A 144,179-nucleotide genomic window follows, 5' to 3' on the forward strand; every position below is an offset into this window, starting at 1 on the left:
ATTAACACCTTCTACTGGGGGAGGCGGATGCAGTGATTGGTCAATCCCTGAATAATTCCCTTATTGGTCTGCTCCACAGTGATGGTTAAACATTCTGGATGGTAGATATTTGCAATGAAGATCAGATTTAACAATAATCGTAATTATTAATGTAGTCTTACATTAACACTGCAATGAAGTTATTGTGAAAATCCCCTCGACACCACATTCCGGTGCCTGTTCGGGTTCACTGAGGGAGAATCGCCTTTTCAACGGCCCCTGACCAGCGCGCTTCGACCGCGTGCGACTACCGACGATTCTCCGGTCGCCGGAGGTTCGCGTCCCGACTTCGGACACGATCGCGGGTCTGACGCCCCATTCTCCGCCCCCGCGCCGAGCGCTTTTTCAGCGTGATGACTCTGAGAATCCCGGCCCACATCTTTCGGGACTTGTGGGAAGAAACCGGGGTACCTGGAGGGAACCCACGAAGGCACAGGGAGATCATGCAGATGCCACACAGCCAGTAACCCAAGTTGGGAATCGAACCTGGGACCCTGGAGCTGTGAAGCAACAGTGCTACCCACTGTGCTACCGTGCATGAGAGAGAGAGGTGCAGAATCATTTTAAAGTGTTTGCTAAATTGGGCACAATCAGACTCGTAACCTATATGTGCGCCAGTGGTTTAGTTTTGGTCGGCGGGATTCCCTACGTTAGAGGGTGTTTTTCTGATTATATTGGTCTTCACATCTAGCCCTTGTTGGAACAACTTACTGCAAGTAGAGAAATGGCAATCCCAAATCCGGAACCACTACTGAGGGAGCACTGCACTTTCGGAGGATCAGTACTGAGGGAGTGCTGCACTGTCAGAGGGTCAGTACTGAGGGAATGCTGCACTGTCAGAGGGTCATTACTGAGGGAGCGCTGCACTGTCTGAGGGTCAGTACTGAGGGAGTGCTGCACTGTCAGAGGGTCAGTACTGAGGGAATGCTGCACTGTCAGAGGGTCATTACTGAGGGAGCGCTGCACTGTCAGAGGGTCAGTACTGAGGGAGCGCTTTACTGTCATGACTTTGACACAAGGTGATTAAAAACGGATTTGGAAGGATTGCAGATGGAAAGAGTAATGGATTGGAGATGGAAGTGGAGAGAGCAAGAGCTTGGAAATGGAGGGAGAGAGGGATTGGAGATGGAGGGGGAAAGTTTGAAGGATTGGAGATGGAGAGAGAGTGAGTGTTTGGAGATTGAGAGCGAGGAATTGCAGATGGAGAGAGCGAAGAATAACAGACGGAGGGAGAGAGTGAGAAAGGGATTGGAGTGGAAGGGAGGGAGAGGAATTAAAGGTGGAGAGAGAGCGTACAAGCGATTGGAGAGGGATTAGAGATAGAGCAAGAGATTGGCGATAGAGCAGGAGGCTGAGCGAAGGATTGGAGATGGACTGAGGGTGGGGGAATGGGGATGGAGAGAGCGGGGGAATGCAGATGGAGGGTGAGCACGAGCATGGGATTGAAGGTAGAGCGAGGGATTGAAGGTGGAGGGAAAGAGTAACAAGTTGGAAGGGGAGAGAGCGCAAAGGATTGGAGATGGAGGGAGGGAGAGAGGGCACACGGGTTTGGAGATGGGGAAAGAGCGGGGAATGGAGATAGAGGGAGCGGGGGATTGGAGATGGAGGGAGAGACAGGGTTTGGAGATGGAGGGAGAGGAAGCGGGGGTTTGGAGAGAGAGGGTTTGGAGATGGAGGGAGAGCAAGTGCAGGATTGGAGATGGAGGGAGAGCAAGGGATTTGAGATGGAGGGAGCGACAGATTCAAGATGGAGGGAACAAGGGATTCGAGATAGAGGGATTCAAGATGGAGGGAGTAAGGGATTGGAGAGGGTGCGAAGAATTGGAGATGGAGGGAGTGAGGGATTGGAGATGGAGGGAGAGAATCCAAGTGCAGGGTGAAGGGGAGAGAGTGGAGGAGTAAGTGACGATTGAAAGTGAAAAGCTATAAGGATTTGAAGATAAGAAACCTGAATTGATAATTACCTCCTTCGCAGACTGAAGTAAAATTTGACTATTGATGGGGAGAGGGTATGTGGGAGGTGCTGGAAAATGAGGTTAATGCAGAATTTGACCATTGGTGGGGAGGGAGTCTTCGGGTGGTGCTGGGGAGGGGGGCTTTGGGTGGTGCTGGGCAGGGGAACTTTGGGTGGTGCTGGGGAATGAGTGGGGTGGGGGGTGGAACAGCATCATGAGTGCCAAGATATACCAGATCCCACACGGAATCTCATAATGAAGACTGGCTTAGCTCAAACACAACCATTGGTTCTGTGGAGTATTTTAAATTCTGTTATTATTTTCCCCTTGATGTTTGCCTGTCAATATATCTGTGTGTGTATGAAATAATTGGGGGAAAGGTGTTAAAGGGCGGGGGTGTATTGAAGGTTCTCCGATGGACCATGCATGTTTAATGTCCCTGAATCCGTGGACAAATAAATCATTTAATGAATGCAATTAAATATAAACCAGTCACAACCATCCATTTCTACATGTGCAATGTGTATAATTTTTTCAAAAACATAAATGATCAGCTTTTGTACAAATCAACTCTCGGTCTGTTTCTCGTCTTGTTTTTTGTCTGAATATTCAGCTCTGAGGTTTGTTTGAGAATGAAATAAAACTCCCACTACACTCACCATCAAACACTTCCAGGTCAGGCACAACACTGGGATAGATACAGAGTAAAGCTCCCTCTACACTTTCCATCAAACACTCTCAGGACAGGTACAGCACGGGGTTAGATACAGAGTAAAGCTCCCTCTACACTTTCCATCAAAAACTTCCAGGACAGGTACAGCACAGGGTTAGATACAGTGTAAAGCTATTCTACACTGTCCCCATCAAACACTCCCAGGACAGGTACAGCACGGGGTTAGATACAGAGTAATGCTCCCTCTACACTGGCCCCATCAAACACTCCCAGGACAGATACAGCATGGGGATCGATACAGAGTAAAGCTCCCTCTATACTATCCCCATCACTCACAGGACAGATACAGCGTAAAGCTCCCTCTCACAGTCTCATCAAACACTCCCAGGATAGGTACAGCACTGGGTTAGATACAGAGTAAAGCTCCCTCTATACTATCCCCGTCAAACACTCCCTGGACGGGCACAGCAAGGGGTTAGATACAGAGTAAAGCTCCCTCTACACTTTCCATCAAACACTCCCAGGACAGGTACAGCACGGGATTAGATACAGAGTAAATCTCCCTCTACACTGTCCCCATCAAACACTCCCAGGACTGGCACAACACGGGGTTAGATACAGAGTAAAGCTCCCTCTATACTATCCCCATCAAATGCTCCCAGGACAGGTACAGCACGGGGTTAGATACAGAGTAAAGCTCCCTCTACACTGTTCCATTCAAACACTCCCAGGACAGGTACAGCATGGGGTTAGATACAGAGTGAAGCTCCCTCTACACTGTCCCCATCAAAATTCCCAGGACAGGTACAGCATGGGGTTAGATGCAGAGTAAAGCTCCCTCTACACTGTCCCCATCAAACACTCCCAGGACAGGTACAGCACGGGGTTAGGTACAGAGTAAAGCTCCCTCTACACTGTCCCCATCAAACACTCCCAGGACAGGTACAGCATGGGGTTAGATGCAGGTGTCATTCTGTCCTCTGTCTATTACAATCCCAGCCGAGACCCCAACAGTCAGTAACACCAATATTTTATTTTAATTTTGTCAGACTGAGGAAAGGATACCTCGCTCCAAGAGTGATTTCACAAAGAAATAGGGGTATGGTTTATTAATACAAACTTTATTGTGAACACAGTATTGAACTATATTTCACATAACACCAAAAGATAGCTTACAATTACCCCTTAAACAATGTTAATCAATACAGTGACACAATAACCCCTAACTGCTATCTTTACCACTCAAACAACAAAAAACATTTCAGTTCTCAATCCAGTATTAAATACCAATGACACTCAGGAATACTTGCTTTATGGAGATGTTTTTTGAGAAAGAGAGATCTTTTGACACTGCTTTAAAGGCATGATCTGACTCCTGTCAGACTCGAGCAGGAACTCTGGCTTTCTGTCTTTAGTGCTGTTTCAGCTGGTTTTTGTTTACCTTCCAACCATACTGCTCTTCTGGCTGCAGACATATCATTTCACTGAACTGCAGAGAGCAAACAGCTTGACTTGTGTTCTGAGCTTCATGTTGAACTCCACTGACCTGCTTTCCCTGTAAAATGCCTGATAACTCCCTCCAATAACACCATCTTACCAAGCTTAAATCTAACTAACTCAGCGAATCCTTGTAATCAAAACAAAATTCTATTCGTCCAAGCTTTTTAAGATACCTTAATTGCTCCCCTGGTTCACCAGTTGTTTGACTTTCCGCTGGATCACCACACCTTACTGAGGTGCAAGGTTGAGAAGGCGGAATTGAACCCACGCTGTTGGACTTGGGACTGCGCGGAAAAGAATGATTCGCTCCAGGAGTGATTGCACGAAGAAATAGGGATTTGGTATTTTTTAAACAAAACTTTATTCTGAATACAATATTAAACTCTTTAACTTCACTTGCTTTAAAGAATAGATTTGGGCTCCTGTTGTTAAAACCCCTGCAGACTCTGGCTGAAGATCTTTAAGAAGCTGCTCCAACTGGTTTGGATCAGCTTCTTTCTTGTCCTCAGACAAGGCTGCTCTGCTTTAAATAGTATTGCTATTTTTATAACTATTCTACTGGGATAGAATTGTGGACTCAGTGTCAGACAGATCAGACTTGAAAATGAAAAATGAAAATCGCTTATTGTCACAAGTAGGCTTCAAAAAAATGAAGTTACTGTGAAAAGCCCCTAGTTGCCACGTTCTGGTGCCTGTTCGGGATCCTGGTACGGGAATTGAACCATGCTGCTGGCCTGCCTTGGTCTGCTTTCAAAGCCAGCGATTTAGCCCTGTGCTAAACCAGCCTCTAACTCAACTCTTCTCCAAAGCCTTCTCAAAATGGCTCCCTGAATCTCTTAGCTCCATCCAGAAATAGTTTCATCCCCCCAAGCTGAAAAACAAATCAACTCCCCAGGGGCTTTCCCGGTCAAACCACAGTGCATTAGCGCGGACTGAAAAGCTGAGGTTAACACCTCTATAACCCTCTTAGTTGTAATGTCTCTTAATGGAATTGCCTCTGGAAATCTAGTGACCACATCCATTGTGGTCAACAGATACTGGATTCTCACTTTTTCATTTTAGGTAGGGGGCCCACACAATCAATTAGGACCCTAGTAAAAGGTTTCTTAAATGCTGGAATGGGTATTGCAGCTGCTGGTTTGATTACTGCTCGAGGTTTCCCTATTACCTGACATGTGACAAGTGCGACAAAATTCATCTACATCCTTATGCAGTCCCGGTCAATAAAAATGTTTTTTGTAATTTTGCTTGAGTTTTCCTTACTCCTAAATTACCCTCTATTGGCATCTCATGCATTACCATCATCCATTTTCTCATGAATACATTATTTTGAATGAAATAAGACTCTGGTATACACTCAGATGCTATTTCCATACATACTATCTGTTACAACTGCTTTATCTCTGAATCTTTCTGCTGTAATTCAACCAACTTTCTTGGAATAAAGGTATCCACTTCATCCACCATCACCTCTTGTTCCTTATCAATCATCTGATCAAATATGGGGCGTCATTCTCCGACCCCCCGCCGGGTTGGAGAATCGCCGGGGGCTGCCGTGAATCCTGCCCCCGCCGGTTGCCGAAGTCTCCGGTACCGGATATTCGGCAGGGGCGGAAATTGGGCCGCGCCGGTTGGCGGGCCCCCCCGCTGGATTCTCCGGCCCGGATGGGCCGAGGTTCCGCCGATAAATTGCCTGTCCCGCCGGCGTGGATCAAACCACCTTTTGAACGGCGGGACAAGGCGGCGTGGGCGGGGTCCTGGGGGGGGCGCGGGGCGATCTGACCTCGGGGGGTGCCCCCACGGTGGCCTGGCCCGCGATCGGGGCCCACCGATCCGCGGGCGGGCCCATGCCGTGGGGGCACTCCCTTCCGCCTCCGCCACGGTCTCCACAATGGCGGAAGAGACTCCCTCCACTGCGCATGCGCGGGAAACGTTCAGCGGCCGCTGACGCTCCCGCGCATGCGCCACCCCAACATGTCATTTCCGCGCCAGCTGGCGGGGCAACAAAGGCCGTTTCCGCCAGCTGGCGGGGCGGAAATCCCTCCTGCGTCGGCCTAGCCCCTCAATGTTGGGGCTCGGCCCCCAAAGATGCGGAGCATTCCGCACCTTTGGGGCGGCGCGACGCCCGTCTGATTGGCGCCGTTTTGGGCGCCAGTCGGCGGACATCGCGCCGTTTGGGGAGAATTTCGCCCATGGTTTCTGACAACTGAACTTCAGCCTCCCTATTGGTACTCCTCAAGTCCTCTTCCTCCTGTTTCAACCTATGGCTGTGTGATCTTGCCACTACACAATCAGGAAACACTCCAGGATATCTTTCTTGCAACACCTCCGTTGTTTGACTTTCCGCTGGCTTTTCAACCACAGTAGGCTGCACTCCCATCTGTGATCCAGCCACGCCATTACCCAGGATAAATTGTACCCCTGGAAAAGGAAATTTGTCTATTACTCCTACCACCATTTCACCACTTTTCACCAGACTCTCTAACCTTACGTTACATAGTAGCACACTATTCCTTTCACCGCTGGGGCATAATGGTGGCACAGTGGTTAGCATTGCTGCCTCACAGCACCAGGGACCCCTGTTCAATTCCAGTCTTGGGTCACTGTCTGTGTGGAGTTTGCGTGGGTTTCCTACGGGTGCTCCCGATTACTCCCGTAGTCCAAAGATGTGCAGGTTAGGTGGACTGGCCATGCTAAATTGCCCCTTAGTATCCAGAGGTGTGGAGGTTGGGTTAAGAGATTATTGAGATAGGGCAGGGAGGTGTGCTTGGATGGAGTGCTCCTTTCGAGGGTCAGTGCAGACTAGATGGGCCAAATTGGCCTCCTTCTGCACTGTAGGGATTCTGTGATTCTACAAGCTTCTGACACTAGTTCATATGCACTTAATATGTTTTTTCTCATTTCACCATAATCCCTAGATACCTCCTCAGATAGCGATGCAAACACTTCACTAGCCGTACCTACCAACCTTGATTGAACCAACACTACCCAGAAGGTCTTTGGCCAATTTAATTGTTTAGTCACTTTCTCAAATGAGATAAAAACGTTTCCACATCTTTCTCATCAAACTTTGTCAGTGCTTGAATATCCCTCCTAAGCTTTTGATTCGGAAGTGTTTATCCTTCCTCTAGATCTTCCTCAAGTACTGCGTTTAACTCCCAACAGTTTAAGTTGACATTTTCTTTTCGTTTCCAACTCCCTCGCATTCATTTTAATTTTGTGAAGTTCACATTTTCTCTTTTTCCTTTGCTTCTGCCATTGCCAATCTCTCTTTTTCCTTATCCTCTCCTTCCTTTGCCAATCTTTCCATTTGCTACACCAAGCTTCCTCATTTCCATTCCCTTTTAAAATGTGCCCTCTTTTTCCTGCTTTATAACTGTTTTATTTGTAATTAGTTAATTCTAATGATTCAGGCTGTATCTCTGGCAAATTTGAATGCTGAACTATTGTCTGCATTATCTCTTACCCCTCACCCCTTCAGATAAAGTTAACTGCAGCTTTTCTGCCAATCCCAAAACTTTTGCTTTAGTCTCCCTTTGTAAACCAGCCAGAGTGACCTCTTCCACACTCAGGAAAACCTTTGCAACTGAAAGAACCATCTTCAGTCTCTTCCTATTTAAACTTCAAAATCCCAAATAAAGTAACTGGTCCCCACACATTCACTGTCTTTAAATTCAATAATCCAAAGCCAAACAAGGAATTATACGATAAGATCCCAGCAAAGAGCCCCCAATTTTATTATGATCCCAGACCAGACCCCTAAAGTGTCTAGGATACTGGATAGAAACCCAAGTATTTTTTTTAATTTTGTAAGACTGTGAGGAAAGGATTCTTCGCTCCAGGCGTGATTCAACGAAGAAATAGGGATATGATATATTAAAACAAACTTTATTATGAACACAGTATTAAAATATCTTTAACCTCACACCAGAAAATAGCTTACAATTACCCCTTAAACAATATCACTCAATAGTGAATAAAATACCCTTAACTGCCAACTTTATTCCCACTCAAACAAGAAAAACCAATCTGGATTCTCCCAAAATGGAACTATGTCCTCACTCCAGCGTAGAAACGCTGGAGTTTTACTCTGGCCATTCCTGGGAATAAGTGGGAGCTAATTCACTCACCTTCAGGGAGCTAGCAGAGACCCGGAGTAATTCACGCAGCTTTAGCTGTGGATACGGGTCCCCGCGTTTCCGTTTTTGAGTCCGCACATGAGCACGCCGGTGGCCTCCAGCGGCCGCGCCAAGCACCATGACAGACTCGGACCGTGGAGGCAGACACAAAAATTAGAGCCCCCCCCCCCGATTTCGGCGCGGGGCTGCGGAGAATCCAGCCCACCATCTCAACTCTCAATCCACTGTAACACTGAACTGCAGAGAGCAAAATGTCTGACTTCTGTTCACTGCACCATCTAGAACTCCACTGACCTGCTTTCCCTGTAAAATGCCTGGTAACTTAGCTCCATCCAGCAACCACATCACCATACCAAGCTGAAAGCTAATTAACTCCACAGGGAATCCCCTTAATCCAAATCCAATCGCCCAAGCTTTTTATGATGGCATAATTACACCCCCTACTCCCAAAAGCTTTGTTGTCTTTCAAACTGGGATTTCTTTAAAAACATGATTGCAGCAGTCACACACACACTAACCCAGGCTTTAACACTTACTGCGCCAAATACAAATAATGCAATATATTTGAAATTTATACATTCATCACACTGCCGCCTGCCTGTTGTCTGCCAGTGGCACACTGTCGTCCGCCGGTGTCACAAAGTTGTCTGCTGGTGTCACACTGTCGCCTGCCTGTTATCTGTCTTTTGTCTGCCGGTGTCTCACTGCTGTCTGACTGTTGTCTGCTGGTATCACACTATTTTCTGCCGGTGTCACACTGTTGTCTGCTGGTGTAACACTGTTGTCTGCTGGTGTAATACTGTTGTCTGTTAGTTTCATACTGTCTGCTGGTGTCATGCTGTTGTCTTCCTGTAGCCTGCTGACTGTCTGCCGGTGTCACACTGTCATCTGCCAATGTCACACTGTTGTCTGCCTGTGGTCTGCTGGTATCACACTGTCACCTGCCTGTTGTCTGCTGGTGTTGCACTGTTTATGTTGGTTTCATACTATCTGCTGGTGTCACACTGTTGTCTGCCAGTGTCACACTTGTCTGCTGGTGTCATACTTTTGTCTGCCAGTTTCACATAGTTATTTCCCTGTTGTCTGCTGGTGTCACACTGTTTTGTGCCAGTGTCACACTGTTTTCTGCTGGTGTCACACTGTTGTCTGCTGGTGTCACACTGCCTGCTGGTGTCACACCATGGTGCAATGTCGGAGTTTGATGCAGTTGCAGTTTGTTGCTGTTTCTCGCTCCTCGTCTGCCTGAAGGAAAAGAGAGGGGAGCAGAAAATGGGAAACAGGGAAACTCATCCATGGGGTGGATGGGGCTTCGAGAGCAAATATCAGGCTTTCAGACCATCAATTCCATTTGCTTCTATTCCATCCCGAACCCACCCTGTCACCAAACCAGCTCTGACACACCTGTGGGTAAGACATCCCATAAATCACTTCCCGCCTAATCTGATGAAATAGATTCCCCAAAATTCAACACAGAGTCACACATACGGCCCATTAAACAGTGTGTTTGGAGATAGCAGGACAAATCATCAAAGGGTTGGGAGGGGTGGGGTTGGAGGGAGGGTGGGGGGAGTTTAAACTATAGTATCATCAATTCATTACCGAGATGTGGGCTTCGCTGGCTGGGCCCAGCATTTATTGCCCATCCCTAATTGGCCCTTCAGAAGGTGGTGGTGAGCCGCTGCATTCCATGTGGTGTAGGTACACCCACAGTGCTGTTAGGGAGGGAGTTGCAGGGTTTTGACCCAGTGATAGTGAATGAATGGCCGATATATTTCCAAGTCAGGGTGGGAAGTGACTCGGAGGGGAACCTCCAGGTGGTGGGGTTCCCAGGTATCTGCTGCTCTTGGCCTTCTAGATGGTAGTGGTCGTGGGTTTGGAAGGTGCTGCCGAAGGAGCCTCGGTGAGTTCCTGCACCTTGTAGAAGGTACACACGGCTGCCACTGTGCATCAGTGGTGGAGGGAGTGAATGTTTACGGTCACGGTTTGGCCACAACTTTCAGATTGGAGAGGCTGGATGGGTTTCCTCCTATTCTTACATAACCGGCCTTCAGATCTATGCACTGAAAACATACTTGGTGCTGGAAAAGATCCCATAGCCACTGTGGGAGGGGGGGGGGGCGGTTCTCCCTGGTGTGTCGGGGCCAATTTTTATGCCTCAACCAAATTCACTAAAAAAAAAATCATCTGGCTCAAAATATAATTTCTGAATGGGGGATCGTGCTGCGCACAAATTGGCTTCCGTGTTTTCCCCTTTATTACATGCACCCCACTTCAAATGAGAGGCAGCCTCACTGACAGATCAGCAAGTGGGGCCGGCGGAGGAAGGGGCGGATAGGAGAAACGTAACCAGACTGGGAAACTGAATGGGCAGACATCCCCCCCTCACTGGCAAGGGAGAGAGAAAGGGGGAGTAAAATCCAAACAGACCACACAAGGGGCGCACAATGAACCTACCTGTTTAACCCGGCTGGGTATGCCTTCCATTCCACCTGTGATGGGTTGCAGGGCACCTTCATTCTTGAGTCCTTCCAAAGGCAAAGTCAGGTTGTATGGCATCTACAACAGGGAGGACATCCAATAAACGCAGCCTGGGATTAAACTGCCAACACCAGACACGTGGAGATACCGAGGCCTCTCTCAGGTCCATACACATAGATACTCTCTCTCTCACACACACTCACTCTCACAGACACACTCATACTCACACTCATACTCACACCCACTCACGATGACACAGACATGCACAGAGAGACTCACATCACTCATACTTTCACTCACTCACTCACTCAGTACCTTACCCACACACAGGCTCACACAAACATTTACACACATTCAGAGACAGACAAAACACAGATACACACACATTGAGCCAAACGCAAACACACGGACACAAATGCACAGAAACACATACAAACACACAAAGGCACGCTATGCACATACAGATAGGGTCAGTACTGAGGGAGCACTGCGCTGTCGGAGGGTCAGTACTGAGGGAGTGCTGCTATCAGGGGCTCAGTACTGATGGAGTGCTGCACTGTCAGAGGGTCAGTACTGAGGGAGCACTGCGCTGTCGGAAGGTCAGTACTGAGGGAGCACTGCACTGTCGGAGGGTCAGTACTGAGGGAGCACTGAACTGTCAGAGGGTCAGTACTGAGGGAGTGCTGCACTGTCAGAGGGTCAGTACTGAGGGAGCACTGAACTGTCAGAGGGTCAGTACTGAGGGAGCACTGAACTGCCAGAGGGTCAGTACTGAGGGAGTGCTGCACTGTTGGAGAGTCAGTACTGAGGGAGTGCTGAACTGTCAGAGAGTCAGTACTGAGGGAGTGCTGCACTGTCAGAGGGTCTGTACTGAGGGAGAGCTGAACTGTCAGAGTCAGTACTGAGGGAGCGCTGCACTGTCAGAGGGTCTGTACTGAGGGAGTGCTGCATTGTCAGAGGGTCAGTACTGAGGGAGCGCTGCACTGTCAGAGAGTCAGTACTGAGGGAGTGCTGCACTGTCAGAGGGTCAGTACTGAGGGAGTGCTGCACTGTCAGAGGGTCAGTACTGAGGGAGCGCTGCACTGTCAGAGAGTCAGTACTGAGGGAGTGCTGCACTGTCAGAGAGTCAGTACTGAGGGAGTGCTGCACTGTCAGAGGGTCAGTACTAAGGGAATGCTGCACTGTCAGAGGGTCAGTACTGAGGGAGCGCTGCACTGTCAGAGAGTCAGTACTGAGGGAGTGCTGCACTGTCAGAGGGTCAGTACTGAGGGAGCGCTGCACTGTCAGAGAGTCAGTACTGAGGGAGTGCTGCACTGCCAGAGGGTCAGTACTGAGGGAGCGCTGCACTGTCAGAGAGTCAGTACTGAGGGAGCACTGCGCTGTCGGAAGGTCAGTATTGAGGTGTGCTGCACATATCCCTTTGTGAGACCACATTTGGGGCTCTGTGCGCAGTGAGTCTGTTTTCATGCTCTAAACCTCTTTGACTATGACTTACAGGCACCAGATTTTAAGTAAAACACAAAAAAAACTTTATTTCTAACAAGAGAACAGATAAACATGTAATGGTGAGAATAGAACAGCAGTCTGCTAATCTGATTATTACCCTCCTTCACTGTTGCACCCTCCACACACTGCCCCCCCCCCCCCCCCCACACACACACACAGAGGGGTAGGGAAGGATTAAAATAATGGGGAGATAACTTTTTTGTGGGAAATATTTTTATTAAAATTTAACAATTTTAATGCAAAACCTACAAAAACACAGAATAACAATTAAAAAGTCTCCTCCCGCACCCCATTCCCTTACAACAGTAAAGTTTAGTTACTAAGTCCCCCCCCCTCACCCTTCCTGTTCCTTCCCCTCCCTAACAAAACAGTGACCAGCTCATTAAACTACATTATAAATGCCCATCATATGCGGCAAAACCCTTCCACTGACCCTCTCACGGTAAACTTAACCTTCTTGAGGTATAAAAGCTCCATCAAGTCACCCAGCCACGCAGAGGCGCTTGGCGGTGTAATCAACCTCCAGCTCATGAGGATCCGTCTTCCTAACCATCAGTGAGGCAAAGGCCAGGATGTCTGTGCCCGCCCCCGTCCGGAGCTTCGGCGCAACCAAAACCCCAAAAATTGCCACCAATGGGCAAGGCTCCAACCTTGCTGACATAGTCTGAAAAAAAGACCTCCAGAAGTCTGCCAGCTTTGAGCACGGCCACATGTGTGCCTGATGTGCTAGGCCCCCCCATACACCCATCGCATCTATCATCCAGACCCTCAAAAAATCCATTCTTTCCAGTTTTCTTAAGGTGTGCTCGGAACAACGCTTTTAGCTGGATGAAACTCAGCTTCGCACAGGGTGAGGTCGAGTTCACCCTCCTCAGTGCCGCACTCCAAACCTCCTCCTCCAAGAGCAGACCCAGCTCCTCCGCCCACTTTGCCTTCACATCCTCAACAGAGCCCATGTCCTCCCCCATCATCCACTGGAATAACGGGGAGATTATATGGGGATGAGAGATGAGTATCTTTGCTGCAGAGGTTGTAGTCTCTGCAGTTGGCTATCTTCTCAGGTTGCAAAGTGTTGAAACCACCAGCTGGTTTGGATCTTCTAGCTGGAACAACAGCTTGTGTCAGTTAAACAGAGTATCAGAGCAGCTGCTTTCACAAGGCCTTAGAGAGATCTGGTAAACCTTCCAGGGAGAGGAATCTGGGAAGTTCCCACACAGCCCTGCCTTGAGGCTTTAAATACTCACCAGCTGCTCTGTTTACCTGGAGGGAGCTCCAGCTGGGATATCAGAGAGAGAGTTCCACCCTTCCTGGCAGAGACATTTAACAGAGTTCTGCTCAGCTCCTGGATTCAGATGAGACTGAAACCCACGCAGACAGAGCCACACAGCAAGGAGACTTCCCGAACAATCCGGACCAATCCGCATCGAGGAACTGCTAAGTCCTAGGAATGTAAAGCCACGATTGGCCACCAGCCAAATCCATAAAACTGTGACATCACTGAACCATACCAAACAGCACATTGTTTAGGGGGAGGTGTTCTTGGACCAATCCAAATAGCACTTTATGCTGGGGTTTACAAATAAAGGCTGGGATACGTAGAAGCCAGCAGAACAGAAAATAAAGGAATTACACAAGGAAAGCAAGGTTTAAAGAGGGAAAGCAAGGTTTAAACATGAGGATCCTTACAGCCTCCCGTACCAGCCTCCCCGAACAGGCGCCGGAATGTGGCGACTAGGGGCTTTTCACAGTAACTTCATTTGAAGCCTACTTGTGACAAGCAATATTCATTCATTCTGCATACGTCTGTCTCCCTAAGTTCCAAAATTTGTGCCTATGTGCCTCAGAAACCAATTTGTACGCATCTAGAATAGTCTTCTTTACCATCTCATAATGCTTACCGACTCCTACTCTGACAAGGTAGCGTAAACTTCTTGCGTCTGCCCCATCAACTTAATCTGCAGGGATAATGTCCACTTGCCTTTTGGCCACTCCATTTGAGTTGCTATTTTCTCAAAATCCCGAAAGAACGCCTCTACTTCCTTCTCTTCAAATTTTGGGAGAGCCTGCATAAACTTAAACATATTGCCCCATAGAGTTCCATTCTAGGACTAAGTTCCCCTCTACACTCTGGTCCTTTCCCCCTCATTTCTAGTACCCTAAGCTTGAATCTATCTCCCTTTTTTGTTCTTTTCTCTCTTTCTCTTTCTTTTCTCTCATTTTCTTTTTCCTCTCTGTTTATTTCCACCTCCATTTTTTAAAATTCCCTTTCACGCTGTCACCACAACCAAAGCCCCTCCAGCTCCATTCCCCCATCAGAAGACGTTTCTGATGCTGCACTCTCCCGTCGGGGCCCCTGTGCACCTAGCACCTCCATCAAATTTAAATGTTTAGCATTTGCTTCAAATACCTCTGCCTTCTTTGCTCTAGCTGGTGTAACCAGTTTTAATTTACCTGCCAATTCGATTTGCTGGCCTTTGCGGAACCCCTCCAAATAACCTCCACCTGGAGAAAATGCGTGGCAGCTGCCAGAACCATCCTGTTTTATCACCTCACACCTGGAGTCTCTTTACAATGTATTTTGTGAACCAAATTCCCTATCTGATGCTCCGTATCCTGGACTTGAGCCCCCCAATTTATGCTATGACACCCTGGGCTAGGGTGCGGTCAATTCCAGCCCCACTGGCCCCGGAATCCCAACATAATTCAATTAACCAATAATACTTATAAAGTGCTTTTAGATCTTTGGCCCTCGACTGCTCCAATAGCTTACAGGCACCAGTTTAGGACGTAAAACACAAAAACTGTTTATTTATAACAAGAGAAGAGTTAAAGTATGCAATAACTAAACAAGAATAACAGCCTGCTAACCTATTACTTTTCCCTTTGACCATCCCACCTTCTACCGAAACACACACAAGACATATGCACAGAGGAAGGGAAAGGGGTAAAAGGATAGGGGTTAGAATATGTGTCCTTATTGCTGATGTTGAAGTCTTTGTAGTCAGCTACCTTCTCAGGTTGCGAGTGTTGAAAACCCCCAGTTGGATTGGATCTTCTGATATTTTCATAGAATTTTCATGGAATTTACAGTGCAGAATGAGGCCATTCAGTGCATCGAGTCTGCACCGGCTCTTGGAAAGAGCACACCATTTAAGCCCACACTTCTAAACTATCCGCGTAACCCAGTAACCCCACCTAACCTTTTTGGACACTGAGGGCAATTTATCATGGCCAATCCAGCTAACCTGCACATCTTTGGACTCTGGGAGGAAACCCACGCACACACGGGGAGGAGCTGCAGACTCCGCACAGACAGTGACCCAAGCCGGAAATCGAACCTGGGACCCTGGAGCTGAGAAGCAACTGTGCTAACCACTGTGCTACCGTGCTGCTTATGTGCATGCAGTCAGAACTCACAATTATTTGCCTCACTGAGGTAAGATTAAAATTCTCCATTCATCAGATTTTAAAAGGAGGTTTTCAGCTAATCCAGCCTGCCTGGTGCCGTTCTGAATCTTCCTGCACATTTAATTGGCTGTGGATAGAGAGAAAGACTTTTCTTCAGGACCTTAGAGAGGTCATCAGGAGGCAGAGAGAGAGAGAGATCAGGGGAGGGATTCTCCGACCCCCCGCCGGGTCGGAGAATCCCCGGGGGGCGACGCGAATCCCGCCGCCCCAACGCCGGCTGCCGTATTCTCCGGCGCAGTTTGTCGGGCGGGGGTGCGACTCACGCCACAATAGTCGGGGGCCATTGGTAGCGGCCCCCCCGGCAATTCTCCGGGTCCCAATGGACCTAGCAGCCGTCTGTATTTGGCCAGTCCTGCCAGCGTGGGTTACATATGGTGCCACATGGCGGGACCTGGCAGGTAAGTCGGCGGGGGGGGGGGGGGGGGGGGTCCTTGGGGGGGGCGCGGGGGGATCCGACCCCGGGGGGCCCCCATGGAGCGCTGGCTCACGAACGGGGCCCACCAATCTGTGGGCGGGCCTGTTCCGTGGGGGCACTTCTTTCTTCCGCGCCGGCCCCTGTCGGGCTCCAGCATGGCCAGCGCGGAAAAGAGAACCCCCCGCGCATGCGCCAAATACATCGGCTGGTCTGCACATACACGGAACCACGCCGGCGGTTCCGCGCATGCGCGAGATCACGTCGGCCCTTCGGCGCATGCATGAACTCGCGCTGTCTCTTTGGCGGTGGATGGAGCGGCGCCAAACCCTCCGGCGTCCACCTAGCCCCCGAAGGTGCGGAGAATTCCGCACTTTCGGGGGCTGTTGACGCCGGAGGGTTTGGCGCCGCTCCATCCACCGCCAAAGAGACAGCGCGAGTTCATGCATGCGCCGAAGGGCCGACGTGATCTCGCGCATGGGGTTCTCCCGCCGGCGTGGGGAATTCGCCCCCCAGAAGTGAGAATCCCGCTGCAGATCTGTGGCTCTCCAAGCCTCTTAATCAAAAGTGAACTTCATTCAACAAAATGGAGCTTGTTTGAGTTTGGCAGAACATTCCAGAACACCAGCACCAAGCATCATCGAGAGCCAGTCACGTCCCGGGAAATCAAAGTATCCTTAGTGATTTGTTATGTTCTCGGTGTAACATAAGCGGCTTCCTTGTGGTGCACTTGACAAAGGAAGGTTCAGACGTGGAGATAACCTCAACACGTTTATTAAACTATTTACACTTCTATTACTCGGGTTCGACACTACTGCTAATCCTACTACAGCTACCCAGACTGACTAACCAGCTGCTGCAATCCACGTGGTGGTTGTAATATTGAATCAACCCTGACTGTCTCCACTGGAAAGAGGCAGATCATGTGTGTGGTGTCCTTTATATATGGGTTGGTGCAATGCCCCCCTTTGGTGGTGTCACCTCCGTGTGCATCGTGAATGTCCATTGGTCATGTCCTATCTAACTGGTCTATTGGTTGAGTGTGTGTGTGTGATGTCACTGGTGCTCCCACTAGTGCCTAGCTAGCCTACATGCATTTACATTGATGCACATCACCACACCTAGCTGCCAGCCAAGTCCATGAAAATATATCATCACTGGGCCAGACCAAATAGCACTGGTACCGGGGGTCTCCAGAAGCCAAACCAAACTGCATTTCTGCCAGGGGGGTGTTCAGTGATCATCCTGATACAAAAGGTATAACAACCAAGATAACAACAAAAAATTAAGGGATACACAAGGCAGGATGCCTACACCCTTGGCTAGACCACACTGGGAGCACTGTGCACAGTTCCTGTCTCCAAATCCCTTGCTTAAACCACACTTGGAGCACTGTGCACAGTTCCTGGACGGGATTCTTCCCGACCCGGCGGGGTGGGCCGTACCGGCATCGAGGAGAGGCGTGAACCACTCCGGCGTTGGGCCGCCAGGAAGGTGCAGAATCCTCCGCACCTTCAGGGACTAGGCCGGCGGGGTTGGCGCCGCACCAGCCGGTGCGGAAGGGCTTGGCACCGTGCCAACCGGCGCCGAAGGGCCTCTGCTGGCCGGCGCTAGTTGGCGCATGCGCAGGAGCGCCAGCGTGTGCAGGTGTCATCCCAGCGCATGCGCAAGGTGGTTCTTCTCCACGCCGGCCATAGCGGTAGTTGACAGCAGCCGGCGCGGAGGGAAAGAGTGCCCCAACGGCACAGGCCCGCCCACAGATCGGTGGGTCCCGAGGACCCGGGCGGTCGGAGGAGAAGGGGGATATGGGGGAAGGGGGATATGGGTGAAGGGGGGATATGGTGGAAGGGGGATATGGGGAAGTGGTGATATAGGGGAAGGGGCTATGGGGGGAGGGGGGTTTTGGAGAAGGGGATATGGGGGGAGGGGGGATATGGGGGAAGGGGGATATGGGGGAAGAGGGATATCAGAGAAGGGGGATATGGGGGAAGGGGGATATGGGGAAGAGGGATATCGGAGAAGGGGGATATGGGGGAAGGGGGGATATGGCGGAAGGGGTGGAAGGGGATATGGGGAAGGGGGATATGGCGGAAGAGGATATGGGGGGAGGGGGGATTTGGGGAAGGGGGATATGGGGAGGGGGGATATGGGGGAAGAGGGATATCGGAGAAGGGGAATATGGGGGAAGGGGTGATAGAGGGAAATGGGGAAGGGGGTATATGGGGAAGGGGGATATAGGGGAAGGGGGATATGGGGATATAGGGAGATATGGGGGAAGGGGGGATATGGGGGAAGGGGATATGGGGAAGGGGATATGGGGAAAGGAGGAATATGGGGGAAGGGGGGATTTGGGGGATATGGGGAGGAGGGAAGGGGATATGTGGGGAGGGGGTGTGGTAGACTATATTTGGGGTATCGCGGTACTTAGGTGGGATTTATCTTGTATTGCAATATGAGTGGTGGACCCTGCCTGCTGGTTCCGCCCAGCAGGCAGAGCATAAGAGTCTGTGTTTCACCCACAGCAGTCATTCTGTACCGGAACTGCTGGGGTAACTACTTCTTCATTAAAGCCTTCAATTGGACTACAATCTCGCTTCAGTAGTGATTGATCGTGCATCAATTTAATGAAAAAAATTGAAGAATGGCCGCTCTCCACATCAAGCCAGAGTGTCTACAAATCAACCCCCACGTGGCAAATGCAGCAGCAACTTTTAAACATTGGCTGGCATGTTTCAACGGGTACATCAGGACAGCCCCGACTACCCCCATGGGGGAACAGAAAATGCAAGTCCTCCACTCAATGTTGAGCCCTGAAATCTACGTGCTTATCGAAGACGCGGGCGGTTTCGAGGACGCAATGACTTTGTTAAAAGAGCACTACGTCCGCAGTGAATCAGGTATACACTCGGCATCTATTAGCTACCAGACGGCAGATCCCAGGGGAATCACAGCACGATTTTTACCGCGCATTGTTAGTGTTAGGTAGAAACTGTAACTGTCCACAAGTCTCAGCCAATGACCACACCAAACTCTTAATACAGGATGCTTTTGTTGCGGGCATGCGGTCCTCTAAAATCCGCCAGCGACTGCTGGAAAACGACACGCTAGGGCTTAAAGAAGCACGGAAACTTGCGCACTCCCTAGATGTAGCCTCCCGCAAGGCCCAGGCCTACGTTCCCGACCGCGCGGTACCCGCATGGACAGGGTGGACCCCACCCGCGACCGATTCCAAAGCATCCCTAAATTCCCCACAAGCTTGTGCAGTGCGGCAGCCAGGAAACCCCGGGGGGAGGCCCAATGCTATTTTTGCGGGCAAAACAAACACCCCCGGCAACGCTGCCGGCCCAATCCACAATCTGCAAGGGCTGCACCTCGTGGCAGTATGCCAGGCCCGGTCGGCCGCCGCTGTCTCCACAGGCGAACCGGGCCCGCTGCCATGCCTCTCCTCACAAGCCATGTGCGATTCATGGGGGCAGCCATTTTGGATGACGTCTCAGGACCCCGACTCGGGTGGCCGTGTATCGCCCGACGAGATCTCTCAGCTTCTGCCACAACTTGCCTCCGTGACACTGGACCAGTCTCGGCCCCGAACGCTTTCAACCGTTACGACGTCGGTACTCATCAACGGGCACAAGGCATCCTGCTTGATCGACTCTGGGAGCACGGAGAGCTTCATCCATCCCAATACGGTAAGACACTGCTCCCTCGCTGTACACCCGATTAAACAAAAGGTCCCCCTGCCCGCTGGGCCCCACTCTGTGGAGATCCGGGGGTACTGCATAGCCAACCTCACGGTCCAGGGCGTGGAGTTCAATAACGTCCGATCTACGTCCTCCCCCATCTCTGCGCTGCCACACTACTGGGACTGGACTTCCAATGTAACCTGCAAAGTTTAACGTTCAAATTCGGCGGCCTCATACCCTCCGTCACTGTCTGCGGCCTCGCGACCCTCAACGTCGACCCGCCTTCCCTGTTTGCAAACCTTACCCCCGATTGCAAAACCATCGCCACCAGGAGCAGACGGTACAGTGCCCAGGACCGGACCTTCATTAGGTCGAAAGTCCAACGGTTACGAAAGGAAGGCATTATCGAGGCCAGCAACAGCCCCTGGAGAGCTCAAGTGGTGGTTGTAAAGACCGGGGAGAAACGTAGGATGGTCATAGACTACAGTCAGACCATCAACAGGTATTCGCAGCTCGACGCGTACCCTCTCCCCCGCATATCTGAAATGGTCAACCAGATAGCGCAGTACAAGGTTTTCTTCACAGTAGACCTTCAATCAGCCTACCACCAGCTCCCCATTCGTCCGGACGACCGCAAGTACGCTGCATTCGAAGCAGATGGGCGGCTCTACCACTTTCTAAGGGTTCCCTTTGGTGTCACAAATGGGATCTCGGTCTTCCAACGGGAGATGGACCGAATGGTTGACCGGTACGGTCTGCGGGCCATGTTCCCGTACCTCGACAATGTCACCATCTGCGGCCAGGACCAGCAAGATCACAACATTGTTGTACCCTCAATAACGACGCTTCTAGTGTAAATGGTGAAGAAGGCTTTAATAAACTAAGAACTAGACTGGTGCCGAGACGTGTGCTAACAGCTACGCCGCCCACAAGGCGGCCCGTTATATACGGCTCCCAGATGGGCGGAGCCAGAGGCGGAGTCCCCCAAGGTTCCAAGCCCGGTCTTAAAGGGGACATCACCTTACATGATACCAAGGGTACAGTATTACAGTAGCCATTCATCACATTCACCCCCTGTTTAAAAAGAGTCCGGCAGGGGTGAAGTGCCATCATAAATCCATTCGTCTCGGTGGCCTGATCGTCCTTATCGACCTCCTCAGCTCGGGCGGTGGTGCGGCGGACACGGACGTCTTAGTTGAGGGTACGTCCGGGAGCATGGCGGTCGGAGCCTTGATCCGGGTCGGGGTAGGGGAACAGGGTGCAGGGGAAATAGGTGGGGCCGGGGGTAGCGGTGCCGGCGCCGGCGGGGTGTGTAGAAGGGGGGTGCTAGGGGGCGCGCGCGGTAGGTGCTCACCAACGGGGCATGGGGCCGGAAGGGGGTGTGTTGTAGGGGGTGCCAGATCCTGCAGGGGAGCGGCACGGGAAGGGGCGTCTTTCGTGGGGGAACCAGCGGGTGCCAGGTCCCAGTGGGAAACCATATCTTGCCTGCCGTTGGGGTACTCGACGTAGGCGTAACTGGGGTTGGCGTGTAGTAATCGGACCTTCTCGACCAGGGAGTCCATTTTATGGCTCCTCGTGTGCCTCCGGAGAAGAACAGGTCCCGGAGCCGTCAGCCAAGGTGGAAGCGAGACCCCGGAGGTAGACTTCCTGGGGAAGACAAACAATCGGTTGAGAGGGGTCTCATTCGTGGCCGTGCAGAGAAGCGACCTAATGGAGTGTAGGGCATCGGGCAGGACCTCCTGCCAGCGGGTAGTTGGGTGACGTCTCGACCGTAGGGCCAGAAGGACAGCCTTCCACACTGTCGCGTTCTCCCTCTCCATCTGCCCGTTTCCCCACGGGTTATAACTGGTCGTTCTGCTCGAGGCGATGCCTTTGCTGAGCAGATACTGACGCAGTTCATCGCTCATGAACGATGTACCCCGGTTGCTGTGGATATAAGTGGGGAAACCGAACAGGGTGAAGATGCTGTGCAGTGCCTTAATCACGGTGGCTGAGGTCATATCGGGGCAGGGAATGGCAAATGGGAAGCGGGAGAACTCATCGATAACGGTGAGGAAATAGGCATTATGATTGGTGGATGGGAGGGACCCCTTGAAGTCCACGTTCAGTCGCTCAAAGGGCCCCGAGGCCTTCACGAGCCGAGCCTTGTCTGGCTGGTAGAAGTGCAGTTTGCACTTCGCACAGATCTGGCAGGCACTGGTCATGGCCTTGACCTCCTTGGTTGAGTAAGGTAGGTTGCGGGACTTGATAAAGTGGACGAGCCGGATAACCCCCGGGTGGCAGAGGTCATTGTGGATGGCTTGCAGGCGGTCCTCGCGCACGTGCCGTGGGACAGGGCATCTGGGGGCTCGTTGAGCTCCCCTGGACGATACTTGATATCGTACGTGTAGGTGGAGAGTTCGATCCTCCACCTCAAAATTTTATCGTTTTTATTTTGCTCCGTTGCATGTTATCGAACATATAGGCTACCGACCGTTGGTCGGTGACGAGGGTGAACCTCCTACCGGCGAGGTAGTGTCTCCAGCGCCGTACAGCCTCCACGATGGCTTGTGCCTCCTTTTCGACTGCAGAGTGTCGAATCTCGGACGCGGTGAGGGTTCGGGAGAAGAACGCTACTGGTCTGCGTTCCTGATTGAGGGTAGCAGCCAGGGCGATGTCTGATGCATCGCTCTCTACCTGGAAAGGGATGGTTTTGTCCACTGCGCGCATAGCGGCCTTGGTGATATCGGCCTTGATGCGGTTAAAGGCCAATCGAGCCTCAGCCGAGAGGGGAAATATGGTGGTCTTTATGAGTGGGCGGTCTTACTGGTCCACCATTTGGTCCATCGCCCTTTGAAAGACGGAGACCCCATTTGTGACACCGAAGGGGACCCTGAGGAAGTGGAAGAGCCGGCCGGCTGCTTCGAAGGCAGTATAGGGGCGGTCTTTTTGTCAGATGGGGAGCTGGTGGTAGGCGGATTTGAGGTCGACCGTGGAAAAGACTCGATATTGGCCGATCCGATTTACCATTTCCTTTGCCTCCGGTCTTCGTGCTTCCAGATTGAGCTTCTCTGGTTTTAGGCCTGCGTACATCCTGAATCTAGTTTAGTCTAATAAATTGAGGTACCCTCAATAACGAAGCTTAGAGATTAAACTGTAAAGAAGGCTTTATTAGACTAAGAACTATGTTAGAGCTGAGACAAGTGCTGACTGCTACACAGCCCATGAGGCAGCCCCTTATATACGGCTCACAGATGGGCAGAGCCAGAGGCGGAGTCCCCAGGGTTCCAAGCCCGGTCTTAAAGGGGACATCACCTTACATGATAACAAGGGTACAGCATTACAGTAACCGTTCATCAGAACCAACCTCCGCAAATTCCTCCATACCGCAAAAATGCTTAACTTAACCTATAGCAAGGACAAATGCGTGTTTAGCACCGATCGCCTAGCCATCCTCGGCTACGTAGTGCTTGATGGAGTCATAGGCCTAGATCCCGAACGCATGCGCCCCCTCATGGAGTTTCCCCTCCCCCACTGCCCCAAGACCCTGAAACGTTGCCTGGGCTTCTTTTCTTATTCCGCCCAGTGGGTCCCCAATTATGCGGCAAGGCCCACCCACTAATCCAGTCCACGGTTTTTCCCCTATTGGCAGAGGCCCGTCAGACTTTCAGTCGCATCAAAGCAGACATCGCCAGAGCGACGATGCACGCAATCAATGAGTCCCTCCCCTTCCAGGTCGAGATCGATGCATCAGACGTAGCTCTGGCTGCCACCCTCAATCAGGTGGGCAGACCCGTGGCTTTCTTTTCACGCACCCTCCGCGCCTCAGAAATCTGCCATTCCTCCATCGAGAAGGAAGCCCAAGCCATCGTCGAAGCTGTGCGGCATTGGAGGCATTACCTGGCCGGCAGGAGATTCACCCTCCTCACTGATCAACGGTCGGTAGCCTTCATGTTTGACAATGCACAGCGGGGCAAAATTAAGAATGATAAGATCTTACGGTGGAGTATCGAGCTCTCCACCTATAATTATGAGATCTTGTATCGTCCCAGGAAGCTCAATTAGCCTCCTGATGCCCTGTCCCGTGGCACTTGTGCCAGTGTACAAGTTGACCGACTCCGGACCCTCTACGACAGCCTCTGCCACCCGGGGGTCACCCGGTTCTTCCACTTTGTTAAAACCCGCAATCTGCACTGAGTGCTGAATTTGGTGCTTTTTGAGTGCGATAGTGAGAGTTTGGTGACCGAGGGAGTTAGGTGAGGAGGGAGTAAGGTGCTCCTTTCATTTGGTTTCTGACATTTCCGCAAAGAGTGCGAAGAGAGCCAGGAGTTTACAGGAAGTGTAGCTGACTGGGAGCAGAGTCGGAGGGCGGAGATCTAGATAGTCCACACAGCAGCTATATTCTGTAAGGTAAGAGGTGATGGAGGCTAGGCCAGTTGCATGCTCCTCCTGTAGGATGTGGGTGGTGAGGGATACCACCGGTGTCCCCACTGACTATACCTGCGGGAAGTGCACCCAACTTCAGCTCCTCAAAGACCGTGTTAGGGAACTGGAGCTGAAGCTGGATGAACTTCGGATCATCCGGGAGGCAGAGGGGGTGATTGAGAAGAGTTACAGGGAGGTAACCACACCCAAGGTACAGGACAAGAATAGCTGGGTTACAGTCAGGGGAAAAAAAACAAACAGGCAGACAGTGCAGGGATCCCTCGTGGCCGTTCCCCTTCAAAACAAGTATACCGTTTTGGATGCTGTTGGGGGGGATGACCTACCGGGGGAAGGCCCTAGCGGCCAGGTCTCTGGCACTGAGTCTGGCTCTGGGGCTCAGAAGGGAAGGGGGGAGAATAGAAAAGCAATAGTTGTAGGAGATTCAATGGTTAGGGGAATAGATAGGAGATTCTGTGGTCGCGAGCGAGACTCCCGGAAGGTATGTTGCCTCCCAGGTGCCAGGGCCAGGGATGTCTCGGATCGTGTCTTCAGGATCCTTAAGGGGGAGGGGGAGCAGCCAGAAGTCGTGGTGCACATTGGTACCAACGACATAGGTAGGAAAAGGGGTGTGGAGGTAATAAACAAGTTTAGGGAGTTAGGCTGGAAGTTGAAAGCCAGGACAGACAGAGTTGTCATCTCTGGTTTGTTGCCGGTGCCACGTGATAGCGAGGCTAGGAATAGGGAGAGAGTGCAGTTGAACACGTGGCTGCAGGAATGGTGTAGGAGGGAGGGCTTCAGGTATTTGGATAATTGGAGCGCATTCTGGGGAAGGTGGGACCTGTACAAGCAGGACGGGTTGCATCTGAACCAGAGGGGCACCAATATCCTGGGAGGGAGGTTTGCTAGTACTCTTCGGGAGGGTTTAAACTAATTTGGCAGGGGAATGGGAACCGGATTTGTAGTCCAGCAACTAAGGTAGCCGATATTCAGGACGCCAAAGCATGTAATGAGGCACTGGTGAAGGGAACACTGACAAAGGAGAGTATTTGCAGGCACGGAGATGGGTTGAAGTGTGTATACTTCAATGCAAGAAGCATCAGGAATAAGGTGGGTGAACTTAAGGCATGGATCGGTACTTGGGACTACGATGTGGTGGCCATCACGGAAACTTGGATAGAAGAGGGGCAGAAATGGTTGTTGGAGGTCCCTGGTTATAGATGTTTCAATAAGATTAGGGAGGGTGGTAAAAGAGGTGGGGGGGTGGCATTATTAATTAGAGATAGTATAACAGCTGCAGAAAGGCAGTTCGAGGAGTATCACCCTATTGAGGTAGTATGGGTTGAAGTCAGAAATAGGAAAGGAGCAGTCACCTTGTTAGGAGTTTTCTATAGGCCCCCCAATAGTAGCAGAGATGTGGAGGAACAGATTGGGAAACAGATTTTGGAAAGGTGCAGAAGTCATAGGGTAGTAGTCATGGGCGACTTTAACTTCCCAAATATTGAGTGGAAACTCTTTAGATCAAATAGTTTGGATGGGGTGGTGTTTGTGCAGTGTGTCCAGGAAGCTTTTCTAACACAGTATGTAGATTGTCCAACCAGAGGAGGGGCAATATTGGATTTAGTACTGGGTAATGAACCAGGGCAAGTGATAGATTTGTTAGTGGGGGAGCATTTTGGAGATAGTGACCACAATTCTGTGACTTTCACTTTAGTAATGGAGAGGGATAGGTACGTGCAACAGGGCAAGGTTTACAATTGGGGGAAGGGTAAATATGATGTTGTCAGACAAGAATTGAAGTGCATAAGTTGGGAACATAGGCTGGCAGGGAAGGACACAAGTGAAATGTGGAACTTGTTCAAGGAACAGGTGCTACGTGTCCTTGATATGTATGTCCCTGTCAGGCAGGGAAGAGATGGTCGAGTGAGGGAACCATGGTTGACAAGAGAGGTTGAATATCTTGTTAAGAGGAAAAAGGTGACTTATGTAAGGCTGAGGAAACAAGGTTCAGACAGGGCATTGGAGGGATACAAGATAGCCAGGAGGGAACTGAAGAAAGGGATTAGGAGAGCTAAGAGAGGGCATGAACAATCTTTGGCGGGGAGGATCAAGGAAAACCCCAAGGCCTTTTACACATATGTGAGAAATATGAGAATGACTAGAGTGAGGGTAGGTCCGATCAAGGACAGTAGCGGGAGATGGTGTATTGAGTCTGAAGAGATAGGCGTGGTCTTGAATGAGTACTTTTCTTCTGTATTTACAAATGAGAGGGGCGATATTGTTGGAGAGGACAGTGTGAAACAGATTGGTAAGCTCGAGGAAATACTTATTAGGAAGGAAGATGTGTTGGGCATTTTGAAAAACTTGAGGATAGACAAGTCCCCCGGGCCTGACGGGATATATCCAAGGATTCTATGGGAAGCAAGAGATGAAATTTTAGAGCCGTTGGCAATTATCTTTTCGTCCTCACTGTCAACAGGGGTGGTACCAGGGGATTGGAGAGTGACGAATGTCGTGCCCCTGTTCAAAAAAGGAACTAGGGATAACCCTGGGAATTACAGGCCAGTTAGTCTTACTTCGGTGGTAGGCAAAGTAATGGAAAGGGTACTGAAGGATAGGATTTCTGAGCATCTGGAAAGACACTGCTTGATTAGGGATAGTCAGCACGGATTTGTGAGGGGTAGGTCTTGCCTTACAAATCTTATTGAATTCTTTGAGGAGGTGACCAAGCATGTGGATGAAGGTAAAGCAGTGGATGTAGTGTACATGGATTTTAGTAAGGCATTTGATAAAGTTCCCCATGGTAGGCTTCTGCACAAAGTAAGGAGGCATGGGATAGTGGGAAATTTGGCCAGTTGGATAACAAACTGGCTAACCGATAGAAGTCAGAGAGTGGTGGTGGATGGCAAATATTCAGCCTGGATCCCAGTTACCAGTGGTGTATCGCAGGGATCAGTTCTGGGTCCTCTGCTGTTTGTGATTTTCATTAATGACTTGGATGAGTGAGTTGAAGGGTGGGTCAGTAAATTTGCAGACGATACGAAGATTGGTGGAGTTGTGGATAGTAAGGAGGGCTGTTGTCGGCTGCAAAGAGACATAGATAGGATGCAGAGCTGGGCTGAGAAGTGGCAGATGGAGTTTAACCCTGAAAAGTGTGAGGTTGTCCATTTTGGAAGGACAAATATGAATGCGGAATACAGGGTTAACGGTAGAGTTCTTGGCTTTGTGGAGGAGCAGAGAGACCTTGGGGTCTATGTTCATACATCTTTGAAAGTTGCCACTCAAGTGGATAGAGCTGTGAAGAAGGCCTATGGTGTGCTCGCGTTCATTAACAGAGGGATTGAATTTAAGAGCCGTGAGGTGATGATGCAGCTGTACAAAACTTTGGTAAGGCCACATTTGGAGTACTGTGTACAGTTCTGGTCGCCTCATTTTAGGAAGGATGTGGAAGCTCTGGAAAAGGTGCAAAGAAGATTTACCAGGATGTTGCCTGGAATGGAGAGTAGGTCTTACGAGGAAAGGTTGAGGGTGCTAGGCCTTTTCTCATTAGAGCGGAGAAGGATGAGGGGCGACTTGATAGAGGTTTATAAGATGATCAGGGGAATAGATAGAGTAGACAGTCAGAGACTTTTTCCCCAGGTGGAACACACCATTACAAGGGGAAATAAATTTAAGGTGAAAGGTGGAAGATATAGGAGGGATATCAGAGGTAGGTTCTTTACCCAGAGAGTAGTGGGGGCATGGAATGCACTGCCTGTGGAAGTAGTTGAGTCGGAAACATTAGGGACCTTCAAGCAGCTGTTGGTAGGTACATGGATTACGGTAAAATGATATAGTGTAGATTTATTTGTTCTTAAGGGCAGCACGGTAGCATTGTGGATAGCACAATTGCTTCACAGATCCATGGTCCCAGGTTCGATTCCGGCTTGGGTCATTGTGCGGAGTCTGCACGTCCTCCCCGTGTCTGCGTGGGTTTCCTCCGGGTGCTCCGGTTTCCTCCCACAGTCCAAAGATGTGCGGGTTAGGTGAATTGGCCAATGATAAATTGCCCTTAATGTCCAAATTGCCCTTGGTGTTGGGTGGAGGTGTTGAGTTTGGGTAGGGTGCTCTTTCCAAGAGCTGGTGCAGACTCAAAGGGCCCAATGGCCTCCTTCTGCACTGTAAATTCAATGATAATCTATGATTAATCTAGGACAAAGGTTCGGCACAACATCGTGGGCCGAAGGGCCTGTTCTGTGCTGTATTTTCTATGTTCTATGTTCTATGTTCTATGCCCTACTCCATCGAGGAGGTCAGGGCCGTAACCAGAAACTGCAAATCTACGCGGAGTGCAAGCCGCACTTCTACAGGCCAGAGAAAGTGCACCTCGTGAAGGCTTCCCGCCCCTTTGAACGCCTCAGCGTGGATTTCAAAGGGCCCCTCTCTCCACCGACCACAACACGTATTTCTTAAAGTGATTGATGAGTACTTCCAGTTCCCTTTCGCCATCCCCTGTCCTGACATGATAGCTGCCACCGTCATTCAAGCCATCCACAGCATCCTTACCCTGTTCGGTTTCCTTGCCTACATCCATAGCGATAGGGGGTCCTCCTTCATGAGTGATGAGCTGCGTCAATTCCTGCTCAGCAAGGGCATTGCCTCCAGCAGAACGACTAGTTACAACCCCCGGGGAAACGGGCAGGTAGAGAGGGAGAACGGGACGGTCTGGAAGGCCGTCCTACTGGCCCTACGGTCCAAGAATCTCCCAGTGTCCCGATGGCAGGAGGTCCTCCCCGATGCACTTCACTCCATCCGATCATTACTGTGCACTACTACCAACAAAATACCTCATGAACGTCTCCTTGCCTTCCCTTGGAAGTTCTCCTCGGGGACCTCGCTCCCAACATGGCTGGCAGTCCCCGGACCCGTCCCACTTCGCAAACACGTACGGGCCCACAAGTCGGACCCACTGGTCGAGAGGGTACATCTCCTCCATGCTAACCCCCAGTACGCCTATGTGGTGCACCCCGACGGCCGACAAGACATGGTCTCCCTCCGGGATGTGATCATCACCCTCAACGCCCCCGCCCCCCCCCCCCCCCCCACCCCCCACCAACCCCAACCATTTTTTTACCAGCGCACACCACCGCAGCCCCCTTCCAAGGAGGATCCGTCCTCCCACTGGCCCCATCCGGATGCGATTAAGCTGTAGACGACACGCTCCCAGAGCCACTGATGCCCGCGCCAATGCCAGCATCACCGCCGGGACTGCGACGATCGCAGAGGACGACCAGGGCCCCCAACCGGCTGATAGTTTCATTGTAAAATGAACTTGTAAATAATAGTCTGTAAATATGTGCATTGCATGTAAAGGCACCGAAGGGTACCGCTATAACCTCTACCACTGTAAAAACAAGGCCACCACCCCCGCCGGACTCTTTTTTAAACAGGGGGTGAATGTGGTAGACTATATTAAGGGTACCGCGGTACCTAGGTGGGATGTACCTTATACTGTAGTATGAATGGTGGAACCTGCCTGCTGGTTCCGCCCAGCAGGCGGAGCATAAGAGTCTGTGTTTCACCCACAGCAGTCATTCTGTACCGGAGCTGCTGGGGTAACTACTTGTTCATTAAAGCCTTCAATTGGACTACAATCGTGCCACAGATGGGCCGAATGGCCTGATTCCATGATGGGAATTCAAGGTAATTCTGTAACAACTCAAGTGGACCACGGTAGGAGAGGGAACGATTATCAGAATGCAAACCTGCCTACCGTCTGTCTTCCTGTGCGATTCTGGGACCCGGAATGATCCATCATCGTCACTGCGAAATAAACACAGAAAAGTGAGAGAGAGTAGGAAAAAAGAGATTTACATGAATGCTCCCAGGGATGAGGAACTTCCGTTAACATGGAAAGACTGGGAGAAGCTGGGATTGTTTTGCTCGGAGCAGAGATGTTTAAGGGGGAGATTGTATCGAGACGTTCTAAATCATGAAGTGGGTTTGGAGGCAGCACAGGAGCGATGGGTCGAATGGCCTCCGCCTGCGCGATATCATTCTGTGATGCCGTGATCTCTCTCTGGTCAAGAATCACTCTAGATCGCCGCTGAAGGGTACAGAGAGTCCATCAGATATCTGAGAGGGTTGTCCATATTTCAACCATGCAATTCATAATAGGATCAGTACTGAGGGAGTGCTGCACTGTCACAGGGTCAGTACTGAGGGAGTGCTGCACTGTCACAGGGCCAGTACTGAGGGAGAGCTGCACTGTCAGAGGGTCAGTACTGAGGGTGTGCTGCACTGTCAGAGGGTCAGTACTGAGGCAGTGCTGCACTGTCAGAGGGGCAGTACTGAGGGAGTGCTGCACTGTCAGAGGGTCAGTACTGAGGGAGTGCTGCACTGTCAGAGGGTCAGTACTGAGGGAGTGCTGCACTGTCAGAGGGGCAGTGCTGAGGGAGTGCTGCACTGTCAGAGGGTCAGTACTGAGGGAGTGCTGCACTGTCAGAGGGTCAGTATTGAGGGAGTGCTGCACTGTCAGAGGGTCAGTATTGAGGGAGTGCTGCACTGTCAGAGGATCAGTACTGAGGGAGTGCTGCACTGTCAGAGGATCAGTACTGAGGGAGTGCTGCACTGTCAGAGGATCAGTACTGAGGGAGTGCTGCACTGTCAGACGGTCAGTATTGAGGGAGTGCTGCACTGTCAGAGGGTCAGTATTGAGGGAGTGCTGCACTGTCAGAGGATCAGTACTGAGGGAGTGCTGCACTGTCAGAGGATCAGTACTGAGGGAGTGCTGCACTGTCAGAGGGTCAGTACTGAGGGAGTGCTGCACTGTCAGAGGGTCAGTATTGAGGGTGTGCTGCACTGTCAGAGGGTCAGTATTGAGGGAGTGCTGCACTGTCAGAGGGTCAGTACTGAGGGAGTGCTGCACTGTCAGAGGGTCAGTATTGAGGGAGTGCTGCACTGTCAGAGGGTCAGTACTGGGGGAGTGCTGCACTGTCAGAGGGTCAGTACTGAGGGAGTGCTGCACTGTCAGAGGGTCAGTATTGAGGGAGTGCTGCACTGTCAGAGGGGCAGTACTGAGGGAGTGCTGCACTGTCAGAGGGTCAGTACTGAGGGAGTGCTGCACTGTCAGAGGGTCAGTATTGAGGGAGTGCTGCACTGTCGGAGGGTCAGTACTGAGGGAATGCTGCACTGTCAGAGGGTCAGTACGGAGGGAGTGCTGCACTGTCAGAGGATCAGTACTGAGGGAGTGCTGCACTGTCAGAGGGTCAGTACTGAGGGAATGCTGCACTTTGAGACGGTCAGTACTGAGGGAGTGCTGCACTGTCAGAGGGTCAGTACTGAGGGGGAGCTGCACTGTCAGAGGGTCAGTACTGCGGAGGAGCTGCACTGTCAGAGAGTCAGTGCTGAGGGAGTGCTGCACTGTCACACGGTCAGTACTGAGGGAGTGCTGCACTGTCAGAGGGTCAGTGCTGAGGGAGTGCTGCACTGTCAGAGGGTCAGTGCTGAGGGAGTGCTGCACTGTCAGAGGGTCAGTACTGAGGGAGTGCTGAACTGTCAGAGGGTCAGTACTGAGGGAGTGCTGCACTGTCAGAGGGTCAGCACTGAGGGAGTGCTGCACTGTCAGAGGGTCAGTACTGAGGGAGTGCTGTACTGTCAGAGGGTCAGTACTGAGGGAGTGCTGCACTGTCAGAGGGTCAGTACTGAGGGAGTGCTGCACTGTCAGAGGATCAGTACTGAGGGAGTGCTGCACTGTCAGACGGTCAGTATTGAGGGAGTGCTGCACTGTCAGAGGGTCAGTATTGAGGGAGTGCTGCACTGTCAGAGGATCAGTACTGAGGGAGTGCTGCACTGTCAGAGGATCAGTACTGAGGGAGTGCTGCACTGTCAGAGGGTCAGTACTGAGGGAGTGCTGCACTGTCAGAGGGTCAGTATTGAGGGTGTGCTGCACTGTCAGAGGGTCAGTATTGAGGGAGTGCTGCACTGTCAGAGGGTCAGTACTGAGGGAGTGCTGCACTGTCAGAGGGTCAGTATTGAGGGAGTGCTGCACTGTCAGAGGGTCAGTACTGGGGGAGTGCTGCACTGTCAGAGGGTCAGTACTGAGGGAGTGCTGCACTGTCAGAGGGTCAGTATTGAGGGAGTGCTGCACTGTCAGAGGGGCAGTACTGAGGGAGTGCTGCACTGTCAGAGGGTCAGTACTGAGGGAGTGCTGCACTGTCAGAGGGTCAGTATTGAGGGAGTGCTGCACTGTCGGAGGGTCAGTACTGAGGGAATGCTGCACTGTCAGAGGGTCAGTACGGAGGGAGTGCTGCACTGTCAGAGGATCAGTACTGAGGGAGTGCTGCACTGTCAGAGGGTCAGTACTGAGGGAGTGCTGCACTTTGAGACGGTCAGTACTGAGGGAGTGCTGCACTCTCAGAGGGTCAGTACTGAGGGGGAGCTGCACTGTCAGAGGGTCAGTACTGCGGAGGAGCTGCACTGTCAGAGAGTCAGTGCTGAGGGAGTGCTGCACTGTCACACGGTCAGTACTGAGGGAGTGCTGCACTGTCAGAGGGTCAGTGCTGAGGGAGTGCTGCACTGTCAGAGGGTCAGTGCTGAGGGAGTGCTGCACTGTCAGAGGGTCAGTACTGAGGGAGTGCTGAACTGTCAGAGGGTCAGTACTGAGGGAGTGCTGCACTGTCAGAGGGTCAGCACTGAGGGAGTGCTGCACTGTCAGAGGGTCAGTACTGAGGGAGTGCTGTACTGTCAGAGGGTCAGTACTGAGGGAGTGCTGCAGTGTCAGAGGGTCAGTGCTGAGGGAGTGCTGCACTGTCAGAGGGTCAGTACTGAGGGAGTGCTGCACTGTGAGACGGTCAGTACTGAGGGAGTGCTGCACTGTCAGAGGGTCAGTACTGAGGGGGAGCTGCACTGTCAGTGGGTCAGTACTGCGGGGGAGCTGCACTGTCAGAGAGTCAGTGCTGAGGGAGCGCTGCACTGTCAGTGGGTCAGTACTGAGGGAGTGCTGCACTGTCACACGGTCAGTACTGAGGGAGCGCTGCACTGTCGGAGGGTCAGTACTGAGGAAGTGCTGCACTGTCAGAGGGTCAGTACTGAGGGAGCGCTGCACTGTCAGAGGGTCAGTATTGAGTGTCATGATATTCAGGTAAACATCATGGTACAAACATACATGCATACTGATGGACAGATGAACGGACCAATCAACACACACACAACACCACAGCCAAGTGCATACACACTACAAAACAGGGAACACAACGCTTCTCGGGCATTCCAGCAGGAGACAGCTCAGGGCACAGAGCTCACAGCAAGCCACTCAGACATCCACCATGTGCTGAGTGCCAGTCCAAGACAGTATTAGGAATAGGTCCACAGATTCAAGGGTTATGATCGAACCTCAGTAACCAGTTTACCACTGTAAATAAATGTTAGTAATAAAACTGAGTTGTACCATTCGCAATCGTGTTGGTTCGTCTGTGTAGCAGAGCACCCAACACATCATAGTACCAGGAGTAACTGTGGGACCTACCTACAAATCCTCCGGAATCTGCCATCCTGCGCCGTGGATACCGTCAGCACGCCGCAGCCGCTACAAGTCGCTGGAAACCTCGGCGTCAATTAGAAGCTGTTCAAACTGCGCTTCCAGCTCTTCCTGGAAACCAACAAAAAGGAGAGCGCTTCGGACACCAGAAAGATCGCCATCCTCCTCTCCACGGCAGGTCAACACGCCATCCATGTCTACAGCTCCCTGGTGTTCGCGGAAGGTGAGGACAAGACCAAGTACAAGACGGTCCTTCTCAAACTCGACCAACACGTCAATGTCCAGGTCAACGAGAGTTTTGAGAGGTATCTCTTCCAGCAGCGCCTGTAGGGTAAGGATGAGCCCTTTCAATCTTTCCTTACGCACCTCCGTATCCTCGCGCAGTCCTGCGGTTACGACGCCACCTCCGATTCAATGATTCGGGACCAGATTGTTTTTGGGGCTACCTCGGGCACCCTACGCCAGCAGCTCCTCAAAATTAAAGGCCACACCTTAGCCTCCGCAATCGAAGCCTGCGTCCTTCATGAAAACGCGACCAGCCGCTACTCCCAATTTCAAGCGGCCGAATCGGCACGGCGGGGTCCTACGCGGCCGGATCGGCGAGGCAGGCGTCCTACAAGGCCAAACGGGTTCAGGCGATCGAGTTCCTCCCGGCCCACGGCCCGGACGAGTGCGGCCATTTCGCGCGATTTCCGGGGCCTCCCGCGTTTGTGCGCGCCAAAAAAGACGTCGACACAGAGGGACGTGATGCGCAGGCGCGCTCGACGCAAGACCGAATTGCGCATGCGCGGTTGCGCAACGAACGCCATGACGTCACGACGTGCAGCAACTGCAGAGCCGCACATTTAAAGCGGCAATGTCCAGCAAGAAACCGCCAATGCCTCCGCTGTGGCAAGATGGACCACTACGCTGCCTGCTGTCGAGCAGCTCAACCTGCCAATGTTCCCCAATTCCGACTGCCTCGCAGTGACGTGCGGACCATTCAGCCTCCTGACTACGAGTCGTGCCCAGACGATATCCAGACCAGTGACACAGACGACCGGGACGCCTTCCGTGTTACAGTCATTGATGGGAACCAGATGTCTCCAGCCAGGACCCACCAGCCGTTGCAAGTGAACACAATCAATCCGGGTGATGAATGGTGTGCCACCCTAACGGTCAACCGATCACCGATAACATTCCGTCTGGACACTGGCGCCTTCGCAAACCTCATAGCATGGTCAGCTTTCTACTCCATGAAGGTCAGACCACCAATTCGGCCATCCCGTTGCAAGATGGTCGACTACAATGGGAACGTTATCCCGGCCATGGGATCCTGCCAGCTTCAGGTGACACACAACACACACACGGCCACACTCTCATTCGAAATAGTCGGATCATCAAAGGACTCCCTGCTAGGTGCACAGGCATGCAAGGTTCTCCACCTCGTGCAGTGGGTCCACGCTCTGTCTCCAGAAGGCACATCAGACTTCCCAGAGGCAGAATTTATGGCACAGCTCCACTCGCTCCTCGCCCACAACCAGGAGGCATTCGAGGACATGGGAACACTGCCCTATACCTACAGAATACGGCTCAAACCAGACGCCACCCCGGTCATTCACGCACCTCGCAGGGTCCCGGCGCCACTCAAAGACCGCCTCAAGCAGCAGCTGCAGGATCTCCAGGACCAAGGGGTGCTGTCCCGGGTCACGGAGCCCACGCTATGGGTCAGCTCCATGGTGTGTGTTAAGAAGCCCTCTGGCGAGCTCCGGATCTGCATTGATCCAAAAGACCTCAACAACAACATAATGAGGACCCCCCGGGAAATGCCTTTAGATATATGCAGGTGAGGGCTTTTGTGAGGCGACAGGTGAGGGAATTCCCGTTGCTCCTGGCACAAGAAGTTCAAGATAGGGTGATCTCGGGTGTATGGGTCGGGGAGGGCAAGGTGTCGGAAATACACCAGGAGTTGAAAGAAGAGGGGGAAGCGCTGGTAGAAGAGTTGAAGGGTAAATGGGAGGAGGAGCTGGGGGAGGAGATCGAGGAAGGTCTGTGGGCTGATGCCCTAGGTAGGGTTAATTCCTCCTCCTCGTGTGCCAGGCTCAGCCTGATACAATTTAAGGTGGTCCACAGAGCGCACTTGACGGGGGCGAGGTTGAGTAGGTTCTTTGGGGTAGAGGACAGATGTGGAAGGTGCTCAGAGAGCCCGGCGAACCATGTCCATATGTTTTGGTCATGCCCGGCACTGGAGAGGTTCTGGAGAGGAGTGGCGGGAGCAATATCTCAGGTGGTGAAAGTCCGGGTCAAGCCAAGCTGGGGGCTAGCAATATTTGGAGTAGTGGACAAACCGGGAGTGCAGGAGGCGAAAGAGGCTGGCATTCTGGCCTTTACGTCCCTAGTAGCCCGGCGAAGGATCTTGCTAATGTGGAAGGAGGCGAAGCCCCCCAGCCTGGAGGCCTGGATAAATGATATGGCTGGGTTCATAAAGTTGGAGAGGATTAAGTTTGCCTTGAGAGGGTCTGCGTTGGGGTTTTACAGGCGGTGGCAACCGACTATCTCGCGGAGCGTTAGAGGAAGGTTGGTCAGCAGCAGCAGCAACCTTGGGGGGGGACGGGGGACGGGGGACGGGGACGGGGACGTCCTGGGAGGGGGGGGGGGGGGGGAGAGGGGACTGCCTGGGAGGGTGGATGAGCAAGAGATAACATGAAGGGTTGGGGAAACTGGCACGTACGGGTGAGGGCCAGTGTACAAAGCTGTGTAAATATATCATTTTGCCATGTATATATCTTGCTCTGCGCGATTTCTTGTTTTTTTTTGTTACCGGGGGGGGGGGGGGGGGTTATTGTTTGTAAGGGAGAAAAATTGTGTTAAAAAACTTGAATAAATATATATTTTTTAAAAACAACAACATAATGAGGGAACACTACCCCATACCCAAACGGGAAGAGATCACGAGCGAGATGGCCCGGGCTAAAATCTTCACAAAACTGGATGCCTCACAGTGTTTTTGGCAGATCCAACTGGATCAGTCCAGCAGGAAGCTGTGCACCTTTAACACCCCTTTCGGCAGGTTTTGCTATAACAGAATGCCATTTTGCATCATCTCGGCATCCGAGGTCTTTCACAGGATCATGGAGCAGATGATGGAAGGCATCGAAGGGGTGCGCGTCTACGTGGACGATGTCATCATCTGGTCCACCACACCACAGGAGCACATCAATCGTCTCCAACGCGTCTTTGCACGCATACGGGAAAGCGGCCTGCACCTCAACCGAGCCAAGTGTTCTTTCGGCCAAACCGAGCTGAAGTTTCTGGGGGACCACATATCCCAGTCAGGGGTCCATCCGGATGCAGACAAGGTGAGCGCCATTCCAGCCATGCCGCAGCCGGCAGACAAGAAAGCAGTGCTACGCTTCCTAGGCATGGTCAACTTCCTGGGGAAGTTCATTCCCAACCTTGCCTCCCACACGACGGCTCTTCGCCACCTAGTCATGAAGTCCACGGAGTTCCAGTGGCTGCCTGCACACCAGCAGGAATGGGAGGAGCTCAAAATTAAGCTCACCACAGCCCCGGTATTGGTGTTTTTCGACACATCTCGTGACACCAAAATTTCGACTGATGCCAGCCAGTCCGGCATTGGGGCGGTACTCCTACAGCGGGATGACACTGCGTCATGGGCCCCGGTCGCCTATGCCTCGCGGGCCATGACCCCCACAGAACAGCGCTACGCGCAGATTGAAAAGGAGTGCCTGGGTTTGCTGATCGGAATAGACAAGTTTCATGACTACGTGTATGGTCTCCCCCAGTTTACCGTTGAGACTGACCATCGCCCCCTGGTCAGCATCATTAATAAGGACCTGAACGAGATGACCCCTCGCCTCCAGCGCATCCTACTTAAACTCAGGAGGTATGACTTCCAACTGGTCTACACCCCGGGAAAGGACCTTATCATTGCGGATGCCCTATCCAGAGCAGTGAGCACACCGCCCGACTCGGAGGGGTTTGTCTGTCAGGTCGAAGCGCAGGTGGCCTTCACATCGGCAAATCTGCCAGTTGACGACTCTAGTCTGGCCCGTATTCGCCGGGAGACTGAGGCCGACCCCCTTCTACAACGGGTGGTGCGCCACATGACGGGAGGGTGGCTCAAAGGACAGTGCCCGCAGTTCTACAATGTCCGAGACGACTTGGCCGTCATTGATGGTGTCCTCCTAAAGCTGGACCGGATTGTGATTCCGCACAGCAAGCACAAGCTGGTCCTCGGCCAAGTACACGAAGGCCATCTGGGGGCTCAAGAAGTGCAGACGGAGGGCCCGCGAGACGGTATACTGGCCGAGCATCAGTGATGACATTGCCAACATGATGCTCAACTGCCCCACCTGCCAAAGGTTTCAACCGGCACAACCTCCTGAGATGCTTCAGCCCCATGAGCTGGTGACGCCCCCCTGGGCGAAGGTGGGTGTGGACCTTTTTCACGCGCTCGGCAGAGACTTTGTAATCGTCATTGATTACTTTTCAAATTATCCAGAGGTCATACGCCTGCACGATTTGACATCGTCCGCTGTCATAAGGGCCTGCAAAGACACCTTCGCTCGCCACGGCATTCCGATGACTGTCATGTCGGACAATGGACCCTATTTTGCCAGCCATGAATGGTCGTCCTTTGCTGCTTCGTATGGCTTCACACACGTGACGTCTAGCCCTCTGCATCCCCAGTCCAATGGAAAGGCGGAGAAGGGCGTTCACATCGTCAAGCGGCTCCTCTGCAAGGCTGCTGCTGCCGGATCGGATTTCTGCCTCGCCCTGCTGGCCTATCGCTCGGCCCCACTAGCCACTGGCCTCTCACCAGCCCAGCTGCTGATGGGTCGTGCCCTCAGGACCACTGTGCCATCCATTCTGGTACCCACAACCAACCATGCTCCGGTACTACACAGAATGCAACAGCAGCGCATTCGCCAGAAGATGGCATATGACACACGGGCAACTGATCTTCCCGCCCTGGCGCCTGGAGACGACGTCCGCATCCACCTACCAGAAGGTAGCTGGTCAGCACCTGCCGAAGTTCTCCGACGCGTGGCTCCCCGCTCGTTCCTGGTTCACATGCCTGATGGATCCATTCGTAGGCGCAATTGCCGGGCTCGTTGCCTGCTTCCACGCTCACTACGGGAACTTACGCCGGTACCACGCCCTCCTGTTGTTCCTGATATCGACTTTGTGTAGCTTCCTGCCACCATGCCCCTTCCATCGTCGCCCGTGGCCAGGCCCATTCCTCAGCCGATGGATCCAGACCCACCCTTGAGGCGGTCAACCCGAATTCGTCGCCCACCTACTAGACTGGACTTATGAGCCTGTTTGTACATTGAACTCATAATACCGCTGTGTTAATATGTTTCTGTTCTTCCTTGTCATTACAGGAGTTCGTTTTGTCGTTCAACATTTCCCTGTTCTTTGTTTATGGTACACCCTCGTTGCTATGTCGCACCCGACATCGCCCCTTGTATATAGTTTAGCCCCATGTACATGCTGTAGATATTGCACACACACACATCCAGCTGCACTCAGTACACATCTCTATTTATAACCACATAGGCACATGTTCTTGTAAAAAATGGGGGATGTCATGATATTCAGGTAAACATCATGGTACAAACATACATGCATACCGATGGACAGATGAACGGACCAATCAACACACACACAACACCACAGCCAATCACAGGCAAGAGCATACACACTACAAAACAGGGAACACAACGCTTCCCGGGCATTCCAGCAGGAGACAGCTCAGGGCACAGAGCTCACAGCAAGCCACTCAGACATCCACCATGTGCTGAGTGCCACTCCAAGATAGTATTAGGAATAGATCCACAGATTCTAGGGTTATGATCGAACCTCAGTAACCAGTTTACCACTGTAAATAAATGTTAGTAATAAAACTGAGTTGTACCATTCGCAACCGTGTTGGTTCGTCTGTGTAGCAGAGTACCCAACACATCACTGAGGGGGAGCTGTACTGTTGGAGAATCATTACTGAGGGTAAGTTGCTGTCTTTCAGGATGAGACATTAATCCGAGGATTTGTCAGTCCTCTCAGGTCGGTGTTCAAGATCCCACGGTCACTGTTTGGAAGAAGAGCGGGGAGGCGGGCGGGGGGGGTGGGGTGGGCAGTAAATTCTCCCTGGTGTCCTGGGGAAAATTTTGCACCCTCAGCCATCATCACTGAATGAATAGATTATCTGGGTCATCAAACTGCTGTTTGCGAGCTCCTGCTCAGTGCAGATTAGCCGTTGAGTTTTATACACCACAACAGTGACCCCACTTCAATAAGGAAAGCGCCACGTCGACAGTGAAATGCCTGAGGAACTGTTGTAATGTCAAACTTGCCGGAACAATAGGTTTCAACACGGAATATCGTATGTCCTGGGGTCAAGTGTCCTGATGAAATTTTTCCAACACTTTCAGTTTCCATGGTAACAGGAGAGCGCTGATGGCAAACAAAGCCCCAGGCCTTCTCCTTGGAAGGCTTAGTGACGTATAGAACATTCTAGAACAACCAAGCAGAGTTGGGTGAACGGAACCTGGATCAGGTGTCATGACAACTAGGGCAACATTGGGGATTTTGCACCAAACTGTGTGGTGGGGGAACAATTTCACGGTTGGACACCTCGCTCTGCTTGTTTAAGTTTTACACACAAACAAGAGGAGGTCCATTCAGCCCCTTTGAGCCTGTTACATTGGAACAGGAGGAGGCCCTTCAGTCCCCTCGAGTCTGTTACATTGGAACAGGAGGAGGCCCTTCAGTCCCCTCGAGTCTGTTACATTGGAACAGGAGGAGGCCCTTCAGTCCCCTCGAGTCTGTTACATTGGAACAGGAGGAGGCCCTTCAGTCCCCTCGAGTCTGTTACATTGGAACAGGAGGAGGCCCTTCAGTCCCCTCGAGTCTGTTACATTGGGACAGGAGGAGGCCTTTCAGTCCCCTCGAGTCTGTTACATTGGAACAGGAGGAGGCCCTTCAGTCCCCTCGAGTCTGTTACATTGGAACAGGAGGAGGCCCTTCAGTCCCCTCGAGTCTGTTACATTGGAACAGGAGGAGGCCTTTCAGTTCCCTCGAGTCTGTTACATTGGAACAGGAGGAGGCCCTTCAGTCCCCTCGAGTCTGTTACATTGGAACAGGAGGAGGCCTTTCAGTTCCCTCGAGTCTGTTACATTGGAACAGGAGGAGGCCCTTCAGTTCCCTCGAGTCTGTTACATTGGAACAGGAGGAGGCCTTTCAGTCCCCTCGAGTCTGTTACATTGGAACAGGAGGAGGCCCTTCAGTCCCCTCGAGTCTGTTACATTGGAACAGGAGGAGGCCTTTCAGTCCCCTCGAGTCTGTTACACGGGAACAGGAGGGGGTCCATTCAGCCCCTTTGAGTCTGTTACATGGGAACAGGAGGGGGTCCATTCAGCCCCTTCGAGTCTGTTACACGGGAACAGGAGGGGGTCCATTCAGCCCCTTCAAGTCTGTTACATGGGAACAAGAGGGGGTCCATTCAGCCCCTTCGAGCCTGTTACATTGGAACCAGGAGGATGTCCTTCAGCCCCTTCGAGCCTGTTACATTGGAACAGGAGGAGGTCCTTCAGCCATCTCAAGTCTGTTACACAGGAACAGGAGGGGGTCCATTCAGCCCCTTCGAGTCTGTTACACAGGAACAGGAGGGGGTCCATTCAGCCCCTTCGAGTCTGTTACACAGGAACAGGAGGGGGTCCATTCAGCCCCTTTGAGTCTGTTACACAGGAACAGGAGGGGGTCCATTCAGCCCCTTCGAGTCTGTTACACAGGAACAGGAGGGGGTCCATTCAGCCCCTTTGAGTCTGTTACACAGGAACAGGAGGAGGTCCATTCAGCCCCTTCGAGTCTGTTACACAGGAACAGGAGGGGGTCCATTCAGCCCTCTCGTGTCTGTTACACAGGAACAGGAGGGGGTCCATTCAGCCCTCTCGAGTCTGTTACACAGGAACAGGAGGGGGTCCATTCAGCCCCTTCGAGTCTGTTACACAGGAACAGGAGGAGGTCCATTCAGCCCTCTCGAGTCTGTTACACAGGAACAGGAGGGGGTCCATTCAGCCCCTTCGAGTCTGTTACACAGGAACAGGAGGGGGTCCATTCAGCCCCTTCGAGTCTGTTACACAGGAACAGGAGGGGGTCCATTCAGCCCCTTTGAGTCTGTTACACAGGAACAGGAGGAGGTCCATTCAGCCCCTTTGAGTCTGTTACACAGGAACAGGAGGAGGTCCTTCAGCCCTATCGAGTCTGTTACACAGGAACAGGAGGGGGTCCATTCAGCCCCTTCGAGTCTGTTACACAGGAACAGGAGGAAGCCCATTCAGCCCCCTTGACTCTGTTACACAGGAACAGGGGGAGGCCCGCTTAACATTTATTGCCCATCCCTCATTGTCCTTGAACTGAATGTGTTTCTGGGCCATGTCGGTGGAGCAGTTATGAGTTGCCCACATCGCTGTGGGATCTGGAGTCACATGTTGGCCAGACCAGATAAGGACATCCGATTTCCCAATTCCTAAAGGATATTCGTGAACCAGCCGGGTTTTTCCAACAATTGCCCACGATGTAAATCAATTAATAATTCAGATTTTATTAATTCAATGGGAAGATAGGGCCCATCATGCATCAGCACATGTTCTGGTTTACTGGCATATTGATGTTACAACTACACCCCTGTCATCCCTCTTTGTCCCCACTCCTTCCAAGCCAGAATGATCCCAATTACCAGATTGTTCCTGTACATGTTGACGTATCTGCCTCACTCTCTGTCTCCATCAGTCTGTAACTCTCAGCAGATTCAGATCTCTCACATGGCTTCCTCCACCTATTTTTTGCCATGCCCACCATGGATTTTGGATATTTATCTTTCCTTCAATAATGAAATTGAGCCGCTCTGAACGTTGATGAGTTTGCGTGGCACAGTTGGTCAAGCCCCTACCTCCCCAACACAAAGTCCTGGGTTTGAATCCCACCCTGGGACCTGCTGACCATGGCGATGTGGCTGCCACGTTCAGCCATCCTCGCTCGATTATATAAGTCTTGGCAACTGATCTATGCTCCCCTTATTTGACTGGTTATGCCTGGGTGCAGACTCTGAACAAAGGGTGTTATAAACCCCCATGCGGACCAGGGGGAAACCATTATCGATCTCCCCATGGGACCCGTGGACGACAAGCTTCCCAGGGGTGGGGGGAGGCCGCTCAGCTGGAGCCTGTTAATGACTGCACATACAAGCCGGCCCAATGCAGGGCCAGGTGTGGTTAGTTCTCTCAGCAAGGACTGGATTGGGGGCGAGTTGCTGCCGTGGGCAGAATATTGTACATAGTTCATTAAAACCTTGTTGCACCAATGCTGGCTTCCGCAAGTGGCTGAAAAGGGGAAAAAGAAAATAGGAGCTCGTGCTGGGGTAACGCAGGGGTGTGGATATTTTGTGATTGCGAGGCTATTGTTGAACACGGTGAAGAGGGGGATGACACGGTTGGGGAGGTCGAATATGGCAAATGAAGGCGCAATTAATAGGAGGGCACTGAGAGGTGCAGAAGAAATGGGGGACCTTGGGGTGCATGCTTGTTTAGGGGCTTGTTTAGCACAGGGCTAAATCGCTGGCTTTGAAAGCAGACCAAGGCAGGCCAGCAGCACGGTTCAATTCCCGTCCCAGCCTCCCCGAACAGGCGCCGGAATGTGGTGACTAGGGGCTTTTCACAGTAACTTCATTTGAAGCCTACTTGTGACAATAAGCGATTTTCATTTCCATTTCATTTCAATGATCTCTGGAGGCTGCAGGACAGGTAGAAAAGGTAGTTAAGGAGGCAGAATGAATCCCCTCCTTCCTTAGCTGAGCTACAGAATATAAGAGGAACTGACCAAAACATTGGCTGAGCCTCAATCCCAAAAGGATGCCATTGCACTCGAGAGACTGCAGAGTAGATGTACCAGGGTGTTGCCACTTGGGACTGGAAATTTCAGCTATGATGAGAGATTGGATAGGCTGAGGTTGCTGTCCTCGGGACGGAGCAGGCCAACGGGACACTTGATCGAGGTGTACAAAATTGCGAGGGTCCTGCAGAGGGTGGATGGGAAGCGGCTATTCACTGTAGCAGGGAGGTCAGTGACTATTTTTTTATAAATCATCTACATGATGTTTAGGCCAGCATTTATTGCCCATCCCTAGTTGCCCTTCAGAAGGTGGTGGTGAGCTGCTTTCTTGAACCGCTGCAGTCCTTCAGGTGTAGGTACACCCCCTGTGCTGTTAGAGAGGGAGTTCCAGGATTTTGCCCCAGCGACAGTGAAGGAACAGGGATATATTTCCAAGTCAGGGTGGTGAGTGACTTGAAGAGGAACCTCCAGGTGGTGGGGTTCCCAGGTATCTGCTGCTCTTGTCTTTCTAGATGGTAGTGGTCATGTGGTTGGAAGGAATCTTGGTGAGTTGCTGCCGTGTATCTTATAGACAGTGTACACGGCTGTCATTGTTCGTCGGTGGTCGAGGGAACAAATGTTTCTGGGAGGGGTGGCAATCAACGGGCTGCTTTGTCCTGGATGGTGTCGAGCTTCTTGAGTATTGTTGGAGCTGCACTCATCCAGGCAAGTGGAGAGTATATCCTGACTTGTGCCTTGTCGATGGTGGACAGACTTTGGGGGTTAGGAGGTGAGTTTTTCGCCGTAGGATTCCCAGTCTTCCCTGGTAGCCATGGTATTAATGTGCCTAGTCCAGTTCAGGTTCTGATCAATGATAACCCCCAGGATGTTGATTGTGGGGGATTCAGCGATGTCCAGGGGCGATGGTTAAGTCCTCTCTTGTAGGAGATGGTCATTACCTGGCACTTGAGTGGCGTGAATGTAACTTGCCACTTATCAACCCAAACCTGGATATTGTCCAGGTCTTTCTGCATTTGGACATGAACTGCTTCATTATCTGAGGAGTATCTGAGGAGGGCAGCACGGTAGCCTTGTGGATAGCACAATTGCTTCACAGCTCCAGGGTCTCAGGTTCGATTCCAGCTTGGGTCACTGTCTGTGCGGAGTCTGCACATCCTCCCCGTGTGTGCGTGGGTTTCCTCCGGGTGCTCCGGTTTCCTCCCACAGTCCAAAGATGTGCAGGTTAGGTGGATTTGCCATGATAAATTGCCCTGAGTGTCCAAAATTGCCCTTAGTGTTGGGTGGGGTTACTGGGTTATGGGGCTAGGGTGGCGGTGTTGACCTTGGGTAGGGTGCTCTTTCCAAGAGCCGGTGCAGACTCGATGGGCCGAATGGCCTCCTTCTGCACTGTAAATTCTATGATCTATGAGTCACGAATGGTGCTGAACATTGTGCAGTCATCTGCAAACATCCCCACTTCTGATCTTATGATGGAAGGGAGGTCATTGATGAAGCAGCTGAAGATGGTTGAGCCTAGGACGCTACTGAGGAACTCCTGCAGTGATGTCCTGGAGTCGAGATGATTGACCTCCAACCACCACAACCATCTTCCTTTGTGCTGGGTATGACTCCAACCAGCGGAGAGTTTCCCCCCCTGATTCCTAGTTTAGCTAGGGCTCCTTGATGCCCTACTTGGTCAAATGCTGCCTTGATGTCAAGGGCAGTCACTCTCCCCTCCCCTCTGATATTCAGCTCTTGTCCATGTTTGAACCAAGGCTGTAATGAGGTCAGGAGCTGGGTGATCCTGGTGGAACTCAACTGATTGTCCGTGAGCAGGTTATTGCTGAGTAAGTGCTGCTTGATAGCGCTGTTGATGACTCCTTCCATCACTTTGCTGATAATGATGAGAGAGGGGTAATTGGCTGGGTTGGATTTGTCCTGTTTCTTGTATATAGGTCACACCTGGGCAACTTTTCACATTGCCAGCGTGATGCCAGTGTTGTAGATGTACTGGAACAGCTTGGAAAGGGGTGCGGCAGGTTCTGGAGCACAAGTCTTCAGTACTATTGCCGGGATATTGGTTTAGCACACTGGGCTAAATCGCTGGCTTTTAAAGCAGACCAAGGCAGGCCAGCAGCACGGTTCAATTCCCATACCAGCCTCCCCGAACAGGCAGTAACTTCATTGAAGCCTACTTGTGACAATAAGCGATTTTCATTTAATTTCATATTGTCGGGGCCCATCGTCTTTGCAGTATCCAGTGCCTTCAGCCGTTTATTGATATCAGGTGGAGCGAATCATATTGGCTGAAGGCTGACATCTGTGATGCTGGGACCTCTGGAGGAGATCGAGATGGATCATCCACTCGGCACGTCTGGCTGAAGACTGTTGCAAATGCCTCAGCCTTGTCCTTTGCACATGTATGCTGGGCTCCTCCATCATTGAGGATGGGGATATTAAGCAGGGAGCTGCAGAGATGAGCCAAGCGGCAGTAAGAAAAAAAACGAGCGCCGCCGGCGCCGTTCTAACTTGCTCTGAGCCGGTGGGACCTCAGCGTTCAAGGATCGGATGGCGGCCTGTGTGTGGGGGGAGGGGGGGTCCGACCCCGGAGGGGGCCTCCGATGTGGCCAGGCCCGCGATTTGGGCCCACCGATCGGCGGGCCGGCCTCTCTGTCTGGGATGTGCCGGCCCCTGTAGCCCTGCACCATCCACCACCCCATCACCATCTTCTTCTATTCCTCTCTCCCTCATAAGTTTATCCAGCTTCGCCCTTAAATACATCAACACTATTTACCTCAACCAACCCCACATTCTCCCCACTCCCCGTGGGAGCGAGTCCCACATTCTCCCCACACTCTGTGGGAGCGAGTCCCACATTCTCCACACTCACTGTGGGAGCGAGTCCCACATTCTCCCCACTCCCCGTGGGAGCGCGTCCCACATTCTCCCCACTCCCCATGGGAGCGAGTCCCACATTCTCCCCACTCCCTGTGGGAGCGAGTCCCACATTCTCCCCACTCCCCATGGGAGCGAGTCCCACATTCTCCCCACTCCCTGTGGGAGCGAGTCCCACATTCTCCCCACTCCCCGTGGGAGCGAGTCCCACATTCTCCCCACTCCCTGTGGGAGCGAGTCCCACATTCTCCCCACTCCCCGTGGGAGCGCGTCCCACATTCTCCCCACTCCCCGTGGGAGCGAGTCCCACATTCTCCCCACTCCCCGTGGGAGCGCGTCCCACATTCTCCCCACTCCCCGTGGGAGCGAGTCCCACATTCTCCCCACTCCCTGTGGGAGCGAGTCCCACATTCTCCCCACTCCCCGTGGGAGCGAGTCCCACATTCTCCCCACTCACTGTGGGAGCGAGTGCCACATTCTCCCCGCTCCCTGTGGGAGCGAGTGCCACATTCTCCCCACTCCCTGTGGGAGCGAGTGCCACATTCTCCCCACTCACTGTGGGATCGAGTGTCACATTCTCCCCACTCCCCGTGGGAGCGAGTCCCACATTCTCACCACTCCCTGTGGGAGCGAGTGCCACATTCTCCCCGCTCCCTGTGGGAGCGAGTCCCACATTCTCCCCACTCCCCGTGGGAGCGCGTCCCACATTCTCCCCACTCCCCATGGGAGCGAGTGCCACATTCTCCCCGCTCCCTGTGGGAGCGAGTGCCACATTCTCCCCACTCACCGTGGGAGCGAGTCCCACATTCTCCCCGCTCCCTGTGGGAGCGAGTCCCACATTCTCCCCACTCCCCATGGGAGCGAGTCCCACATTCTCCCCACTCCCTGTGGGAGCGAGTCCCACATTCTCCCCACTCCCCGTGGGAGCGAGTCCCACATTCTCCCCACTCCCCGTGGGAGCGAGTCCCACATTCTCCCCACTCCCCGTGGGAGCGAGTCCCACATTCTCCCCACTCCCCGTGGGAGCGAGTCCCACATTCTCCCCACTCCCTGTGGGAGCGAGTCCCACATTCTCCCCACTCCCCGTGGGAGCGAGTCCCACATTCTCCCCACTCCCCGTGGGAGCGCGTCCCACATTCCCCCCACTCCCCATGGGAGCGAGTCCCACATTCTCCCCACTCCCCGTGGGAGCGAGTCCCACATTCTCCCCACTCCCTGTGGGAGCGAGTCCCACATTCTCCCCACTCCCTGTGGGAGCGGGTCCCACATTCTCCCCGCTCACTGTGGGAGCGAGTGCCACATTCTCCCCACTCCCCATGGGAGCGAGTCCCACATTCTCCCCACTCCCCATGGGAGCGAGTCCCACATTCTCCCCACTCCCCGTGGGAGCGAGTCCCACATTCTCCCCGCTCCCTGTGGGAGCGAGTGCCACATTCTCCCCACTCCCCGTGGGAGCGAGTCCCACATTCTCCCCACTCCCTGTGGGAGCGAGTGCCACATTCTCCCCACTCTCTGTGGGAGCGAGTCCCACATTCTCCCCACTCCCTGTGGGAGCGAGTCCCACATTCTCCCCACTCCCTGTGGGAGCGAGTCCCACATTCTCCCCACTCACTGTGGGAGCGAGTCCCACATTCTCCCCACTCCCTGTGGGAGCGAGTGCCACATTCTCCCCACTCCCCATGGGAGCGAGTCCCACATTCTCCCCACTCCCTGTGGGAGCGAGTCCCACATTCTCCCCACTCCCTGTGGGAGCGAGTACCACATTCTCCCCACTCCCTGTGGGATTGAGTCCCACATTCTCCCCACTCACTGTGGGATCGAGTGCCACATTCTCCCCACTCACCGTGGGAGCGAGTCCCACATTCTCACCACTCCCTGTGGGAGCGAGTGCCACATTCTCCCCGCTCCCTGTGGGAGCGAGTCCCACATTCTCCCCACTCCCCATGGGAGCGAGTCCCACATTCTCCCCACTCCCTGTGGGAGCGAGTCCCACATTCTCCCCACTCCCCGTGGGAGCGAGTCCCACATTCTCCCCACTCCCTGTGGGAGCGAGTCCCACATTCTCCCCACTCCCCGTGGGAGCGCGTCCCACATTCTCCCCACTCCCCGTGGGAGCGAGTCCCACATTCTCCCCACTCCCCGTGGGAGCGCGTCCCACATTCCCCCCACTCCCCATGGGAGCGAGTCCCACATTCTCCCCACTCCCTGTGGGAGCGAGTCCCACATTCTCCCCACTCCCCGTGGGAGCGAGTCCCACATTCTCCCCACTCCCTGTGGGAGCGAGTCCCACATTCTCCCCACTCCCTGTGGGAGCGAGTCCCACATTCTCCCCACTCCCCGTGGGAGCGGGTCCCACATTCTCCCCACTCACTGTGGGAGCGAGTGCCACATTCTCCCCTCTCCCCGTGGGAGCGAGTCCCACATTCTCCCCACTCACCGTGGAAGTGAGCCCCACATTCTCCCCACTCCCCGTGGGAGCGGGTCCCACATTCTCCCCACTCACTGTGGGAGCGAGTGCCACATTCTCCCCTCTCCCCATGGGAGCGAGTCCCACATTCTCCCCACTCACTGTGGGAGCAAGTCCCACATTCTCCCCACTCCCTTTGGGAGTGAGTCCCACATTCTCCCCACTCACTGTGGGAGCGAGTGCCACATTCTCCCCACTCCCTGTGGGAGCGAGTCCCACATTCTCCCCACTCACTGTGGGAGCGAGTGCCACATTCTCCCCACTCCCCGTGGGAGCGTGTCCCACATTCTCCCCACTCCCCGTGGGAGCGGGTCCCACATTCTCCCCACTCCCTGTGGGAGCGAGTCCCACATTCTCCCCACTCACTGTGGGAGCGAGTGCCACATTCTCCCCACTCCCTGTGGGAGCGTGTCCCACATTCTCCCCACTCCCTGTGGGAGCGAGTCCCACACTCTCCCCACTCCCTGTGGGAGCGAGTCCCACATTCTCCCCATTCCCTGTGGGAGCGAGCCCCAAATTCTCTCCACTCTCTGGGCAAAGAGTTTTCGATGCGAGGGGTATGTTCCGCTAACGAGGCTACTATCGGTTCTCAAAGGCCTTCTTCCTACCACACGATTGAATTATATTGTGTGCGAATTTCAGAGCTGGTGTGATGCCAGCTACATATCCCAGAGATTCGATGATCGATTCAGAGAGCAGGGTCTTTTGGTTGTTCACAATGGGCAAATTACAGAACGTGCTCCACCAGCCCCAGCTGGCAAAACCCAAATCAGCACATCCACTATTAGATGTGGTTCTGTGATTGGGCAGCACTTGCTGAACAACCCTGGGCAGGTTAATAGCTACACTAAGAACCAATTTAAGATAATCAGTTGAGCTCATAATTGGCTAATTTATATTTGCTCGAAGGAACATACATTCATACACAGGGATCTGCTCTGTGCAAACAAAAGGAATATGTTCAAGACTTGGACAGCCTCTGAATTACCCAGGAGCTTGGGGAATCTATAATTCCCTATTGCTATCTCCCTGGCAATACGTCGCATAATAAGATGCAATTTGCCAACCTATAAGCACCTTCTTCTCCTGAAGTAAAACTTGTGAGAGTTTGACATTTGGCATTCTTGTGTTTGTTCTGATGAGTGCAAGATGAAAAGATTCAACAACATGCCCCTCTTTGCAGTAACAATCATGATGTTTCTCCCGAATTCCCGGTTGGATTCAGGATGTTACTTACATCGTCTTAGGATGGCGCAGATGAAGATGGGAAGCATGCTGAAAAGTAACACTCCTCCGACACACCCAACCACGATTCCCGCCAGCGCTCCCGTACTGAGTCCGTGTCCTGTGAGGAAAACAAGCAAGATTAACCGGGAGGAATTATTCTCACAACCCACTCACGTGGGATATTACACCTAAATTCAAGAAGCCTGACAGATCATCATTTGTTATGGCCTGAGTGATAGCTGGACAGGGAGGTAAGAATTGTACACAGCTCTCTCTCTCTCTCTGTATGTCGCTCACTCTCTCTGTCTCTCTCTTTGTCTCTCTCCCTGGTCTATCTGTTTGAATCTGTTTGTCTCTGTCTCGCTGCCTTTCTCTGTATCGCTCTTTTTCTCACTCTCTGCCTCGATCTCTGTCTCTCTCAGTTTTTCCCCACTATTTATCCTTCTCTAACTCTCTCTCTTGCTCTCCATGTCTCCCTCTCTCTCTGTCTCTCTGTTTCTCTCTCTTTCCCTCTCACTCTGTTTCTCTATCCCCCTCAGTTTCTCTCTCTCTCCCTTCTTCCCTTCCTTTCTCCCTCTTTTTCTCTTTCCCTCTGTGTCTCTCCCTCCAATTCTCTCTCCTTCTCTCTCGGTTTCTCTTTCCCTCTCTCTTGCTTTCTCTCTCTCTGTTTCCCTCTCTTTGATTATCTCTCCCTCTCTGTTTCTCTGATCCTCTCTCGGTTTCTCTCTCCCTTCATCTCTCCCTCTCTCTCTCTTGGCTTGTCTTCCCCACACCCTCTATCTCACTCTTAGTTTGTCTCCCGCTTTCTCTCTTTCAGTGTTTTCCTCCTGTGGTAGTCACCACTAGCTGTATTATATGTAGTACGGTAAGACACATAGACTAGAGGTACATGGGTAAATCCCTGCCTGCTGGCTCCGCCCAGTAGGCGGTGTATAAATGTGTGTGCTTGCCGGTGCTGCAGCTATTCTGGTTCCAGCTACAGGAGGCACAACATCTTTGCTCAATAAAGGCTCGATTATTCCACTACTCTCGTCTTTGTGGTAAGTGATAGTGCATCACGCCCCCCCCCCCCCCACCCCCATGCCCCCCACCCCCGTCACGCTGTCAGACCCATGTTCCCCTGTCCCTGACCTGGTGGGCTCAGTGACTGATTCTGCATCAAACCGTTTGTGAAATCCATGTCCTTTGAAAAGAAAAGTGAGAAGCTTTGACCGTGGAATGTCATTGCTGTGGCTGCCCACCAGAGAAAACAGAATGAAATTGATTGGACACCCAACCTAGAAACCACAACCAAAATGTCCCCGAGTCTCCCTGCCTCTTTCTTCCTTTTAAAATATTTTTATTCTCCTCCTTTTTCACATTTTCTCCCAAATTTACACCCACCAACAACAAACACTAAGCAGTAACAAATATAATGTCAATCCCCATATTAACAACAACAATCCCAACCTCCCACCAACCCCCAAACAGCAACCCGCATGTTAACATAAACAAATAACAAAAAGAAATCAGGAATCACCCATAGTCACCATTAACACATACAGTCCCCCCTCCCCCCAACCCTCCCAACCCCCCCCCCAACTAATGTCGATGTTATCCAATTCTTGAAAGTGCATAATGAATAACGCTCATGAATTGTCAAACCCCTCCATCCTTCCCCCTCAGTTCAAACTTAACCTTCTCAAGAGTCAAGAATTCCAACAGGTCCCCCCGCCACGCCAGGATCCGCCTTCGGGCGATCAATGATCATCTGTCTCCGCACCCGTTTCCAACCCCGGCTGGTCCGACGCCCCAAATATGGCCTCCCGAGGGCCCGGTTTTCAGTTTCACATGCACCACTTTAGAGATTACCCTAAACACCTCCTTCCAGCAATCCTCTAGCTTTGGACAGGACCAAAACATATGAACGTGATTTGCGCCCCCCCCCCCCCCCCCGCAGCGTTCGCATACATCTTCTACCACTCCAAAGAGCCAGCTCATCCTCGCCCTTGTGAGGTGTGCTCTATATCCCACCTTCAGCTGTATCAGCCCCAACCTCGCGCACGAGGTGGAGGCGTTCACCCTCCGGAGTGCCTCACACCAGAACCCCTCTTCCATACCCTCTCCCAACTCTTCCTCCCACTTTGCTTTTGATCCCTTCCAGTGGTGCCTTCCCCTCTCCCAAAATAGCTCCGTAAACCCCCGACACTACCCCCTTCTCCAGTCCCCCTGTCGTCAACACCTTAATTGAAAGATATCAGATTCTGAGGGGGAGGGGAGGGTCTGTACATTTTCGTGGTGGATTCGCCATCCCGGGATTTTTTATCCAGCCAACTCTTGGACAGGAAATCACCAGAGAAATTTCCTAACATCTTCTGCTGCAGGTCCAGTGGTCAAGGCAAGGCCAGAAATGGAGTTCGAGCCAACTCAGACAAACGGGGGCCAGACTGAGGCTCAACAACTCATTTACAATGAACAACCCTGACAGAGAGATGGAGAGAGTTAGGGAAGAGCGATGGGGGAGAGAGAGAGACAGAGAGAGACAGAGAGACAGAGAGAGAGAGAGAGAGAGAGTGAGAAAAAAGATAGGGAAAGAGAAGAGCAGAGGGGACGAGAGAGGTGGAAAGAAAGAGAGGGAGAGGGAGTGAGGGAGGGAGAGACATAGAGAGGGATAGGGAGAGGATAGGAGAGCAGCAGAAAGGAGGAGAGAGAGGGACAGAGGCTGAGAGAGAGGAAGAAGGGAAAGAGAGAGCTGGAAAAACAGAGAGATAGGAAGGAGAAACAGATGGCGATGGAGAGACCAAGAGAGATGGAAAAACAGAGAGATAGAGAGATGGAGAATCAGAGAGAAATGGAGAGAGGGATGGAGAGAGAGAAAGTGAGAGAGACACAGAGAGATAGAGAGAAAGAGGGGGAGAGAGACAGATGGAGAGGCAGAGAGAGAGCGGGAGAGACAGAGCGCTATAAGAGACAGAGAGAGATGGAGAGAGAAAGATGGAGAGAGAGAGAGGGGAAGTGGAACAGGGACAGAGATGGACAGAGGAAGATGGACAGAGAGAGATGGAGAGAGAGAGACAGACAGAGAGAGAGGGAGAGACCATAAGACCATAAGACTATAAGAAATAGGAAGAGAAGTAGTCCATTTGACCCCTCAATCCATTCAATAGGATCATGGCTGATCCAACATTCCTCACATCTACTTTCCTGCTCTTTCCCTGTTATCCTTGATTCCCTTACTGATGGAGAACCCATCTATCTCAACCTTAAATGTGCACAAGAACCCTGCCCCCACAACTCTCTGTGGCAAGGAGTTCCAAAGACTCACAACCCTCTGAGAGATTAAATTGTTCCTCAGCTCAGTGTTAAATTGGCACCCCTTTATTCTGAGACGATGCCGTCTGGTCCTAGACTCTCCCATGAGAGGAAATTTCCTCTGAGCATTTGCCCTGTCAAGCCCCTTAAGAACCTATTGGCGCAGTCCAATGGCTACGCTGTGCCGGAAAAGCAGCTCGCCGTGGCGCAGTGTGGCCAGTAAAAGCCGGGAGACCTCGCTCCCACGATCTATCCAGCTCGCAACGCCGCGTGAGATTCAATGTGATCCCGTGAGATGGTGCGATGTAAATCCCGCCCATTGTGACAACTTCCAGAGGTACCTGAGGCTTTGGGATTCAGTCCCTTCACCTCAGAGACCTCGGGCGAGTGCCGTTCAGCACGGGCCCCCACAAACACGGGCCAGACAGAACTGCACTTGTGGGAATCTCCCAGGGGATCGGAGGCCCCAGCTGCATGCCCTTTGTGCAGGACGGTGCCCTGGCAGTGCTGGTGCCACATGGGCACACTGGCAGTGCCAGTCTGACACATTGGCAGTGCCAGCCTGGCACCCTGGCAGTGCCACTTGGGTGCTAGCCTTTCCAGGTGGCAGTGCCAGCTGGTATGGGCACTGCCAGGGTGCCAAGTTGACACGGCCAAGCTGCCAAGATGGCATTTTCTTTCACACGAGAGCGGGCCGGGGGGGTGCTCTGCATGCGTGTTGAGGGGATCTAGGGATCCTCCCATAGTACGATCGAGCTGGGGGGAGGTTGGGGATCGCTTTGGGGGCCTCGGAGATCGGAACGTCATTTAAAAATGGTGTCCCGATGTCTTGCTGCACTGGGGAGTTCCGGCGAGCAGAGCTCCCCACTGTACAAAATGGGGCCACGTGCAGCCTCGTTTCCCCATTCAGGCCCCTTAAGACAACGCGAGGCGTGTTGAATAGCCATGTGTTTCTCGGTACTGCGAGTCCCGATAAACACGCGGCTAAACACGCTCGCTCAGGGACTTTGTTCCGATATGTCTCAATGAGATCACCTCTTATTCTTCGAAATTTCAATGAGTTCAGCCAACCTGTTTAATCTTCACTTACAAGATAGAGACAAGAGCGAGTGCGAGTGACATAGAGAGAAAGGAAAGCGGGCAAGTGCGGCAAGAGAGAAAGAACGGGTAAGAGAGGGGCAGAGCCGGAGAGAGAGGAGAGAGAAAGGGAGACTGTGAGGGGGGAGAAAGAGAGAAAAAGAGAGACAATGAGAAACAGAGAGAGAGAGAGAGATAGAGAAGGATAGAGGGGGAGAGAAAGGGGAAGAGAAAGAGAGAGAGAGAGAGAGAGAGAAGGATAGAGGGGGAGAGAGAGAAGGGGAAGAGAAAGAGAGAGAGAGAGAGAGATGGATGGGGGACAGAGGGAGGAAGAGGAGAAACAGAGGAAGAGTGTGATGATTGATTACTGCACCTTTAATGTAATGATCCCTTGAAGACCGGGTTTGAAACCCTGGGGGACTCCGCCTCCAGCTCCACCCCCCCCCCCCCCCAGGGAGCCATATAAAAGGTCATGTTCAGTGGGCAGTATGCAGTGAGCACACTTCTCGGTAGCTGACTGGTTCTCTGCTAATTAAAGCCTTTGTATTACAACCATCTCTCTCGAGTTGTAATTGAGGGTATCTCAAACAGAGATAAATGGACACGGAGAGAGCGTGAGATAGAGATGGACAGAGATAGAAAAGTGTGAGTGACCTAAAGAGAGGAATGGATGGCGGGAGAGTGGGAGATGGGGAAAGAGAGAGAGAGAGACAGGGAGTAAGAAAGAGATAGAGAGGGAGAGAGAGATAGAGACAGAGAGAGAGAGTGAGGTAGAGAGAGAGAGGTGCAGACAGAGAGAGATGTAGAGAGAGAGAGAAGAGCAAGAGAAAGAGAGCGAGCGAGAGAGAAAGAGAGACATAAATTGAGACTTATTCTCCATCAGACTGACCTGGATTCTGATCAGGAATCACAGAGAAAGCGGGTCAGAAGATAGGGGTGGAGGGAAGAGCAGAGGTAGAGAGAGGGAGAGGCTGAGGGAGACAGCAATGTAGATGGAGAAAGCGAGAGAGAGAGAGACCTAGTTCGACAGGGAGCTGGCAATTGTGACGGTGGAGTGAGGGACAGAGATGCAGAGGAAGAGAGGGAAAGGAGAGAGAGGGAGGAGTTGTTGAGGGCTGGAGAGCGGAGAGAGGAAAAAGGCACAGAGACAACTGAAGAGGAAGATACACACAGAGGGAAGGAGAGTGTGAAAACAGAGAGAGATGAAGAGAGAGGCAGGGAGAGATAAAGAGAGACAGAGAGAGTGACAAAGATGGACAGGGAGACAGAGAAAGAGATATAAAAAGAGGCAGAGCGCGGGAGAGATAAAGAGAGGCAGATAGAGAGAGAGAGGAGGTGGGGATTTGTCATTGCTGATATAATCCTACAGTGTTGTATGAGGCCAGGTGTCTGAGTACCTCAGTTCGGGGGGAGTGAGTGTTCAATGAACCTACCATTTCCAGTGGAGGGTGAGACACAGACTGGCGATGGAGACCCCATCATCAATCCCAACATTGGCACCACGCGGAGGGTAAGACTTCTCGCTGGCTTTGTGGGTACAACAGCCCAGTGTTTCTCCAGCCCCAGCTCGACCACTTTCTCCCAATCACGTCCCTCTGATCCGCACCATGTCTGCACCTGGACGGAGGTTAGAACGGAATTTTCCGGAACCGCCCACGACACGTTTGCCGTCTCCCCATCTGGGCTCCGCAAAACTGAGATATTTGTGATGACAGGCGCTGGGGAAAGAGGTAAGAGGTAACGAGGGGGTCAGTACTGAGGGAGTGCTGCACTGTCAGAGGGTCAGTACTGAGGGCGTGCTGCACTGTCAGAGGGTCAGTACTGAGGGAGTGCTGCACTGTCAGAGGGTCAGTGCTGAGGTAGTATTGCACTGTCAGAGGGTCAGTACTGAGGGAGTGCTGCACTGTCAGCGGGTCATTACTGGGGGAGTGCTGCATTGTCAGAGAGTCAGTACTGAGGGAGTGCTGCACTGTCAGAGGGTCATTACTGAGGGAGTGCTGCATTGTCAGAGAGTCAATACTGAGGGAGTGCTGCACTGTCAGAGGGTCATTACTGAGGGAGTGCTGCATTGTCAGAGAGTCAATACTGAGGGAGTGCTGCACTGTCAGAGGGTCAGTACTGAGGGAGTGCTGCATTGTCAAAGAGTCAATACTGAGGGAGTGCTGTGCTATGGGAAGGTCAGGACTGAGGTAATGCTGTAATGTCGGAGAGTAAGTACTGAGCGAGTGCTGTATTGTTGAAGGGTCAGTGCTGAGGTAACGCTGTGCTGTGGAAGGATCAGTACGGAGGTTGTTCTGTACTGTCATTGGTTCTGTACTGAGGGAGTGCTGCACTGTCGGAGGGTTGGTACTGAGGGAGTGCTACACTGCAAGAGGGTCAGTACGAAAGGCGTGCTGCACCGTAAGAGGGTCAGTGCTGAGGGAGTGCTGCACTGTCGGTGCGTCAGTACTGAGGGAGTGCTGTACTGTGGGAGGTTCAGAACTGAGGGAGTGCTGCACAATCAAAGGGTAAATACTGAGGGAGTGCTGCACTGTCAAAGGCTCAGTACTGAGGGAGTGCTGCACTGTCAGAGGCTCCTTACTGAGGGAGTACTGCACTTTCAAAGAGTCAGAACTAAGGGAGTGCTGCACAGTCAGAGGCTCAGTACTGAGGGAGTGCTGCACTGTCGGAGGTTCAGCACTGAGGGAGTGCTGCACTGTCAGAGGATTAGTACTAAGGGAGTGCTGCACTGTCAGAGGCTCAGTACTGAGGGAATGCTGCACTGTTGGAGGGTCAGTACTGATGGAGTGCTACACTGTTGGAGTGTAAGTACTGATGGAGTGCTCCACAGTTGGAGAGTAAGTACTGAGGGAATGCTACACTGTTGGAGGGTCCTTACTGAGGGAGTACTGCACTTTCAGAGAGTCAGAACTAAGGGAGTGCTGCACAGTCAGAGGCTCAGTACTGAGGGAGTGCTGCACTGTCAGAGGGTCAGTACTGAGAGAGTGCTGCACTGTCAGAGCGTCAGTACTGAGGGAGTGCTACACTGTTGTAGAGTAAGTACGAGGGAGTGCTACACAGTTGGAGAGTAAGTACTGATGGAGTGCTGTGTTATTGGAGAGGAAGTACTGAGGGAGTGCTACACTGTTGGAGGGTCAGTACTGAGGGACTGCTGTGCTGTGGAAGGGTCAGGACTGAGGTAATGCTGTAATGTCAGAGAGTAAATACTGAGGGATTGCTGTACTGTTGAAGGGTCAGTGCTGAGGTAGCGCTGTGTTGTGGGATGTCTGTACTGAGGGTACTGTACTGTACTGTACTGTACTGTCGGAAGGTCAGTACTGAGGGAATGCTGCACTGTCGAGTGTTAGTACTGAAGGATTGCTGCACTGTAAGGGGGTAACTACTGAGGGAGCGCTGCACTGTCGGTGGGTCAGAATTGAGGGAGTGCTGCACAGTCAGAGGGTCAGTACTGAAGGAGAGCTGCACTGTCAGAGATTCAGTACTGAGGGAGTGCTGCACTGTCAGAGACTCAGTACTGAGGGAGTGCTGCACTGTCAGAGGGTCAGTACTGAGGGAGTGCTGCACTGTCAGAGGGTCAGTACTGAGGGAGTGCTGCACTGTCAGAGACTCAGTACTGAGGGAGTGCTGCACTGTCAGAGGGTCAGTACTGAGGGAGTGCTGCACTGTCAGTGACTCAGTACTGAGGGAGTGCTGCACTGTCAGAGGATTAGTACTAAGGGAGTGCTGCACTGTCAGAGGGTCAGTACTGAGGGAGTGCTGCACTGTCAGAGACTCAGTACTGGGGGAGTGCTGCACTGTCAGAGGATTAGTACTAAGGGAGTGCTGCACTGTCAGAGGCTCAGTACTGAGGGAGTGCTGCACTGTCAGAGGGTCAGTACTGAGGGAGTGCTGCACTGCCAGAGGGTCAGTACTGAAGGAGTGCTGCACTATCAGAGGGTGAGTATTGGTTTTGGTTCCTACCTGTCAGAGTCAGACTGGGTCTGTTCTCTCCCAAAGGATTTCGACAGGAACAGCTATAATTCCCAGTGTCGGTCTCGAAGGAGAAATTCCGAATGTGTATTTCCGAGCTGTTGGGTGAGATTATGAGTTTCTCGTTGCTCCTTAACTCGTTCTCTCCTTTGAACCAATGAATAATGGAGGCCGGGTTTGACCGGACCTCACAGGTCAGGGTCACAGTAGCATCGCCCTGTGTCTCCCTAACAACGCGTCTCGACGGGATGACCAATGGCGCCACTGTGGAGTAAGATTAAAGCATCGGTCAGTGCAATAAATCCTGAAACTAATTCCACTGACTCACTCTCTCCCCATAGCCCTATTTTATTCCTAAACTAATCCCACTGCTCCACTCTCTCGCCACAGCCCTGTATTATTCCTAAACTCATCTCACTGCCCCACTCTGTCCCTGGGAGCGAGTCCCACATTCTTCCCATTCCCGATGGGAGCGAGTCCCACATTCTCCCCACTTCCTGTAGGAGCGAGTTCCACATTCAGTCCACTCTCTCGATAAAGAGGTTTATCCTGAATGCCTCATTAGGTTTTTTAGTGACTGTTGCATATCGATTGCCCCGTGTTCTTGTCTCACTCTGACACAGGTGAAAACACCTCCTCTATGTCCACCCTATAAACCCCACTCCGAACTTTAAAGACCTCAATCAGGTCGCCCCCCCCTCAGCCTTCAATTTTCCAAAGAAAAGAGCCCCAGTCTACTCAGTCTTTCCTGTTTGTTTCAACCTCTCTATTCCCATCTTCTTCCTTTTACAGCTCCTCCAATACCTCAACATAGATTTTATAAACAGAGACCAGAGTTCCCAATCTGGTCTAACTGAGGTATATGGAGACTGGAACTGTGCAGAGTTCTCCAAGTGTGGTCTAACCAAGGGATACGGAGACAGGAACTGTGCACAGTGCTCCCAGTGTGGTCTGACCGAGGGATACGGAGACAGGAACTGTGCCCAGTGCTCCTAGTGTGGTCTAACCAAGGGATACGGAGACAGGAACTGTGCACACTGCTCCCAGTGTGGGTTGACCAAGGGATATGGAGACAGGAACTGTGCACACTGCTCCCAGTGTGGGTTAACCAAGGGATATGGAGACAGGAACTGTGCACACTGCTCCCAGTGTGTGTTAACCAAGGGATGTGGAGACAGGAACTGTGCACACTGCTCCCAGTGTGGGTTAACCAAGGGATATGGAGACAGGAACAGTGCACACTGCTCCCAGTGTGGGTTAACTAAGGGATACGGAGACAGGAACTGTACACAATGCTCTCAGTGTGGGTTAACCAAGGGATATGGAGACAGGAACTGTGCACAGTGCTCCAGGTGTGGTCTAACCAAGGGATATGGAGACAGGAACTGTGCACAGTGCTCCCAGTGTGGGTTAACCAAGGGATACGGAGACAGGAACTGTGCACACTGCTCCCAGTGTGGGTTAACCAAGGGATACGGAGACAGGAACTGTGCACACTGCTCCCAGTGTGGGTTAACCTAGGGATACGGAGACAGGAACTGTGCACAGTGCTCCAGGTGTGGTCTAAATAAGGTATACGGTGACGGGAAATATGTTGTGAGTACTTTGTTATACTTTGCGATCAGTCCTCAATCTCCCCACACTCCCTGTCATTAGGATTTCATATATTTTCCTGCTCTTTGCCCTGTATCTTGTCCCTGTTCTTTGAGACTCACAGGGTCTGATGTAGCAGGAAGCGGTGCCCAGCGGGTGACTCGCGATGCAGGTTAGTGTCTTCCCTTTCAGCTTGGCGGGCGAGCTCTCATTCTGAGTCAGCAACGAGTTGGTGGTAATGTTACGTGGTAGACCAATCCAATGGATCACAGCCTTTGGGAATCCTCCCGGCCATGAGCACAGGAACTGCAATGCCCGCCCATTCTCAATGGATACCATGGAACATTCCGGCCTTCCCTGAGGCAGCTCTGTGGAGATAGGAGCAGTGCATGAACGAAGGTCTAAGTGCTGCATTCATAGCTCAGGACGTGACAGCAATACAAGATATTCATATATCAGTAAGGATATCCTCACTACTGAGTATTGGAGCTGATATAGACCATTATCTGATTGGGAAGACATTAAACCACAGGGGATTTTACATTCAGAGTGAATGGGAAGGGGTTTAGCTCCATTGGAATTGTGTACAATGAGAGTGAATGGCAAGGGGTTTGGCTCCATTGGGATTGTGTACAATGAGAGTGAATGGGAAGGGGTTTGGCTCCATTGGGATTGTGTACAGTGGGAGTGAATGGGAAGGGGTTTGGCTCCATTGGGATTGTGTACAATGAGAGTGAATGGAACGGGGCTTGGGTCCATTGGGATTGAGCACAGTGGGAGTGAATGGGAAGGGGTTTGGCTCCATTGGGATTGAGCACAGTGGGAGTGAATGGAACGCGGTTTGGCTCCATTGGGATTGAGCACAGTGGGAGTGAATGGAACGCGGTTTGGCTCCATTGGGATTGTGCACAGTGGGAGTGAATGGGAAGGGGTTTGGCTCCATTGGGATTGTGCACAGTGGGAGTGAATGGAACGTGGTTTGGCTCCATTGGGATTGTGTACAATGAGAGTGAATGGGAAGGGGTTTGGCTCCATTGGGATTGAGCACAGTGGGAGTGAATGGGAAGGAGTTTGGCTCCATTGGGATTGTGTACAATGAGAGTGAATGGAACGGGGCTTGGGTCCATTGGGATTGAGCACAGTGGGAGTGAATGGGAAGGGGTTTGGCTCCATTGGGATTGTGTACAATGAGAGTGAATGGAACGGGGCTTGGGTCCATTGGGATTGAGCACAGTGGGAGTGAATGGGAAGGGGTTTGGCTCCATTGGGATTGAGCACAGTGGGAGTGAATGGAACGCGGTTTGGCTCCATGGGATTGAGCACAGTGGGAGTGAATGGAACGCGGTTTGGCTCCATTGGGATTGTGCACAGTGGGAGTGAATGGGAAGGGGTTTGGCTCCATTGGGATTGTGCACAGTGGGAGTGAATGGAACGTGGTTTGGCTCCATTGGGATTGTGTACAATGAGAGTGAATGGGAAGGGGTTTGGCTCCATTGGGATTGTGCACAGTGGGAGTGAATGGAACGGGGTTTGGCTCCACTGGGATTGTGTACAGTGGGAGTGAATGGAACGGGGCTTGTCTCCATTGGGATTGTGTACAGTGGGAGTGAATGGAACGTGGTTTGGCTCCATTGGGATTGTGTACAATGAGAGTGAATGGGAAGGGGTTTGGCTCCATTGGGATTGTGCACAGTGGGAGTGAATGGGAAGGGGTTTAGCTCCATTGGGATTGTGTACAATGAGAGTGAATGGAACGGGGCTTGTCTCCATTGGGATTGTGTACAGTGGGAGTGAATGGAACGGGGTTTGGCTCCACTGGGATTGAGCGCAGTGGGAGTGAATGGGAAGGGGTTTGGCTCCATTGGGATTGTGCACAGTGGGAGTGAATGGAACGTGGTTTGGCTCCATTGGGATTGTGTACAATGAGAGTGAATGGAACGGGGCTTGTCTCCATTGGGATTGTGTACAGTGGGAGTGAATGGAACGGGGTTTGGCTCCATTGGGATTGAGCGCAGTGGGAGTGAATGGGAAGGGGTTTAGCTCCATTGGGATTGTGTACAATGAGAGTGAATGGAACGGGGCTTGGCTCCATTGGGATTGTGTACAGTGGGAGTGAATGGAACGGGGTTTGGCTCCATTGGGATTGAGCGCAGTGGGAGTGAATGGGAAGGGGTTTGGCTCCATTGGGATTGTGTACAGTGGGAGTGAATGGGAAGGGGTTTAGCTCCATTGGGATTGAGCGCAGTGGGAGTGAATGGGAAGGGGTTTAGCTCCATTGGGATTGTGTGCAATGAGAGTGAATGGGAAGGGGTGCTGGTCCATTAGGATTGTGTACTGTGGGAGCTAATGGGAAAGGGTTTGAGTCCATTGGGATTATGTACTGAAGGTGTGAACAGGAAGGGGTTTGAGTTCATTGGGATTGTGTACAGTGGGCGTGAACAGGAAAGGGTTTGGATCCATTCAGATTGTGTACAGTGGAAGTGAATGAGAAGTTGTTTGGGTCCATTGTGATTATGTAGAGTGGGAGTGATGGGTAAGAAGTTTGGGTCCACTGGGATTGTGAACAGTGGGCGCGAACGGGAAGAGGTTTGGGTCCAATGGCATTGACTATGGTGGTTGTGAATGGGAAGGGGTGCGGGTCCATTAGGATTGTGTAATGTGGGTGTCAATGGGACGGCGTCGGGGTCCACTTGATTCCTGCTCTCTCCGTTGCTGTTGGCAAAGTGTAGAGCATGCCAACGATCCCTGTGCTGTCGCTCACCGTAAATGGTGACGGGAACACCGACGTCGAGACATTTTCCTGTCTTGACATTGCAGCTGGTGCAGGTGTAATTGTCGCTGTGTTCGACCTGGACTGCGGAGAGGTGTAAGGTCGATCCATTCCCCATCGTACGCTCCCCCGCCCCACTCTGTTGGCGTACCCAGTGGTAGCGTGCGGGTGGCACCGAGGTGGCACTACAGGTTAGGTTCACAGTGCTATTCATCACCAGGTAATCCGCTGGATTGGTATTGGTGTCCGAGTGCAGTCTGATCCCAGCATCCTCTGGGCCATCTGGGAAATACGAGGAAAGAAGAGTGAATTTCTCTAGCGCCTGTTTCCCCCCAACACGTCCCAAAGTCCTTCACAAATTAAAATGATGTTGTGACTTAAGGACACTGATGTAAGGTACAAAATCCAGCTGTCAATTCAGGTACAGTAAGATCTCATTAACAGCAATGTGATAATGACTGATCATCCGATCTTGAAAATATGTTAAAAGATTTACTGGAACCATAGAGGAATTGCAACTATTAGGAAAGATTGAACAAGGGGATGTTGTGTAAAGGGTTAATGTTAAATGTGTAAATATAACACCTTGGAGCGTGGAGTGAGATAGTCCTATGTAGAGCCTTGTGTAGCGACTAACCAGTAAATAGTTCACATCATGTTGAATCAAAGCTGGAGACTGCTGACAGTAACACCCCCAGCATTGCCTGCATGCCCAGATCCATGACTCCCACATTGAAATGTGGAATTCACTCCCACAGGGAGTGGGGAGAATGTGGGACTCGCTCCCACTGGGAGTGGGGAGAATATGGGACTCGCTCCCACAGGGAGTGGGGAGAATGTGGGACTCACTCCCACAGGGAGTGGTTGAGGTGAATAGTGTGGTTGTATTTAAGGGGGAAGCTGGATAAACACTTGAGGGCGAGAGGAATAGAAGGAGATGGTGATGGGGGAGATGAAGGGGGGGAGGAAGCACGAGTGGAGGAGGAACATCGGCATTGAGTTGATGGGCCGAATGGTTTCTTTTGGTGCTGAAAAATTATATTGTTTGTCACAACTTTTACTGAAGGGAATGACCAGAATTTAACTCAATCATTGTAATTTAAAGCTGGTTGTCACATCCTCACTGCCTTTGGGGACAGATCAAAGGGTAAATCATTCCTCCTATTTATCCGCAGGTCACTCCATCTTAGAGTACCTCATTGCCCAAAGGTAATGTCCTGGCAGGAATAACATAGAGTCAATCCTGCACCGGAATGCACCCTCCCTCACTCAGTTTCTGTACCACCATCTGAGGACAATGGCCTTCCATTGTGTATCAAAATCTGTTACAATCTTGTCCATCTCGATCAAATGTCCCCTCAATCTTCTTTGCTCGAAGGAAGTCAACCCCAGAGTCTCCAATCCGAACCTTGGAGCTCAAATCCCCCATCCCTGGAACCACTCCGGTAAATCACCCTCTGCCCCCTCTCCAGGACCCTCACATCCTTCCTAAAGTGTGATGACCACAAGTGGACACAATACTCTCGTTGTGACCTAACCAGAGCCCCCTTGATTGAGATGCGAGACCCGCTGAGGCGAGATGTTTCAACTCACAGAAAACAGTCAGTGTGAAACTGCTGTTGGAGGAACCCAGGGGGTTTCGGGCCGTGCAGGTGTAGAGGCCGGAATCGTTCCTTGTCACCATGGCGATCTCCAAGGTGTCGCGTGTGGCGTTGTGGTGGTCGCTGTCCGTCAGGGCCCGCCCGTCCTTCAGCCAGTCCACACTGACCCATGTGCCCCTCAGCACTTCGCAGTTCAAAATTACAGATGGTTCACCTTCCCGCACATCTTCCGGAGACAAGGAAAGACGGACATCCTCAATAGAATCTGCGCAGAAAGCACAGGGTGTGAGAGAAACATGGTGGCTCGCCCACTGTTCTTTGTTTTCAGAGTATCCTTCCGTCTGCACTGTGCCCATCAAACACTCCCAGGACAGATACAACACGGGGTTAGATACAGAGTAAAGCTCCCTCTACACTGTCCCCATCAAACACTCAAAGGACAGGTACAGCACGGGGTTAGAATCAGAGTAAAGCTTCCTCTAGTGTCCTCATCAAACACTCCCAGGACAGGTACAGCATGGGGTTAGATACAGAGTAAAGCTCGCCCAACACTGTCCCCATCAAACACTCCCAGGACAGGTACAACACGGGGTTAGATACAGAGTAAAGCTCGCCCAACACTGTCCCCATCAAACACTCCCAGGACAGGTACAACACGGGGTTAGATACAGAGTGATGCTCCCTCTACACTGTCCCCATCAAACACTCCCAGGACAGGTACAGCATGGGGTTAGATACAGAGTAAAGCTTCCTCTACACTGTCCCCATCAAACACTCCCAGGACAGGTACAACACGGGGTTAGATACAGAGTAAAGCTCGCCCAACACTGTCCCCATCAAACACTCCCAGGACAGGTACAACACGGGGTTAGATACAGAGTGATGCTCCCTCTACAGTGTCCCCATCAAACACTCCCAGGACAGGTACAGCATGGGGTTAGATACAGAGTAAAGCTTCCTCTACACTGTCCCCATCAAACACTCCCAGGACAGGTACAGCAAAGGGTGAGATACAGAGTAAAGCTCCCTCTACACTGTCCCCATCAAACACTCCCAGGACAGGTACAGCACGGGGTTAGATACAGAGTAAAGCTTCCTCTACACTGTCCCTATCAAACACTCCCAGGACAGGTACAGCATGGGGTTAGATACAGAGTAAAGCTCCCTCTCACAGTCCCATCAAACACTTGCAGGACAGGTACAGCAAAGGGTTAGATACAGAGTAAAGCTTCCTCTACACTGTCCCCATCAAACACTCCCAGGACAGGTACAGCAAAGGGTTAGATACAGAGTAAAGCTCCCTCTCACAGTCCCATCAAACACTTGCAGGACAGGTACAGCAAAGGGTTAGATACAGAGTAAAGCTCCCTCTACACTGTCCCCATCAAACACTCCCAGGACAGGTACAGCATGGGGTTAGATACAGAGTAAAGCTCCCTCTACACTGTCCCCATCAAACACTCCCAGGACAGGTACAGCGCGGGGTTAGATACAGAGTAAAGCTCCCTCTACACTGTCCCCATCAAACACTCCCAGGACAGGTACAACACGGGGTTAGATACAGAGTAAAGCTCCTCTACACTGTCCCCATCAAACACTCCCAGGACAGGTACAGCACGGGGTTAGATACAGAGTAAAGCTCCCTCTGCACTGTCCCCATCAAACGCTCCCAGGACAGGTACAGCGCGGGGTTAGATACAGAGTAAAGCTCCCTCTACACTGTCCCCATCAAACACTCTCAGGACAGGTACAGCGCGGGGTTAGATACAGAGTAAAGCTCCCTCTACACTGTCCCCATCAAACACTCCCAGGACAGATACAGCACGAGGTTAGATACAGAGTAAAGCTGCCCTTACCATACACATTGATCCCAATCTCCTGGCTGATGGTGCGGCCAGTTCTCTCATTGAATACGCTGCATTTATAATTCCCGGCCTGCTCCTGTGTTATGTTGCTGAGCTCAAGTGTGTCGTCAATCCAAAACGTCTCTCTATAGGTCCAGATGTAGCTGACGGGCTCCGAGATGGAACTGCACTCCAGCCTCACGGTACTGCTGCCCCTCACATCCTGAGGCTCAGACGCCTCCAACCCGTTGACCCTCACTTCCTGATCACTCGGCCCATCTGTACAAAGAGGAACTCCGCAAGTAAACTTCAGCAAAACCGCCCACTGCAGTGAAATCTACCCTGGCCCTCACTTGCTACCTGCACACCCTCCCACAGTGCAGCACTCACTCCTACTGACCCTCCCACAGTGCAGCACTCCCTCAGTACTGACCCTCCCACAGTGCAGCACTCCCTCAGTATTGACCCTTTGACAGTGCAGCACTCCCTCAGTACTGACCCTCTGACAGTGCAGCACTCCCTCAGTACTGACCCTCTGACAGTGCAGCGCTCCCTCAGTACTGACCCTCTGACAATGCAGCACTCCCTCAGTACTGACCCTCTGACAGTGCAGCACTCCCTCAGTACAGACCCTCTGAAAGTGCAGTTCTGCCTCGGTATTGACCCTCTGACAATGCAGCACTCCCTCAGTACTGACCCTTCAAAAGTGAGACGCTCCCTCAGTACTGAACCTCTGAAATCGCAGCACTACCTCAATACTGCCACTCCAATAGTGGAGCGCTGCCTCAGTGCTGACCCTCTGACCGTGCAACACGCCCTCATTTCTGACCTTCCACAATGCAGCACTCCCTCAGTACTGACCCTCTGATGGAGCTGCACTACTCAGCACTGACCCTCTGACAGTGCAGTTCTCCCTCAGTACTGACCCTCTGAAAGTGCAGCGCTCCCTCAGTACTGACCCTCTGACAGTGCAGCACTCCCTCAGTACTGACCCTCCGCCAGTGCAGCACTCCCTCAGTACTGACCCTCTGACAGTGCAGCACTCCCTCAGTACTGACCCTCTGACAGTGCAGCGCTCCCTCAGTATTGATCCTCTGACAGTGCAGCACGCCCTCAGTACTGACCCTCTGACAGTGCAGCACTCCCTCAGTACTGACCCTCTGACAGTGCAGCACTCCCTCAGTACTGACCCTCCAGCACTGCAGCACTCCTTCAGTATTAATCCTCGCACAGTGCAAGGTTCCCTCAATTCCGACCCTCTGACAGTGCATTTCTCCCTCACTACTGACCTCCAACAGTGCAACACTCCCTCAGTTCTGACCCTCTGACAGTGCAGCGCTCCCTCAGTATTGACCCTCTGACAGTGCAGCACTCCCTCAGTACTGACCCTCTGACAGTGCAGCACTCCCTCATTACTGACCCTCTGACAGTGCAGCACTCCCACTGCACTGACCCCCTGACAGTGCAGCACTCCTTCAGTACTGACCCTCTGACAGTGCAGCACTCCCACTGCACTGACCTCTGACAGTACAGCACTCCCTCAGTACTGACCCTCTGACAGTGCAGCACTCCCTCAGTACTGACCCTCTGACAGTGCAGCATTCCCACTGCACTGACCCTCTGACAGTGCAGCACTCCCTCAGTACTGACCCTCTGACAGTGCCGCACTCCCTCAGTACTGACCCTCTGACAGTGCAGCACTCCCTCAGTACTGACCCTCTGACAGTGCAGCATTCCCACTGCACTGACCCTCTGACAGTGCAGCACTCCCTCAGTACTGACCCTCTGACAGTGCAGCATTCCCACTGCACTGACCCTCTGACAGTGCAGCACTCCCTCAGTACTGACCCTCTGACAGTGCAGCACTCCCTCAGTACTGACCCTCTGACAGTGCAGCATTCCCACTGCACTGACCCTCTGACAGTGCAGCACTCCCTCAGTACTGACCCTCTGACAGTGCAGCACTCCCTCAGTACTGACCCTCTGACAGTGCAGCACTCCCTCAGTACTGACCCTCTGAAAGTGCAGCACTCCCTCAGTACTGACCCTCCGACAGTGCAGCACTCCCTTAGTACTGACCCTCCAAAAATGCAGCAGTCCCTCAGTACTGATCCTCTAACAGTGCAACACTCCCTCAGTATTGACTCTCTGACAGTGCAGCAGTCCCTCAGTATTGACTCTCTGACAGTGCAGCACCCCCTCAGCATTGACTCTCTGACAGTGCAGCACTCCCTCAGTACTGACCCTCTGACAGTGCTGCACTTCCACTGCACTGACCCTCTGACAGTGTAGCACTCCCTCATTACTGACCCTCTGACAGTGCAGCACTCCCACTGCACTGACCCCCTGACAGTGCAGCACTCCTTCAGTACTGACCCTCTGACAGTGCAGCACTCCCACTGCACTGACCTCTGACAGTACAGCACTCCCTCAGTACTGACCCTCTGACAGTGCAGCACTCCCTCAGTACTGACCCTCTGACAGTGCAGCATTCCCACTGCACTGACCCTCTGACAGTGCAGCACTCCCTCAGTACTGACCCTCTGACAGTGCCGCACTCCCTCAGTACTGACCCTCTGACAGTGCAGCACTCCCTCAGTACTGACCCTCTGACAGTGCAGCATTCCCACTGCACTGACCCTCTGACAGTGCAGCACTCCCTCAGTACTGACCCTCTGACAGTGCAGCATTCCCACTGCACTGACCCTCTGACAGTGCAGCACTCCCTCAGTACTGACCCTCTGACAGTGCAGCACTCCCTCAGTACTGACCCTCTGACAGTGCAGCATTCCCACTGCACTGACCCTCTGACAGTGCAGCACTCCCTCAGTACTGACCCTCTGACAGTGCAGCATTCCCACTGCACTGACCCTCTGACAGTGCAGCACTCCCTCAGTACTGACCCTCTGACAGTGCAGCACTCCCTCAGTACTGACCCTCTGACAGTGCAGCACTCCCTCAGTACTGACCCTCTGACAGTGCAGCATTCCCACTGCACTGACCCTCTGACAGTGCAGCACTCCCTCAGTACTGACCCTCTGACAGTGCAGCACTCCCTCAGTACTGACCCTCTGACAGTGCAGCATTCCCACTGCACTGACCCTCTGACAGTGCAGCACTCCCTCAGTACAGACCCTCTGACAGTGCAGCACTCCCTCAGTACTGACCCTCTGCCAGTGCAGCACTCCCTCAGTACTGACCCTCTGACAGTGCAGCATTCCCACTGCACTGACCCTCTGACAGTGCAGCACTCCCTCAGTACTGACCCTCTGACAGTGCAGCACTCCCTCAGTACTGACCCTCTGACAGTGCAGCATTCCCACTGCACTGACCCTCTGACAGTGCAGCACTCCCTCAGTACTGACCCTCTGACAGTGCAGCACTCCCTCAGTACTGACCCTCTGACAGCGCAGCACTCTCTCAGTACTGACCCTCTGACAGTGCAACACTCCCTCAGTACTGACCCTCTGACAGTGCAGCACTCCCGCAGTACTGACCCTCTGACAGTGCAACACTCCCTCAGTACTGACCCTCTGACAGTGCAGCACTCCCTCAGTACTGACCCTCTGACAGTGCAGCACTCCCTCAGTACTGACCCTCTGACAGTGCAGCACTCCCTCAGTACTGACCCTCTGACAGTGCAGCACTCCCTCAGTACTGACCCTCTGACAGTGCAGCACTCCCTCAGTACTGACCCTCTGACAGTGCAGCACTCCCTCAGTACTGACCCTCTGACAGTGCCGCACTCCCTCAGTACTGACCCTCTGACAGTGCAGCACTCCCTCAGCACTGACCCTCTGACAGTGCAGCATTCCCACTGCACTGACCCTCTGACAGTGCAGCACTCCCTCAGTACTGACCCTCTGACAGTGCAGCATTCCCACTGCACTGACCCTCTGACAGTGCAGCACTCCCTCAGTACTGACCCTCTGACAGTGCAGCACTCCCTCAGTACTGACCCTCTGACAGTGCAGCATTCCCACTGCACTGACCCTCTGACAGTGCAGCACTCCCTCAGTACTGACCCTCTGACAGTGCAGCACTCCCTCAGTACTGACCCTCTGACAGTGCAGCACTCCCTCAGTACTGACCCTCTGACAGTGCAGCACTCCCTCAGTACTGACCCTCTGACAGTGCAGCATTCCCACTGCACTGACCCTCTGACAGTGCAGCACTCCCTCAGTACTGACCCTCTGACAGTGCAGCATTCCCACTGCACTGACCCTCTGACAGTGCAGCACTCCCTCAGTACTGACCCTCTGACAGTGCAGCACTCCCTCAGTACTGACCCTCTGACAGTGCAGCATTCCCACTGCACTGACCCTCTGACAGTGCAGCACTCCCTCAGTACTGACCCTCTGACAGTGCAGCACTCCCTCAGTACTGACCCTCTGCCAGTGCAGCACTCCCTCAGTACTGACCCTCTGACAGCGCAGCATTCCCACTGCACTGACCCTCTGACAGTGCAGCACTCCCTCAGTACTGACCCTCTGACAGTGCAGCACTCCCTCAGTACTGACCCTCTGACAGTGCAGCATTCCCACTGCACTGACCCTCTGACAGTGCAGCACTCCCTCAGTACTGACCCTCTGACACTGCAACACTCCCTCAGTACTGACCCTCTGACAGTGCAGCACTCCCGCAGTACTGACCCTCTGACAGTGCAACACTCCCTCAGTACTGACCCTCTGACAGTGCAGCACTCCCTCAGTACTGACCCTCTGACAGTGCAGCACTCCCTCAGTACTGACCCTCTGACAGTGCAGCACTCCCTCAGTACTGACCCTCTGACAGTGCAGCACTCCCTCAGTACTGACCCTCTGACAGTGCAGCACTCCCTCAGTACTGACCCTCTGACAGTGCAGCACTCCCTCAGTACTGACCCTCTGACAGTGCAGCACTCCCTCAGTACTGACCCTCTGACAGTGCAGCACTCCCTCAGAAGTGCCGATGAGCTGATGTATGACTTACAGCTGACCGTGAGGTTATAACTGCCACTGCCATTGCTGATGGGATTGCTCGCCAGGCAGATATACACGCCAGTATCATTGCGGCTAATTGGTTGTATCCTGAGGCAGTCACCTAACATGACGTGACGCGTTTCGTTGCCCATGGCCCCTCCATCCTTCTGCCATTCCACCAAGGTCCCTGTGCCCATGCTGATCTCGCAGCTCAGTGTGACACCATCCTGTCCTTCTATCGCACTCTCTGTTGACACCTTAACTGCCACCTTCTGAATTGGCACTGTGGAGATAAAACAGAGGGATTAGTCTGAGGAGTTCTGTATTTTGGCCCACATTTCATCTTTGCACTTGTCGTCTTTAATACCAAATTGAGACTGCGGACTATTGTGAAAAGTGTGTAAGTGGACTTCCTGGCTTGCAGAGTATCTCTGCGCGAGGTCCCTGAAACCTCCATTTCCCACGGGGATGAAAATGGAGAATGCAGGGAGGCGTTAGAAAGCAATTGCAGTGGCACCTGATTCCATCCTGTCTTGTGGGAGACAGTCAGAACGCAGTGTTTGTGTGAGACAAAGCCATCTGTGGACGGATCTTTATGTTTTTGGCAGTGAGAAGAGAATACAACTGGTCTCAGAACCTATAGTTGGGGAGAGATCCTGGTGGTGAAGCAGGTGTCTGAGAATAAAGCAGATACTGAGCACAATTCACTGAAAAACCTTCAGAGCCTGGTTTCGGGCGCGTTTAGTGGGGTGTTTCTTGCCTCCTGTAGTGCTGAGGAAGACCCCGCTGTCCAACGGCACTTTGATGTTGTTTTTGGTCTCGGGAAGAACATCCCGTGAAGGCCGTACTTTTGTCATTTCCGACACAGATGAGCTCAGCTCGCCAATGCAGGTTGACTACTTGCCAGTTTTAAAGGCAGCCCTGATTTTTCCACCCCCCTCAGTGACCCCACTGTGGCCTCAGGACCCCCCGCCCACACTTCACCTGACTTACCTCTTACAGAGTCCTCGAACCCTCCCTCACCTCACCTCTTATGGGCAAGGCACCCTCGGGCCCGATCTTTGGCACCACCAACCTGGCACCCTGGCACCGAGGCACTGCCAGATTGGCATCATGGAAGTGCTCCTGCCAGCCTGGCAGTGCCACCCATGCACCCTGGCAGATCCAGATGGCGATGCTTGGTTAAATCTTGGGGGACTTCCTGAGCAATGTGAATCTCGCGAGAGGCCTCTTGCAAGCATCAGTGGCCTTGTCACAACACTAAGTCGGGCACTTTGAGGCCAGTAAGTCATGCCCAATTTGTCATTGTGTGTGTTGTGATAAATGATGGAATTTCACATATGTATTTGGGGCAGTCCTGATTCAAAGCCTGGGTTAGTATGTTTATGTCCAGTAAGATTTTAAAAAGAAATCTTGGTTTAAAAGACAGGCAGACACTGTGGCTACAGAAGGGATAATTAAAGCATTGTAAAAGTGTGATCATTATTCATTTCAACCATGTATAGTGTTTACCTAAATAGGACTAATGGAATTTTGTTTATGCAGTTGATTTTAGTTGGTTTGTTGCAGTAAAAGTTTTGAAAAGTGAAATCTCGTCCATCGGTTTTCCTTCTGGTGATGTTGTGGTGGGGATCCCTTTCTTTTTCAAACACCATGGGGATCAGGACACTGGGATAACAATGGATATCTCTGTCACACTCCCTACCCTTGCCCAAAAGACACCCCCGAGCCCTTGATGCAACCCTCGAAACAACCGATAATCAAATGAGGCAATATGGCCACCATTCTCATCGAACCTCCGGCACAGAACCATTCGCCCAGTGGTTCTGTGCCAGTGTTCTTGTTCTGCACCAGCCTCCTCCCACCCCACCTTCATCTCACCCCTTCATCCTCCTTCCTTTCCTCATAAGACCGTAGACATATGGTGCAGAAGGGGACCATTCGGCCCATCGAGTCTGCTCATCTGTTCAATTCGATGATGACTGATCTGATGTGATAATCCTTAACTCCACTTTCCCACTTCATCTCCATCACCCTTGATTCCCTCACTGATTAAAAATCTGTCTGTCTCAGCCTTGAACATACTTATTGACCCAACCTCTACAGCTCTCTGCGGTAAAGAATTCCACAGATTCAATCCCTTCTGTGTGGTGTTTGTGGAAAATTCAGATCGATTGGACGTAAGTACTTGGTGAAGTAAGGGTTAAAAGCTTGGGTTAGAGCGTGTTTAACTGCTGCGGTCATGTTTTTAAAATAATCTTGGTTTGAAAGACAAAAGAGCTTTTAGGAGTCTGAGTTGCAATTAACCATCATACAAGGTTGGGCTAATGAAATTTTCTTTTGATTAAGGGGATTCTTTGTGAAGTTTTCAGCTTGGTGAGATGATGTCATTTCTGCATGGAGCGAAGGCATCAAGCACATGGACAACACAGCGGTTAACATTGTTGCTTCACCGCGCCAGGGTCCCAGGTTTGATTCCCAGCTTGGTCATTGTCTGGGCGGAGCCCACACGTTCTCCCCGTGTCTGCGTGGGTTTCCTCCGAGTGCTCCGGCTTCCTCCCACAAGTCCCGAACGACGTGTTTGTTAGGTGAATTGGACATTCTGAACTCTCCCTTTGTGTACCTGAACAGGCGCCGGAGTGCGGCGACTAGGGGCTTTTCACAGTAACTTCAAAGGAGTGTTAATGTAAACCTACTTGTGACAATAAAGATTATTATTATTTTGAGAAAGCATTTTCAGTTCAGTTCTCTTCTGGCTGAAGCTGTGAGCACAGTGAAACATTGAAAAAAGCCCCAGCACCTTCAATCTCTCCTGATCGCTGCAACCTCCAGTTCTGGGATCATCTTTTGTAATTCTTCTTATTTTTGTTTGTGCCTTCTCCAGTGGTTTGGGAGGAGAAAGACGGTCTGGTGGTCTTGTGCAAAGGAAGAGCCCATTCCCGCACCGATTATTGATTGGGTATTTCAGGGTGCCAGAGGGGATTCCCGGGACTTATCGCAGAGGTCACAAGTTCACAGTCATTCCCAGGGAAAGGTAGGACTGGAGAAAATGGGGGCAGGAGGAGGCCATTCGCCCCGTCGAGTCTGCTCCACCATTCATCATGTTCATGGTTGATCATCTCTCTCAATGTCTCACCCCCGCTCTTTTCCTATTCCCCTTGACACCTTTAGAGTTTAGAAATCTATCCATCTCCTTCTTGAATATAATCAGTGATTTGGCCTCCACATTCTGTGGTCGAGAATGCCACAGGTTTGCATTCCTCTGGGTGAAGTTTCTCCTTGTCTCAGTCCTACCCCATATCCTGAGACTGTGCCCCTTTATTCTAGACCCTCTTCACCAGCCAGAGGAAACAACGTCCCTGCATCCAGTCTGTACAGCCCTGTCAGAATTTTATACCTTTCAATCAGATCCCATCTTATTCTTCTAAATTCCAGTGAACACACACCTAGTTGACCCAATCTCTCTTTGTAAGACAATCCTGTCATCCCAGGAATCAGTCTGGCGAACCTTCACTGCTCTCCCTCTGCGACAGGTGTATCCTTTCTCAGATAAGGAGGCCAGAACTTCACACACTACTCCAGGTGTGGTCTCACCAAGGCCCTGTACAGCTGCAGTAAGACAACGCTGATCCTGAACCTGGACCCCCTCTGCCACGCCCCACTCACCGTACACGTTGAGCATCACCTCCGCCTCACTGGTCGGGCCCCCCAAAGCTTCCATCTTGACGGTGTAGCGCCCGGCGTCTGCCAATGTCACGCCGTCGATGCGGATAGTCCCGGAGCGGTTGGCGAATCGGAGGCGCCCCTCGTACTCCGGGAGGACCCGCAGGTCCCCGCCCGGACTCCAGGTGACCAGCACTACGCCGTGCTCCCAGGAGATGAAGGGCGCAGCGCTGCCCGTGTACGTCACCGCCAGCGTGGCGCTCTCGCCGACCCCGACGCTCACCGTGCCCGTCAGCACCTCCACAGTGACGCCGTGTGTGCGACCTGCAAGGGGGGAGGGTCAAATATCAAAGATCAACATCAACTGAAGCTGCCAACTACCCTCTGCCCCACTCCCACCCCGACACCACCACTACGACCTACCACCTGAAGACATTGCTGAACCTATAACCCTGTCCTTGGCAGGTTAGCCATGGGCGGCATCGCACTCCAGGATTCCTGGGCTCCCCTCACCACCCAGTCCCTCACCCAACATTTGGCCAGGTTATCGGATCTCTGCACATCTCTCCCTGCATCCCAACCCCCCCACCCCGTTGTCTCCTTCCCCACCCAGAATGGCCCGAGACCCTCAGTGGCAGGAGACAGAGGGTGATGGTCAAAGGTAGTATTTGTGGTGGAAGCCTGTGTCCAGTGGTTTTTCGCAGGGTTCAGTGCTTGGTACCTTGCTGTTTGGAGTGTACGTTAATGATCTATGCATGAATGTGGAGTGGGGACACACACATTCTCCCCGTGTCTGCGTGGGTTTCCTCCGGGTGCTCCGGTTTCCTCCCACAGTCCAAAGATGTGCAGGTTAGGTGGATGGCCATTCTAAATTACCCTTAATGTCCAAAATGGTTAGGTGGGGTTGCGGGGATAGGGGGGAGGTGTGGACTTAAGCAGGGTGCTCTTTCCAAGGACTAGTGCAGATTTGATGGGTCGAATGGCCTCCTTCTGCACTGTAAATTCTATGTAAATCTATGTAAAACTGTGATGTGATGCATTTTTGGAGGACTGGCAAGGCAAGTGAATACACAATGACTGGTAGAACACTATTAAGTACGGAGTAGCTGAGGGACCTTGGGGTGTATGTCCATAGATAGGACAGGTAGATAAGGTCATTAAAGGCATATGGGATACTTGCCTTTATTAAACGAGACATAGAATATAAGAACAGGGAGGTTATAATGGGAGCTGTATAAAACACTGGTTGTGCCACAGCTGTGCAATTCTGGTCGCTACACTGTAGGAAGGAAGTGATTGCACTGGAGAGGGTGCACAGGAGGTTTCGAAGAACTCGGAGCAGATATAGGGACAATTCAACCCCTTGAGTCCGCTCTACCATTCAATCCAATCATGGCTGATCTCCTCTCAGCCTCAACTCCACTTTCCTGCCCGTTCTCTGTAACCCTTCACCCCATTACTAATTAAAACTCTGTATGTGTGCTCCTTAAATTTACTCACTGTCTCAGCCTCCCCCGCACCTTGGGGTAGTGAATTCCACAGATTCACACCCTTTGATCTCCTTTCGATCTGCGACCCCCTTGTCCTACAACAATCATCTCTCGTTCCAGATTGCCTCACAAGAGGAAGCATCCTCTCCACGTCTACGTTGCCAGTACCTTTCATCATCTTGTATACCTCACTTCGATCTCCTCTCATTCTTCCAAGCTCGGGAGAGTATAGGCCTAAACTGTTCAATCTCTCCTCATACAACAAACCCCTCACCTCTGGGATCAATACAGTAAAACGTCCCCTGAACTGCCTCCAATGCCACTACATCCCTTCTCAAATAAGGGGACCAAAACTGTGCACAGTACTCCAGATGCGGTCTCCTTTACCGTTATACTTTTATACCAGGATGTTGCCGGGGCTGGAGCGTTTCACCTGTCAAAAAGGGCTGGATAGGCTGGGGTTGTTTTTCATGGTGCAGAGAAAGCTTGGGGGCGCGGGGTTGGGGGGGGGGTCCTGATTTAGGCGTACAAAATTATGAGCGACATGGAGAGAGGGTGGTCAGGAAGGTACTTTTTGACCAGGGGGGAATGACCAGGGGGCATAGGTTTTAGCTGAGGGGCGGGAGATTTAGAGGGGATTTGAGGAAAATATTTTTCACCCGGAGGGTGGTGGGAATCTGGAACCCACTGTTTGACAGGGTGGTGGAGGCGGGAACCCTCACAACATTTCAGAAGTATGGAGATGAGAATTTGAAACGCCACAGCGGACAAGGCCACGGACCAAGTTCTGGGAAAGGGGATGAGAGTAAATAGGTGCTCGATGGCCAGTACAGACCCGGTGGGCCACAGGGTCTCTTTCTGGGCTGTAAAAGCTCTAAGATTCAAGAAGACGTCCGATATGGTTGACCGCGACATGGGGAGAGGGAGGCAATGGTTTTTCAGTTGCAAAGACCTTGAGGGAGGAGGGGAGAGTCTCCTGGGGGCCCTTTGTTGCAGCGAGCAGCTTACCTGAGAGCAGGATGGGCAAGGCTATGATCAGGGTGTAAATGGGGAACCGATGCCCCATCGGAAACAGATACTGAAAACTTTTCTCGCTCAATTGCTCGGGATCCGGACTGCAACTGGAGTTTGAGAGTCGCTGACTGGCTGCTTGATCGGATCCTAGCTGACTGGCAGTTCGCCCAGTGACCCCTCTCACCCCTCAGCATGATGCCTCCCTCACTCCCCCCGCCCCCCCCCCCCCCCCGGCTTGCAGGCTCCGGCACCTGGTGCACTGGCGCAGAATGAGAAGCCGGTCTTAAGGTAGTCCTGCCTCACCCGCCTCCCTGTCAAACTAATAGCACAGACTCACAATCTCACAACTCCTGTCAGTTTAACGTTTCTCTCTCTCATTATTTCTTCGTCTGTCCCTCTCCCTCTCTCTTTGTCTCTCTGTCGGTTTGTCTCTCTCTCTCTCTCTGTCTCTTTCTCTCTGTTTCTCCCTCTCTCTCGTTCCTTCTCAGCTTGCCTTCTCTCAGTCTCTTTCATTCCATCTCTCTGATTCTCTCTCCCTGGGCGGGATTCTCCGTCTCTGGGGCAATGGGCAGGACTCTTCGCTCTCCGCTGCTGAAATCGCGTTTGGCGATTGGCCGGAGAATCCCCGTTTGCGCCGAAGTCGGGCTTTTGAGATGCTCCACACCTTTTAAAAACGGCGGTCGGTCTCAGGATGTCACCTGAGGCCCTCCCCCGATGCTCCGCCCCCAATGGGCCGAGTTCCCGACGGTGTGCAACACTTATCCTATTTTTTTGTTCGCCGCCACAGTCAGGTGGGAGCCGTTCCACGGACGGGCGGGGGGGGGGGGGGGGGGGCGGGGAGGGCTTTGGCAGGGTCTGGGGGCACTGGTGGGGGTTGGTCCGGGGGTGGTGAGCCTGGTCAAAGGGGTATGCTGCGTGCCTGCTAGTCCTCCACCAGACGGAGGATCGGTGCAGCTTTTGTGCCATTTGTTTGGGCATAAAATCCCACAGTTCCCACGCTGGCATCAGCACCTCGTCTTCAGATTGGAGAATCGAGCCCCAAGTGTTGACGCCAATGCAGAATCCGTGGATTTTTATGACCGCAAAGCTGGCGGCGCACCCAGACCGATTCCACTACCGTTAAGAGGATAGCACCGGGAACATGTGGAACACAATCAATTCTATTGGAAAACAGTGCCGGATTCACCAGCTTCGCGATTGACACCCAAAGGCTGACAAGCTGCAGCCGCATCTCAACAATTCTCCCCCCCACTCACCATCCCAACCAACAAGATGGCAGCGAGGAGGGCCGACCCGAGATTCACAGACGGCGAGCTGGAGACAAGTTGGACGCGGCGAAGGAGCGGCGATGACCCTGTACCCCGGCCTGGGAAGGAGGTTGCCAGCTGCCGCCGTTCATCGTGCCTGGGCGCAGGTGGCAGAGACCGTGCGCGCTGTGGGCAACACCGTCCGGACCGGCCAGCATTGCCGGAACAAACTGCACGACCTCCTCCTGGCGGTCAGAGTGAGTAGGCAGCACTGTGCCCGTGCCACCCCCCCCGAGGGCGGCCGAACCACCACACTGCACCACATGCGGGTACCCATACAGCTGCCATGGACGGTTACCCTGGCCACTGAGGCCATCACCTACCCACCCCCTGGGCTGCATACGTCAGATTGTCCAACACAATGTGTGTGTGTGTGCCCCCCCTCTCTCCCCAGGAGAAGGCCGCTTGCCCCCCCTCTCTCCCCAGGAGAAGGCCGCACACAACCACCGGGTGCGGGAGAAGACAGGAGTGGGGCCACCGGACCTGCAGCCCCTCACCATGGCAGAACAGAGGGCCCTGGACGTGGCTGGCAGCCCGGAGGAAAGGGAGCTCGCCGAGGTGAGACCCCGCAGAGTTGCGGTTCCCCATGACACGTGTGTCAACCACACCCCCCCCCCCCCCACCCCCACCACCACACGACCGTCACCCCCACCCACACCCTCACTCTGCACCACCCTCACACCACCACCCCCCACGCCCACCACCCCCAGCCTGCGGTATAATCATGCGTCTTGTCTTGTGATTTGCAGGACCTACTGGAGATAGGGTGGGCCCATCCGGCGCCCTCTCCCTCATCTAGTGTCACAGCCGGAGCCCCCCGTGAGCCGAGCAGTGATGGGAGCAGCTCAGACACCAGCCCGCCACCCGAGACCCAGGAGACCCCAGAGCTCGGGTCAGAGGATGACACTGACCTTCCGTCACTGCTGTCTCCAACACCCTCCACCATCCCAGAGATACTCACCTCGGTTGGCCATGTTAGTGAAGAGGCTCCTGGGACGCTCTGATGTGCACCACACAGTTGACTCGGTCCAGCGGGTGTAGGTAGGAACTCCCGAGGGGGTGGCCGGTCGGATGGCAGGCCAATCCCAGATACTAGCTGCCTTCCAGTCGGGTCTCCAGCATCTGCAACAGACAGTCCCATCGATTGTGGAGATGCAGTCGCAGAGCCAGGGACTACGTGAGGGTTGTCGACGAGCGTCCAGCACCTGCAGGCGCTGTTGGAGGAGTCCAACCGCGTGCAGCAGCGGGACACGGTGCCGGTCATGTGCTGGCCGACAGGGCACAGACCCAGAGGGGTGGCCCAGTCCCAGAGGGAGATGGTGCAGTCACTGACTGATGTGACACAAACCCAGAAGGTGGTGGCACAGTCACAGTGTGACGTGCCGCAGTCCCAGACGGAGGTGGTCCGCTCCCTGCCCTCCGTGGCCGCGAGCGTGCAGAACCTGCTCGAGACCAGAGTGGGCCTCCAGGTCTGGCAGCGCCAGGTGTTGGGGGAGCCTCAGGGAATAGCTCCGCCTGCACCCCTGTCCCATGGAGAAGCCTGGGGGCTATCGGGCACTCCGAGTGAGGAGGAGGTGATGGGGCCGTGCCGGTGACTCCTGCAGGGGAGGTGCCGGAATACCGCAGCACCTTGGACTCACCTCCGCCCCCTCCCCCTCCCCCGTGTCCCTGGTAAATCTGGTGGGCAGCGGGCAGAGCAGGGTGGCACCACGCCTCCTGGGACACCTGTACAGCAGCCAGGCCCGGTTGCCCCAGAAGACTATTGCCAAAGGGGACCCATGTCATAGGATGGGGTCACAGCAGGCCACCTCCACTCCTGCTGTACCATCTGGGGAACCGCCTAGACATAGCGATAGGGTCCGTAAGGCCAGAAAAGTACACAACCAGTTAAGTTGGCACGATGCAGGGCACAGTTTAGTTATATGGGCTAGGGCACAAAACTGTATATATTTGTTCACAATAAACACCCGTTACCACTGTTACAACCTGTCTCGGTGCTTTGATGGGGGTGAGGGGTGGGTTGGCCTGGGCTGGCCGGGGCGGGGGGGGGCGGTGGTGGAATGGGCGGACGTTGTGGGAGGGGGGGGAATGGGCGGATTCTGTGGGTGGCCCGTGCTCCTCCCCTCCTCTCCACTGTCCCCCCCCCGACTGACCGTCCCCACCACCGCCACCCCAGGGATCCGATGGGACCGTGTGATGGAATGGCCAGCTCGCAGGCAGGGATCACCGTGGCAGGAGACAGAAGTTGTCGTACGATGCGGAGCACCAGAGATCATTGCAGAGCGGGATGCCATCATCCTCCATCCCATGGACCACAACCTCTGTTACTGCCAACCCAGGGCCCCCGTCCCGTGGTGTGGCAGGTGTGTATCACGGAGGGGGTTGCAAGCGGGGGGTGGCCAGGGGAGGGGTGAGGGGGTGTGGGGTTGGGGTGCAGTGTCCTTGCCGTTGGCCAGTTCCTCCCCTCTACCCCGACTCCTCGTCGGTGAACCCGGAGGTGATCAGAGAGGCCCGAGCACATTGGCCCTGGCGCACACCTCGTGCGGTCTCCCGTGCCTGCTGTATACACGTCGTTGTAGCGGGTCTCCTCATCAGTCTGTGGCCTCTGGCTAGGCGTCAGCAGCCACGACCGCAGCGGATAACCTCTCTCCGGGTCCTACCTCCTCTCTCTTTCCCTCAGCAGCCACAAGTTTTAAAGCTCAAGTGAATCGTGCCGTTGGGAACTCGGCCCATTGGAGGCGGAGAATCGCGGAGGCCCTGGAGAATAACCGGGTAGGGCCCGCTAATGACATGCAAACGGTGTCTACTGTATGTGTGTTCTGGAACACTGCTGTCGAGGTGATGGAGAATCGGCATTTGTCGTCAAATTGGCGCCTGCCGCGATTTTGACATGGGCCACCCCATCTCTCTCTCCTTTTGTCTCTCTCTGTCTCTCAAGGTTTTAGTCTCTCTCTAGCTCTCTCTCTCTAGTTCGCTTTCTTTCAGCCCCTATCTTTTCCTCCCTCTCTTTGTCTCTCTCTCTGTCTATCTCTCTCTTTGTCTCTCTCTCTCTGTCCATGTCTGTCTCTCACGTTTTTAGTCTCTCTCGAGTTCACTTTCTCAAGCTTGCTTTTTCTCAGCCTCTATCTTTCTCTCCCTCTATCACTCTCCCTCTAATTCTCAGAATCTCTGTTTCTTTCCATCTCTGGTTCTCATTTCTATCTCTCTCTACCTCTTTTCTCCCTCTCTCGCTCGTCTCTGACTCTCTCAATCATTTGTGTGTCTTATGGAGTTTAATCCGGACAAATGTGAGGTCATGCATTTTGGAAGGTCTAATGCAGGTAGGGAATATACAGTGAATGGTAGAACCCTCAAGACTATTGACAGTCAGAGAGATCTTGGTGTACAGGTCCACAGGTCACTGAAAGGGGCAATACAGGTGGAGAAGGTAGTCAAGAAGGCATACGGCATGCTTGCCTTCATTGGCCGGGGCATTGAGTATAAAAATTGGCACGTCATGTTGCAGCTGTATAGAACATTAGTTAGGCCACACTTGGGGTATGGTGTTCAACTCTGGTCGCCACACTATCAGAAGGATGTGGAGACTTTGGAGAGGGTGCAGAAGGGATTTACCAGAATGTTGCCTGGTATGGAGGGCATTAGCTATGAGGAGCGGTTGAATAAACTTGGTTTGTTCTCACTGGAATGAAGGAGGTTGAGGGGCGACCTGATAGAGCTCTACAAAATTATGAGGGGCATAGACAGAGTGAATAGTCAGAGTAGGCTTACATTAACACTGAGTGTCATTGTTATAAGTGTCACAAGTAGGCTTACATTAACATTGCAATGAAGTTACTGTGAAAATCACTAGTCGCCGAAACCCAATGCCTGTTCGGGTACACTGAGGGAATATTCAGAATGTCCAATTCATCGAACAAGCACATCTTTTGGGGCTTGTGGAGGAAACCGGAGCACCCGGAGAAAACCCGCGCAGACACGAGAGAACATGCAGACTCTGCACAGACAGTGACCCAAGCGGGAATCGAACCTGGGACCCTGGAGCTGTGAAGCAACAGTGCTAACCACTGGGCTACAGTGCCACGTCTCTCTTCTCTCTCTTTTGTCTCTCACTCTGTCTGGCTCTGTCCATCTCTCTCTCTTTGTCTAATTCTCTACCACTGTCTTTCTGTCTCTCTCTTTGTCTCTCTCTCTCATCTCTCTCTCTTGTCTCTCTCACTCTCTCTGTCTGACTCTCTGTCACTCTCTCTGCTTCTTTGACTCTCTGATTCTGTTTTGTCTCTTTCTCTGAGTGTCTCTGTCTCACTCTCCCTGTCTGTCTCACTCTGTAAGACTCTGTCTCCCCCTGTAACTCTGTGGTCTCTCTTCGCAACCCACGCCGGCCGACCTTCGCGACTCACGCCTCCTGACCTTCGCAACCCACGCCGGCCGACCTTCGCGACTCACGCCTCCTGACCTTTGCAACCCACGCCGGCCGACCTTCGCGACTCACGCCGGCTGACCTTCGTGACCCACGCCGGCCGACCTTCGCAACCCACGCCGGCCGACCTTTGCAACCCACGCCGGCCGACCTTCGCGACTCACGCCGGCTGACCTTCGTGACCCACGTCGGCCGACCTTCGTGACCCACGCCGGCCGACCGTCGCAACCCACGCCGGCTGACCTTCGCAACCCACGCCGGCCGACCTTCGTGACCCACGCCGGCCGACCTTCGTGACCCACGCCGGCCGACCGTCGCAACCCACGCCGGCCGACCTTCGTGACCCACGCCGGCCGACCTTCGCAACCCACGCCGGCCGACCTTCGCAACCCACGCCGGCTGACCTTCGTGACCCACGCCGGCCGACCTTCGTGACCCACGCCGGCCGACCTTCGGGACCCACGCCGGCCGACCTTCGCAACCCACGCCGGCTGACCTTCGTGACCCATGCTGGCCAACCTTCGTGACCCACGCCGGCCGACCTTCGCAACCCACGCCGGCTGACCTTCGTGACCCACGCCGGCCGACCTTCGTGACCCACGCCGGCCGACCTTCGGGACCCACGCCGGCCGACCTTCGGGACCCACGCCGGCCGACCTTCGCAACCCACGCCGGCTGACCTTCGTGACCCACGCCGGCCGACCTTCGCAACCCACGCCGGCTGACCTTCGCGACTCACGCCGGCTGACCTTCGTGACCCACGTCGGCCGACCTTCGGGACCCACGCCGGCCGACCTTCGGGACCCACGCCGGCCGACCTTCGCAACCCACGCCGGCTGACCTTCGTGACCCACGCCGGCCGACCTTCGGGACCCACGCCGGCCGACCTTCGTGACCCACGCCGGCCGACCTTCGCGACCCACCCCGACTGACCTTCGTGACCCATGCTGGCCAACCTTCGTGACCCACGCCGGCCGACCTTCGCAACCCACCCCGACTGACCTTCGTGACCCACGCCGGCCGACCTTCGTGACCCACGCCGGCCGACCTTCGCTACCCACCCCGACTGACCTTCGTGACCCACGCCGGCCGACCTTCGTGACCCACGCCGGCCGACCTTCGCAACCCACCCCGACTGACCTTCGTGACCCACGCTGGCCAACCTTCGCAACCCACGCCGGCCGACCTTCGCAACCCACGTCGGCCGACCTTCGTGACCCACGCCGGCTGACCTTCGTGACCCACCCCGGCCGACCTTCGTGACCCACGCCGGCCGACCTTCGCAACCCACGCCGGCCGACCTTCGTGACCCACGCCGGCCGACCTTCGTGACCCACGCTGGCCGACCTTCGTGACCCACGCCGGCTGACCTTCGCAACCCACGCCGGCCGACCTTCGTGACCCACGCCGGCTGACCTTCCCGACCCACCATTTTCTCTTACCTTGTTCGCTGCTGACAAAATGGAGGAATCGCAATCGCGCCAAAAGCACGTGATGTCCATGTTCGGGGGGGGAGGGGGGGGCGTGACCTGCTCTCTGCTTCCCTTCAGGCAGGATGGTTACTTTGCATTTAAAAATAAATCTTCTCCTGCTTCTCCCATTGTGCAAACCTACCTTGGCTAATAAATGGAAGGGTTCCAGATGCCTTCTTAACCACCTTAGCAACCTTTCCTGCTACCTTCAGGGATCTGCAGACATTCACTCCAAGGTCCCTCCCTTCCTCTACACTTCTCAGTATCTTCCCATTTATAGTGTAAATCTTTGCCTTGTTTGACTTCCCCAAATGCATCACCTCACACTTCCCTGGGTTGTATTCCATTTGCTGCTTTTCTGTCCACCCGGCCAGACCAGAAGCTGCTTCATATTTTGAAAGACATGAGGGATAAAGAACTTGCTCCTGTATCAATTTGCATTTCATTCAACTCCGAGGCGTGGGCTGGTTGGCTGGCCAGAATGTTCTTTTTTTTCTCCACTTGTATGAATACAAGAATACGAATGAAGCAAAAATGTTGACATGGGCTGGTTGGCCGAATGTTGTGGTACATTCAATGTAATTCAGTGAAACACAGGATTTGGCTACTTAGGTGCTGGTAGCTCAGTCAGTTTTGGGATCAGATATAGAAAAGAAATTCATAACAGAATTAGAAAAAAAGTACCTTCACATTTTGGGTGAAACCTTGCTGTTAAATGCCAGGATGATCAGTTTTCCTGATTGGAGCTCATGGAACCAGGTGGTACTGCGCACCGATGGTCGGGCACGCATACGCAGTGTGCCCGCACTTTTGTATATGGTCGCGGCCGTCATTTTGAAGGCTGCTCACAGTCGGCATTGTTAAAAGCCGGCTGCTGCGTGCGAATCTGCGCAATCGGGAGCATCACGACGACGGCTCCGCGACCCTCCCGACACCCGCCCGCGGGTCGCGACTCCGACTTTGAAAATGCCTGCGTTAGAAGGCAGAGATACCATTTTAGTACAGCAGAAAGGACCCTTGGAGAGTCCGTATCCAGTTTCTGATGAGGCTACAAAATGAATGAGTCTGTGGCATGAATAACATGGCCACTCAGAGGAAGTTGCTAGCTGAACCTAGATCTTCAGCAGGCCGAGAAAATGTTGCTTTCCTGTGAGAGCACTGAAGCACTGAGAGAGGGGTGCAAAAGATCCAGGGCATGATGGTCAACACCCTAGGATATGCCCCCCCTCCCCCCAACACCAAAACCGATACCCCGCACTTGGACTGAGTACCGTAGGGGCCAGGTCAAATGGTCGAGGACTGAGTTGCCCCACCGGGATACCTCACCGGAGTCGGCAGAGGGAGAAACCAGGCATTGTGGGGAATTGCGCATGTCAGGCAGAGATCCAGGCACCCCATACGAGGTAGGCACCAATCGAGGGCTCTTTCTCTCCACCTGGACCAGCCAGAAGAGGAGTATATGCAGCTGAATTGTGTTATGGCACCCCGGGTGGCAGGTCAATGTTCACCATTGGCTATGGAGCTAGACACAGGGTTTGCAGTGTCTGTTATTGGTAGATAGACTTCAATAGGATAAAGTCAGGAGTGCAGCTGTTGGGTCTGCGGGAAACCGAGCAAGATTAATGATGTATGCCAGCAAACTGTTAGACATTGCAGGAACCACGATGACCCCGGTGATTTCCAGACAACAGTCGGTGTCCCTCCCATTGATCGTCATCAAGGGACGTGGCCCCTGCCTGCTAGGCCGCAATTGGCTTAATCGTCTGCAACTGCACTGGCAGCAAGTTTTCCAAATGGGAGCCAGGGGCCTATATGAAGTGCAAGGGAAATAACCTGAGGTTTTCCTATTCAAACTGGGAAAATAAAAGGGGCCATGGCAAAAGTTCAGGCAGACTCAGTCGCACCATCAAGGCTCTGTTAGCAAAAGTTCAGGCTGATCGCAGCCGGCTCGAAGACCTTGGGATCATTTGGTTGGTACATTTTACCGATTGGGCGGCACCGGTGGTTCCAGTGCTCAAACCTGATAAAATGGTCCAATAGTGTGGGGACAATAAATTCATGGTTAACAGGGCCTGTTGGATTGTTACTCAATGCACCCATCGAGCATCTATGTGCAAAGCTGGCCCAAGCTCAATGTGAGCCATGCGTATTTGCAGTTAGAATTGGACCCTGCCTCCCGTAAATACATCACTATAAACACTCAGAGGCCTGTACAAGTACACCAGACTTCCCTTTGGAGTGTTATCGGCCTGTGCCATATTCCAGAGGGTGATGAGAACATTCTGAGAGATTTAGCGAGAGTGGCTGTGTATCTGGACGACGTGTTGGTCACCGGGGCAACTGAACAGGAACATTTCAGTAACTTGGATGAGGTGTTCCGCCCTTTCTCAGAGATAGGAATTTGCCTGCAGAGAGGAAAATGCCTTTTCCACACGTGGGAAGTGGTGTACCTGGGCTACCGAGTGGACGGTGAGGGGTTACACACGATCGCTGAGAAAGTGAGAGATATCCAACAGGCTCCTACACCTGAAAACACCACGCAGTTGCGGTCTTTTTGGGTTTGGTGAACTATTATGGTAATTCATCCCTGGCCCCACGACATGTTAGCCCCCCTTATAGCTCCTTTTGAAAAACAACTAGGAAGCATCAGGAATCAGCAGGAAGCATCAGGAAGCAGCAGGAAGTAGCAGGAAGTAGCAGGAAGCCGCATTCACACAAGTGAAAAAACAATTGACATATTATGATCTCACCAAACAGCTGATTGGCACATGTGACACGTCACCGTATGGCATTGCCGCTATTTTATCACATCCCATGGAAGATGGCAGAGAGAGGGTCCGATCGCTTTTCAGTGGCTGAAGCTGAGCGCAATTATGCGCAAATTGGTAAAGAGGGTTTGGTGGTGGTCTTCGCCGTTACGAAATTCCACCAGTATGTGTGCAGTCGGCATTTCATAAAATCGTAGAATTTACAGTGCAGAAGGAGGCCATTCGGCCCATCGAGTCTGCACTGGCTCTTGGAAAGAGCACCCTACTTAAGCCCACGCTTCCACCCTATCCCCGTAACCCAGTACCCCCCACCTAACCTTTTTTTTTGGACAATAAGGGCAATTTATCATGGCCATTCCACCTAACCTGCGATCATCACAGATCACAAACCACTGTTAGGTGTTTTTAAAGAGGACAAGGCGATTCCACCCATCGCCTCCACCAGGATACAGCGTCGGGTCCTCCTGCTGGTTGCCTACGAGTACTCATTTGAGCAGCAGCCCAGGGTCCAGGCCGCACATGCGGATGCATTGAGCCGACTACCATTGCCAATGTCCTCCCATGATGGCTGAGGTCGTGGCCACGCTCAACTTTATGGATTCATTGCCTGCTACAGCATCTGAAATCCACTAGTGGACACAGACCGACCAGGTCCTTCAGAAAGATTGGCATGCAGGTGGGGGTCAGCATTGTTGGCTACCAGATGAATTACAGGCTATCTCCGCGTGGAGGACACATCCTGTACGTACATCATCATCCCAGGATAGGGCCAGGACCTGATCCCCAGGGATCTGCACAATGGGACCCAGGGGTGTCCAAAATGAAAATACCAGCACGCAGCTATGTGGATGGCCGGGCCTGGATGCAGAGACAGAAAGTGGTGCAGCAATGCAGTGTATGTCAGGAGCACCAGAGGCTTCTACTGGCTGCGCCTCTTCACCCATGGGAATGGCCGGGGCGACCTTGGGTTCGGTTACACGCCAACTTTGCTGGCCCTTTTCAAGGCACAATGTTCTTAGTCCTGGTAGATGCCCACTCTAAGTGGTTGGAAGTCCATAGAAACTTCCAGAGTGACGATTGAGAAATTGCGCCTGTCTTTCTTTACTCACGGTATCCCAGAGGTGCTGGTTACCAACAATGGAACGCCTTTCACAAGTGAAGAGTTCTCAGGGGTCTTGGAGGCTAACGGGGCGCGGCACATCCGTCTGCCCTGTTCCGCCCAGCTTCAAACAGGCTAGCGGAAAGGGCGGTACAAACGTTCAAACGTGGACCAAAAGATCAGACTTTGGGTCGATGGACAACAGACTGGCTACGTTCTTGTTCTGCTATAGGACCACTCCGCATGCCGTGACCAGGGTGGCGCCAGCTGAATTACTAATGCGAAGGAGGCTTCCAACCCATCTTAGCTGGCTTTCCCTGATATAGGCGGGAAGGTGCACCATAGCCAGGAGCTGCAAGGGCGTTATTCTTGGAAGGGCGGCGCAGTAGCACAGTGGTTAGCACAGTTGCTTCACGGCTCCAGGGTCCCAGGTTCGATTCCCGGCTTGGGTGACTGTCTGTGCGGAGCCTGCACGTTCTCCCCGTGTCCGGTTTCCTCCCACAGTCCAAAGACGTGCAGGTTAGGTGGATTGGCCACGCTATATTGCCTTTAGTGTCCAAAAGGTTAAGTGGGGTTACTGGGTTACTGGGAAAGGGTGGAGGTGGGGGCTTAGGTGGTGTGCTCGTTCCAAGGGCCGGTGCAGACTCGATGGGCCAAATGGTCTCCTTCTGCACTGTAAATCCTATGATGTGTCTATGATACCCTGTCTGACAAAAAACGTCCAGAATATTTGTACCAGGTCTCGCAATCTATGTTTGAAACTTTGCAGATGGCGCCAGTGGATCTTTGAGACTATCGTTTGCCAGACAGCCGGTATCTGTTCAGACGCAAGGCCACATCATGAGGAAGCACTTTGATCACATAAGCTCCAGACGACCAGTTTTACAAAAATTACTCGGGGGAAGCAAATTACAATGAAACCAAATCCAGTCCCTGGTGAGGCTGGAACATCACCCCGAGGTTGTCAAGGTGCTGAAATGAGAGAAGTCGTAGATACGGAGGCCCTGGCGTCGGAGCAGCAGTCTCGGACAGTGCATCCACCATGGCGTTCCGAATGGAAGCGATGTTAGCCATCCAGATATACACCGCCTGATCCAGCACCGTAAGTGCAGGAAGCACGGCCAAGGGCAATGATATTGGTGCAACCATCAATTCACACGAGACGAAGAGTTGAAGTGAACAGTGGTTTTAATAAGCTGGATCTGTGCCTGCCTGCGACTGCTCTGTACTGAGTGCCGCCTACAGGCTACAGATCTATATACCTCCCCCGAGGGGGCGGAGCCACAGGGGGAGCCCACAAGAGCATCAACATAATACAATACAATACAGTGGTGAATTGTAGCAGCAGTACGCTCACCACATTGATGCCTTCACCAGGTGGGCCTTGTATGGCCGATAGAAGTGCGGCTTGCACTCCGCGCAGACCTGGCAGTCCCTGGTCATGGCCCTGACCTCCTCGGTGGAGTAGGGCAGGTTGCGGGCCTTGATGAAGTGGAGAAGCCGGGTGACCCCTGGGTGACAGAGGTCATTGTGGATTGCCCAAAGTCGGTCATCTTGCGCGCTGGCGCATGTGCCGCGGAACGGGGCATCTGGGGGCTCATTGAGCTTCCCAGGGCGATACATGATATCGTAATTATAGGTGGAGAGCTCGATTCTCCACCTCAAGATTTTATCATTCTTGATCTTGCCCCGCTGTGTGTTGTTGAACATAAAGGCTACCGATCGTTGGTCGGTGACGAGGATGAACCTCCTACCGGCCAGGTAGTGCCTCCAATGCTGCACGGCTTCCACAATGGCTTGAGCTTCCTTTTCGACAGAGGTGTGTTGAACCTAGGCGGTGTTGAGGGTCCGGGAAAAGTAGGCCATGGGCCTGCCTGCCTGGTTAAGGGTAGCGGCCAGGGCGACATCCGACGCGTCGCTCTCCACCTGGAAGGGGATGGACTCATCCACCGCGTGCATCGCAGCCTTGGTGATGTCTGCCTTGATGCGGCTGAAGGCCAGGCGGGCCTCAGTCGTCAGGGAGAAGATGGTGGCTTTGATCAGTGGGCGGGCTTTGTCCGCATAGTTGGGGACCCACTGGGCACAGTATGAAAAGAACCCCAGGCATCTTTTCAGGGCCTTGGGGCAGTGGGGAAGGGGAAGTTGCAGGAGGGTGCGCATGCAGTCAGGGTCGGGCCCTAGGACTCCGTTTTCCACGACATAGCCGAGGATGGCCAGTCGGGTTGTGCGGAAAACACATTTCTCCTTGTTATAGGTGGGTTTGAGGGCTTGGGCGGTTTGGAGGAACTTCTGAAGGTTAGCGTCGTGGTCCTGCTGATCATGGCCGCAGATGGTGATGTTATCCAAGTACGGGAACGTGGCCCGCAGCTCGTACTGGTCAACCATTCGGTCCATCGTTCTGTGGAATACTGAGACCCCATTGGTGATGCCGAAGGGGACCCGGAGGAAGTGGAAGAGGCGGCCGTCTGCCTCAAAGGCCGTGTAGTGGCGATCTTCCGGGCGGATCGGAAGCTGGTGGTATGTGGACTTCAGATCTACCATGGAGAAAACCCGGTAGTGTGCAATCTGATTCACCACGTCCGCTATCCGGGGAACGGGTACGCATCGAGTTGCGTGTACCGATTTATGGTTTGGCTGTAGTCTACAACCATCCGGTTCTTTTCCCCGGTCCTGACGACCACCACTTGGGCTCTGCAGGGGCTATTACTGGCCTCGATGACCCCTCCCTTCAGGAGCTGCTGGACTTCTGACTTGATAAAAGTCCTGTCCTGGGCACTGTACCGCCTGCTCCTGGTGGTGACGGGTTTACAGTCGGAGGTGAGGTTCACGAAGAGCGAGGGAGGGGCGACCTTAAGGGTCGCGAGGCTACATATGGTGAGAGGGGGTAGGGGTCCGCCGAACTTCAGGGTCAGGCTTCTGAGGTTGCGCTGGAAATCCAGTCCTACCAAGAGAGGAGCGCAGAGATGGGGGAGGACATAGAGTTTAAAATTGGTGTACTCGGCGCCCTGTATCACGAGGTTTGCAACACAGTACCCCCGGATCTGCACTGAATGTGATCCGGACGCAAGGGAGATTGTTTGGGATGCGGGGGAAATCTGGAGGGAACAGCGCCTTACCGTGTCCAGATCGGTGAAGCTCTCCGTGCTCCCAGAGTCAAATAGACAGGGCGTCTCGTGCCCATTGACCCGGACGGTCATTATGGAGTTCTTGAGGTGCTTGGGCCGTGACTGGTCAAGAGTGACAGCGCCAAGCTGCGGGTAGCCGGCGTGGTCGGTGGTAGCGGGGTGGTCCCAAGATGGCAGCCCCCATCGGTCGCACGTGTCAGGTGGCGTTGAAAATGGCGGCCAAGATGGCGGCCCCCGTCGGTCGCACGTGTTGGGGGGCGTTGAAGATGGCGTGCAAGATGGCGGCCCCCATGAGTCGCATGTGTCGGGTAGGGTTAAAGATGGCGGCCCCCACGGATAGCACGAGGCGGATGACGCATCAGAAGGGGGCGTTATCGGCAGGCATGCAGCCATGCTGTGGTGTCTGCGGGCCTGCGAGTCTGTGGGTCGGGCCTGCGATTTTGGAACTTTGGGTCCGCCCAAGCAGACTTTGGCAAAATGTCCTTTCTTGCCGCAGTCGCTGCAGGTCGCGTTCCGAGCAGGGCAACGCTGCCTGGGTCTGTGCTGGTTCTGACCGCAGAAATAGCAAGGCGGCCCACTGGGTTGGGCGGGCAGCCGCGCAGCACAGGCCTGGGACACCCTCGGGTCGGGTGATGGTCGCGCCTCCACCGCCCAGGAGGAAATCGCGTGGTTGGAGGGGAAAGCATTTAGGCTCTGGAAGGCTACCTCTCATGAGGTGGATAGTTTTACCGTCTCTTCTAGGTCGACGGCGGCCTTTCCGAGCAGGCGCTGTCTGACATAGTTAGACCGGACTCCAGCCACACAGGTGTCCCGGATGGCGAGTTTCATATGCTGCGAGCCCGTGATGTCCTCATAGTTGTAGTTTCGAGCGAGTACCCTCAGGTCACGTAGATATTCCTCCAGCGATTCCCAGGGGCATTGACGATGTGTGGTGAGGAGATGCCGCGCGAACACTTCGTTCACTGGTCTCACGTAATGTCTTTTCAGGATCGCAACCGCGTCTGCGTACGTGGTCGCGTCTTCGATTAGTACAGAGATTTTGTGGCTCACCCGGGCGTGGAGGAGACTCAGCTTCTGTGCCTCGGTGACAGCAGGCGAGGAGGAGGCAGTGAGGTAGGCCTCAAAGCAGCGGAGCCAGTGTGAAAAGAATCCTTTTGCTTCAGCTGCCTGTGGGTCGAGTTCCAGTTGATCAGGTTTGAGGGTGGCTTCCATTGCGATATCTTAGCTTATTAAATTGATGCGACCATCAATTCACACGAGACGATTAGTAGAAGTGAACAATGGTTTTAATCAGCTAGATCTGTGCCTGCCTGCGACTGCTCTCTACTGAGTGTCGCCTACAGGCTGCAGATCTATATACCACCCCCAAGGGGGCGGAGCCACAGGCGGAGCCCACAAGGGCATCAACATAATACAGTACAGTACAGTGGTGAATTGTAGCCGCAATACGTTCACCACAGATAGTCCGGCACCCTCCTACTCCACATTCGTTAGAAGAGTCTTCGAACTTTCGGGGGGTGGGGGGATATTATAACCCGCACAAATCTCTCTATCTCTCTGTCCTTCTCACTCTTAGAATCTCTCTGTCCCTCTCTCTCAGTAACTCTATCGCTCCGTCCCTCTCTATCTCAGAATCTCTGTCCCTGTCTCTCAGAATATGTCCCTCTCTCAGTATCTCTCTATATTTCTGCCCCTCTTTCAGAATCTCTCTGTCCCCCCCTCTCTCAGAATCGTTCTGTCTCTCTCAGAATCTCTCTGTTGCTCTTTCAGAATCTCTCCCTCTCTCTCTCAGAATCTCTCTCCATCTCTGAATCTCGTTCCCTCTCAGTACCTCTGTCCCTCTCTCTCAGAATCTCTCTGTCCCTCTCTCAGTATCTCTCCGTCTCTCTCTCTTATAGAATCTCTCTCCCTCTCTCATAATCTCACTCCCTCTCAGTACCTCTGTCCCTCTCTCAGAATCTCTCTGTTCCTCTCCCTCTGAGAATTGCTCTTTCCCTCTATCTCTCAGAATCTCTCTATCGCTCTGTCCCTCTCTATCTCAGAATTTCTGTCCCTGTCTCTCAGAATCTGTCCCTCTCTCAGTATCTCTCAGAATTATTCTCTCTCTCAGAATCGCTCTGTCCCTTTCTCTCAGAATCTCTCTGTCCCTCTCTCTCTGAGTCTCTCTGTCTGTCTCTCTCTCTTGCTCTCCTTCTCTGAGTCTCTCTGTCCCTCTCTCTCTCAGAGTTTCTCTGTTTCTATCTCTCCCTCTCAGAATCTCTGTCCCTCTCTCTCTGAGTCACTGTCTGTCTGTCTCTCTCTCTCGCTCTCCCTCTCGCTCTCCCTCTCAGAATCTCTGAGCTCTCTCTCTGAGTCTCTCTGTCTGTCTTTCTCTCTCACTCTCAGAATCTCTCTGTCCCTCTCTCTCAGAATCTCTCTGTCCCTCTCTCTCAGAATCTCTCTGTCCCTCTCTCTCTGCATCTCTCTGTCCCTCTCTCTCAGAATCTCTCTGTCCCTCTCTCTCAGAATCTCTCTGTCCCTCTCTCTCTGCATCTCTCTGTCCCTCTCTCTCAGAGTCTCTCTGTCCCTCTCTCTCTGCATCTCTCTGTCCCTCTCTCTCTGCATCTCTCTGTCCCTCTCTCTCTGCATCTCTCTGTCCCTCTCTCTCAGAATCTCTCTGTCCCTCTCTCTTAGAATCTCTCTGTCCCTCTCTCTCAGAATTTCTCTGTCCCTCTCTCTCAGAATCTCTCTGTCCCTCTCTCTCAGGATCTCTCTGTCCCTCTCTCTCAGAATCTCTCTGTCCCTCCCTCTCAGAATTTCTCTGTCCCTCTCTCTCAGAATCTCTCTGTCCCTCTCTCTCAGAATCTCTCTGTCCCTCTCTCTCAGAATTTCTCTGTCCCTCTCTCTCAGAATCTCTCTGTCCCTCTCTCTCAGAATTTCTCTGTCCCTCTCTCTCAGAATCTCTCTGTCCCTCTCTCTCAGAATCTCTCTGTCCCTCTCTCTCAGAATCTCTCTGTCCCTCTCTCTCAGAATCTCTCTGTCCCTCTCTCTCAGAATCTCTCTGTCCCTCTCTCTCAGAATCTCTCTGTCCCTCTCTCTCAGAATTTCTCTGTCCCTCTCTCTCAGAATCTCTCTGTCCCTCTCTCTCAGAATCTCTGTCCCTCTCTCTCAGAATCTCTCTGTCCCTCTCTCTCAGAATCTCTCTGTCCCTCTCTCTCAGAATCTCTCTGTCCCTCTCTCTCAGAATCTCTCTGTCCCTCTCTCTCAGAATCTCTCTGTCCCTCTCTCTCAGAATCTCTGTCCCTCTCTCTCAGAATCTCTCTGTCCCTCTCTCTCAGAATCTCTCTGTCCCTCTCTCTCAGAATCTCTGTCCCTCTCTCTCAGAATCTCTCTGTCCCTCTCTCTCAGAATCTCTCTGTCCCTCTCTCTCAGAATCTCTCTGTCCCTCTCTCTCAGAATCTCTCTGTCCCTCTCTCTCAGAATCTCTCTGTCCCTCTCTCTCTGCATCTCTCTGTCCCTCTCTCTCAGAATCTCTCTGTCCCTCTCTCTCTGCATCTCTCTGTCCCTCTCTCTCAGAATCTCTCTGTCCCTCTCTCTCTGCATCTCTCTGTCCCTCTCTCTCAGAGTCTCTCTGTTTCTATCTCTCGCTCTCAGAATCTCTCTGACCTTCTCAGAAGCACTGGCCTTCGCTCTCAGTATCGCTCTGTCTCTTTCAGAGTCTCTCTGTTGTTATCTCTCTCTCAGAATTTCTCTGCCCCTTTCACCCTAAGAATTTCTCTGTCCCTCTCTCTCAGAATTTCTCTGTCCCTCTCTCTCAGAATCTCTCTGTCCCTCTCTCTCAGAATCTCTCTGTCCCTCTCTCTCAGAATCTCTGTCCCTCTCTCTCAGAATCTCTCTGTCCCTCTCTCTCTGCATCTCTCTGTCCCTCTCTCTCAGAGTCTCTCTGTCCCTCTCTCTCAGAATCTCTCTGTCCCTCTCTCTCTGCATCTCTCTGTCCCTCTCTCTCAGAGTCTCTCTGTTTCTATCTCTCGCTCTCAGTATCGCTCTGTCTCTCTCAGAGTCGCTCTGTCGTTATCTCCCCCTCAGACGTTCTCTGCCCCTTTCACCCTCAGAATCTCTCTGTCCCTCTCTCTCTCACATCATCTCTCTCGATTCTCAGGTGGGTTGATGGTTGCAGGTTCCAGACACTCGATCATTAGAAATAGGACCAGGAGGTGGCCATTTAGCCCCTTGAGCCTGGCCCACCATTTGACAGGATGTGACTCATGCGACTGTGGCCTCAGCTCCACTTTGCTACCTCCAAGACCCCCCACCCCCACCCACCCCCCGCACCCCTCACCATGTTCAGAGGTGGGTTTAGCACAGGGCTAAAGAGCTGGCTTTTAAAGCAGACCAAGGCAGGCCAGCAGCGCGGGTTCAATTCCCGTACCAGCCTCCCCGAACAGGCGCCGAAATGTGGCGACTAGGGGCGTTTTAACAGTAACTTCATTTCATAGATTATCATAGAATTTACAGTGCTGAAGGAGGCCATTCGGCCCATCGAGTCTGCACCGGCTCTTGGAAAGAGCACCCTACCCAAGGTGAGCCTACTTGTGACAATAAGCGATTTTCATTTCATTTTTTATTTAGTTTCAAATAACCTCCGACCCCGTGGTCGATCAATTGCTCCCTGGGGGAGAGAATTCCAAAGATTAATGATCCACAAAGAACATTTCCTTCTCAAATCCGTTTGAAATGGAAGACCCGAGAATTTGAAACAGTTCATAGCACTCTGCAGAGCCTAATGCACAGCTACTGGGAGACCAGCGCTATCTTTATAATCCAAGCCCACTGCAGTGAAGGCAGAGACCCATCAACCCATTCACAAACCCGATGGACAGGAATACAGAGAGAAAATGGAATGTTGGTTGTTGGAGGCATGGAGTATAAAAAATAGTGAGGGGAGTATTTGGTGGAGGAGGTTACAGAGATAGGGAGGGTTGTAGGGGCTGGAGGAGGTTACAGAGATAGAGAGGGTTGTAGGGGCTGGAGGAGGTTACAGAGATAGGGAGGGTTGTAGGGGCTGGAGGAGGTTACAGAGATAGGGAGGGGTGTAGGGGTTTACAGAGATAGTAATTCATTAGGCTTACATTAACACTGCAATGAAGTTACTGTGAAAATCCCCTAGTCACCACACTCCGGCGCCTCGGGCACACTGAGGGAGAATTCAGATTGTCCAATTGACCGAACAAGCACATCTTTTGGGACTTGTGGGAGGAAACCGGAGCACCCGGAGGAAACCCACGCAGACACGGGGAAAATGTGCAGACTCCGCACAGACAGCGACCCAGCGGGGAATCGAACCTGGGACCCTGGCGCTGTGAAGCAACAGTGCTACCGTGACGCCCTGGGGAGATTTGTAGGGTCTGGAGGAGATTATATAAGAGGGTTTGGATTCTGTGAGAGGTTACAGACATATGGGGGCAGGTTCTCCATTGGTTGATGCCGAAATCGGGAAAGGCGGAGAATTGTTTTTGACGCTGAAATCGTGGTGGGCACCAGCTTCAAATTTCCAAATGGCAATTCTCCAGTGCCTCAACAACGGCGTCAATGTGTTCTACTCCAATTGTACAATAAACGCTGTTTTCATATCATGAGCGGGCTTGACCTGGTATTCCCCGGGGCTTCCGCGATTCTCCGATTCCAATGGGGGGGAATTCCCGATGGCGAAGTTCACTTGTGCTTTTAAAAATTGGGGAACAGGCAGCGTGACTGATGAAGGAGAGAGAGAAGGTAGAACATGGAGAGGCGAGACCGTGGGCTGCCAGTCCTGACACTGGCTGGGTTGGCTGGGTGGGCTCTGCCAGGGCCCGGGGGTGAGAGCGGTGATGGACCATGGGGCCGGGATGACCCCCGATGAGATTGGGATGGTGTCCAGGCACAGATTGCCATTTTCTGCAAGGCACCATAACTTGCTGTGAATCCCACTGACCACCCACCGTGGCCCCTGGTTGTGCAGTGTGCCACTGGCTGTATGGGGGCCTCCATGCCACCACCCCCGCAGCTCAGCCCACCCACCGCCATACCATCCCCCCCAAACTGGCTGCTACCCTTCGGCAGGGCAGCATGCACCCACCCAAGGGCAACACTCACCGCAGCCCCTACGGGGGAGGGCGTTGTCGGGGGGGACCACTAAGCGTACCGCTGGCATGGGTAGTGCCAGCTGATGGTACCCCTGGCAGCAGGGTCAGGTGCCAGCTGTGGTCCCCAGGGGGGCTGGGCACTGACAGGGCCAAGGGTGCTGGGCATGTGTGGGGGGGGGGGGGATATGCGGGGGCAGGTCTGCAGTGCCAATTGTTTGACCTGGTTGCGCACGGGGGTATAGCACCATGCTGACATGTTGGCCTTTCACCCCCTACAAACAATAGATATTGGAATTCAACCAGCAATGGTGGCCTTCCTGCTGGTCGCCACATCCCTGGAGATGCCCTGTGGCTGTACGAGCTGGCGTTGTTCAAGGAGGAGGAGGCTGCAGCAGAGGACCGTGCCACAGAGGAACAGGAGCCAGCCACTGAGGATGGCGAGCCGGCTGCACAACAGGCCAAGGAGGAGGAGGTGCAAAGGAGGTGCTGTTTGAGGCCCCGTGTGTACCGGCAGCACCTGTCAGTTGAGGGCCTGCCGGACCAGGCTTGCTGTCAAAGACTCCGACTGAGCAGGGGGACAGTGCAACGTATCTGCGAGATCACGGCGCACCTGCCACCATGGGGGTAGGGGGGAGGACACCCACTCACGGTGGCCGTCAAGGTGACGGTTGCCCTGAACATCTACGCCATGGGGTCCTTCAAGGCGCCGAGTGGGGACCTGTCTGGAATTTCACAGAGCTCGGTGCACAGGTGCATCCACGCCATCATGGAGGTCCTATATGTCCAGTTGGCACAATACATCCATTTGTTTTTTAAAAATATATTTTATTCTAAACATTATCAAATTCTTACATACAAAGGCTTAGCTATATCATGCAAACAGTTGGTCATTTATTTTGCTAAAATAACAGCAACAACCCTAAATCCCCTGTCCCTCCTCAGCCCCACTATCCTGCCTCCCTTCTTCGCTTTGTTGAGCATCTTCGGTCTGTGCGCATTCAGGACCCTGACCTTCCCGTTGTTTGCCATTTTAACAATAGACCCTGCTCCCATGCCCACATGTCTGTCCTTGGCCTGCTGCAATGTTCCAGTGAAGCTCAACGCAAACTGGAGGAACAACATCTCATCTTCCGGTTAAGCACGCTACAGCCTTCCGGTCTCAACATCGAATTCAACAACTTCAGATGATCAGCTCGACCCCACCTCGACCCATTTGTTTTCAACACATTTCATTTTAATTGTCTTTTACCATTTCTTTCTTTCTTATCCACCTTTCCTTACCCTTTCTCCTCTTTGCTTCCCCCTTCCCCTCCCCCCACATCTACAGTTCATCCTCTGATGTTATTTTCTCTGCTGTTTGACCTTTCACATCTTTTGTCCTCTCTGGGGACTGCCATTAGCACCCTTTCTCCTTGGTTTCTGTGGCCATTAGCACCCGGTTTCCCTGGGTTTCTGTAGCTATGACTCATCTTTCATTCTCACTCACAGTATAAATATTCCCCACTTTCTCTGTCTGTTAGCTTTGATAAAGAGTCATGGAATTCATAGATTATCATAGAATTTACAGTGCAGAAGGAGGCCATTCGGCCCATCAAGTCTGCACCGGCTCTTGGAAAGAGCACCCTACCCAAGGTCAACACCTCCACCCTATCCCCATAACCCAGTAACCCCACCCAACACTAAGGGCATCAGAGTCATCGGACTTGAAACGTTAGCTCTTTTCTCTCCCCACAGATGCTGCCAGACCCGCTGAACTTTCCCAGCATTTCCTCTTTCGTTTCAGATTCCAGCATCCGCAGTAATTTGCTTTTATCCTCCCTCCCTTACCCCCTCCCCTCCTCATCTTCCCACCCACCCTCCTAACTGCTGGCCACAAGCAGGTCCTTCGTGAAAGTGATGAGTGGCATCCAACCGGAATGGAACCTTTCCTCCGACCCTCTCAGGGTATGTTTAATCTTTTCCAACTGCAGGAATTCTGCCAGGGCACTCAACCATGCCCAGGCCCTGGGTGGCACCACTGATCTCCACCCAAGCAGAACCTGCCTCCGAGCCACCAAGGAGACAAAGGCCAAGACGTCAGCTTCCCCCCCAATCCCCCCCAAGGAGCTCCGGGGAGCCTGACACCCCAAAGATCGCCAACAGCGGACATGGTTCTAGTTTGACCACAACCGTCTCCGACACGGTCTCAAAAAATGAGACCCAGAACCCAACTGACTTGGGGTAGGACCGGAACATGTGTGAGTGATTCGCAGGCCCCCCTGAACAACGCTCACACCTGTCCTCCACCTCAGAGAAGAGCCCACTCATACGCGTCTTAGTTAAGTGCACTCTATATACTACTTTATGTACTACTTTAAATTGTATCAGGCTCAACCTAGCGCAGGAGGAGGTAAAGTTCACCTTATACAGGATCTCACTCCACACCCCTCCCCCTAGGCCTAGTTCTAATTCCTACTTCCCCCTCACCTCTTCCAGTGATGTTTCCCCATCTCCAGCAAACACTCATATTTATTGGAGATATTCCCCTGTCCCATTGCATCCCGTGATAGCATTCTATCTATCAGTGTGAGTGTCGGCAACTGGAGGAATGAGACGAATCTTTACGAATGACGTTCATCACCTGCAAATACCTGAATGCACTCGTGCTCGGGAGTTGAAATTTCTCCTCTATCTCCTCTCGACCTGCAAACTTACCTTCCACAAACAAATCCCTGAGCCTCTCAACCCCTCTTCTCCTCCATATCCTGTACATTGCGTCCAGCCTTGACAGTGCAAACCAATGATTATCACAGATTGGTGACAGTAAAGACATGTCCCTCCAGTCCAAAATGCTCTCTAAACTGAAGCAAAATTCTTAAGGATGCCACTACCATCGGGCTCATCGAGTGTTTGGCCGGGAAGAGGGACTCTAACCAATGCCCTTGGACAAGGCCCGACACAAGAGGCCTCCTCCATCTGACCCCACCCCGCACCGGGCTCCTCAAACCACCTTCGCACTTTCCCAATGTTCGCCGCCCAATAATAGCGCATCAGGTTTGGTGGCGCCAACCCAGCCGATTGTCACCCTCCCTGCAGGAAAGCTCTTCTAACCCTAGGATTCTTTCCCGCCCAACAAAGACAGAGATTAGTCTATCAATCCTAGCGCATAAAAGATTTAGGGAGGAAGAGCGGAAGACTCTGGAACACGAATAGAAACCTCAGTAAAACGTTCATTTTGACCGTGTGTACTCTCCCAGCCAAGGTTAGCAGGACGGCATCCCACCTCCTCAGGTCCCCCTTCACCTCTTTCACCAGACTGTCAAATTCAACTTATGCAGCAACGTCCAATCGTGCGTCACCTGAATCCCTAAATACCTAAACTACATCTTGGCCAGCTTAAAAGATAGCCTCCCCAGACCTGTCCTCTTCCCCAGGGAATTTACCGGGAATATCTCATTGTTGCTCATATTCAATCTATACCCTGAAAAGGATCCAAATTTTTTTCAACAGTTCCATAATTTCTCGCATACCTGGGAGAGGATCAGAAACATACAACAAATCACCCGCATAAATGGGCACTCTATGTTCCTCACCCCACCTCTCAACACATTTCCATTCCCCAGACAATCTGAGCGTAATGGCCTATGGGTCAATCGCTAGCGTGAACAACAGTGCAGACAGCGAGCATCCCTGTCTCGTGTCCCTGTGTGGGTCGGACACTCGCCGTGGGGGCATTATAAAGGAGTTTCATTCAGGAAATAAAAGTAGGACCAAACCCAAATCACCCCAAGACCTCGAAGAGGTGGCTCCACTCCACGCGGTCAAAGGCCTTCTCCGCATCGACGGGGATAGTTACCCCTGGTACCTGCTCCACAGAGGGCGACATGACCACATTCAAAAGCCTCCTGATGTTGGACAACTGCCGGCCCCTGACAAACCCTGTCTGGTCCTCAGAGGTCACTTCTGGTAGGCACCCCTCCAAACGATTCACCAGAACCTTAGCTAGTATTTTCGCATCAGTGTTTAATAGAGAAATAGGCCTGCAAGACCCACACTCAAGGAAATCTTTGACTTTTTTCGGGATTAGAGAAATTGAGGCCTGCGTCAGCGTGGCCGGCAGCACCTCTCTCAGCAAAGAGTCGTTGAACATTCCCAGTAAGTGGGGTGCCAACAAGGCCGCGAACTGTTTGTACAATTCGGCCGGAAAACCATCTGGACCCGGTGCTTTTCCCAATTGCATGGAACCAATAGAGTCTATAACTCCCTCCAATCCCAACGGTGCTTCCGGCCCCTCCTTCTTCACCCTTTCTACCACTGGGAAATTCAGTCTTCCCAAAAATCGCTCCATCTCCGAGCCATCGTCCGGCTGCTCAGACTTGTATGGCCCTCGATAAAAAAAACGCAAAAGCTCCATTAATCTTATCCGGGGCAGTAACCAGCTTTCCCCTCTCATCTTTAACCTGAGCTATTTCCCATGTGGCTGCCTGCCGTCTCAATATGTGAGCTAATAATAAACTGGCTTTATCTCCGTACTCATAAAATGTCCCTCGCAAACGGCAAACCTGGCTCACCGTCGATTCAAGCTCAAACATCATTTGTCGTCTCTTTTTCTCTGCCAACAACTCTGCCGTAGATGCAGTGAAGTACTGCCGATCCAACACCAAGAATAAGTCTACCAATCTCTGCCTTTCAGCCCTACCAGCCTTAACCTTGGGGGCCCTGTCCAAAATTATTTCTCCTCTGATCACCGCCTTCAACGCTTCCCAGAATGTGACAGGCGAGACCTTCCCATTCTGGTTGGAATCTACGTAATTCCCTTTCACAAAACCCCTTATCTGCCAAGAGTGATGTGTCCAACCTCCATGGTGGGCGCTGGGCTCCGCCCGTCTCCAATCGCATATCCACATAGTGTGGAGCATGGTCCCATATTACTATCGGCAAGTACCCAGCTCCCACCAACCTGGGAGTAACGCCTCTCCCACTGTGAAAAAATCTATTCTGGATAGACCCAGTGCATGTGAGAGAAGAAGGAAAACTCCCTCACCCTTGCGTGACTAGATCTCCATGGATCCCCCCCATCTGTTCCATGAACACAGCCAACTCTCTAGCCCATCCCAGAAGTAACCAGAGACCTGGCACTTGACCTGACCATCCTCGGGTCGAATACATAATTGAAATCTCCCCCCCCCCCCCATAATCAACTGGTGAGTCCAGATCAGGGATGGTTGTCAACAGCCTTGTGATAAAATTTGCGTCATCCCAATTTGGTGCAAAAATGTTTGCTCAGATCACTGGTACACCCGCCAGCACCCCCACTCACCACAACATATCGCCACCCAGGGTCTTCCAAAATTCTAGTCGCCATAAATGCATCCTCGTATTGATCGAGATCGCAACTCCTCCTGACCTCGAATCAAAATTTGAGTGGAACACCTGCCCCACTCACCATGTCCTCAGTCTCATCTGATGCCTAATTAATCAATGTGTCTCCTGAAAGAAGACTATCTCTACGGTCAAAGTCCTCAAATGAGTAAACATCCGAGACCTTTTAACCAGACCATTAAATCCCCTGACGTTCCATGTCGCCAATGTAATGGGGGGGGGGGGGGGCCTCCGGACCCTCCCTCTAGTAAGGTCAGCCGTATTCCCTCTGTGAGGACCTCCAACTGGGCCTCAGCCTACCTTGAATCCAGGCCCACTCAAGATGGACGCCGAATCCACCCTTACGTCAGTTCATACATAAAAGAACCCTCATCGCCAACATTTTATCTACTCCCACCCCACCCTTCCAACCCCCTACCTCGGCTGTCCACCCAACACCCCTCCCTCCTTCCCTCACCCTTCCAAATATCTGCTAACCATCCCTCCCAGCTCAAATAGGCACCTATTCCCTCCATCTCCCACTCCCAACACAAAATGCCCAACCAACCTAAACCCATTACCTCACCCAACAAACAAAACAGAAACCACTGCCGCCCCAAGCATCTAGCCACAGCTCCCACCCCCACTTTGCTTCCATTAACTAACAAAACCGCTAGCCAGGTGGCCCCCACCCAGCAAGTCCGAAAGAAAAAAAAAACAAAGGGAAATCCCAACCAGAAAGAGCGAGACACCCATTTACCCCCGGTACCTCATCCAAACCTAAAGTACACAACAATAAATAAATTAAGAGTCACACCCCTAACTGACCAATCAAACTACATACTATGTTATGTGAGAAGAAGAACACGGAACCCCAAAAAAGATAACACATGAACAGTAACAGGAATTATATACATGAACGTGCAAAATTCGAAAAATGGCAAAACACACCCCATAACCACAATCAAATCTCTCCGAGTCTGCTGCTCCTCACAAAGTCATTCGCCTCCTCGGGCGTATTGAAGTGATAGTCCTTGTTTTTAAACATGACCCACGTGAGCTGGGTACACCATTCTGAATTGCACCTCTTTTTTGTAAAGCGCTGCCTTGGCCTTGTTGAACCCTGCTCGTCACTTTGCCAGTTCCACCACAATGTCCTGGTAAATTCAAACACGGTGCCCTTGCCAATAGCTTTCCTTCGTGGCCTTCGCCCATTTCAAGATCCACTCTTTATCGAGAAATCTATGAAGGCCAACTATGACTGCCCGTGGTGGATCGCTGGATTTTGGCTTCTGTCATAGTGACCAGTGGGCCCGGTCCTCCTTGGGAGGGTTAGCAAAGACGCCCTCCCTCCCTAATTTACCAAGCATCTTCGCCACACATTCTGTGGCATTCGTGCCTTTGATGACCTCCGGTTCTCCAACAAGGGGTTGGATTACGAGGAGAGATTGAGTAGACTGGGACTGTACTCATTGGAATTTAGAAGGATGAGGGGGGGATCTTATAGAAACATATAAGATTATGAAGGGAATAGATAGGATAGATGCAGGCAGGTTGTTTCCACTGGCGGGTGAAAGCAGAACTAGGGGGCATAGCCTCAAAATAAGGGGAAGTAGATTTAGGACTGAGTTTAGGAGGAACTTCTTCACCCAAAGGGTTGTGAATCTATGGAATTCCTTGCCCAATGAAGCAGTAGAGGCTCCTTCATTAAATGTTTTTAAGATAAAGATAGATTGTTTTTTGAAGAATAAAGGGATTAAGGGTTATGGTGTTCGGACCGGAAAGTGGAGCTGAGTCCACAAAAGATCAGCCATGATCTCATTGAATGGTGGAGCAGGCTCGAGGGGCCAGATGGCCTACTCCCGCTCCTAGTTCTTATGTTCTTAATTTGCAGATTTTGGCTCCTGGACTTGTGCCTTGGCTCTTAAAATCTTTTGGGTCTTCGCCATCAACTTAACCTCAGCCTCGAAAGAGGCAATCCAGTCACTGTGACCCAAGACCGCCTCGTCCATCTCACGGATCTTCGTGCTGTGTGCCTCCATCCGCTGCTCCACCCTCTCCAAAGTTAGCCGAAGGGAGGCCACCGCTTCCTCGATTGCTCTGGAAACATCTTCTGCCATCAACTGCCTTTGTTTTGGAACTCCCGCACAAGGAATTCCATCAATTACTCCGTTGTCTCCAGGGTAGGCGTCGACGATCCGGTGAGCTCCGCCATGTTTTTCTTCCTCTCACCACGATTTGCTGCCTTTTCGGGTGAGGAGCTTTTAAATATCTTCTGCCTGGTTTCCCCCCCCCCCCGCTGCATGCATTCCACATCAGAGGAGAGACCGGTAAGTACAAATTGACCTTGTTTCTTTTTTAAAATTACACCTGACAATCGGGTGACAAGAGCCAAAAGCGCGTCGCTGATCGGGAGCCGCCTTGTACCCGACCGCTCACCTCATCGTTGCCAGCGGAACTCCACAATGCATCCATTTCGATGTGGCCCGGACCCACCAGGATGCCCGGGTTCAGGGGTGATCAACGGGATGCACGTCCCCCTATGAGCACCTGCAGATGAGAGGCCGCTCTACACAAACCGAAAGAGGTTCCACTCAATGAAAGTACAGCTGGTTTGTGACCATCAGATGCACATCATACACGCCTGTGCCCAATACCCGGGCAGTGTGCACGATGCCTTCATCCTGGCACACTCGATGGTTCCTGGCTTCTTTGCTTCGCACCCCCGGCTACAGTTGGCTCCTGAGCGACAGGGATTATCCGCTGGTGATGCCAGTCCGGAGGCCACACACCGACGTAGGGACCTGCTACATTGACGCCTATATCGCGACCAGGGACATGATCAAGCGGTGCTTCGGCCTCCTGAAGAGGCGGTTCAGGTGCCTGGACCGCTCTGAAGGGGCCCTCCAGTATAGCGCTGGGAGGGTCGCCCGCATCATGGAGGCCTGCTGCGTTCTCCACAACATGGCGCAGCAGAGGGAGCTGGAGGCAGAAGATGAATGCCAGGCCTTGTCTGATGAGGAGGATGCGGGGAGATTGGGCAGGACATGGAGCCTGGGCAGACATGGGAAGCCATGCAACGTGTGCGCCAGGGCGATGCGCACGGGACGCTCTGATCGCCTCCAGGTTCAACGACTAGGGAGGCTGACCAAGGGACGGACATCGCAGCATCCAACCCCCCCCCCCCCCCCCCCCCAACTGACGAACCCCCTCCCCCTTGCAACCCTCTCTGTGAAACCTACGTGCTTCACTATGAGGTGCAGGCCCTGGCTTGGCAGCACCGGATCTAGTCCATGGAATGGAGGATGATGACAACCCACTTTGTGGCTCTGCATCATTTGTCAACATCTGACTCCTGCCCATGGTAGCACTTTCCACTGCCCACCTGCGCGATCCCTGCATGCAAGCTGGCCATTCCATCACACGGTTCCATCAAATCCCTAGGGTGGCGGAGGTGGGTGGGGGAGTGGGATGGGGGTGGGACACCGGAGTGATGAGCGCTGGCTGAACTGGTTCCTGGGTCAAGCCCACCTACAATGTCCGCCCACTCCCGCCCCAGTCCAGACCAGCCCATCCCTCACACCCATCTGACAGAGCACCGAGGCAGGTGTGTGCCGGTGTTTAATGTGCCCTAGTCCATAATTCTATAGTGTGCCATGCACCCCTACCAAATCAACTGGTGCCTACTTTTCTGGCCTTACGGGCCCTAACGCTACGTCTAGGTGGATCCCCAGGTGGTGCAGTAGGAGTGGAGGCAGCCTGCTGCAATTCCCGCCCTGTGACCTAGGTTCCCTTTTCCCCTGTGGCGGGTGTCTTCTGGGGCGACCAGGCCTGGATGGGCCCAGTGGCTGCTCGGGTGTCCCAGGTGGTGCTGCCCTGTTCTGCCCGCTGCCCACCAGATGCACCAGGGACATAAGCGGGGGTGGGGGGGGGGGGTCGTCCGGGTGGCATGAGCAGTGGTTAGCACTGCTGCCTCACTGCGCTGAGCACATGGGCTCGATCCCGGCCCCGGGTCCCTGTCCCTGGTCCCTGTGGAGGTTGCACATTCTACCAGTGTCTGCTTGGGTCTCACCACCACTGATGTGTTGGGTAGGCTGGGTCGATGTGGACTGCACGATGCAGTGTAGCGAGAGACAGACCTCCATCCAACACTTGATAAGATGCAACACGATTTTATTTAACATCTAAACTATTATACATGTTCAACTGTGGGTTGACACTATGCTGACTTGACTGGAGACCTGATACTAGCCGAACCAGACTTACTAGCTACCACATGGTGTTTGCACTGGCCAGCTCACTAACTCTGACTGTCCCAGAGGCTGGGGCCCCAGAGAGCGGGAAAACTGGTGCCCTCTGGCTTTATAGTGGTGGTGTCCTGTCTGGTGATTGGCTGCTCTGTTCTGTGTGCTTACTGGTCATCCTGTGTGTCAATCACTGCCTGTCTGCACTCCATTGTACACAGAGATGTATATTATGACATCTCCCCCCCCCCCCCCCCCCCCGCCTTTTTTAAAATTCTGTATTGTGTGTGTTGAGATAATAAATATTAAGGTGCATGTGCGTGTGGATGTGTATATGTGCGTGACTATATACAGAATGTGCTAAAATGATCTTATGTACACAGGAAGGTGTCGCTAGTGGGCAGATATAGGGCAGATGAAACGGTAACAACGATATTTACAGAGGTCAAAATGAAAAGGTAACACAGTTGTGCAAAATTTCAGTCTATAAGTTTAGTTTCTGCGGTGGGTGACGAATTCTGGTTGACCGCCTCAAGGGTGGATCAGGGGCCGCCTGCACTTGGGTAGGCGGGACCGCCGCCAATGCGGTGGTCGCAGAGGTCGGCAGGATTGCTGGTAGATCGGTGGCCTCGTGGTAGGGCACGTCCGGAGGAAGCATTGTGTGAGGCGAGACATCATGGTTAGGTGGCAGGCGTGGAACTTTGCGCAGCGCCCGTCTGTTGCATCGTAGGAAGGAGCCATCAGCCATGCAGACGAGGAACGATCTCGGGGCCACTTGCTTGACCACCACGGCTGTGGCGGACCAGCCGCCGTCAGGCAACTGCACACGAACACGATCAGTTGGGACCAGCTCGGGAGATCCGTGGCATGAGTGTCGTATGCTGATTTCTGTTGGGCCCGAGACTGCTGCATCTTTTGTATGACTGTGAGATGGTCAAGGTCTGGAACATGGATGGCTGGAACCGTGGTTCGCAGAGTGCGATTCATGAGCGTCTGCGCGGGAGACAACCCAGTGGACAGCGGGGATGCTCTGTACGCCAGCAGCGCCAGGTTGAAGACGAAGCCTGAGTCTGCAGCCTTGCAGAGGCTCTTGATGATATGGACCCCTTTTTTGGCCTTCCCGTTTGACTGCGGGTAGTGGGGACTGGAGGTTACGTGACAAAATTTGTATAGGCGGGCAAAATCAGACCATTCCTGGCTGTAAAAACACTCATGGAGTTGTCACTCATCACCGTGAGCGGTATCCCATGCCTGGCAAACGTTTCCTTTCAGTCTTTAATCACCGCCTTCGACGTGAGGTCGGACAGTTTCACCACTTCAGGGTAATTGGAGAAGTAGTCGACCAGGAGAACATAGTCACACCCCTTGGCATGGAAAAGGTCGGCACTGACTTTGGACCATGGGGAGGTCACTATCTCATGTTGCTGCAGAGTTTCTTTGGGTTGAGCTGGCTGAAATTTCTGACATGTGGGTCAGCTGAGGACCGTGTTGGCAACGTCCTGGCTGATGCCCGGCCAATAGACTGCCTCTCAAGCTCTGCGTCGACATTTCTCGACCCCCAGGTGACCCTCATGGAGTTGGCCGAGCACCATAGCTCGCATGCTCTGCGGAATCACAATCCTATCGAGCTTCATGAGGATGCCGTCCACCACCGTCAGGTCGTCCTTGACGTTGTAAAACTGGGGACACTGTCCCTTCTGCCAGCCATTCGTGAGGTGCTGCATCACACGCTGTAGCAGAGGATCCTTGGCCGTTTCCTCACAAATTTGGATGACCCTCTCATCAGTGGCCGGAAGGTTGGAGGCACACAATTGCACCTGTGCATCGATTTGGTAGACAAAGTCAGTTTGTTCACACGGTGTGGTGATAGACCTGGAAAGGGCATCTGCAACAATGAGTTCTTTGCCTGGCGTGTAGACAAGTTCAAAAGTCAATGCGGCGTAGCTTGAGAAGGATTCGTTGTAACCGAGGTGTCATGTCATTCAAATCCTTCTGGTTTATGTGGACTAGTGGCCTGTGGTCCGTCTCAACCGTGAATTTTGGGAGGCCTACACATAGTCGTGAAATTTGTCGATTCCCGTTAGGAGGCCCAGGCATTCCTTCTCGATCTGAGTGTACCGTTGCTCAGTGGGCGTCATGGCTCTGGAGGCATACGCAACTGGGGCCCATGAGGAGGAGTCATCCCGTTGGAGGAGCAGTGCCCCAATACCGTCCTGGCTCGCGTCAGTAGATATTTTGGTCTCTTTGGTAGGGTCGAAGAATGCCAGAACCGGGGCTGTGGTGAGTTTTGCCCTGAGCTCACGCCATTCGTTCTCATGAGCGGGCAGCCACTGGAATTCCGTCGACTTTTTGACGAGATGGCGGAGGGCTATGGTGTTTTGCCGCCATGTTGGGAATGAACATCCCGAGGAAGTTGACCATCCCTAGAAAGCAGAGGACTGCCTTCTTGTCCTCTGGGGTCTTCATGGCATTGATCGCCGAAACCTTGTCAGCATCTGGCCGCACGTCTTGCTGCGAGATGTGGTCACCAAGGAATTTGAATTCTGATTGACCGAACGAGCACTTGGCTCTGTTGAGTCGGAAACCATGCTCATGGATTCTGTGGAATACCTGCTTGAGGCGATCGACGTGTTCTTGAGGAGTTGTTGTCATCTAAGAGTACCTTTAAGACATGAATGTTTAAGCAATGTACCTTTAAGAAAACAGTGATGTCAGAGAGTGGGTGGAGCTGGGCTTTAGCTTGGGGGCACCACGGTAGCATTGTGGATAGCACAATTGCTTCACAGCTCCAGGATCCCAAGTTCGATTCCGACTTGGGTCACTGTCTGTGCGGAGTCTGCACATCCTCCCCGTGTGTGAGTGGGTTTCCTCCGGGTGCTCCGGTTTCCTCCCACAGTCCAAAGATGTGCAGGTTAGGTCGATTAACCATGATAAATTGCACTTAGTGTCCAAAATTGCCCTTAGTGTTGGGTGGGGTTACTGGGTTATGGGGATAGGGTGGCGGTGTTGACCTTGGGTAGGGTGCTCTTTCCAAGAGCCGGTGCAGTCTCGATGGTCCGAATGGCCTCCTTCTGCTCTGTAAATTCTATGTTAATCAGCCATTTTGGAAGTTTAAGTTTGAAAAAGTGCTTGTGTGTGTCTGTGTGTTTCCAGAGCACTGCAGTTTGGAGGAAAAGAGCTTGGGGAGTGTCTGTGTTTTGCAGTGAGCTGGATTTGCTGTGATGTCTGCCATGAAGACTATCACTGGATCATTTGGGTGATTTAAACTTATAATAGTGAAGCCTTTAACCTGGTGTGATTCTGTTTAAAGGTGTTAAGTCTCTTGGAAGTTTGAAGGAACATTTTGAGGAATTATTTACTGTTGCAATATTTTTGGAGTTATCTTTGAAGTAAGGGGTGTTACGAGATCCAATGTTTATTTAAGATGTTAAGTTGAGTTCATGGAATAAACATTGTTTTGTGTTTAAAAACCCACGTGTCCATAATTGTAATCCCACACCTCGGGAACAAGCCATGAGCTAGGAAAAGCAATAAATCCATTAAAGGGGAGGTTGGTTGAACTCCATGATACATTTTGGGGTTCTGAAAACGCCTTACCCATAACAATTGGGGGCTCGAGGGGGATAAAAGTCTTTCTATTGGATTGGCTTTTGTGAACTTAAAGACAGTGAAGGATTGTTGCTTTTCCAGTGTGGTATTTTAGTTTAAGTGGGGAGTGTGTTGTGGACAATGGCTCTTTCAGAGGCTCAGAAGTTTTTGGGAGTGGAGATTGTCACACGCAGTACTTTACGGACAGAGCCGAAAAGCAGACTGTTGGATCTGGCAAAAACATTGCAGTTAACATTACCTGACAAAATGCGAAAAGATGAGGTAATTATGGTGGTGGTTAAGCATTTAAAGTTGCCTGAGATAGAGTTTGACTCATGGGAAATGGCAAAAATTAAGTTGCAAATTAAACAAATGGAACATGAGAAAGAATTAAAGCAGCTGGAATACAAAAGAGATAGAGAGGAAAAAGAAAAAGAGAGAGATAGAGAGGAAAGGGAAAAAGAGAGAGAGTTTGAACTTCAGAAAATGGCTCTGAAACATGAAAATCAGTTAAAATTGGCAGACGCAAAGGGACACGTACAGTTGTAGGAGATGGATGAGGATAATGAGACAGAGCGTCATAGTCGAAGACGTGGTGGGGATCTATTTAAATATGTCCAAGCATTGCCAAGGTTTGACGGGAAGGAGGTAGACGCCTTTTTCATTTCATTTGAGAAGGTAGCTAAACAGATGCAACGACCACAGGACATGTGGGTATTACTGATTCAAACAAAGCTGGTAGGTAGAGCTAGTGAAGCATTTGCATCACTACCGGAGGAGGTATCTGGAACGTATGAGGAGATGAAGACATCCACCTTAAGTGCATATGAGCTAGTGCCTGAAGCTCACAGACAAAGGTTTAGAAATTTAAGGAAAGAATTTGGTCAAACATACATGGAGTTTGAAAGGCTCAAACAGAGTAATTTTGATAGGTGGATAAGGGCTTTGAAAATAGGCCAAACGTATGAAGTTCTCAGAGAAATTATACTTTTGGAGGAGTTTAAAAATTCAATTCCCAATGTAGTGAGAACTCATGTGGAAGAACAGAGGGTTAAAACTGTGAGATTAGCAGCGGAAATGGCAGATGATTATGAATTAGTTCATAAATCAAAGATTGGTTTCCGACATCATTTTCAGCTGGTGAGGGATAGAAACTGGGGACATGAGAAATACTCAAGTGGTAAAGGTAAAGGTGATCTGATGGGAGTCAATAAAGAGAGTGTACCTCAGATTAAAAAAGAAATCCAGGAAGGTGGAAAAGAAATGAAAAGTTTCAGATGTTTTCACTGTAATAAACGAGGCCATGTAAAGTCACAGTGTTGGTGGTTGAAGAAAAGTACTGGGAAGGCTGATTTGGTAAAACAGGATAAGACAGTGGGATTTGTTAGAGTGGTAAAGGAAAGCCCAAGGGAAGCGAAGGAGGTGAAAACGATTGTACAGCCTGTTCAAGACGTAATTGTGAGGAAGGTGCCAGATGTATTTAAAGAATTTACTTGTGTGGATAAAGTTTACTCATGTGTATCAGGAGGAGCAGGTAAAGAAGTCACAATTTTAAGAGATACATAGGCCAGTCAATCTTTAATGGTAAGAGATGAGGAATTATGTAGTTTGGGAAGAATGTTGCCAGAAAAGGTGGTGATATGTGGAATTCAGGGTGAGGGGAGTAGCGTTCCATTATATAAGGTGAGGTTGGAAAGTACAGTGAAGAGTAGTGAAGTGGTAGTAGGAGTAATAGATAAACTATCTTGTCCAGGAATACAATTTATCTTGGGTAATGATGGAGCTGGATCGCAGGTGGGAGTGATGCCTACTGTGGTTGATAAGCCAGTGGAAAATCAAACAACTGAAGGGTTGAAGGACGAATACCCTGGGATTTTTCCGGATTGTGTAGTAACAAGGTCGCAAAGTCACAGGTTAAGACAAGAGGAGAAATCAAAGAGTGAAGATGAAGTTGAAGTGCAATTATCAGAAACGGTGTTTGATCAGCTGGTTGAAAAAGAACAAGAACAAGTGGAGGATGAGGCGGATATTTTTAGTTCAGGAAAATTGGCGGAGTTACAACAGAAAGATGTAGAAATAAAACGGAAATATCAGAAAGCGGATATATATACGAAAGAGGAATCTGAGAGTGTTATTACTGTAAAAATGATGTCTTGATGAGAAAATGGAGACCTGTACATATGCAGGCGGATGAAAAGTGGGCAGAAGTTCATCAAGTAGTATTGCCGGTAGGGTATAGAAAGGAGGTGTTGCGAGTTGCACATGAAGTACCAGTGGGAGGTCATTTGGGAATAAGGAAAACGCAAGCTAAAATCCAGAAACATTTTTATTGGCCTGGACTACATAAAGATGTAGTTAAATTTTGTCAATCATGTCACACATGTCAAGTGATAGGGAAACCTCAAGCAGTGATAAAACCAGCGCCCTTAATACCCATTCCAGCATTTGAGGAACGTTTTATGAGGGTCATAATTGATTGTGTAGGACCGTTTCCTGAGACAAAAAGTGGGAATCAATCTCTTTTGACTGTAATGGATGTGTCTACTAGGTTTCCAGAGGCCATTCCAGTATGTAATATGACAGCTAAAAGGATTGTAGAGGAGTTACTTAAATTCTTTCCTAGATATGGACTACCCACAGAAATTCAATCGGATCAAGGATCAAATTTTACTTCAACGTTATTCAAAGAAGTTATGGATAGCTTAGGAATAAAACAATTTAAATCAACTGCGTACCATCCAGAATTGCAGGGAGCGTTAGAAAGGTGGCATCAGACATTAAAGACAATGTTGAGGGCATATTGTCAAGATTATACAGAGGATTGGGATAAAGGAATTCCATTCGTATTGTTTGCAATTAGGGGTGCACCTAATGAGTCTACCAAATTTAGTCCTTTTGAACTAATTTTTGGTCATGAAGTAAGAGGACCACTGAAATTGATTAAGGAAAAATTGGTGGGTGAGAAATCGGAAATTACACGATTGGATTACGTGTTAAATTTTAGGGAACGATTAAATAGAGCAGGTGAATTGGCTAGACAACATTTGAAAGTTGCACAAAATGTGATGAAACGGGTAGCAGACAAGAAATCCAAAGTTCGTAGTTTTGCCAGTGGAGATAAAGTTTTAGTGTTGTTACCAGTGGTAGGTGAGCCTTTAAAAGCTAGGTTTTGTGGACTGTATCAGATTGAGAAGGAGACTTTGAGTTTGGTGCTGGCTTTGCAACACTTTAACATTTATGTGACCAGCAATCCGTCTAACACCGTTATATATACTGATCATAATCCGTTGACGATTTTGGAGCGATTCCGGAATAACAATGCAAGGCTGTTTCACTGGAGTTTATTGTTACAGCCATTTCATTTAAAAATAGTACATGTGGCAGGAGGGGAAAATGTGATAGCCGATGCTTTGTCACGAATGTGATCAATTGAGAAGGTTTTTGGTTGGAGGAAGAAGAAAGAAGAAAAATGGACTATATTATTATACCTGTTTGCATGTGTTGTTTTTTTTAAAAAACAAAAAAGTATATTTACTGTGTGCATTTCTTAGTGGATGGTGCAAACGTGAAAAATGAAACCATCTTGAAGTTGATGGTTTATTTTTTTTTTCTTGGGGGGAGGTGTCATGTGAGAGTACCTTTAAGACATGGATGTTTTAGCAATGTACCTTTAAGAAAACAGTAATGTCAGAGAGTGGGTGGAGCTGGGCTTTAGATCAGCCATTTTGGAAGTTTCAGTTTGAAAAAGAGCTTGTGTGTGTCTGTGTGTTTCCAGAGAGCTGCAGTTTGGAGGAAAAGAGCTTGGGGAGTGTCTGTGTTTTGCAGTGAGTTGGATTTGCTGTGATGTCTGCCATGAAAGACTATCTCTGGATCATTTGGGTGATTTAAACTCATAATAGTAAAGCCTTTAACCTGATGTGATTCTGTTTAAAGGTGTTAAGTCTCTTGGAAGTTTGAAGGATCATTTTGAGGAATTATTTACTGTTGCAATATTTTCGGAGTTATCTTTGAAGTAAGGGGTGTTAAGAGATCCAATGTTTATTTAAGATGTTAAGTTGAGTTCATGGAATAAACATTGTTTTGTGTTTAAAAACCCACGTGTCCATAATTGTAATACCACCCCTAGGGAACAAGCCGTGTGCTAGGAAAAGCAACAAATCCATTAAAGGGTTGGTTGAACTCCATAATACATTTTGGGGTTCTGAAAATGCCTCGCCCATAACATTGTGGACCAGATTATGACATTGTCAACATACACGCGATACCCTCCATCATCTGTTCCATGATGCGGTGAAATACCTCTGAGGCAGAGATGATGCCAAAAGTACGCAGACCATGGAGCTGACCCAGTCCGTGGGTTCCGTGACCTTTGATATGATGCCCTGGTCCTGGAGGTCCTGTAACTGCTGCTTGAGGTGGTCCTTGACGGGCGCCAGCACCCAACGTGGTGCATGGATCACAGGGGTGGCGTTTGGTTTGAGCAGGATTTTGTATCGGTATGGGAGTGTGCCATTCCGCTGTGGTACTGCGTGATGATGTCATCAATTTCAGCCTGGAAGTTCTCAACAGCTGAGGCCGTCGCCTGTGAGGATAACATGGTGTGGACTCGCTGAGCCAAGTTCAGGAGTTTGCAGGCCCGAGCACCGAGCAGGGATGCTCTGTCAGGTCCCACAATCTCAAATCGCAGTGTCGCTTTAAAAAACTTATTGGAAACTCCGAGTTGGCATGAGCCACTGGTGGCTATGGCATTGCCATTGTAGTCAAGGAGCTGGCAGGCCGGTGGAAGACTGCTTGGTCTGACGCAGATGGTGTCGAGGTCGGATTTGGAGATGCGGTTCGCCGATGCACCGGTGTCCAGTTTGAATCGGATGCAAGCCTTGTTGACTGAGGAAAGCACACCACTCGTCGTCGGGATCCACGCTGAGAATCGGGAGGTGCTTCGCTGTCTTGGAGAAAGGTAGCGCCTGCTTCGTAATGATGCCCACCTGGTATGGAGATTTGAGGCACGTAGCATCAGGATCTGTTGGGCTGTCGGGGTCGGAGTCTGGCATGGCCTGCTGTATTGAACGGACACTTTTGCGTCGCGGCTGGGATCGCTGGATGCTGGGCAGTGGAGCAGATCTGCAAAGAGCTGCGTAGTGGCCAAGCTTGCCACACTGTAGACACCGTCATGATTTTGCCGGACATTGCCTCTTTAAATGGGCGGAGCCACAATTCGGACAAGTCATGACGCCAACGTCAGCGCGTTCCGTACGCCATCGCGCATGCGCAGTCGAACGATATACGCACCTGCGCAGTCTGGTCATTGGTCATTGGTCTCGCTGTCCCCTCGGTTGTGGCGCGCATGCGCAGGGGCCCGGGAAAAGCGCGCAGAATGGTCAGTCTCATCGATACTTAGGCCCTGCATTTGTGTGATGGCCTGCACCCGTTCCGCCTCGTGGGAGGTTAGCTTTGCTGTTTCTGCCGCCCTGTTGTGGGAGTACCGATTGTTAGCATGTTCGTGGAGAACGCACGTTTCAATGGGGATGGTGAGGGTGAGCTGCTTGACTTTCAGGAGCTGCTGGCGAAGGGAATCGGATGGGACTCCGAAAACGATCTGATCCCGGATCATGGGATCAGTGGTCGAGTCATAGTTACATGACTGCGCGAGGATGCGGAGATGGGTCAGAAAGGATTGAAAAGGTCCATCCTTATCCTGAAGCCTCTGCTGGAAAACGTACCGTTCAAAGCTCTCATTCACCTCAATGCCGCAGTGGCTGTCGAACTTCAATAGGACTGTTTTAAATTCCGTCTTGTCTGCGCCTTCAGCGAATGTAAGGGAGTTGTAGATGTGGATGGCGTGGTCCCCGACTGTGGAGAGGAATAGTGCGATCTTCCTGGCGTCCGATGCGGCCTCGAGGTCGGTGGCTTCGAGATAGAGTTGGAACTTTTGTTTGAAGATCTTCAATTTGCACCGAGGTTGCCGGCGATGCGGAGCTGCGGAGGAGGGCGGACATTTTCAATGTCACCAGGTGGCTGTTTGCTAGTCAACGCTGATTCACTCAAGGTAGGTCCTTCAATTTTCAGCATCACTCACTGGTACCATGATGTGTTGGGTAGGCTGGGTCGATGTGGACTGCACTTAATGCAGTGTAGCGAGAGACAGACCTCCAACACTTGATAAGATGCAACACGATTTTGTTTAACATCTAAACTATTATACATGTTCAACTGTGGGTTGACACTATGCTGACTTGACTGGAGACCTGATACTAGCCTAACCAAACTTACGAGCTACCACATGGTGTTTGCACTGGCCAGCTCACTAACTCTGACTGTCCCAGAGGCTGGGTCCCCAGAGAGCGGGAAAACTGGTGCCCTCTGGCTTTATAGTGGTCGTGTCCTGTCTGGTGATTGGCTGCTCTGTTCTGTGTGCTCACTGGTCATCCCATGTGTCAATCACTGCCTGTCTGCACTCCATTGTATACATAGATGTATACTATGACACCCACAACCCAAAGATGTGCAGTGTAGACGGACTGGCCAGGCTAAATTGCCCCTTAATTGGAAAAAAAAGAATTGCATACTTTAAATTCATTTTTAAAAGGGGGAGGAGTCTGAGGTACTGTGGTGTTCCAGGACCTCCCCTGTGGGAGTCACCGGCACGGGCCCCATCACCTCCTGCTCTCTCGGGGTGCCTGACTCCCCCCAAGCTACTCCATGGGACAGGGGTGCAAGAGGAACAAACCCCTGAGGCTCCCCTGCCACCTGGCACTGCCAGTTCTGGAGGCCCGCTCTCGTCTCAACCAGGGTCTGCATGCTGGTAGCCATGGAGCGCAGGGAGTGGACCATCTCCGTCTGGGACTGGACCACCTTCCTCTGGGTCTGTGCCACGTGGTAGGTGAGGTCTGTGGGGAGGGGGGTTGCTGGTGGAGAGAGGCTGTGGGGGTACAGTGGGTGACACACGTGCCATGGGAAACTGCAACTTAGCGAGGTCTCACTTCCTTGTCCGATGCCGACCTCTGCCCTGGTGCCTGCCCTCTTCCGGGCCCTCCGACCATGTCCAAGGCCCTCTGTTCTGCTGTGGTGAGGGGCCACAAGTCCAGTGGTCCCCCTCTTCTCCCTCTCTCAGCAGTTGTGTGTGACCTTCTTCTGTGCGTTGGGAGGCCACCTGCCTCTCCGACACGGCATCCAGCAGCGTCTCCAGTTCTGCATCGGTAAACCTTGGTGCCGCTCTCCTCGCTGCCATCTTGTTGTTTGGGCTGTGTGTGTGTGGGGAGCGCAGTGTGTATAAGCAGCTGCAGCTTGGCAGCCTCCTGAGTGTCAATCCCGACCCTGGGGAATCCTTCACCATTACTCATTGGAATCGATCATGTTCCATATGGTGCTGGTGCTAACCCCTTAACGGTTGTTGAATCGATCCAGATTAGCCGCCGGTTTTGCTGTCGTAGAAGTCCACAAATCTTGCCTCCGCATCAACACTTAGTCTCAGGGGTGGAGAATTCAGCCCAGTATGTGGGTGAGGGAGAGCGAGTAAATGAGTGTGTGCGTGTGTGAATAAGTGTTAGTGAGTGTGTATGTGTGAGAGACAGAGAGTGTGTGCGTTAATGTGTGTGTATGCGAGAGAAAGTTAGTCTGTAAGTGTGTGTGTGAGTGTGTGTGCGGGCGAGAGAATGTTAGTTTGTGTGTGTGTATGTGTGAGTGTGTGTGCGGGCGAGAGAATGTTAGTTTGTGTGTGTGTGTATGTGTGAGTGTGTGTGCGGGCGAGAGAATGTTAGTTTGTGTGTGTGAGTGTGTGAGTGTGTGTGTGTGTGTGCGGGTGAGAGAATGTTAGTTTGTGTGTGGGAGTGTGTGTGCGGGTGAGAGAATGTTAGTTTGTGTGTGGGAGTGTGGGAGTGTGTGTGTGTGTGCGGGCGAGAGAATGTTAGTTTCTGTGTGTGAGTGTGGGAGTGTGTGTGCGGCCATGAGAATGTTAGTTTATGCGTGGGAGTGTGGGAGTGTGTGTGTGTGTGCGGGCGAGAGAATGTTAGTTTGTGTGTGTGAGTGTGTGTGTGCGGGCGAGTGAATGTTAGTTTGTGTGTGTGTGGGAGTGTGTGTGCGGGCGAGAGAATGTTAGTTTGTGTGTGTGAGTGTGGGAGTGTGTGTGCGGGCGAGAGAATGTTAGTTTGCGTGTGTGAGTGTGTGAGTGTGTGTGCGGGCGAGAGAATGTTAGTTTGTGTGTGTGTGTGTGAGTGTGTGTGCGGGCGAGAGAATGTTAGTTTGTGTGTGTGTGTGTGTGTGTGTGTGTGCGGGCGTGAGAATGTTAGTTTGTGTGTGTGAGTGTGTGTGCGGGCGTGAGAATGTTAGTTTGCGTGTGTGAGTGTGTGTGCGGGCGAGAGAATGTTAGTTTGTGTGTGTGTGTGTGTGCGGGCGTGAGAATGTTAGTTTGCGTGTGTGAGTGTGTGTGCGGGCGAGAGAATGTTAGTTTGTAAGTGTGTGTGTGACTGTGTGTGCGGGCGTGAGAATGTTAGTTTGTGTGTGTGTGTGTGCGGGCGTGAGAATGTTAGTTTGCGTGTGTGAGTGTGTGAGTGTGTGTGCGGGCGAGAGAATGTTAGTTTGTAAGTGTGTGTGTGACTGTGTGTGCGGGTGTGAGAATGTTAGTTTGTGTGTGTGAGTGTGTGTGTGTGGGTGTGTGTGGGCGAGAGAATGTTAGTTTGCGCGTGTGAGTGTGTGAGGGTGTGCGCGGGAGAGAGAATGTTAGTTTGTGTGTGTGTGTGTACGTGCGGGCGTGAGAATGTTAGTTTGTGCGTGTGAGTGTGTGTGCGGGCGAGAGAATGTTAGTTTGCATGTGTGAGTGTGTGTGCGGGCGAGAGAATGTTAGTTTGCGTGTGTGTGTCTGTGAGTGTGTGTGCGGGCGAGAGAATGTTAGTTTGTGTGTGTGTGTGTGTGTGCGGGCGTGAGAATGTTAGTTTGTGTGTGTGAGCGTGTGTGCGGGCGTGAGAATGTTAGTTTGCGTGTGTGAGTGTGTGTGCGGGCGAGAGAATGTTAGTTTGTGTGTGAGTGTGTGTGCGGGCGAGAGAATGTTAGTTTGCGTGTGTGTGTCTGTGAGTGTGTGTGCGGGCGAGAGAATGTTAGTTTGTGTGTGTGTGCGGGCGTGAGAATGTTAGTTTGTGTGTGTGAGTGTGTGTGCGGGCATGAGAATGTTAGTTTGCGTGTGTGAGTGTGTGTGCGGGTGAGAGAATGTTAGTTTGTGTGTGAGTGTGTGAGTGTGTGAGCGGGCGAGAGAATGTTAGTTTGTGTGTGGGAGTGTGTGTGCTGGTGAGAGAATGTTAGTTTGTGTGTGTGAGTGTGTGGGTGTGTGTGCGGGCGAGAGAATGTTAGTTTGTGTGTGGGAGTGTGTGTGCGGGTGAGAGAATGTTAGTTTGCGTGTGTGAGTGTGTGAGTGTGTGTGCGGGCGAGAGAATGTTAGTTTGTGTGTGAGTGTGTGTGCGGGCGAGAGAATGTTAGTTTGTGTGTGTGAGTGTGTGTGCGGGCAAGAGAATGTTAGTTTGTGTGTGGGAGTGTGTGTGTGGGCGAGAGAATGTTAGTTTGCGTGTGTGAGTGTGGGAGTGAATGTTAGTTTGCGTGTGTCAGTGTGTGAGTGTGTGTGCGGGCGAGAGAATGTTAGTTTGCGTGTGTGAGTGTGTGTGCGGGTGTGAGAATGTTAGTTTGCGTGTGTGTCAGTGTGTGTGCGGGCGTGAGAATGTTAGTTTGTGTGTGTGTGTGTGTGCGGGCGAGAGAATGTTAGTTTGCGTGTGTGAGTGTGTGCGGGCGAGAGAATGTTAGTTTGTGTGTGTGTGTGTGGGAGTGAATGTTAGTTTGCGTGTGTCAGTGTGTGAGTGTGTGTGCGGGCGAGAGAATGTTAGTTTGTGTGTGTGAGTGTGGGAGTGAATGTTAGTTTGCGTGTGTGTGTGTGGGAGTGAATGTTAGTTTGCGTGTGTCAGTGTGTGAGTGTGTGTGCGGGCGAAAGAATGTTAGTTTGCGTGTGTGTGTGTGTGTGTGCGCAGGTGAGAGAATGTTAGTTTGTGTGTGTGAGTGTGTGTGCGGGCGAGAGAATGTTAGTTTGTGTGTGTGAGTGTGTGTGAGTGTGTATTGGGATATACCTTGTTCTTTAATTTCTACCATCGTCTACGTGTTCTGCTTAGTGCAGATTCAACATTGGCGATGAGGATTCAGTGGAGCTGCCATCGACCCTGGTTGCTATGTCTTCGGCCTGCCTCGTCTAGGCTTTGGCAGACCCCACTGCTAACTGCCAAAATGCCTCTCATAGGAACGCTGAAACCATTTAACGCAGGTACAGACAATTGATGACGATATGTGGAACACATGGGGCTGGATTCTCTGTTCTTGGGACTATGTCCCCACGCCTTTCAACATAAAAACTTGCGTGAAAGGGCCACATATTCATAAACCTGCAGGGGGCTAGCAGTGACCAGTCAGGAAGCTCGCAGCATTTGCTGCAGATATGGGCCCCTGCACTTCCGGGTCAGAGACCGCGCATGCGCATGGCGGCGGCTGCACCGTGCTCCATGGTGGACTCCGACCGCAGAGCTGGGCCTCCCAAATAGTGCCCCCGATCGACCGCGCGCCCAACCCGGACCGGGCGCCTAAAATTAACCCGGTGCTGTATAAGGTTCCCCGTGCCCTCCAATCGGCCTGCTCCCGACCGTGGCGGCTGCGGACTAGTATCCCGACCGGCAGGACCATGTTAGATCCACGCCGTTGGGACTTCGGCCGATCGGAGGCGGAGAATGGCTGCGCAGTCCTCCAACAATGGCCACAGGTAGGTGATATGCAGCGTTTCGGGGCCAGGAGAATCGGGAACCAGCGCCGGTCCAGATTCCGTGTACGGAAATGGATTCTTCGCCCTGGCGTCGGCCGTGATTTTGGTGTCGGGCTGCAGAGAATCCAGCCTATGGAATTTTTTTGCACAAATGCCAATTACCGGCGATGCAAGAAAAACTGTTATATTATTGATGGAAGATGATGACAGCACCTCTGAGCAGTTACACTGTGTGGCTGCACCAAGAATAGCACCCATTCAGATCTCTCTACAAATTAATGGACACTGCCTGGGTCACATTGAGATCCAAAAAGACGAGGTGTTGGGCGTCTTAAAAAATATTAAGGTAGATATGTCCCCAGGGCCTGATGGGATCTACCCCAGAATACTGAAGGAGGCTACAGAGGAAATTGCTGAGGCCTTGACAGAAATCTTTGGATCCTCACTGTCTTCAGGTGATGTCCCGGAGGACTGGAGAATAGCCAATGTTGTTCCTCTGTTTAAGAAGGGTAGCAAGGATAATCCAGGGAACTACAGGCCGGTGAGCCTTACTTCAGTGGTAGGGAAATTACTGGAGAGAATTCTTCGAGACAGGATCTACTCCCATTTGGAAGCAAATGGACGTATTAGTGAGAGGCAGCATGGTTTTGTGAAGGGGAGGTCGTGTTTCACTAACTTGATAGAGTTTTTCGAGGAGGTCAGAAAGATGATTGATGCAGGTAGGGCAGTGGATGTTGTCTTTATGGACTTCAGTAAGGCCTTTGACAAGGTCCCTCATGGTAGACTAGTACAAAAGGTGAAGTCACACGGGATCAGGGGTGAGCTGGCAAGGTGGATACAGAACTGGCTAGGTCATAGAAGGCAGAGAGTAGCAATGGAAGAATGCTTTTCTAATTGGAGCGCTGTGACCAGTGGTGTTCCGCAGGGATCAGTGCTGGGACTTTTGCTGTTTGTAGTATATATAAATGATTTGGAGGAAAATGTAACTGGTCTGATTAGTAAGTTTGCAGACGACACAAAGGTTAGTGGAATTGCGGATAGCGATGAGGACTGTCAGAGGATACAGCAGGATTTAGATTGTTTGGAGACTTGGGTGGAGAGATGGCAGATGGAGTTTAATCCGGACAAATGTGAGGTAATGCATTTTGGAAGGTCTAATGCAGGTAGGAAATATACAGTGAATGGTAGAACCCTCAAGAGTATTGAAAGTCAGAGAGATCTAGGTGTACGGTCCACAGGTCACTGAAAGGGGCAACACAGGTTGAGAAGGTAGTCAAGAAGGCATACGGCATGCTTGCCTTCATTGGCCGGGGCATTGAGTATAAGAATTGGCAAGTCATGTTGCAGCTGTATAGAACCTTAGTTAGGCCACACTTGGAGTATAGTGTTCATTTCTGGTCGACACACTACCAGAAGGATGTGGAGGCTTTAGAGAGGGTGCAGAAGAGATTTACCAGAATGTTGCCTGGTATGGAAGGCATTAGCTATGAGGAGCGGTTGAATAAACTCGGTTTGTTCTCACTGGAACGACGGAGGTTGAGGGGCGACCTGATAGAGCTCTACAAAATTATGAGGGGCATAGACAGAGTGGATAGTCAGAGGCTTTTCCCCAGGGTAGAGGGGTCAATTACTAGGGGACATAGGTTTAAGGTGAGAGGGGCAAGGTTTAGAGTAGATGTACGAGGCAAGTTTTTTACACAGAGGGTAGTGGGTGCCTGGAACCCGCTACCGGAGGAGGTGGTGGAAGCAGGGACGATAGTGACATTTAAGGGGCATCTTGACAAATACATGAATAGGATGGGAATAGAGGGATATGGACCCAGGAAGTGTAGAAGATTGTAGTTTGGTCGGGCACCATGGTCGGCATGGGCTTGGAGGGCCGAAGGGCCTGTTCCTGTGCTGTACATTTCTTTGTTCTTTGTTCAATCTGTATGGAACTCAACATTGGGGCAGCAGTGTCGGTAGTCAGTCGCCGTACATTCGACCACATTCGGTCTGGCTTTCTATCGCTGACGCTGTCGGAGACCAACGCGAGGCTGGCCACTTACACGGGCACTTCAAAAGTTCCGGTTGAGTATTGTCAACAGTCTGCAAACCTTCCTCTGGTGGTCCACAGGAGTGGTCCAAGCTTGTTGGGCGTGACTGATTATGCCACTTGTGGTTAGATTGCCAGCGGGTGTGACGCATGCACCCACATGGCCCTGAAGGGGTCTGTCCAGGTTTCCTTTGGTATTCCAGGATGGCTTGGGCACCATAAAAGGAGGCGTGGTTCGAATAAATGTGGACCCTATGGCTTGACCGGGCTACTTCCACGCCTGACCTGTTCCGTACGCGTTACAACCCAAAATTATGCTGGGTTGGTCTGGATGGAGAATTTGGGCATTATCCGCCCGACACAGTTCTCCGACTGGGTGGCGCTGATCATCCCGGTCATGAAACCGTATGGATCAGTCCGTTTGTGTGGCGTCTATAAAATGACAGTCAATCATGTGTCTCGACTGGACCATGACCCAGTTCCTCGGATTGAGGAACCTTACGCAAAGCTCAGCAGAGGGTGCACGTTTACGAAACTCAACATGAGTCACGCTTACCTCCAGTTGGTCCTGGCCCCCGAGTCCACATGCTTTGTAACAGTGAACATGCACAATACACATTCGCCTGCCCTTTGGGGTTTCCTCCACATGCATGATATTCTGGCATGTAATGGAGATGTAATGCAATATGCGGTCTGCCCCGTGGTGGTCTATCTCAATGATGTTCTGTCACGGGCTCTTCCGATCAGGAGCACCTACAAAACCTGACCGAGATGCTGAGGCATTTTGAGGATGCTGGCGTCCGCCCCCAGCGGGAAAAATGTGTGTTCAACGTTGCCAAAGTAACGTACCTCGGCTACCACGTAGACCATCGTGGCTGCACCCGGTGTAAGAGAAGGTCCAAGAATTTTGGCAGGCTCCTGTATCAGGTGGCCCAATGGAATTCCATTCGTTCCTGTGAATGGTAAACTACTATGGCGAGTTCCTCCCAAACCGCTCTAGCCCCTAGCCCCCCCACTCCACCGTCTGATGAGGAAGTGGCAACACTGAGAGTGGGGCCGAGATCAGCAAGCGGCTTTCGTCGAGGTGAAACAACAATTCTCCTTGTCAAGACCGCTGACCCATGTCAACCCATCCCGGCCAATCCTATTGACCTGCGACGTTTCTCTGGAAGGCTGTGCTGGTCCACACCATGGATGACGGATCTGAATGTCCCATCGTCTTCGCCTCAAAAATGTAACTGAGAAGTGGTCTGCCCAGATCGAGAAGGAGGGCTTGGCTCTCGTGTTTGGGGTTAAGAAATTACATCGGTTGGTCGATGGGCATCGCTTCACCGTTCTCATGGTCCACAAGCCCCTCCTGGTGCCCTTCAAGCAGTTTCACCCCCCCCCCCCCCACTCCGCACCATCGGGACAACGTGTGGGACACAGGGGTTGGCCATGCACGGGATGCTGCACTACACCATCGGCAAGGCCAGCGAGCACGGGATGCTTTGGTCGACACACGTTTCACCAACTGGAGGTGGTGTTGCTGTGCAGGGGCACGGACCTCACAGTACCACACCCCTTCACCATCGAACACCCTCACCCCTTCACCATCGAACACCCTCACCCCTTCACCATCGAACACCCTCACCCCCCTCACCACCGAGCACCCTCACCCCCCTCACCACCGAGCACACTCACCCCCCTCACCACCGAGCACCCTCACACCCCTTCAGCATCGAACACCCTCACCACCCACACCACCGAGCACCCTCACCCCCCTCACCACCGAGCACCCTCACCACCCACACCACCGAGCACCCTCACCCCCCTCACCACCGAGCACCCTCATCTCCCACACCACCGACCACCCTCACCTCCCACACCACCGAGCACCCTCACCTCCCACACCACCGAGCACACTCACCTCCCCCGCCACCGAACTGCTCACACCCCACACCACCAAACACCCTCACCCCCAACACCACCGAGCACCCTCACCACTCACATCACCGAGCACCCTCACCTCCCTCACCACCGAACAACCTCACCTCCTACACCACCGAACACCCTCACCCCCAACACCACCGAGCACCCTCACCACTCACATCACCGAGCACCCTCACCTCCCTCACCACCGAACAACCTCACCTCCTACACCACCGAACACCCTCACCTCCCACACCACCGAACACCCTCACCTCCCACACCACGGAACACCCTCACCTCCCACACCACCGAACACCCTCACCTCCCACACCACCGAACACCCTCACCTCCCACACCACCGAGAACCCTCACCTCCCCGCCACCGAACTGCTCACACCCCACACCACCAAACACCCTCACCCCCAACACCACCGAGCACCCTCACCACTCACACCACCGAGCACCCTCACCTCCCTCACCACCGAACAACCTCACCTCCCACACCACCGAACACCCTCACCTCCCACACCACCGAACACCCTCACCTCCCACACCACCGAACACCCTCACCTCTCACACCACCGAACACCCTCACCTCCCCCACCACCGAACACCGTCACCTCCCACACCACTGAACACCCTCACCTCCCACACCACCGAACATCCTCACCTCCCACACCACCGAACACCCTCATCTCCCCCACCACCGAACACCCTCACCCCCCCACCCACCGAGCACCCTCACCCCACAGACCACTGAGCACCCTCACCTCCCACACCACCCAATACCCTCACCCCCCCCACACCACCGAACACCCTCACCCCCCCCACCACCGAGCACCCTCACCACCCACACCACCGAGCACCCTCACCCCCCACACCACCGAGCACCCTCACCCCCCACACCACCGAGCACCCTCACCCCCCCAGCACCGAACACCCTCACCCCCCCCACCACCGAGCACCCTCACCCCCCACACCACCGAGCACCCTCACCCCCCACACCACCGAGCACCCTCACCCCCCCACCACCGAGCACCCTCACCCCCCACACCACCGAGCACCCTCACCCCCCACACCACCGAGCACCCTCACCCCCCCAGCACCGAACACCCTCACCCCCCACACCACCGAGCACCCTCACCCCCACACCACCGAGCACCCTCACCCCCCACACCACCGAACACCCTCACCCCCCCCACCACCGAGCACCCTCACCCCCCACACCACCGAGCACCCTCACCCCCCACACCACCGAGCACCCTCACCCCCCACACCACCGAGCACCCTCACCCCCCACACCACCGAGCACCCTCACCACCCACACCACCGAGCACCCTCACCCCCCACACCACCGAGCACCCTCACCCCCCACACCACCGAGCACACTCACCCCCCCACCACCGAGCACCCTCACCCCCCACACCACCGAGCACCCTCACCCCTCACACCACCGAGCACCCTCACCCCCCACATCACCGAGCACCCTCACCCCCCACACCACCGAACACCCTCACCCCCCCACCACCGAGCACCCTCACCCCCCACACCACCGAACACCCTCACCCCCCACACCACCGAGCACCCTCACCCCCCACACCACCGAGCACACTCAACCCCCCACCACCGAGCACCCTCACCCCCCACAGCACCGAACACCCTCACCCCCCCACCACCGAGCACCCTCACCTCCCACACCACCGAGCACCCTCAACCCCCACACCACCGAACACCCTCACCTCCCTCACCACCGAACACCCTCACCTCCCCCACCACCGAACACCCTCACCCCCACACCACCGAACACCCTCACCTCCCCCACCACCGAACACCCTCACCTCCCCCACCACCGAAAACCCTCACCTCCCTCACCACCGAACACCCTCACCCCCCACACCACCGAACACCCTCACCTCCCCCACCACCGAACACCCTCACCTCCCCCACCACCGAACACCCTCACCTCCCCCACCACCGAACACCCTCACCTCCCCCACCACCGAACACCCTCACCCCCCTCACCACTGAACACCCTCACCTCCCACACCACCGAACATCCTCACCCCCCTCACCACCGAACACCCTCACCTCCCCCACCACCGAACACCCTCACCTCCCCCACCACTGACGAATTTGATATAAAATAGTTACTTTAGAGTTACTAGTTAATGTAATGTAGAAATAAGCCACTTTGATTCTTGCAGTTAGGGACAAAGGAATTTGAGACCGCATGGAAAAAGCAGGAAGAGGTGGGTCTATGAGAGTGATGCTGCATTGATAGGGGCCAGAGAAAGGGATTGGAAGTGAGCCAATCAGAATAGATCGAACAGGTCAGGAGGAACATAGGCTGACCTATGTCCGTCGAGTATGTGAAACTTGATACCATTTGAATTGATTTTGCAGAGATCCCTTTGTCTTTTAGTCAGTCGTTTTCTGGGATGTAAGAAGCTGGATGTCTCTTACATTTCTGTAAGATGATTCAAGCTTGCAAGCTAAATAAATAACTTCTGTTTACGTGCGAATCCGTCTCAACCTTTATTGAGGCCAGACTGACAGAGAAAGAAATTTGGAGATCTACATTTGGTGCCGAAAACCGGGATTTCTCTGGGCGATCCTGATCCAACTGCGAAATCAGAATTAGACTGATTATGAACAGGAGGACGGGAACAAAGGGCCCTCAATGTAGAAATGGAAAACGACCAGCATTGATTGTTCCCCTCTTCTTATCGTCTGATTAGTCTGGTCACTCGCGGTTGGCACAGAAAGACCGCCTCGACGAAATCACTGGTCAGTCTGGGGATTAGCACTTTAATTGATGGGATTTCATATTGTTGTTTCGGCTTGGGTTAGGGTTTTGGGCTGATGGGACTTAATTAATGAAGGTTCAGTCTATTATAAGGGTTCAGAGGCTGATGGGACTTAAATAATGAAGGTTCAGTCTATTATCAGGGTTCAGAGGCTGATGGGACTTAAATAATGAAGGTTCAGTCTATTATCAGGGTTCAGAGGCTGATGGGACTTAAATAATGAAGGTTCAGTCTATTATCAGGGTTCAGAGGCTGATGGGACTTAATTAATGAAGGTTCAGTCTATTATCAGGGTTCAGAGGCTGATGGGACTTAATTAATGAAGGTTCAGTCCAGTATAACTGTTTTTAAATCTGAAGATGGTTCAACTCGATGTGTGAGTGTTTTAAATATATAGTTGATTAAGCTAAAATTGTCTCCTTGGACTGTAAAGTTCCGAGGTCTAGTTGAGATTGTGAGGAATGCTGCATATTGGTTGAAGCAGAAGTCTCTCAAAGGGTTAACAGCAGCAGGCGGAGTTGAAAACAGACAGTGCTTCTCACTCAGGCTTTGAGATAACAGCAGCAGCCATAGTGTAATCGGATACCTTTCCTTTGAGTCAGTGAACACCAGCAAAGTTACGTTTTGAATTAATTAAAGGAAACCAGTGGGTTTCTCCACCTCTTTGATAAAAGTTATTATTTTCGAAAGCAATTGATTGAAATTGCCAGAATCTTAAGTTTTACTTACTTGAAATAAGGTTTATCTCATTTTATCTGGAGATTAATAGAAACTTAAAGAAGATCATGGACACCATTTTAAAAAGTGTCAATCTGGAGATGATAGTTGATTTTGCTAATACTTATGTGTATGTAAAAGAAAAAAAAACTTGTTAAAAAAAAAATTGTTAAGATAAAGAAATAATTAAGTTGTAAATGTTATACAAGTTTGTGTTAAGCAAATTGTAAATTTAGTTCTGAGTTGAGATCAGAGCTAAGCTTGCAAGTTGCAGTAATTCAATTTGAATTTTCAAACATTTTAAGTTTTAAAAAAAAGAGAGCAAATAGAGAAAAGAAGGACACAGATCTTGAATGCGTTGAATAGCACATTTCAAAGGCCCATAAATCTTTCTGTTATCTTAGACCTAAAACCTAGGAAGATTGACGAGCCAGAGGAATGTCTGGGGCGTTTTAATGAAATCTACCGGGGGCAGTCAGGCGATTTGCTGTATCAAAATGGTCAGAATTCCCCTCAATACTGTGCTATGTTAATGCATTGCCTACCACCTTCTGTGGTTACTGCTGTGAAATGTAATAACATGAATTGGACAGAGAACGACCCTTCCCAGATGGCAAGGGCAGTCAGATTTTACTGGAAGGAGGGTGTAGGCCAAGAAGGAGGCTCAGTTACAAAGGTTAAGACTGAGTATGTAATGAAAAAGGATGATCTGCGATCCCAACAAGCGGCAGAAATGGTAGTTTACCAGCAGGAGCTCCAATATAGTGACTTTGGGTGGGTGGATCAGCGAAGAGGAGGATGAGACAACAGTGCTATATTTCTATCACCCCCCAGTGGTGGACGTTAGACATTGAACAGTCACTGCATCACGTTACCCTGGCCTATGACAGAACTGGACGAAACAGGGAGTTGGAGGACAAATACCGGCCATTACTTGAGACCGAATGGCCAGTCAAGGTTACAGCCACAGTCACGGGAAAAGAAGTGCTATTTTACAGGTGTGGAGCATGATGGAGTGGCTACGCATCGTCTGTCTGATATTTGGCCTCACTTCGCTTGGCGTGTTATTGGCGATGGACATGGAAAAGGGGAATATTATGTATCTGTGTAGCCCCAACCAATCTACAAGGATACATCACCTATGCAAAGGTGATGTTCTTCACTGCCCCCATATACGAGGACATGGTATCGACTCATGGAAGGTCATCAAAGTTAAGGAGAATGCGGGAGTCATGAAGCAGCTGCACCGGTCCCGGCGATGGGAAGGGAACATTATATGGACATTGCCTTGTTTTTGGAATACATGTAAATTTGATTTTGGATGTGTTAAAAGTGGTACAATAAAGGTAACATCAGGCTGTCAGAAGAGTGTAGGAAGAGACCATGAGAAAGAGAAAGGGACTAGAGAGAGGACGGGGCGTGTGAGAAGGGAAGTACAGCTAGAACGTAGGTTACCGGGAGATGCACTTAAGTTAATTAAAGGCCAAACTGAGGAAAACCCGGGTAGTATGAATCTCTTCTACCAGATTTATCACCGTCTGTATGGCCAGGGACGGGTTGTCTGCTACCCAAACCCCGCAGCGGTGTCTAGGTTATTTTCTGTTTCACCGCTTTGGGGCACTCCCCAAACGGTGGTTCATTGTCAGCGTTCCGAGCCATTGCCCGAGCACGTCACTCTTCCTTACGATCCAGATTCAGCACCACCGGCTATTTGCCTTCCCCTCCCTCGGGATAATTCCCATTCACAGTACGATAGGCTGCGACGGTGGAGGGCGTACATACCTAGCCACTTCACTCCCAATAGGGATTCCCGGTCGTACGAGAATTGCTTCAGCAGTGAAGGATATGGCTGTTTGCTGGTAGAGGTGGACACAAATATAACATGTCTGTTTCCCACCTGTACGGACAGGAGGTGCCATATCACCCAGGCGTCTGGCCAATGCGTTTGTTATAACACCACTTGCGTTCCATTGAACGCCGGCCTCCAGCTCCTCTGTGGCTGGACGAATGTCTCTCATATCACTGTTGGGAATAGGGCTTTCTGCATTGCTGGGCGGCCCGAATGGGCATTTCAAAATTGGATAAACTGGGCTACTGGGAGGTCCTTACGCAACCGATATGCTGATTGTGATGCTAGTCTCCACACGGAACAAGGATACTACTTTTTATTTAATGGTACGGCGACCAACGTTTTGTCACCCCATTTCCCCGCCGAATTGCTATAGGGACTCTAGTCCCTACCACAGTCCCCTGCCCTTCGGCGTGGAACCTGCATAATCAGTTAGCACGCCGGGCAGTCTCTGCTGAATTTTGCGAGAACTGGAAAAAACCTCAGGTTCTTGCACCCAACCGGGGCCACTCAGCCGGGTGGGGCATTCTGAGCGTATTGACACTGGGAGGTGTGGGGGGTTCCTTGGCTGTTAGTGATCGGAATTATTTTATTTGCGGCCTTACCATCTTGGGAAATGAAACCTTGGGAGCCCTCGGGGCAATAACTAAGGAGTTGTCTCAGCTACGGTTGTTTGCAATGCAGAACCGGTATGCTCTTGACTATCTTCTGGCCCGTGAGGGTGGGGTATGCGCCATAGTACAGGGCAAGTGTATCATGGGTGTTCAGGACTTGACCGCTAACATTACTACATTTATGGATCGCATACGGGATCACTTGGACGGGATGCAGGATTCTGACTCTTGGGGTAACTGGGGATCTGGAGGATGGAAGGACTGGTTGATAAATATGGCCATGTATCTAGTGGTAGCTATCGGCTGCATCTTTGTGGGCCTGGCCATCCTTAAATGTGTGATGGGTAGAATGCGGGGTGCACTAGATCAGATCACCGCCCCAATCACCGAAAAAAAAAATTTAACTGTTAAAATCCATGAGGGTGAGGCAGATGAAGGGGGGCTAAGACAGGAATTGGAAATGCAGCGACGGATCTTTTTAGATGAGGGACCGTAGCTATAGATTGGATAGTTCGGTTATCATGGAATGATAAAAGGAGGGAATGACGAATTTGATATAAAATAGTTACTTTAGAGTTACTAGTTAATGTAATGTAGAAATAAGCCACTTTGATTCTTGCAGTTAGGGACAAAGGAATTTGAGACCGCATGGAAAAAGCAGGAAGAGGTGGGTCTATGAGAGTGATGCTGCATTGATAGGGGCCAGAGAAAGGGATTGGAAGTGAGCCAATCAGAATAGATCGAACAGGTCAGGAGGAACATAGGCTGACCTATGTCCGTCGAGTATGTGAAACTTGATACCATTTGAATTGATTTTGCAGAGATCCCTTTGTCTTTTAGTCAGTCGTTTTCTGGGATGTAAGAAGCTGGATGTCTCTTACATTTCTGTAAGATGATTCAAGCTTGCAAGCGAAATAAATAACTTCTGTTTACGTGCGAATCCGTCTCAACTTTTATTGAGGCCAGACTGACAGAGAAAGAAATTTGGAGATCTACACCACCGAACACCCTCACCCCCCTCACCACTGAACACCCTCACCTACCTCACCACCGAACACCGTCACCTCCCCCACCACCGAACACCCTCACCCCCCTCACCACTGAACACCCTCACCTCCCTCACCACCGAAGACCCTCACCTCCCACACCACCGAACACCCTCACCTCCCTCACCACCCAATACCCTCACCCCCCCCACACCACCGAACACCCTCACCCCCCCCACCACCGAGCACCCTCACCACCCACACCACCGAGCACCCTCACCCCCACACCACCGAGCACACTCACCCCCCCACCACCGAGCACCCTCAACCCCCACACCACTGAGCACCCTCACCCCTCACACCACCGAGCACCCTCACCCCCCACACCACCGAGCACACTCACTCCCCCCACCACCGAACACCCTCACCCCCCACACCACCGAACACCCTCACCCCCCCCACCACCGAGCACCCTCACCCCCCACACCACCGAACACCCTCACCCCCCACACCACCGAGCACCCTCACCCCCCACACCACCGAGCACACTCAACCCCCCACCACCGAGCACCCTCACCCCCCACAGCACCGAACACCCTCACCCCCCCCACCACCGAGCACCCTCACCCCCCACACCACCGAACACCCTCACCTCCCTCACCACGGAACACCCTCACCTCCCCCACCACCGAACACCCTCACCCCCCACACCACCGAACACCCTCACCTCCCCCACCACCGAACACCCTCACCTCCCCCACCACCGAACACCCTCACCTCCCTCACCACCGAACACCCTCACCCCCCACACCACCGAACACCCTCACCTCCCCCACCACCGAACACCCTCACCTCCCCCACCACCGAACACCCTCACCTCCCCCACCACCGAACACCCTCACCCCCCTCACCACTGAACACCCTCACCTCCCACACCACCGAACATCCTCACCCCCCTCACCACCGAACACTCTCACCTCCCCCACCACCGAACACCCTCACCTCCCCCACCACCGAACATCCTCACCACCCTCACCACCGAACACTCTCACCTCCCCCACCACCGAACACCCTCACCACACACACCACCGACCACCCTCACCTCCCACACCACCGACCACCCTCACCTCCCACACCACCGACCACCCTCACCTCCCACACCACCGAACACCCTCACCCCACACACCACCGACCACCCTCACCTCCCACACCACCGACCACCCTCACCTCCCACACCACCGACCACCCTCACCTCCCACACCACCGAACACCCCCACCCCACACACCACCGACCACCCTCACCTCCCACACCACCGAACACCCTCACTTCCCCCACCACCGAACACCCTCACCTCCCACACCACCGAACACCCTCACCTACCCACACCACCGAACACCCTCACCTCCCACACCACCGACCACCCTCACCTCCCACACCACCGAACACCCTCACCCCCCCAGCACCGAACACCCTCACCTCCCACACCACCGAACACCCTCACCCCACACACCACCGACCACCCTCACCACCGACCACCCTCACCTCCCACACCTCCGAACACCCTCACCTCCCACACCACTGAACATACTCACCCCCCCCACCACCGAACACCCTCACCTCCCACACCACCGACCACCCTCACCTCCCACACCACCGAACACCCTCACCCCCCTCACCACCGAACACCCTCACCTCCCTCACCACTACACACCCTCACCCCCCACACCACCGAACACCCTCACCTCCCACACCACCGAACACCCTCACCTCCCACACCACTGAACACCCTCACCTCCCACACGACCGACCAACCTCACCTCCCACACCACCGAACACCCTCACCCCCCCTCACCACCGAACACCCTTACCTCCCTCACCACCGACCACCCTCACCTCCCACACCTCCGAACACCCTCACCTCCCACACCACCGAACACCCTCACCCCCCTCACCACTGACCACCCTCACCTCCCGCACCACCGAACACCCTCACCCCCCACACCACCGAACACCCTCACCTCCCACACCACCGACCACCCTCACCTCCCACACCACCGAACACCCTCACCCCCCTCACCACTGACCACCCTCACCTCCCACACCACCGAACACCCTCACCCCCCTCACCACCGACCACCCTCACCCCCCACACCACCGAACACCCTCACCCCCCCACCACCGAACACCCTCACCCCCCTCACCACTGACCACCGTCACCTCCCTCACCACCGACCACCCTCACCTCCCACACCACCGAGCACCCTCACCTCTCACACCACCGAGCACCCTCACCTCCCTCACCACCGAACACCCTCACCCCCCCCGCCACTGAGCACCCTCACCCCCCCCCCAACCACCAAGCACCCTCACCTCCCAAACCACCGAACACCCTCACCCCCCCCACTACCGAACACCCTCACCTCCCCCACCACCGAACACCCTCACCCCCCCCACCCACCGAGCACCCTCACCCCACCGACCACTGAGCACCCTCACCCCCCACACCACCGAAAACCCTCACCCCCCCACCACCGAACACCCTCACCTCCCACACCACCGAACACCCTCACCCCCCCCACCCACCGAGCACCCTCACCCCACCGACCACTGAGCACCCTCACCTCCCACACCACCCAATACCCTCACCCCCCCATACCACCAAATACCCTCACCCCCCCCACACCACCGAACACCCTCACCCCCCCACCACCGAGCACCCTCACCCCCCACACCGCCGAGCACCCTCACCCCCCACACCACCGAACACCCTCACCCCACACCACCGAACACCCTCACCCCCCACACCACCGAACACCCTCACCTCCCACACCACCGAACACCCTCACCCCACACACCACCGACCACCCTCACCCCACACACCACCGACCACGCTCACCCCCCACACCACCGAACACCCTCACCCCCCACACCACCGAACACCCTCACCCCCCACACCACCGACCACCCTCACCTCCCACACCACCGACCACCCTCACCTCCCACACCACCGAACACCCTCACCCCACACACCACCGACCACCCTCACCTCCCACACCACCGACCACCCTCACCTCCCACACCACCGACCACCCTCACCTCCCACACCACCGACCACCCTCACCTCCCACACCACCGAACACCCTCACCCCACACACCACCGACCACCCTCACCTCCCACACCACCGAACACCCCCACCCCACACACCACCGAACACCCTCACCTCCCACACCACCGAACACCCTCACCTCCCACACCACCGACCACCCTCACCTCCCACACCACCGAACACCCTCACCCCCCCAGCACCGAACACCCTCACCTCCCACACCACCGAACACCCTCACCCCACACACCACCGACCACCCTCACCACCGACCACCCTCACCTCCCACACCTCCGAACACCCTCACCTCCCACACCACCGAACATACTCACCCCCCCCACCACCGAACACCCTCACCTCCCACACCACCGACCACCCTCACCTCCCACACCACCGAACACCCTCACCCCCCTCACCACCGAACACCCTCACCTCCCTCACCACCACACACCCTCACCCCCCACACCACCGAACACCCTCACCTCCCACACCACCGAACACCCTCACCTCCCACACCACTGAACACCCTCACCTCCCACACGACCGACCACCCTCACCTCCCACACCACCGAACACCCTCACCCCCCTCACCACCGAACACCCTTACCTCCCTCACCACCGACCACCCTCACCTCCCACACCTCCGAACACCCTCACCTCCCACACCACCGAACACCCTCACCCCCCTCACCACTGACCACCCTCACCTCCCGCACCACCGAACACCCTCACCCCCCCACACCACCGAACACCCTCACCTCCCACACCACCGACCACCCTCACCTCCCACACCACCGAACACCCTCACCTCCCACACCACCGAACACCCTCACCCCCCTCACCACTGACCACCCTCACCTCCCACACCACCGAACACCCTCACCTCCCACACCACCGAACACCCTCACCCCCCTCACCACCGACCACCCTCACCCCCCACACCACCGAACACCCTCACCCCCACCACCACCGAACACCCTCACCCCCCTCACCACTGACCACCCTCACCTCCCTCACCACCGACCACCCTCACCTCCCACACCACCGAGCACCCTCACCTCTCACACCACCGAGCACCCTCACCTCCCTCACCACCGAACACCCTCACCCCCCCCGCCACTGAGCACCCTCACCCTCCCCCCAACCACCAAGCACCCTCACCTCCCAAACCACCGAACACCCTCACCCCACCACTACCGAACACCCTCACCTCCCCCACCACCGAACACCCTCACCCCCCCCACCCACCGAGCACCCTCACCCCACCGACCACTGAGCACCCTCACCCCCCACACCACCGAACACCCTCACCCCCCCACCACCGAACACCCTCACCTCCCACACCACCGAACACCCTCACCCCCCCCACCCACCGAGCACCCTCACCCCACCGACCACTGAGCACCCTCACCTCCCACACCACCCAATACCCTCACCCCCACACACCACCAAATACCCTCACCCCCCCCACACCGCCGAGCACCCTCACCCCCCACACCACCGAACACCCTCACCCCACACCACCGAACACCCTCACCCCCCACACCACCGAACACCCTCACCTCCCACACCACCGAACACCCTCACCCCACACACCACCGACCACCCTCACCCCACACACCACCGACCACCCTCACCCCCCACACCACCGAACACCCTCACCCCCCACACCACCGAACACCCTCACCCCTCACACCACCGAACACCCTCACCTCCCACACCACCGAACACCCTCACCCCCCACACCACCGAACACCCTCACCCCCCCCACCGAACACCCTCACCCCCCCCACCCACCAAGCACCCTCACCCCACCGACCACTGAGCACCCTCACCTCCCACACCACCCAATACCCTCACCCCCCCCACACCACCAAACACCCTCACCCCCCCCACCGAACACCCTCACCCCCCCCACCCACCGAGCACCCTCACCCCACCGACCACTGAGCACCCACACCTCCCACACCACCCAATACCCTCACCCCCCCCACACCACCGAACACCCTCACCGCCCCCACCACCGAGCACCCTCACCACCCACACCACCGAACACCCTCACCCCCCCCACCACCGAGCACCCTCACCACCCACACCACCGAGCACCCTCACCCCCCACACCACCGAGCACACTCACCCCCCCAGCACCGAGCACCCTCAACCCCCCACACCACCGAGCACCCTCACCCCCCACACCACCGAACACCCTCACCCCCCCCACCACCGAGCACCCTCACCCCTCACACCACCGAGCACCCTCACCCCCCACACCACCGAACACCCTCACCCCCCACACCACCAAACATCCTCACCCCCCACACAACCGACCACCCTCACCTCCCACACCTCCGAACACCCTCACCTTCCACACCACCGAACACCCTCACCTTCCACACTACCGAACACCCTCACTTCCCACACCACCGAACACCCTCATCCCCCCACCACCGAACACCCTCACCCCCCCACCACCGAGCACCCTCACCTCCCAAAGCACCGAACACCCTCACCTCCCACACCACCGAACACTCTCACCCCCCACACCACCGAACACCCTCACCTCCCCCACCACCGAACACCCTCACCCCCCACACCACCGAGCACCCTCACCTCCCACACCACCGAACACCCTCAACCCCCACACCACCGAACATCCTCACCACCCCCATCACCGAACACCCTCACCCCCCACACCACCGAACACCCTCACCTCCCCCACCACCGAACACCCTCACCTCCCACACTACCGAACACCCTCACCTCCCACACCACCGAACACCCTCACCTCCCACACCACCAAACACCCTCACCTCCCACACCACCGAACACCCTCACCCCCCACACCACCGAACACCCTCACCCCCCCACACCACCGAACACCCTCACCTCCCACACCACCGAACACCCTCACCTCCCACACCACCGAACACCCTCACCTCCCACACCACCGAACACCCTCACCTCCCACACCACCGAACACCCTCACCTCCCACACCACCGAACACCCTCACCTCCCACACCACCGAGCACCCTCACCCCCCACACCACCGAACACCCTCACCTTCCACACTACCGAACACCCTCACTTCCCACACCACCGAACACCCTCACCCCCCCACCACCGAACACCCTCACCCCCCCCACCACCGAAAACCCTCACCCCCCACACCACCGAAAACCCTCACCTCCCACACCACCGAACACCCTCACCTCCCACACCACCGAGCACCCTCACCCCCCACACCACCGAACACCCTCACCTTCCACACTACCGAACACCCTCACTTCCCACACCACCGAACACCCTCACCCCCCCACCACCGAACACCCTCACCCCCCCACCACCGAAAACCCTCACCCCCCACACCACCGAAAACCCTCACCTCCCATACCACCGAGCACCCTCACCCCCCCACACCACCGAACACCCTCACCCCCCACACCACCGAACACCCTCACCCCCCCCTCCACCGACCACCCTCACCCCCCACACCACTGAGCACCCTCACCTCCCCCACCACCGAACACCCTCACCTCCCTCACCTCCGAACACCCTCACCTCCCACACCACCGAACACCCTCACCTCCCACACCACCGAGCACCCTCACCCCCCACACCACCGAACACCCTCACCTCCCACACCACCGAACACCCTCACCCCCCCCACACCACCGAACACCCTCACCTCCCACACCACCGAACACCCTCACCCCCCCACACCACCGAACACCCTCACGTCCCTCACCACCAAACACCCTCACCCCCCCGACCACCGAACACCCTCACCTCCCTCACCACCGAACACCCTCACCTCCCACACCACCGAACCCCCTCACCTCCCCCACCACCGAACACCCTCACCTCCCTCACCACCGAACACCCTCACCTCCCTCACCACCGAACACCCTCACCTCCCACACCACCGAACACCCTCACCCCCCACACCACCGAACACCCTCACCCCCCTCACCACCGAACACCCTCCCCCCCCCACCACCGAACCCCCTCACCTGTCACCACCGAACACCCTCACCTCCCACACCACCGAACACCCTCACCTCCCTCACCACCGAACACCCTCACCTCCCACACCACCGAACACACTCACCTCCCACACCACCGAACACCCTCACCCCCCCACACCACCGAGCACCCTCACCCCCCCTCACCACCGAACACCCTCACCCCCCCACCACCGAACCCCCTCACCTCTCACACCACCGAACACCCTCACCTCCCACACCACCGAACACCCTCACCTCCCTCACCACCGAACACCCTCACCCCCCACACCACCGAACACCCTCACCCCCTCACCACCGAACACCCTCACCCCCCCCACCACCGAACCCTCTCACCTCCCACACCACCGAACACCCTCACCTCCCACACCACCGAACCCCTTCACCCCCCCACCACCGAACACCCTCACCCCCCCCCACCACCGAACACCCTCACCTCCCCACACCACCGAACCCCCTCACCTCCCACACCACCGAACACCCTCACCTCCCACACCACCGAACACCCTCACCCCCCCACACCACCGAGCACCCTCACCCCCCCACACCACCGAACACACTCACCTCCCACACCACCGAACACCCTCACCCCCCCCACACCACCGAGCACCCTCACCCCCCCTCACCACCGAACACCCTCACCCCCCCCCACCACCGAACCCCCTCACCTCCCACACCACCGAGCACCCTCACCCCCCACACCACCGAATACCCTCACCCCCCACACCACCGAACACCCTCACCCCCCACACCACCGAACACCCTCACCTCCCACACCACCGAACACACTCACCTCCCCCACCACCGACACCTCCCACACCACCGAACACCCTCACCTCCCACACCACCGAACACCCTCACCTCCCCCACCACCGACCACCCTCACCCCCCACACCACCGAACACCCTCACCTCCCACACCACCGAACACCCTCACCTCCCACACCACCGATAACCCTCAACCCCCTCACCACCGAACACCCTCACCCCCCCACCACTGAACACCCTCACCTGTCACCACCGAACACCCTCACCCCCCCCACCACCGAACCCCCTCACCTCCCACACCTCCGAACCCCTCACCCCCCACACCACCGAACACCCTCACCTCCCACACCACCGAACACCCTCACCTCCCTCACCACCGAACACCCTCACCTCCCCCACCACCGAACACACTCACCTCCCCCACCACCGAACACACACACCTCCCCCACCACCGAACACCCTCACCCCCCCACACCACCGAACACCCTCACCCCCCACACCACCGAACACCCTCACCTGTCACCACCGAACACCCTCAACACCCTCACCCCCCCCACCACTGAACACCCTCACCTGTCACCACCGAACACCCTCACCCCCCCACCACCGAACCCCCTCACCTCCCACACCTCCGAACCCCGTCACCCCCCACACCACCGAACACCCTCACCTCCCCCACCACCGAACACCCTCACATCCCACACCACCGAACACCCTCACCCCCCCACACCACCGAGCACCCTCACCTCTCCACACCACCGAACACCCTCACCCCCCCACACCACCGAACACACTCACCTCCCACACCACCGAACACCCTCACCCCCCCACACCACTGAACACACTCACCTCCCACACCACCGAACACCCTCACCCCCCCACACCACCGAGCACCCTCACCTCCCACACCGCCGAACACCCTCACCTCCCACACCACCGAACACCCTCACCCCCCACACCACCGAACACCCTCACCCCCCACACCACCGAACACCCTCACCCCCCACACCACCGAACATCCTCACCTCCCACACCACCGAACACCCTCACCCCCCACACCACCGAACACCCTCACCTCCCCCACCACCGACCACCCTCACCTCCCTCACCACCGAACACCCTCACTTCCCTCACCACCGAACACCCTCACTCCCCACACCACCGAACATCCTCACCTCCCACACCACCGAACACCCTCACCACCGAACCACCCGTATGCACACCACCCTTCCATTATACACCCACCTGCGGCACTACGAGCTGGGGGCACTGGGTTGGCAGTGACAGCGGGTCTGGTCCATGGGATCGAGGATGATGACAGCCCGCTCTGCGATGAACTCCGTGCTCCACATCGTAAGACAATGTCTGACTCCTGCCCACAGTAGTACCTGCCACCTTGGTGGTCCTTGCTTGCGAGCTGGCCAGTCCTTCACATGGCCCTGTCGTATCGCTGGGGACGGGGTGATGGGGATATCCGGGGTGGTGGTGGGGTTTGGGGGGCTGCACGGTGCACCCACTGGGCCTCGCTCTTCCACCACCCTCACCCACAGTGGCCATCACCTACCCCACCACCCCCGCAGGCATCAGACAGAGCACAGAGGCAGCTTTCATCGGTGACAGCATGTTTATTGTGCCGAGATATATACAGACTGTGCCCTGCCCCTCTAACTATACTGTGCCCTGCACCCGTGCCAACTTAACAGATGTCTACCTTTCTGGCCTTATGGGCCCTAACACTGTGCCTTGGTGGTTTCCCAGACCGTATAGCAGGAGTGGGGGTGGACTGCTGTGACCCCTGCCCTGTGACTAGGGCCCCTGTTGGCGCACGTTTCCTGGGGCGGCCCGGCCTGAATGGGCCAGGCTGCTCCTCGGACGTCCCTGTTTTGCCCACTGCCCACCTGATGCGCCAGGGACAGGAGGGGGGTCTGAGATGCTGCGGTGTTCCGGCTCCTCCCCTGCGGGAGTCACCGTCACGGCCCCCAGCACCTCCTCCTCCCTCGGGGTGCCCGATGGCCCCCGAGCTTCTCCATGGGACAGGGGTGTGAGAAGAGCCAACCCCCCCCCCCCCCCCCCCCCACCTGCCGTTTCCAGTCCTGGAGGCCCACTCTGGTCTCGACCAGGGTCTGAATTTTGCGTCCATGGAGCACAGGGAGTGGGCCAACCCTATCTCGGTCCGTGCCACATTGGCCAGCAACTGTGCAATGGCGCCGATGGCCTCAGCCATGGCCTGCTGAGACTGGGCCATGGCCTGCTGAGATTGGGCCATGGCCTGCTGAGACTGGGCCATGGCCTGCTGAGACTGGGCCATGGCCTGCTGAGACTGGGCCATGGCCTGCTGAGACTGGGCCATGGCCTGCTGGGACTGGGCCATGGCCTGCTGAGACTGGGCCATGGCATGCTGAGACTGGGCCATGGCCTGCTGAGACTGGGCCATGGCCTGCTGAGACTGGGCCATGGCCTGCTGAGACTGGGCCATGGCCTGCTGAGACTGGACCATGGCCTGCTGAGACTGGGCCATGGCCTGCTGAGACTGGGCCATGGCCTGCTGGGACTGGGCCATGGCCTGCTGAGACTGGGCCATGGCCTGCTGAGACTGGGCCATGGCCTGCTGAGACTGGGCCATGGCCTGCTGAGACTGGGCCATGGCCTGCTGGGACTGGACCATGGCCTGCTGAGACTGGGCCATGGCCTGCTGGGACTGGACCATGGCCTGCTGGGACTGGGCCATGGCCTGCTGAGACTGGGCCATGGCCTGCTGGGACTGGACCATGGCCTGCTGAGACTGGGCCATGGCCTGCTGGGACTGGACCATGGCCTGCTGGGACTGGGCCATGGCCTGCTGAGACTGGGCCATGGCCTGCTGAGACTCGGCCATGGCCTGCTGGGACTGGGCCATGGCCTGCTGGGACTGGGCCATGGCCTGCTGAGACTGGGCCATGGCCTGCTGGGACTGGGCCATGGCCTGCAGAGACTGGGCCATGGCCTGCTGGGACTGGGCCACGCTGAGGAGCGCCGCTGCAGTCTCCAGCTGGCTCTGGCACATGCCTGCCTGTGAGTGGGCATCCCTGTCCTGGGCCACGGCCCCAGCCTGCACAGATAGCACCAGGCCTTATCATAACGTGACCCATGTTCGACGCCGTCGTCCCCATTGCCTCTACCGCGGACGCCACCCATGCGGTTTCGGTCTGGGTGGCACGCCGGACCGGCACCACTCCCTGCTCCTGCAGGCGGTTGGACTCTTCCACCTGCGCCTGCAGGTGCTGGACGCCGACCATCATCCCCTCCTCTAGTCCCAGGGTCGCTGACTGGACCTGATCTATCGGTGGGAGTGGATATTCCAGGAACCCGGGACCCATCTGGGTTCCTTGTGTGTCTGTCCTCTGTGTGTTGGTTCCTTGTGTGTCTGTCCTCTGTGTGTTGGTTCCTTGTGTGTCTGTCCTCTGTGTGTTGGTACTCTGGGCCGTGGTCTGCTGTGTGTGGGTTTCCTATGTGTCTGTCCTCTGTGTTTCCATCCCCTGGGTCACTGTGTCCTGGTCGTCTCGGGTGGAGGGCTATTGTTACGGCTGCCCTCCCCGTCAGTGCTTGCGTCCCTTGGGGACATCGGCCCTGGCACTGGCT

General features: G+C 53.3%; 1 protein-coding gene across 2 annotated transcripts; it reads right to left on the reverse strand.

The window, feature by feature from the left end:
* Nucleotides 1–3,767: 3,767 nt before the first annotated feature.
* LOC140386521 (V-set and immunoglobulin domain-containing protein 10-like) lies at nt 3,768–77,574 on the reverse strand. 2 transcript variants are annotated; one of them, XM_072468927.1, is made up of 13 exons: nt 77,501–77,574; nt 75,006–75,326; nt 71,461–71,622; nt 66,391–66,657; nt 64,527–64,799; nt 62,925–63,215; nt 60,286–60,531; nt 58,562–58,834; nt 56,035–56,319; nt 50,244–50,351; nt 30,007–30,056; nt 10,761–10,862; nt 3,768–9,548 (listed from the first exon to the last, which is right to left on the reverse strand). In XM_072468927.1, the coding sequence occupies exons 1-13, from the start codon at nt 77,556–77,558 to the stop codon at nt 9,480–9,482; spliced, it is 2,505 nt and encodes an 834-aa protein (XP_072325028.1). In that variant the 5' UTR covers nt 77,559–77,574; the 3' UTR covers nt 3,768–9,479. The 2 variants fall into 2 exon arrangements, with proteins under 2 accessions (XP_072325028.1, XP_072325027.1); XM_072468926.1 differs by having other exon boundaries at nt 71,350–71,622.
* Between the last annotated feature and the right edge of the window lie 66,605 nt (nt 77,575–144,179).

This window comes from Scyliorhinus torazame, chromosome 12 (genome assembly GCF_047496885.1).
Source record: "Scyliorhinus torazame isolate Kashiwa2021f chromosome 12, sScyTor2.1, whole genome shotgun sequence".
Lineage (NCBI taxonomy): Eukaryota > Metazoa > Chordata > Chondrichthyes > Carcharhiniformes > Scyliorhinidae > Scyliorhinus > Scyliorhinus torazame.

What these genes read in the sequence shown, in the direction of transcription:
- LOC140386521 (XM_072468926.1), bottom strand. Translation starts at nt 77,558, where the DNA reads ATGGGGCATCGGTTCCCCATTTACACCCTGATCATAGCCTTGCCCATC. An exon ending in CTTGCCCATCCTGCTCTCAG is followed by an intron (nt 75,327 to 77,500) that starts GTAAGCTGCTCG and finishes CCCCCCTTGCAG; the next exon opens with GTCGCACACACGGCGTCACT. An exon ending in TACCCAGCCGGGTTAAACAG is followed by an intron (nt 9,549 to 10,760) that starts GTAGGTTCATTG and finishes CTTTTCCTTCAG; the next exon opens with GCAGACGAGGAGCGAGAAAC.